The sequence below is a fragment of the Petromyzon marinus genome, chromosome 34, assembly GCF_048934315.1.
Source record: "Petromyzon marinus isolate PM22_M1 ecotype Great Lakes invasive population chromosome 34, UKy_Petmar_22M1.pri1.0, whole genome shotgun sequence".
NCBI lineage: Eukaryota > Metazoa > Chordata > Hyperoartia > Petromyzontiformes > Petromyzontidae > Petromyzon > Petromyzon marinus.
Window position 1 is genome coordinate 8,634,721 of NC_133700.1, and position 144,179 is coordinate 8,778,899.

The 144,179-nt window shown below is 45.9% G+C and overlaps 5 protein-coding genes across 16 annotated transcripts; 1 reads left to right on the top strand and 4 right to left on the bottom strand.

The window, feature by feature from the left end:
- Nucleotides 1–9,751: 9,751 nt before the first annotated feature.
- On the bottom strand, nucleotides 9,752–33,950 carry LOC116948668 (uncharacterized). 4 transcript variants are annotated; one of them, XM_032965581.2, is made up of 7 exons: nucleotides 33,932–33,950; nucleotides 27,963–28,046; nucleotides 20,275–20,361; nucleotides 17,174–17,274; nucleotides 16,034–16,132; nucleotides 14,043–14,498; nucleotides 9,752–13,173 (listed from the first exon to the last, which is right to left on the bottom strand). In XM_032965581.2, the coding sequence occupies exons 2-7, from the start codon at nucleotides 28,017–28,019 to the stop codon at nucleotides 12,681–12,683; spliced, it is 1,293 nt and encodes a 430-aa protein (XP_032821472.2). In that variant the 5' UTR covers nucleotides 28,020–28,046; nucleotides 33,932–33,950; the 3' UTR covers nucleotides 9,752–12,680. The 4 variants fall into 4 exon arrangements, with proteins under 4 accessions (XP_032821472.2, XP_032821470.2, XP_032821471.2 ...); XM_032965579.2 differs by lacking the exon at nucleotides 33,932–33,950 and adding an exon at nucleotides 33,576–33,912; XM_032965580.2 differs by lacking the exon at nucleotides 33,932–33,950 and adding an exon at nucleotides 31,441–31,546.
- A 6,459-nt stretch (nucleotides 33,951–40,409) lies between these two features.
- Nucleotides 40,410–52,689, bottom strand: LOC116948671 (chromobox protein homolog 1-like). 2 transcript variants are annotated; one of them, XM_076071692.1, is made up of 7 exons: nucleotides 51,378–52,689; nucleotides 48,458–48,567; nucleotides 46,609–46,772; nucleotides 45,326–45,542; nucleotides 44,603–44,700; nucleotides 43,906–43,966; nucleotides 40,410–42,587 (listed from the first exon to the last, which is right to left on the bottom strand). In XM_076071692.1, the coding sequence occupies exons 1-7, from the start codon at nucleotides 51,595–51,597 to the stop codon at nucleotides 42,495–42,497; spliced, it is 963 nt and encodes a 320-aa protein (XP_075927807.1). In that variant the 5' UTR covers nucleotides 51,598–52,689; the 3' UTR covers nucleotides 40,410–42,494. The 2 variants fall into 2 exon arrangements, with proteins under 2 accessions (XP_075927807.1, XP_075927806.1); XM_076071691.1 differs by having other exon boundaries at nucleotides 45,326–45,545; nucleotides 51,378–52,668.
- A 6,384-nt stretch (nucleotides 52,690–59,073) lies between these two features.
- LOC116948669 (chromobox protein homolog 1-like) lies at nucleotides 59,074–72,070 on the bottom strand. Of its 4 annotated transcripts, none has more exons than XM_032965583.2 (6): nucleotides 71,917–72,070; nucleotides 68,763–68,962; nucleotides 67,181–67,496; nucleotides 66,101–66,198; nucleotides 65,692–65,752; nucleotides 59,074–65,127 (listed from the first exon to the last, which is right to left on the bottom strand). In XM_032965583.2, exons 2-6 carry the CDS (start codon nucleotides 68,957–68,959, stop codon nucleotides 65,026–65,028), a joined length of 774 nt encoding a protein of 257 aa, XP_032821474.1. In that variant the 5' UTR covers nucleotides 68,960–68,962; nucleotides 71,917–72,070; the 3' UTR covers nucleotides 59,074–65,025. The 4 variants fall into 4 exon arrangements, with proteins under 4 accessions (XP_032821474.1, XP_032821480.1, XP_032821475.1 ...); XM_032965589.2 differs by having other exon boundaries at nucleotides 67,181–67,373; nucleotides 71,917–72,068; XM_032965584.2 differs by having other exon boundaries at nucleotides 68,763–68,959; nucleotides 71,917–72,018.
- Nucleotides 72,071–76,061: 3,991 nt separating this feature from the next.
- Nucleotides 76,062–87,868, top strand: LOC116948672 (heterogeneous nuclear ribonucleoproteins A2/B1-like). Of its 4 annotated transcripts, none has more exons than XM_032965592.2 (11): nucleotides 76,062–76,180; nucleotides 78,448–78,555; nucleotides 79,316–79,462; nucleotides 79,951–80,158; nucleotides 80,814–80,918; nucleotides 81,436–81,525; nucleotides 82,357–82,419; nucleotides 82,669–82,779; nucleotides 83,347–83,469; nucleotides 84,111–84,197; nucleotides 84,407–84,919. In XM_032965592.2, exons 1-10 carry the CDS (start codon nucleotides 76,175–76,177, stop codon nucleotides 84,170–84,172), a joined length of 1,023 nt encoding a protein of 340 aa, XP_032821483.1. In that variant the 5' UTR covers nucleotides 76,062–76,174; the 3' UTR covers nucleotides 84,173–84,197; nucleotides 84,407–84,919. The 4 variants fall into 4 exon arrangements, with proteins under 4 accessions (XP_032821483.1, XP_032821485.1, XP_032821482.1 ...); XM_032965591.2 differs by lacking the exons at nucleotides 76,062–76,180; nucleotides 84,407–84,919 and adding exons at nucleotides 76,278–76,512; nucleotides 87,722–87,868; XM_032965590.2 differs by lacking the exon at nucleotides 76,062–76,180 and adding an exon at nucleotides 76,303–76,512.
- Nucleotides 87,869–92,012: 4,144 nt separating this feature from the next.
- On the bottom strand, nucleotides 92,013–115,455 carry NFE2L1 (NFE2 like bZIP transcription factor 1). Of its 2 annotated transcripts, none has more exons than XM_032965596.2 (5): nucleotides 113,821–115,455; nucleotides 104,685–104,894; nucleotides 102,070–102,156; nucleotides 99,215–99,382; nucleotides 92,013–98,769 (listed from the first exon to the last, which is right to left on the bottom strand). In XM_032965596.2, the coding sequence occupies exons 1-5, from the start codon at nucleotides 114,436–114,438 to the stop codon at nucleotides 96,895–96,897; spliced, it is 2,958 nt and encodes a 985-aa protein (XP_032821487.2). In that variant the 5' UTR covers nucleotides 114,439–115,455; the 3' UTR covers nucleotides 92,013–96,894. The 2 variants fall into 2 exon arrangements, with proteins under 2 accessions (XP_032821487.2, XP_032821486.2); XM_032965595.2 differs by having other exon boundaries at nucleotides 99,215–99,385.
- Between the last annotated feature and the right edge of the window lie 28,724 nt (nucleotides 115,456–144,179).

A 144,179-nucleotide genomic window follows, 5' to 3' on the forward strand; every position in this document is an offset into this window, starting at 1 on the left:
TCAAATGTATACAGCGTGTTTCAAAAATATGTTAACACTTCGGATAATTTGTAACATCGCCACAAGAAATTTGCTGCTGCCTCCGGGCTCCGGAGGTCACCTGGGGAAGATTCCAGGCCACGTGTTGATAATGAGGGCGAACAAGTGGAGACTCTTTGACTTTTTGAAGCTATTGACATTACATTTGTTATAACGCTAAAGTGTAATATCCGTTCTTTTTCCATTAAAAACGATATTTCCATTTAAGTGTTAACGTTTTTCTGAAGCACCCTGAATATGAACGTTCGCATGCGTGATTTCTTTCGCACCGTACGTAGCCGACCGTGCTAATCGAAGGTGCGGTGCACGGACAGCAAACTAACACACAAATCGTTTGCTTGTTCAGTCAGTCACTCACGGTTTGATGAAACAAAGTAAGTTGTACTTATACGTGCCCGTGCTCAATTTGTGTTTTCGATTATTTACCTTCTCAACAAAAACATCTGGCCATGTCTCGCACCCCCAGAAAGGACATTGCCACTGGGGAGACAAAGGCGGCCGGGCGTGGTGTTGGCCGTCCACCGTGACGGCCTTCATCGGTGCTCGCAAAACATAATTTGAACAGTTTCTTCAAGGCTATACGGGGGATCTTTGTCTTTGGTGGGTGGCGGTAGTTCCAGTTAAAAATCAGTGATTGTCGAAACAGTCGGAAGACGGAACGTTATAGGAGCGGCTGGAACCCGACGCTTCACACTCCGCTGGAACACGCAGCCAGACTCACGACGGCGTTCGCCCTGGCCCCGTGTGTCAAGGGCAGCGAGGTTTCACTCATCGTGCCCTAGACCTGGTCGGACGGTTCCTCGGTTCCGTGTACGGAATCAATTTCTTGACGGACGGTGGCAGCAAACAAAGAAAAACAGATGATGATGATGGACTCGCCGCAGTGCCCCACCACCCGCGCGCGTTCGCATGGGAAAACAGCAGCAGTTGCAACAGTTGCAGCAGCAGTTGCAACAGTTGCAGCAGCAGTTGCAACAGTTGCAGCAGCAGTTGCAACAGTTGCAGCAGCAGTTGCAACAGTTGCAGCAGCAGTTGCAGCAGTTGCAGCAGCAGTTGCAGCAGCAGTTGCAGCAGCTGCAACTGTTGCTGCTGTTGCCGCAGCTGAATCTGAAGTGGCAACTTCCGATGGAGAGAATCCTGCAGCTCACTCGACGGGGCAGCAGCGACACCGTGAGGACCACCGCTGCGTCGTGACGCTTGCAGCGCGGTGTAGCGCCGACAATGACGTCCAAATGACGTCTTCTTTTTTAGATGGAGCGGTGGGCCTAGCGGTTAGCGCACTGCACTTCGTACGAACCCCAACCGAGTTCGTTTCCTGCCCACGGATAACTTCAGGTGGTGAGGGATGTGTGAACCAGGACTGCTACCCCCCCCCCCTCCCCCGCATTCATAAAACTGTACTGACCAGCATGGTGAAGTATGGTCAAAGGTCTAATAATGACCATAACTACAACGGCATGGGGAGACATTCATTCTCTAGTTGTCTATCATAATCATCGTTCACAACAGAGGGTGTTTTAGGTTAGATCGGGTAAATGTGTCGTTAAACCCGCCACCACCCGACATAGCCAATTAGTAAGGTTTGTCATGTAAAGATTGTAAATGTTGTGTATTTGCTCTCCAACACACCGCTGTGCTGCTGCACTAGTAACGAATTGGCACGCTTTGTTTACGTGACAAACCTTACTCATTGGCTGTCAAGGCAGTGGCGGGTTAAACGACATATTTCTATGTACGTGATCTAAACTTAAAAAAGCCATCTATTATGGATGATATTGGTCGCGAAAGCCTACAGTGTGGTAAACTGAATAATCGTCATCATCATGTAATTTGCTCAAAAATAATTAAAAAAACGTACAACGTAACTGGTATTGGTCAAACATCCAAATGCTGAAACGTCACCTGCTAATTAGTCAATCGGAATCACACGACAACAACAACAGCAGCAGCATCGCATCCCCTACCGAGGGAAAACAATAACAAGGCAGGAGCCTCTGGAAAAAAATGTCTCGAGACTCGCCAAGGCATTGCTGGATACAGATGCGTTCATGAAATAGGATTCATTAGTATCGTAATCACCATAGCCATCCCAATACCAATCACCCCGCCATTCACCACTAAGTTACGGTGACGTCACCACGGCGCCTGTGCCAGGCTAGGTGCACTCTGAGGCTGCCACGTGAAGTGTCGAAGGCTCGCTGACGGTAGGAGGTCTCGGGACAGACCCAGCAGGTGCCATGTGTTGGCTGACTGAAATGACCGGCAGATGCACCAGCTGTACCCTCCACTGTGCCAACTTGCTGCGTTTTACGCGCCCGGCAGATGCACCAGCTGTACCCTCCACTGTGCCAACTTGCTGCGTTTTACGCGCCCGGCGCTCCACTCGTTGTTGTGAGCGTCACTCCCAGTGCCGGATTATCCTAGTAGCAAAAGTAGCTACATATGTAGCTACGGGCGCCGCACTTTCAAGGGCGCCGCGCTAAATTCCGGTTCAGTGATTCTGCACGTGCTCTATTACTATAGTACTATACTTCCTTCAAAACCTTTATGAACGACTGGGTGTTTAAGGTTAGCGATTTGTCGTATTATCTGTGGCTGTATAGCAAATAAAAAAAATCCAATTACTTTACTATGTAGTGTTTTAATATGTACGTGTTTTTATTTATTTATAAACATATGCTACAGGCCCCGCACCAGCTTAATCCCTCCATGCCACCGCCGCCATCACCATCATCTCCTCCCACGAGTATTCATCATCATCATCACCATAGCCTTGTCGCCACCGTCATACAGATCCCCCGTTAAGAACCACATTTGTTTGCGTTTAGCGCTGTTGTCACTTTCCCCTGCACCTCGGATGAGCACGGTTGGCTGCCGTACGGTGCAAAAGAAGTTCAACGTACATACAACACGCATACAAGTAAGCAATGAAAGTAACACTGATGTCAGGTCGAACCAGTGGGCCATCAGTTGGCAAAAGTGTTTCTTTATAGGCAGAGCCGTCCTCAAGCTACACGGCGAATTGAGACGACCGCCCCCGGCCCCGCGCTTTGGGGGGGGGGGGGGAAACGCCCCGGGCTTCGACGTCACGGTGTCTGACGTAATAATTTCGGTTTAGTTTGAAGGCCTCGGGTTGTGGAGTGGGGGGGGCACCAAGAGCGTAACGAGCGTGGGGGGCAGGGGGTGCCGTGCCCCAACCCCTGGTGACCAAAGCTACGAGTTGAGGGCCCCCCCCCCCTTGACAACCACTACGAGATAGGTTGTCAACAACAACAGTATAGAAAGAACAACAAACTCGTTTAAAAAGCGGTTTAATTTTTTTTTATGACTGAGAATGCTTTCATTTAGATCTTGACTTAAAGCTTTCGTGACTGCAGGAATTCATATTCTTTGGGTCTTTCGTAGATAGGTTCAAATAAATAAAAATTAAATAAACAAAACTAGGACGTTTCGATCGAAACACAAGCGGTCGTCATCAGGTGGAGAGTTAACGACCGCTTGTGCAGCGATCGAAACGTCGAAGTTTTTTGTTATTTTATTTGAACCTATCTACGTGACTTTACCGAAAGACCCAACGAATATGCTTTCATTTACGTTCGACGTTTTAATTCAATTCAAATCAAAAATGGGAACCCAGTCTGACGGATTGGGCGTCACGGTGGCTAGGAGATGTTGACTACCTCGCCTGGTGTGCAGGAAGTCGTGGGATCGATCCCGACCCTGACGCCTGCTGCTGCTGCTGCTGTATATTTAGAGTTTGCGGTGTCTCTCTCCCTGTGGTCGCGTGGATTTTTCTTCGAGTCCTCCGGTTTTTTTCCCCTTCACATTTAGAAACACGCGTTTATAGCAGGGGTGGGGAACGTCCGGCCCACGGGCTGTGTAAGGCCCGCGAAATCATTTGGTGTGGCCCTGCCAAGGCAACCGCAGGCGGGACTCGAAATTCAATAAATCTAGGAGCAAACCTGGAAAAGCAGTTGCGAGTAGCAGCAACATCGTCAATACCAGCTAACATCATCACACGCCTCGCCAAAGAGATGCAGTTCCAGCCATCACGTTAGGGGTGAGTTAATTAAATGTTTGACCAAATATAACAGGCTAATTTTTAAGTTGATAATTTTGTATATCCCGCAAATGATGTTATATAAATATCCAAATGGCCCTTGTCAGAAAAAAAGGTTCCCCACCCCAACTTTAGAGTATTTGGCTGCTATTATTACATTTCATTTCCACACGATGACAAGCCACTTCGTTGGAGCTGTCATTTGTGGCTTAGGTCACTTCTGAACAAGAAGCTATACAGCTCAGTGGGCCTTTACGTGGCATAATAAAATACATACAAAATTTGTTTACTAATGCCACACCTCCTGAGCTGTCAATGTAGTTACTACGCCACTGGACCCACATGGTGTGACCCCCCCCCCCCATGAACGTCCCGGCTTGGAGGACCCCTGCAAATCATCGAACGCCCACACCGCCCCCAAGGCTGGTCGAGAACTGAAGGAAAAGAATCCCAATCCATCGCAAACGCAGTGGTTAATTATAGCGGGCATTGGACTTCACGTATCGGCTCATTTGTCTCGAGTTGTAAATGAGGTCACTTAGTAACTGCTGGCCGAGTGGAGCTGCTTTAGTCGATAGGACATGCCGGGCTTTATATAATCGCTGCTACCTCGGGGGTCGTTGAGGCTTGCGTGTTGAATTTTGGAAGGGATGTGTCGAATGTGGCCACGTTGGGGTTTTTTGACGTTGCAGCTCTGTTTGTGGGTGGGTGTGTGTGCGTGCGGCGTCTTTTGCCTGTCGCGTACCAGAAACCACGACGCTTCCATTCCCGCCCAGAAATGAGTACGTTGCATCAAAGTCATCATCGGTGTAGGGATAAACCAAACTAAACATGTTTTTATTTTACCAGGTAAGGCTCAGCTGAGCTGTAAAGCTCTTTTCCAGAAGCGACCTGGTCGCAAAATGATAGCTCAACGAAGTGGCTTATCGCGTGGAAATTTATAGCAGCAAAATACTCTAAACGCGTTACGTTGATTCTAAATGTGGCGGGGGAAAACCGGAGCACCCGGAGAAAAATCCACGCGATCACGGGGAGAGAGAGACACGCAAACTTCAAATATACAACAGGCGTCAGGGTCGGGATCAAACCCACGGCCTCCTGCATACCCGGCGAGGTAGTTAACATCGCCTTGCCACCGTGGCATCAAGCTCCTCTTCCACATTCTCCTTTCATTTCGTTCCTGTGGCCTCACGCGTGACACTTCACGCGATTTGCGATTCATATCGCCACCGCGACTTGTAACAAGTCACTCTCTCCCCCACTTCAGCAAAAAAAATGTTTTCCTTGCTGTGGTTTTCCCACCTGATGATGATTGCTTGTGTTGCAATCGAAACGTCGTGATTTATTTTATTTTATACCTACGTGACTTTACCGAAAGAACCAGAGTTTGTCACGACGAGCCATTCGTCAAAGGCAGCCTGGCGTGGTTTTTTGCCGTCTTGAACGTCATAGGTGCTGCTACTCGCTAACGACCATTGCCCCAACAGTCCGTTAAGGCTATCGAACTTGCGTTATTGTATACGCAGTGTTTGATTGCTAAAGATTATACTCTTAATATGCTCTTGACTGTAAATAACAGAACTTGCCCCAACAGTATGTTAAGGCTATAGGGGGAATCTTTGTCTTTTGTTTTTGAGTGAGTGCGGTGAGTGAGTGTGGCGAGTGTGCTGAGTGGGTGAGGAAGTGTGGTGAGTGGATGAGTAAGTGTGATGAGTGTGGTGAGTGTGGCGTGTGTGCGGTGAGTGAGTGCGTGAGTGTGGTATGTAAAGTTTGTATATTCTCCCTCTGTACTGCGTAAGTTTCCTCCCATAGCTGAAACAAACTAAAAACACGGTATTGGGCAAACATCCCAACGCTATGAAATTACTCAATTGGGATTACACCTCCGATTAGCAGGGTTGGATACGTACGGTGCGAAAGAAGTTCAACACACACACATTACACAAAGCAACATTGGCCCTGACTGAAAAAAAAACTTGGCAGGACCCTCCTGAAAATAAAAATAAATGTCTTGAGACTCAGCGAGGCATTCTCGGCTCACCTTGAAGGCCTCTCAGCTCTCTCAGCTTTGTTCGTCCCACGCGAGGCTCTTGCTCGGGCGTGGATCTTGGGTGTCCCCACAGGCATGGAGCCACGTGGCAAGGCTCCACTGTGGACAATGAACGACTTAACGCATCCGTCAAATTCACTGCGGCCTTGAACAAGCAGCGATTTCTACAACGGGCGACGTTTCGGGCTGTGGCCCCCATTTCTTCACAACACATCCGCAGTGCCACCAAACACTTTGTTGCCTGTGTAATGGAACTATTATTTTTTATTCCGGCCACACCAATTCGATTCCTGGCTCAGGACGAGTGATATCTGAACCGGTTTTTTAATCTCTCTCCTCTCCTCCTCTATCGCCCCCTCCTCAACCCTCTTCATTGTACATCATAATTAACCATGATTATGATGAATTTGCGAGCAATGCACACAACATTTTACACGTGACAGCTTAATTAATTATGCAAGTGTTTATAATTGTGATTGCAGGGCTACTTATTTTTTTTATTAAAAAGGAATAGACACATTTGTCAAACCATTGCTCTATGTAATAGGCGACGTTTGGGGCAATAGCCCTGATTCATAGCTCATTAAGTGAAGAAAAAAACGGTGCTCACTCCTCCTGTTCGTTAAAAAAATATATCAGAATAACAATCAAGTGCAAGTGTCTCTCAAGCCTCAACAAGGCAATGTATGTTTGTTGAACTTCTTTCGCACCGTACGTAGCCAACGGTGCTAATCGGAGGTGCGGGGCTAAGAACGACAAACACAAAGAGCAGTTCTAAAAAAGAATGAGTTTTCAATCTTGATGTAATCGTAAATGGCTTCAGTGGCTTCTTAATATCATAAGAAATAGAACCATAGAGACCCAAAGAAACCCACAGAGACGCACACTCATATGTACGTCGAATTTATTTCGCATCGTACGTTGCCAACCGTGCTGATTGTAGGTGCGTGAGGACAACAATGTAAATACAAATGGCAGTTCTAAAGAAATTAGTTTTCAATCTTGATTATGTAACACGACGTAGCTCAAGTGGGTCCCTAATATCAGAAGAGACGCAGAGACTCACAGAGATTCAGAGACGAAAATATAACCACAGACCCACAGCAACCCACAGAGACCCATACTAAACTGTATGTTGAATTTCTTTCGCACCGTACGTAGCCAACCGCGCTAATCGGAGGTACGGGGGAAAGACAACAAACTAAATTACAAACGGCAGTTCTAAAGAAATGAGTTTCCAATCTTGATGATTTAATCGTACTTAGATCCAGTGGCTTCCTACTACCAGAAGGAAAAAATCCAGAGACCCACTGAGAGCCAGCGACTCAAATAGAACCATAGAGACCCACAGAAACCTACAGAGACCAACACTCATATTTACGGCGAATTTCTTTCCCGCGGTACGTAGCTAATCGGAGGTGCGGGGTCGGGGTTAGGACAACAAAACTAAACGCAAAAAAGCAGTTCTCAAGAAATTAGCGTTTCGATCAAGAACCACCTCGCCTCCCGACGTCTCCAATTCGCTTTGGGGGGGGGGGGGAAGTCGATTGTATGGGGCGTGTGGAGCGGTCATTGTGCACGCCCTGCAACAAACACCCGACTCATCAGCCTCAGACCAAACAACAACCACCACAACAACCGCCATTCGCCACTAAGTGGCGGCGACATCACCACGGCGCTTGCGCCAAGCTCTGTTCACTTTGAGGCCACGTGAAATCACGATGGCCTTAATATGCTGTTGGGGCGAGTGCTGTTAGCGAGCACCGCGCACACGCACTGCGTCAGGAGCGCAGTGTAAGCACACTGCCCAGCAACGATCTTGCCAATGATCCATTCAGACTCGTTGGCCAAGAGGCTTTCACCGTATATACAAAGGACAAGAATTCGATCAAGAGCAGACTTTGGTCACGGAGTTAATTTATTGGCCTCGGAATTAACGAAGGTTCCTGCGAGGCACGAGTAACATTTCTGGGTGTGATCTACTCACGGCAGACATCACATCAGGCACGGCTGCAATGCCTTCTTGATCTACACCGTGGCCGAGTGATCCTAACGAGTTGTGAATTCATGCACATACATACACACTACCGCACACGTACGTACATACGTAGGGGCATCTGAAACTTTAAGACGATAGACTGTTGCCCCAACCGTTCTGGTTTCCTCTGCGATTGTAAACCTCGGAATATTTACAAACTACGCATCTCCAGGTATTTTATTTACCAGGTAAAGCCCACGGAGATATGTAGCTCTTTTTCTGACGCGACCTGACCACAAATGATAAGCTCGGCGCAATGGCCTAGCATGTGGAAATGTGTAGCGGCCAAACACTCGAAACGTCATTTTGTCTCTAAATGTGGAGGGAAACGCCGCCGGACTCGGGAGAAAAATCCACGTGACTACGGGGAGAGAAGAACAAGGAAAATTCCACATATACAGCAGTCGTCACATATACAGCAGATCGATCCCGCAAACCTCCAGCATACCAGGCGATGGACATAACATCTCGTCACCGAGGCGACCAATTAACACACCACTCATTTGTAACTCTCCCCCCCGTCTGTCGGTATTGTGAGATTTTCTTCCCACGGTCGGCGTTCTGTATTGGAGGTGGCAGCGTGTTCACTTAGGAAAGGCATTTTCACACGGGAGAACTAAAGCTATGCATGACCAGTCATGCAGATTCTTGACGACAGTTAACGTTAGACCAGACAGAGCTAATACCTAACTCGGGCACTCAAGACTCATACTATTCTTTGCATTGCAGGTGACACGCACTTTACTAGTTAAGTAAATTATTTCAATGCGACCTTAAAAAAATGACTCTGCCAATTGTATCCCTATTATGTTATCAGTGTCGGTACGATCCCCATCTCTCGCAAGAGCATTTCAATCTTGATCGAAAGCTTTCGTGACTGCAGGGATTCATATTCTTGGTTCTTTTGGTAAAGTCACGTAGAAGGGAAACAATAAAATAATAAAAATATAAATCAATTCAATTCTCACGACGTTTCGACTGCAACACAAGCAATCATCATCAGGTGTGGCTTTCACACCTGATGATTGCTTGTGTTGCAGTCGAAACGTCGTAAGAATTGTATTGTTTTATATTTATTATTTTATTGTTTCCCTTCTACGTGACTTTACCGAAAGAACCAATAATATATTGCATTTCAATCGTTCGGTGTTCAGAGAATGGCCCACGGAAGTAGAAATTAGAGCTACCTCCGAGAACCCTTCCAGGGACCGCTGCGTACGCACAGTAAAAAGGCACTTTCCCACCCGCTCTGCCACCAGAGCAAGTTTCGTCACGAGTCAAACTGAGATTTTCATTATAAAGTGGAAATTTTGCTAAATCGAGCACAAAATACAATTTAAATTGGTGGTGCTTTTCATTAGTGTGCAGGCATTGGCGACTGGGCTCAGACCACCAATTCGCGACACTTGGAGACACTGGTTTATTAATTGGCGGCTGCATGGCTTCGAACCCAGCATATATTTCACAGCTTCACACACCGTCAATGTCCGCACCTCCAAATGCCATCGCGACAATACGCACACGAAAACACAACACAACAGAAAAACAAAAAACACAGAACTAATTCAAATTGAAAACCTGAGTTTGCCTTTATTTGGCCAGTACAATATTGAACGACGTGAACGGGTGGATCGCAACATACACCACCGGATGAACACAACATGCGAATGAAACCTCAGTGTTGTTGTTTTGACAGTCGACGCAACAGTGCATAACGAAGTTGGCATACAGCACTTGATTCCCTAACACTACTTGATTCCCACCCCCCCCCCACACCATACAACGTGCACTCAAAATTAACGCCACACTTTTTTTGTTAAATATGAACGCTCAGGAGGCACTTCGCTTGTGATGCAAATCACAGGGACAGGAAGAGGCGGCACGATCCGAATGAACATCGCAAACCGCACCACAATCTGCTTCAACAACTGAACCTGAACAGCACAAATGTATCAACTCTTGAGCAAAGGGGGGGGGGCGGGAAAGGCAAGACACGGACCGCCCCCGTCTGTGGGGATGGCAAGATCATCCGCTTGCACACCGCGCGTGTGTCATTTGGCAACGCACGTTTCCACGCTGTGTAAAAACCGACCCCCCCTCCTCACTCCCCCGGGGTCAGAGAAGTAGATTATCTCTTGCGTCAAGTTTTCCGTGACGTTCAATGTCCGACGCTTAAAAATTAAAAAAAACGGCAGGAAATCAGAGTTCGATTGCGAGACCTGGGGGGTGGGGAGAGGAGCCTGCGACTAGCAGTGCAACACGATTTAACATTTTGGGTATAAAAGGTGCAGCAATGGATTTGTCTGTACAAGCTACTGCCTGCACAAGGCCCCCCCCCCCCCACTGGAGCAAGCTCTGGAGAACCCCTCGTAGAGGATACTTGGCCTCCACCTCCACACTGAGCAGACATCTTTGGAAGCGATGCGAGTGCGGCGCCACCCACACCCTAACCCCACCAACGCGACAGACTGCGGTGGAACCCATCGGATAGAAACGAGCCACCCCCCCTCTGGGATTGGAAGTCCAGCGCACTTGGCAGAGCACCCGATGATCCCTCCGCGTAGCGCTACGCAACGCTGTGGCCGAGCGGCGATCGGAAACACGAAATGGCGCGAAGAGAAACCAATTCTGAGAAGACTCGAGAGCAGGGCTTTGGCACCCTGAAGGAGGTACTCGAGCCAATTTAACAAAGTATTATTGTAGGGAAAAAAAAAACATTTGCATTTCACATCGTTTTAACAACGGTCCATTAACAAAAATATTACAAAGAGACTTGCATTGCTTTGTTGCGACAGTTAGTTCCATTTTTTTAGTAATAATATAATGCTTGCTAAGTTACCCCCGCAGGGTCTAAATGTATTCTACGCCGAGAGCTACATCCTAAAACTTAAGCGGTAAAACCAAAACTACAGCTAATGACGTTAGTACAATCACAAACTATTATCTACAGCAGAGTTACAACGGTGTCCTTCAAGCTATAACCAATTTATATTAAGTTATCGACACTTTACACGAGGTCACGCATACATTAAGGGGACAAAAACAAGTGTAAACATGTAAGACGCAGTCCGAGCTGTTGAAATCTTACTTCAAAAAACGGTAACCGTGCGTTAATTATGCCAATCACGCTCGCTTTAAACGGAACGTACGCATTGGGTGAGGTTTACGTGAGAAAAATTAAAAAAAAAACACGACCGATTCAAGCATAGTATCGGTGTCTGAAATGAAACAAATCTTCATCGTTTTCAATTTTTAATTAAAAAAAAAACAACAAATTTAAATCACGAACCCTTCTTTTTTTTGTTAACATCACTTAACGCCAATAGGAATAGTGTGTTTTTTTCAAGTGTAAACATTCTCCTCGGACTTGCATTGCTCACGTCAGCGGCGTAGTCTCCAGCACCAAACATTCTAATGATCAAGAACAACATTATAAAAAAAAAACACCGTAAAACAGCATGCAGCTAAAATTCACAAAAACAAACCTCCCTTCTACGTACGTCGAAACTTCTATCAGCCACCGCACGCCGCCAACCGTGCTGATCGGAGGCGTGCGAGATATACGAACGCGGCCGGTGTTGGCCGTGCACGCGGGAAGTCATGCGGACACGAACACGCATCCCGAACCAAAAACGTACTTAAGCCACAGCGGGTTTTTTTTTTTTTGACAGCGATGCAACCTCACGGCTTCTTCAAAATCGTAACCGGCGCGGCGGTTTTTGGTCTCCCCCCACCGCCCCCCCACTTCACTCAGCCCCTGTTAAAGACCCCGGGGTAACACAACTAGGGGACTTGCCGCGATTTATTTTCTCACGATACGAGATCAAATTTCACGATGTGATTTCCATATCGGATTCCCATAACTTTGGAGATTACATTTTTAATTGTGTGTTTTTTTTGCATTCTTGTGCTTCCAGTGGGGGGGGGAAAAGATGAATTTAAATATATTCATCTGCAGTTTACTTAATACAAGCCTGCCCCCAGGGACTAGGCAAAAAAAAAAAGAATTGCACTCTTGAGAAGTTTGGTAACATTACGGGCGCAATAATGAAAGCGGTTGTGACGAGTAATTTAAACGATTACTTTACAATCTAATATGCTTGTAACACGCATGCTGTCAATCGCACGATTTAATCTGAGTAACTGCGAAAGCGATAAAGTCATCATCTCCATAACATGAGCTACTTGGAAACTTTTTTTTTAAGGGGAAAAATTATACTGCGTTTATTTCCAACTTTAATCATAGTGGGGTTTTTCTGTTCCGTAAATATTTCGTCAAGAAAACATCTAAGAGAAAAAAAACATCACGAGCAACGACAATCGCGATGCAACGACATCCTGCGAACCAGATCGTTCGCGGACGTTAAACGGCAGGGGACATCGCGGCAACCCTAGAAAAAGCACAATAGCAGCAGGAACAGCACAACAGGACACCAAGAACAGGAGTAGCAGCGCAAGGGCACGGCGCTCCCCCGTGGACACAGTCGCACTCCTCAAAGCAGCGAGGCGGCGTTCCCGGACACCGCGCTGTCGCTGGTGTCGACCGATTCACCGTTGGCACGGCTTTCAGGAGAACTCTCCGCTGGCTCCAACCCATCGGCGTCGCCATCGTTGTCGCCGCTGCTGTCGCCAACGTTGCTAACGTCACCACCATCGCCAATGTCGCCATTTCCACTGCCGCCACCGATGTTGTTGTTGTCGTCATCATCGCCGCCGCCATCGCCGTTGCCAACATTGCCAATGTCACCGTTTCCACCATCGCTTTTACCAACGTCGCCAACTTCACCATCGTCGCCAGCATTATCGTTGCCATCATCGCCAACGTCGCCAGTCATGTCGTCGTCCCCACCATCGCCACCGACGTTTTCCCGTGGCCGTGGCGCGAGCGCCACCCGTCTCGTGGCCTCCCCATCGCCTGGCAAGGCCGGAGGGCTGCAGCTGCTGGAGACGCTGTCCACGGAGACGCCGCTGGAGCAGCTGCTGGCACTGAGATGGACAGACAAGACCGGACACAACAATCACAAACGGAGCGCAACTATTCTTTCTTTTACCAGATAAGGCTCAATGAGCTATGTAGCCCATTTTTCAGAAGCGACCTTGTCACAAATGGTAGCTCAACGAGATGGCTTTATCGTCTGCAAATTTAAAACAGTAGACAAATCATCTAAAACGCACGTTGACTCTAAACGTGAAGGGGAAAAACCGCAGGACCCGGAGAAAAATCCACGTGACCACGGGGAGAGACACTGCAAACTCCAAATATGTAGGTGTCAGGTCAGGAAGAAACTCACGACCTCCTGTATACCAGGTGAGCTAGTTAACATCTCGCCACCGTGGCACCCCGAAACAGATGGTGTCACACTATCAGCATGCACACTACTTCCCCTTCCACATTCTCTTGTCACTTAGTTCCTATGACCTCACGCGTGACACTTCACATGACATGCGATTCATCTCGCCACCGCGACTTGTAACAATTCACGTGCCCTTCGTTAATCCACTGCTAGATGGAGGCCTCCCCCCAAGCCACATCGTCGGTTATGTGGGGGGGGGGGGGTTGTTTGACCATACTTTACCATGCCGGTTCAGTGCAAGTCGTTAAAAGGACGGGCAGGGAGGGGGGGAGAGCACCAATTCAGATAAATCGCTCGCAGCAGGTGAAGTGCGGTCAAACAACCACCCGTGACCGACACGGTGTGGGTTAGGGCTTCATCGAGCAGTGAATTAACAATAATAAAAATATAATAATCTTAGGTCGACACACAACTGGGATCTGAACCCTATGATTGCAAGTCGTGTTGAAAGAGTGCTCCAACCGAATTGGCTGAAAGAACCATCGTCGTCACCATTATTACCTTCTGTCCTTCTGCGTCGAACGCTTCTTAACAATGGGCACTGCAGTGCCATCTTCATAATCCTCGTCGTCGTCTTCTATCGCTTCGTCCCTCTCCTCCTCCGCCTCCTTCTCCTCTCGCTTCTCCTGCTGCTGCTGCTGCTCCTCCTGCTGCTCCTCCTCCTCCTCCTTCACCATCTCGAGCGGGTGGTTCGGCGGGAACTCGAAGGGCTCGAGCTCCTCGATGACGAACCAGTCCCCGTACTCGAGGACCTGCCACTTCTTGAGGGGCACAATGGCCGCGGTGGCGCCGTCGTCTCCGTCGGCGCCGGGGACGCCGCACCGGAACCGCACGGCCTGCGACACAGAGTACGGCGTCCGGCCCATGGCGCACCCCTCCATGTCCTGGCGGCTCAGCGTGCTCTGCAGGAACAGGTGGAGCAGGCTGTCGGCCAGCAGAGGGGCGATCTCCACCACCCTGCGGCAGGGGACAAGGAAGGGGAAGGGGAAGGGGGGGGGGGGTTAGCGAATCAGAATCGGTGTTTATACTGGAGGAATCCGATGAGCTAGAAAATATTTTTTTTCACAGATGCCCAGCAGTGGCGGCGGGTAAGAACGTTACAACATCAAACAATACCAAGACACTATAGGAGTGCAAAGTAAAGGAAAGGTAAACAGATCAGCCAAAAAACATACAAATAAAACTAAATCATCCTCATTCTGCAAGGCAAAGTCCACTGAGGTTATTAACTTATTGGGGTGGGGGGAACGGACAGAGACTTATATTTAAATCATCGTCGTCATCGTCATCACGTATTGATGAAGACCTCCGCACTCCCCAACTAACCAACGCAGTAACAATCTGTCATGATCCTGCAATGTAGTAGCCATAATCCACCCAGCACCTGCGCACACTGGCATCGAACTCAAGTTTGCCGGGCAACACAATGCGGTTTCGCCAACCCACCCCCCACCATTGGATTGCGAGCAAAAACGTAACGCGTTTGTGTAGGATTCGGTGCACGCCATCACATGACTAACACGCCGATGACGTGGAGGCGTTGTTAAAAACCCGGTGCCGAGTGAGCAATAAAAAATATATATACCAACTAAACAGGACCATGAGCACGGAACATTCACATGGGACCTGCCAAACTTGTACCACAACTCTGCTTGGACAGACATCTATGATCACATTCCCCAGTAAAATGCTCATAAAAAAATGAAAGTTCTCACACTGCATAAGCACGAGAAGGTAGATTCTAGGTCATGGGTTGGCAACATTTCAACTTAGGAGACATTTTTTTTTGTGTTTGTCCTTGGCCAAAATGGTTGGCTTCACACGCAGGGCTACTTTGTACACGTACACAAACACAGCAGTAGGCGTACAGCAGATGACGAATGCATTCTGAACGAAAAAAACAAAATAGGTGATGGAATAAACTACGTAATTTTTCTCTCCCCGAGTTATTATTTAACATTACAGTTTGGCTGTTGTACATTTTGTTGTAACCAAGACATTCCATAGTAACCCATTCCCCTGCCATATTTAATCATTAGTCTTTACGTAAAATTACGTTCAACATCTACGGGGGGTTTTTTTGTTGTTAAACGGCTACCGGCAAGGGGGGCATCCAAAGAGCCACAAGGGGGGGGGGGGGCGGGGGCAGCCATAGGCCCACACGGGGGGGGCAGGCAAAGAGTCACACTGGGACAGCCAAAGACCTGCAAGGAGGGGCAGCCAAAGAGCTGAAAGTAGCGAGCCCAAAGAGTCGCAAGGGGGGCAGCCAAAGACCCACAAGGAGGGGCAGCCAAAGAGCTGAAAGAGGTGAGCCCAAAGTGCAGCAAGGGGGCATCCCAAAAGAGCCACCACACTAGCCCCGGAGCCGCAGGTTACCGACCCCTGGTCTAGTTGGTGACCTTATAATCCGTTTTGGCGGAACCCCGCCCCGACCCCCGGCACCACCAATCATCAAGCAGCTGACAAAGACTGGCCAAGCAGGTGACACTCACTTGTTGAGGAAGGTCTGGAGGCCCTTCCTCCGCTCCTCGATCTCGTCATCGCACCAGCAGTTGAAGAACAGGTCCTTCGGAGGGAGACGTGGCACAGCTCTGGTGTGAAAGATAAAAAAAAAGTGAAAACGATCGGTACATTGTCAAACAAAACATCACGCCGTAAAGGATCTCCTGCAAGTGAAGAGTGCTAACAATCATCATCGGCCATGGTCAATCCACTGGCCTCCCCACCCATCCCCCCCACTCCAACCCCTTACCATCCCCCCCACCCCACAGCCACATCACTACATCGCACCACTAGCTACACACAGTTAAATCTCTCAAAACTCTGACCCTAGCGATCCAGAATTGAGCGCGAGGCAGAGTCTCTACCTGAAACAAACCGAAGGAAATAATAAAGAAATACATAACAGAAGCTCTCCGACCCCAAAAACAACGTTTGTGTGTGTGCACAAGCAATTATAAAGCTGTGAATACACGCTGTGCTCATCTGTTGTATGGAACTTGGCAATAATCCGTTGCCCGGTACATCACATGTTGTGTAATGTGTCCTCCGGTTAACGTTATTTTTCTCATTTAATTCACAAACAGAATTAATACTTCAACCACGACATAAAAAACCCCGCAGTTCTTACACATCCAGTGAACCTCAGCCTTTCGAATCCACTGCACGGTGATAGTAAGCGACTCCGATTAATTCGTATTCCCGGGAATTTTTTTTTTGCCATTAAATAGTTATCAAGCATTGTTAAGTTACCAAACGTCAACTAAACTTGGTATGCGAAAGTTGTTTCGGGTAACCCGTGCACACCATGACCAATGGGCTGACGTCGGGCGTTGGAGGGGTTTTGCGACAACAAATTTGACCAGATTCATTAAGTGGCCCAACTCAAAAAAAATCTATCACAACTCACGATATCGTCTACGAAAACCTACGCATTTTGATTTTTTTTAAATCCCTTGTTATTAACTGCGTATAAACGTAACGGAAATTACTTCACGAAGCATTATTTAATACTTAAGAGTAAGCCAAAATACGCCTCCCGTTAGGATCCCCCCCGCCCCCACTATCACCCAGCATTAGCGCGGCTTCCGAGGAAGGTTGCACCGAAACATCACGGGAGCCGCATCGCTTACATCATGGACGCGTTCTTCATCATCTTCTGGCGTAGCCACACGAACTCGCTGAAGCGCCTCCTCACGCGCGACGTCTTGCGGGTGAAGCTGATGCTGTTCGTCTGCACGCAAAACATAGGGGACAGGATGCAGCAGAAGTCAGTTTAAACATGTACTAGTAGGGATTCCACGACCAAATATAATCTATAATGAACGTTTTTTGGGTTAGATTGCCTAAATGTCGTCAAACCCGCCACCACCCGACACAGCCAACTATAGTCAGGTTTGTCTTTAAAGTGGCCTTCCCCTCTTTTAGTTTGGTCGGTTGCCCTGGTTCTGTTTTTGTTTCCTGCTATTCATGCATTGCGCATTGGAATCCTAGGATGGAATGCGCATTCTAAATTTGAATTAATTAGTTACTAGTTCAGCACACCAGAGTGTTGGAGAGCAAAACCCACACAATCGTCGAGTTCCGCAGGTTTCCGTATCGTATTTGTTTTTGCGCTGTGTTTTTTTTTTAACGTGGCAGGTAATACTTCTCCACAATTCTGGCTGTCACCTGATGAAGCTGGTTGTTTTAAATCGCCAGCAAAACATCACTACTTGAATTGTAAATGGTGTGGGTTTTCAGTCTAACACGTAGGCTTTCGCGACCAATATTATTCATAATAAAGGCTTATGGGTTAGATCGCGGAAGTATAAATGTGTCGAAACCCTCCACCACCCAACACAGCCAACTGTGAGAGAGTAAATCCACAACATTTACAATTTGAATACGACGTTTCGCTGGTAATTACATCCAGCATGAAATCTATTCCGTTGATGACACATGCATAGTCGTGTGCGTGAGATCGAGGTTTTTACACGCTTTCTTTTAACCGTCTGTTGTTGTTGTCGTAACCTCAAATCTTGCAACTCAATTTTAACCTACTTCCCAATGTGGTATTGACTGCAAACTTGCTATACTTGTGTCATACTGATGACAATACTATATTCTATCATAAAAAAAACACATTTTAAAACATTATGTTTTTTAAATGTTATGTTTCGGCTTGGCTCTAATTGTCCACGCTCAACTGACGTTGGCTGTAAGTGACCACGGTCCCTTACGGTACGGCAAGCTTCGGGGCCACTTCCTGGGGTCGTGGTGGAGTTCTTCCATTACAAGTACGGTACATTTCATTAAAGCGTGTTTTAAAATAGTTTTTTTTTATATTACTTATTTAACGATTCGAATGCAATTAATTGACAAGGTATTAACAAAAAAATTGTGGCTTTCCAGCTCAAATGAGCACTGAGACGGTGCTCATCTCCTGTTGACAGCCCTGAGCCAGTGATGGAAAGTCCACGTTGCTACGTTCAGGGTCGAGTCTATCCAGACAACAATTACTATCGAGTTTGCTTTTAAGCTGTACTCTATATAACCAAACCTCGAATGATGATTGGCCGAGTCCAAACCCAATCACGATTTCAAGATGCAACCTTCCGATTGTGTGCGCAAAGCCACTCTCGCTCGACCGCCGATTCACCCGGACCAATTTAGTTTATAATATCCCCGCGGTTATTGTAAATTCTACACACAAGGGTATGGAGGAGGATCCATTCGTGATGACGATGCTAGATGATTTGATTTCATAGTTGGGATGACTGACCGTCAGGACAAAATAAAAAAATAAAAATTACAATTCCAGATGATTGTTTGTGATCGTCAGGACAAAAGGAATTAATTCGCATTCGAGGTTCCAGATAATTCACAATTTTGGGAAACAATTGTCGTTTCGTCATTTGAAATCGTCGGTCTCCATCCAATTTCCTGTCTTGTTTGTTCCATTCAACCTGAAGGTAACATTACCATTATAATTTTAATTCATTGTATCTAATCGATTGTTACACACGTTGACTTGATGCCCGTATCATCATCATCTTAACAATAAAGTAAAAAATAAATTGTTACATTCCTACAAGGGCTTAATTTCGGCTCAATATGCATGTCCTGGGTCAAACGAGCCGGAAAATATTTCTGGCTCGGCACACCACATCCAGTACAGCTCACGCTATATGGCTTGACCCATTTAGTCAACATGTGGCCACTTCCAGCCGACCAGCGACATGGAAAATATTCAGCGAGAAATTAAGCTCAAGTCTTTTTAGTGTACAACAATGCAGATGGTTTATTTTTTTTAGCCATTTCATCGACGTATTTTCACGGTTTGGCTATGAACGACAAAACCAACAGAAAGGAGCCATTAGACCAAGGCCACTCAAACCCCAACAAAAATGTAAAGCCCACAACACACACACCTCATGTAAAAACCGAGATCCCGTTTCATTTAGGCAACGTAAAAATCCACGTTGAGTTGTATCGTACTGTACAACCATCACGCTCGTTATCAAGTGAGTTATAAAAAATGCTCCATCCACCCCCTCCCTAACCCCCCTCCCCCCCACCACTTCTTTCCTTATTTCCCTTTGTGAGTTGAGAGTGGATGGGCCCAGAATGGAGAAGTTGTAACCCCATCTCATAAAGGAGCATTTGTGTTAACTGATTTGTCGTGTGTCCCTTCGTCACCGCCCTCCCACACTCGATCTACCCCGAGAACAGTGGTTCTTAACCTTTACTGCAGCCTCCACCACTTTGGTTCTCAATCGTAAAAAAACATAGGGTTTGATGAAACAAAGTAGATGTACTTACACGCACGTGCTTAACTTGTATTTTCCATAAGAGAGAGGTTTTTTTGGCTTAACTTGAATTTTTGATCATTTGTATCTCGCACCCCTCAAAAGGGCATCTCGCACCCCCAAGGCGTTCGTCCACCCCAGGTTAAGAAGAACCACTGCCCTAGAGTGTTGGTTATTATCTCCCCCCCCCTACCCCCACCAGAGGACCCCCTAATCTGGATGAGCACAGAGTTTTTTTTATTCTTCCCAGCCTTCGATCTGTGCAAGCGCCAGTTTTTCTGTCCTCCCCCCTCCCCCGACCTACCCGGCGCGTTGTACCGGACTTGTGTGTGCGTATCTCAGTAAAATCATTATATGTATTAAAATAAAAAAATGTTTGCTCCATCAGCTGCTTGATTATAATCCCTCTATTGTTTACCAGCGAAACAATGAAGCGGCCTTACGTGAAGGAAGATCTCGTAGCTGATGTACGGTCGCCATGAATCACTGTTGTGCAAGAAAGGCTCCTGGACTCGAATCATTATGAACTCCTGGAAAGAAAAAAAAACACCATCCAAACAATGATTGGTTTTCAAAAACAAACACACATATCATACCGTCGTTCATCACATATTTGACAGAACGAAGAATGGAGGCCTAAATGCCACCACTCTTGGAGCGCAGGTGGTTATAGCGCTCCGAACACATACCAAGTGCGGAAATGGAATCCGATGCTGCCGACAAGAAAAGTACTTCTTCTAAACGCAGCGAGATAAATTATTGCGGGTTGTAAAAGTTTTACATCGTGTGGTCAAAATTAGGTTTTGAACCGGTGAATTCTGATCCCTGGACAAGAGTGTGCATGCTGATAGCATGACACCATCTATTTCGAGGCACCACGATAGCAAGATGTTAACTACCTCGCCTGGTAAACACGATTTAAAGCTTTCGTGACTGCAGGGATTCATCTTCTTGGTTCTTTTGGTATAATAAAAGAATAAAAATAAAACATAATAAAATAAAATTCAGAAACAGAGCTGTCTTTCCGACAGCTGTTTCTTCACCTGAGGACGGCTTCTTGTGCTGTGGCCGAAACGTGGTGAGAATTTTATTTTATTATGTTTTATTTGTATTATTGTATTATTTCCCTTCTACGTGACTTTACCGAAAGAACCAAGAAGATGGTATACACGAGGTCGTGGTTTCGATCCCGACCCTAACGCCCATATATTTGGAGTTTGCATGGCTCCCTCTCCGTGATGACGTGGATTTTTCTCCGGGTCCTCCGGTTTTTCCTCCACATTTAGAAATGCATTTAGAGTATTTGGCTGCTATACATTTCCACTTGATAGGTCACTCCGTTAAAGCTGTTGGAGCTATCATTTGTGGCCAGGTCACTTCTGAAAAAGAGCTATATAGCTCAGTGGGCCTTACCTGGTGAAATAAAACATTATGACAGCCCTAACATAGAAAACAAAAAAACACATTCTCTAAAATGTATGCAAATTGTCAGTGACAAAGGCCGAAATAAAATTAGGTCCATTTTCAAACATAGGATCCACAATATTATTCTGTCATGTCACCAAGGTAAAGGTGGAATTCTCCTTCCGAATGATCATCATCTTTCTGTAAACCTATACATACATTATATATTCTTGGTTCTTTCGGTAAAGTCACGTAGAAGGGAAACAATGAAATAATAAAAATATAAAACAATCAATCAAAATTTAGGCATACATTGTGGGGGAGGGAGGGGGAAGGTGCTCGAGACTCCGTGAGAGTTTTTAGGGTTAAACAAAGAGCACACATTACTTCACATTAGATCTATCAGAACCTTTAAAATAATTTATCTTTTCACAATCTAAATATTTAATTAGCCTGGGGGATTCTGAACCAAATCTAACCTTCCGAGAACTAGACCGAATTCGCCCATTTAAAGAACAAAACAAACATTCCTGGAAGGTCTGCATTTTTCTGGACACATGGCACTAGAATATAAAACAACCAAATTCCCGACATTCCTCGCATCAGGTGAAGCCAATTATGTTAATGAGCATTGTGAAGAAAGACATTTAAACCCTGGCACCCTGCTGGACTTCACAATGCAGTCTACCATAAGGCCAAGTCTACTGAAAGCGTTACACACATATGCGGACCATGTTTAACAATATGCATTACTCGTAGGATACACTTGTAATAACGAGCAAATGAAAGCAAATCCTACGCTTGAGCTAGGTTTGACTGCAAAAATGGGACCTGGATTATTTAGTACTGTATTACCAAAGTAGGAAGAGCTAGATTTTTTTCATTTGTGGAACCCACTAGCGACAACATCAAACTGCGGGGACTGAGCGATAAAAAAAATCAGATCGCGTGCAGAAGAACATCACAAGACCCACGAGAGACAACATCGGCTTGGAGAGGCCTTCATTTTTCAACAGATTCATGGCTCACATGATTCTTAGAAGAAGAAAAACAATCCACTCGAGACAACATCAACTGCAGACGGAGAGCGATGGGGTTTTTTTTTGGAGAAAAATCATCATGGCTCCGATTAGCACGGTCGGCTACGTACGGTGCGCGAAAGACGTTCAACAATATACATCTGAGCGAGGCAGCGGCACAGATATTAAATGAACCCTCATTTTAAAAAAAAATTATATCAACTTTAACAGACCAAATTTCAATACTGTTTGCAACTTATAAATAACCAGTCTGGATCCTCCAGCTCTCCGTGACAAAAGGAACAAAGTTATAGCTCACAACGGGCATTTCACCTCGTATTTAAATACTTAATTAGCTACGACAGATGGCCGAGTAAAAGGGGCCAGCGCACACAATGAAGACAAAGATCCCCTCCGTTCGTGTAGCCTCAACAGACTGTTGGGGCAAGTGCTGTTAGCGAGCAGCACCTATGAAGGCCGGCACTGTGGCACACGAGGGGGGGTGGGGTGGGTGGTCAGCACCACGCCCGACCGCCTTTGTCTCCCCAGTGGCGACGTTTTACACACCGCACCAGGTACTCTTTTGGAGGCCGAGTCAACTTAGGCGAGGCCCAGGACCGGTTCAGATAATCGTCACTGGGTGTTGGCCGTGAGCGGGAATCGGAATCAGGTCACCGGGTTTGTAACGCAGCGTGCAAACCATTCCATTACCGCTCACAATGAACACACACAAGTAGGTAAAAGGTCGTCCAAAGGAGTGGGACAGAAAAACATCAAGTGTCTGACAAGACAGATGGACCAGCAGTAAACAATAGGACACAAACACACAAACGACGGACGGAAGGACAATCGAGCAACAAAACAGACGATACGTTCCGTTCTAAGCTATTGAACTACAACGAGCACACAAACTCCCAAGAAAAAAAACACAACTTAACAAGCCATCATCGGCCCATCTTGCACAAACCTTCCTCTCAAGCCAAAACGCCAAGTTCAACGCGCGCCTGCGGTCGCGACAGCTCATCGCTGCTCCTTCACGAATATTAACTCGTTTAAATTTTAAACAACGCCAACTATGAAAAAAAAACCGTATAGAACCGGACGGCAAATCCGAACTCAAGACAATGGGAAGCAGTCGTTGCTGTGCTCACGCAAGAGCTAAAAAAAGTAGACTAGACCCAGCACGGAGCAAGGGTTTTAACACATTTCAGTAAGACTGCAAGCCGAATCAAGCAGGGGAATTCCAGATTCGTTGGTCACCACCCCCTTGGGCGCTCGAGCAGAAAGAATAGATACTCACCCTAGTATGTATGGGAAAAAACTCGTCTGATCACGTGGTGAGCGAGATATCTTACATTGGTGGTATGAAACGGCTGCCCAATACGGAGCGCCTTTTTACCCACTTGAGAAACACATTCGGTACTTTCCCCATGCACAGTATTTATTGCACGCTTATTCGTTCCAGGTTATTGTGCTTGTCGACTTTTTGAAAACCAGACAAGACCCAATTGGGGAAAGCGTTTGTTTAAAAAATAAATTTCTGCCTTTGTAAAAAGAAATGCTCGCATATTAACTCACGTTAGCGAACAAATTCAGACTTTTTTTTTTAAGATCACCGGACTGCGTGTACACAACAGCCCAGAATTGCGTTTGAGAGTAACGCCTGTGTATTGACGCGATGGCTTATGTACATGTTGTGGGTTTTTACTCTCCAACACACTGGTGTGCTGAACTAGTATGGAATTGGCACGTTTCGTTGACTCGACAAACCTTATTAATTGGCTGTGGTGGCGGGTTTAGCGACACATTCACGCAATCTAACCCAACAAAAAAAAACCTCTTACGGATTGTTCTCCGTCGGAGAACGAGCGAAAACTGTGCACGGTAAAAGTTTAAATTATTATTACATATTTAATGACAGCGTTATTGACGAATCTAGCAATTGTTTTGTTTGTCCTCATGCGCCACTCACTGCCAACGCAGCATCATAAACAAATTCAGCCTTTCTTAACAATGGGGAGCACAAACCTTCAAGTATCTACGCAATGCATTAAACATTGTTCAATTGGGTCACAGCTTTGCAGACTGGCATATTATGGGACCACGGTACATTAAAAAAAACCCAAAGCACATTGACCCTTACTGTAAGTCACATTTAATAGTAAAAATGTCACCGCACGAGTATTAGAGAATAAATCACGAATGCTGTCCCCCCCCCCCGTCCAGAGAGTGGGGGAAATTCCACATTCCTCATCTATTATTTTTATACAGTGTGGGGCAAAGAGCATGCAGTCGCCTGTTACATTACTGTGGTTTGTACCACAAACACAGGAAGTTCAGCTTTAGAAATGACGAAATCAAGTCAAGTTGACCTCCCGTAACAGCTTTTCTTTAAAAAAAAAATACATTTTCCCGAATGCGTGTTACTTGCACCGATGACGAATTATTTGCCCCCAAGGAACAAACATTATCACAAATTCAGTACACATTGATTTCAACTTACTCTCTGTGTGGTACAACACTGTATGACGTGCCATTCTCAGCCGTAAAGCAATTAGTGTATACCGTATATATTTCACTAATCCTCACCAAGCAGAAAAAAACAACCCCCACAATCGACGCAGCATGGGAAGAAGGCCTTCACCCAACAGCACGTTAACAAAGGGTTGTTTTGAAAGGACATTTACATTTCTCATGGAGTGTTAACGATGCGTGTGGAAGGCATCGAGATGTACCTCATACAAAGAGCTCTAATTATTAAAACATAAGAATAGGTTTAACCCTTTCTCTAGCAAGACAACGGGTGTTAAGATGTTCAAACACCAAATACAGACAGTCCCCGAGTTACGATGGGCCGACTTACAATATTTCGATCTTACGATGGCGATACGACAAAATTGTAAAATATTTAAAATTTCGCAAGGCAGGCAAACGCAGCAGTGTACGAGGTACGATACTGTACGTTGGTACGCTGCCGGGATGTACGCATCTTCCGCACCTTCTATTAAATTGCAGTTCATATAGGTAGGCGAAGAATTTACCTTGTTTTTTTACTTTACATTGTACTGTGCAATACAGTATTGTAATTAATAAATACATACAGTATATAGTTTATATAGTACGGTACTGTAAATTGCTCCGTTTTGCTAAATTATCACCATTCTTTAAGACTCCTGGATAGGCTAGGCCATCTTCGACTTACGATATTTTTGACTTACGATGGGGTCGTCGTAACGCATCTCCATCGTAGAGGACTACCTGTAGTTACCTTTTGCAAGCAATCATGTCTGCATGAACCACGTGTACTTGCCTGACACCAATCAGTTTCAAAGACAATGCAGATATTAGCAGAGCATGTTCGTTAGTATGTGTGGTTAATCCAGGCTTGATCCCTTGCAAAAGGTTTCTATAGTTGGTGTTTGACCACCTTTACACCTGTTGTATTTCCTGAAATGTTAAAACCGATTCATATTTATTCAGACTTGGATTTTGGCAAAAAAAAAGGTCCCATGATATAGCTCTGTAATAGTTTTTTTTCGTGTCACAGACAACGGGCCCTGCCGACAATTACGATTTAAAAAAAAAACAGACAAGATTTCTACTCTCGTAAACATCAATACAGGGTCCTTTAATTCCCACTTGAAAACCAACGTTTTGTCGCCAACTGCCTGACCGAGACTTAACGGAGTTGACCGCGTGAGATGCAAGCCAACTCGGCATGAGCCCCACTCAACTCGCCATTAAAACGACATCAATTCCTTAAAACACAAGTTTATTTTTTTTTAAAGACCACAACGAAAATGCACGCACTAAACATAAAAACAGTCGAGCCATAATAAAGAAATGCACGTGCCACTTTTACAAATGAGCCGAACTACCCAATTACCACATGCGCATAAGCCCTGCATCCCCCACCACCACGCATATAATATTAAAACTGTAAATGAGCCAACTTTGCATGTGGCTGCACGCCACCACTGTGGTTTCTTTGTGTTTTTTGGCCGTTCTTCTATTTGTGATGCCAAACCAATTTGAGCCTTTAAAACGGGGAAACAACAAAATGCTTGGCCACAAAGAAAAGCTGCAACCCCCCACTCCCGCCAACCCCCTGTTGAGCCGAATAGCCTGCAGGGCAAGTATCGTTAGCGGGCACCTGTTATAAAACAAAGAAGGTCAACACACCAAGAGCTGGTTGTGTGGCCCCCAAAAAAACCACACGCAAAGATCGACCCCCCGCCGCCCGCCTCTCAACCCCCATTTAGAATCAACATCAAGCGTTTAAAAGTAATTTGGCTGCAAGAAATGTCCACGTGATAAGCCACTTCGTTGCGCTATCATTTGTGGCCAGGTCGCTTCTGAAAAAGAGCTATAAAAAATATATAGTAGGAGCCTTACGTAGCCAAACGTGCTCCGATTAGCACGGTTGGCTACGTACGGAGCGAAAGAAGTCCAACACACTACATACAGACATACGGCAAGCGCCGTTTACCAAGCAACTATTAATCCCAGAATGGCACTCAAAGAAGATAGTGTGACCAATCCCAAACCCAGTCGCTTTTGCCTACCAATATGTTTGGGTCTACAGACTGCATTTAAAGGACGAGCAGGAACATTCTTCATTGCAAGGCCCACAGGACACTGGCGGCCCCTGGTGGCCTTTAGTGCGGCCCTCGAATGTAAAAACGCCCCCGTTTGCAGGCAGTTTGGCAGCCCTTCACATCGATGTATCATCGGCAAAAGTGGCCATTCACTGAAAATTGGTGAAGAACATTGGAAGTAGAGCACGTGTAGACCCAGAACAGATTCAGATACATGGCTGGGAATCAAACCCTGGTCACTGCGACTGTAGCATAGTGTGCCGTTTATGGGCGCATTTATTCGACTAGGTCGCAATTCAACACAAGAAACGATAACCATTTAAGGATTCATCTTCTTTGGTTCTTTCGGTAAAGGCACGTAGAATGAGAATGAAATAATAAAATAACACAATTATTCTCATTCTACGTGACTTTACCGAAAGAACCAAAGAAGATGAAACGATTATCAATTATGGTTTAACACTGCAGTGAATGTACAGGGTGGTCCAGATGTCTCGTGACTCCCATTTAATTCCTCTAAAACATTTATATATATTTTTTAAGTAAGCTTTCTTTAAAACAGGAATGAATATACACAGGAAAAACATGTTAGGGGGCATTTATTTGGGGGGGGGGTCACAAAACACCTGGACCACCCTGTAGAGGCCTTAGGAAGTCAAGTGAGAAACCTTTACAAAATATGCATGAATTATTCTTACACAATGACATTCAATGCATGTTTAACAGAAACGAAATTAAATTAAATCATGCATCCATCTAAACACCATATTATTTCCTAACTAGCCATGACATGCCGGAGCATATAATTACGCACCACCGACCAACACACGCACACTCGCACGCAAGAGGCGAGTCAACCTACAGCAAATGGTGAAATGTATTTACTTATCAAGATGGTTCTCGCTCAAGACACATGGGCCTTACAGAAATGCCACGCTCACATTCCGCATCACCCTGCTGTTGTTGTCAATTAACTCGAAAGAGAAATTACACTTCCCATGCAGGTCATGCGGTGAGGGGGGGGGGTTAATTGACCCTACTTCACCATCGCTAGTCAATGTGGGTTGGTGAAGGTGGGAAGCCTAGATTCGACTACCCCGATACTCTTACCTGCTGCATTCTGCACAGAGCGGGGAAGTTCCTGACGGTCGCCGTGCTTTCTTCCATTGCTCGTTATAAATAACAAAAAACACCCTGAGGGTAGAAACAACACGGCAATAACATTTAATGTCAGGATCAACAAGGCAGCACGCAATTTTCACATTCCAGTTGGTGACAATCAATCGCACTGGGAAATACCTAAATTTGTTTAACGATTCTGAGAACTATACACTCGCAACCTTTAGCCTACTTGACTCACGCAGAGACTCGTGACTTGGCCCTTGGAAAGCAGAACTATCTCATTGGACCACTCTTGACACTGATAAGCAACCAGGGGAGGATGAAAATATTTGGATAAGCGTAGTCTTTCACTGCCTAGAAGTTTTTTTTTCGTTTTGCAAAAAAAACACAGATGAAGTCAAATTTATTCCTCAGTTTATTTGGCAATTATTCAAAAGGGCAGTGAAACTACATTATGCTTCCAACGAATTGCGATAAGATTCTAAGCTTTGCTCGGGGCTATTTTTTTGACACACACTTGGGCTGACATTAAACAAAAAGGAAAATACAACTTCCTGTAGTTTCATTGTAAATGGTGTTGCCAGGCAGTTTATAAGATGTATTTTAGGCATTAAATAATGGGCCATTAAAGAGTTTTACTCGTACAAAATAAAGCAATGCTGTGCACTTAAGTTATTTATTGTAATCGTGGAATAAAACCACAACACAATTCAGCAACTATACATTTATTCATCACCGTTCCAAGAATTTTTTTCATAGCATGAGATTTACCATTAATTAGGGTAAACAGTGAAAAAAAACGGATTTTCCAGTTGAAACTTTGGTTGTGGCTTTTCTCTGACTAATAGTTTAAAGGTTGCACAGGGGTGAGCCACATGGCATGGAATGTGGAAGGGCAAAGTGTGGATTCTCCAAGGGGCCTTCAACACGGGTGGGAAAAGTAAATGTCTCGACTTTCAACGCTCCACATAATAAAAAATACGTTTTGATAAACCAATGATTGTCAGCCAAATTAACAACTTAATTAACTCAAATGTGCATCTGAAGTGTAAACTACAGTACGTGAATTCAGCCTACCATTTAATGGATTTAATTAAAAATGTGCATATTCAGTGGAAATGTATCCGAATTAAAGATCAACATTCTAGGGAAAGAGATTAACCTTTTGGCGTCGGTGATTCCCATGTCTTGCTTGCACATGTACTAAGCTATACTACTGTATATATATTTTTATTTTACCAGGCAAGGCCCACCGAGCTATGTAGCTCTTTTTCAGAAGCGACCAGGCCACAAACGATTGCTAAAAGTGGTGGCTTAGCACGTCGACATTTATAGCAGCCAACTGACTCTAAACGCAGGGTTTCTGAATGTGGAGAAAGAAACCGGATTGACACGGATAAAAATCCACGGCAAGAACATGCAAACTACAAATATACATGCATCATCATCATCAGGTTTGAGAGAACAAGCCCACGTCCTCCTGCATACCAGGGGAGGGAGTTAACATATCGCCACCGTGGTGTGTACATTTTAAGTATCGCTTTAGGAGACCTTCACGACTCACAGTAATTCATTCACTACCCATCATGCCCAAATATTAACGCCTTAAACAATATTTAATTTTGTGTCGGTGTAAAACAGGTACCAGATATTCAATTCTGGAGCAAACCTATTGATAAACGTCTGCCCATTTAATAACGATTGCTAATGTATTATCTATTGTATTATCTGTATATATCACCAGACATTATGAAGATAACAGTTTTCCCCAATCATATGAAATATACAGCCGTCTTCAATGACTTAAAACAAGACCAATTGGAGGTAAATATTCCCAATGAGCTTTCATGTGCATAAAACCATATCAATTATAATCTGAATGGCATTTCAGCTGATATCAACCACACTCTCGCGTGGCGAACAGGCCAACGTACTTTCAGTATCATTCAAAATCAACGCACTCGCAACACACGCTTAAGATAAATGGTAAAGCTATAATATACGTGACCATGTCTAACTACATAAAAACCACAATATAAATATAAAGAGGTACATATCAACTCACAGGTATCTGGTTAAAATACACCATGGGAAACTATCAATAAGCGTTGACAACATTAAAGGGGACATGAATTACATACAAAAAAAACTGCACAGTACGGTCCTGTAAATGTTAAACTAAACTATTTTTTTTATTTCACCAGATAAGACCCACTGAACTATTTAGCGATTTTTCAGAAGCAAAACTGGCGGGTGACAATTGTCATCATGTGTATGATGGGCATAGCAGCCAAACACTCTATAATCGCACGTTTATTCTAAAATGCAGAGGGAAAAACCGGAGGACCGGGAGAAAAATCCACGCGACCACAGAGAGAGACACCGCAAACTCCAAATATACAGCAAACATCGTCAGGGTCGGGCTCGAAACGACGACCTCCTGCATACCAGGCGAGGTTCTGGCCACCAGTGAGAGCCCTTAACTTAACGCGACTCTGGGATGGTCAAACAATCAATGGCACATTGATCAAATAACACCTTCCCAAACAATGTTAATAAAACAATTACACGATCACCCCCCAATTTAACTTGGTTTTAATAAAGGGAATACCGCATGCGACGGACAGTAAGCAAGGTCCACGTGGGAATCTTTGAGGCCATTCTACCAACGAGAGCTAATTTTGGTTAAAGGAGATCTGTGACAATAGCAATGGGTTTAAATAACGAGCATCTGGCGATACCAATGGGTTTAAATAACGAGCATCTGGCGATACCAATGGGTTTAAATAACGAGCATCTGGCGATACCAATGGGTTTAAACATCGAGCATCTGGTGATATCAATGGGTTTAAACAACGAGCATCCGGCGATACTAATGGGTTTAAATAACGAGCATCTGGTGATCGATACCAATGGGTTTAAATAACGAGCATCTGGCGATATCAATGGGACAACTGAAAACGTGCAATTACCATATCGTTATAACTGCATTCTTTATTAAATAAAGAGGGGTAGGGGTAAATGATAATCTACAATAAGACCACTTGTCAACTGTATTACTGTGAGCGTCTATTTTGTTAAAGTGAACAATTAAAACGTTTAATCTCAATGTGACCACGACCGATTTAATTAAAGGAACATCGTTGCTTATCAATGAACTCGGTCGAAAATAGAATGCACGTATCTGATAACCTCAATGGGACATCACCAGCATGTAATCGTGATGTAAAAGTGATTATATATATTTTAATTTGTTATTTTAAGAAACGGACGCTGACCACCCACCCACCCCAACGCGACACAAGGATCGCGAGGCACCACCACCCCCCCCACACATTTACGACATCAACAAACCATTCAGAACTAGCATTTGAGATTTACAAGACGATGTAAGGTGGGTAGTGTTTTTTTTTTGTTTACAATTAACGAAGTACGTGTAAATTAAACGAGGTTAATGTAAACTCACGAGGGTGGAGAGAGATCGCGGCGTCTACCCACAGCAGCAGGCCTCGGATTGCGAGAGAATCTCACCCCCCCCGCCTCTCTATAACGCGTTTAAAACATATTTTGTTTTACGTTATTTAAGGACGGTCCTTAAGAAACTAATAAATGACCGTTGTCGAGATAATTTAAAAAAATGTAATTAAAACAATCTTTAATTAGTCTCTTCCCCCCGCCACCTCTTGCAAACTATCGCGAGATTTGCAATGCCAGTGTATGGTGCGTTGGACAAAGTATCGCGAGATTTGGTGGGGTACGTTTAGACGTTAACGATCATCAACGCTGCTTTAGCGAAAATGTTGTGAAATGCTTAAACTATTTTTGAACTATACCGTATAATTCCAAATTATACCTCGAGGAAATATTCACTAGTTGTGTGTTCAATCTAGAACTTGCTAAATATTCGCCTACATTAAAAATACAATGGAAATAATACGTACAGTACCGAGTGAATTGACTTTTAAACACTACATTAAATACTTAACGTCGTCAAATCACGGTTCTTGAGATTTAAAAAAACACATTCCTTTCGACGACTGCATATTTTACGTCTTACAACATTTCATACAAATTGCACGGTAAAACGTACACACACGTGGCTTTAACAACCTTTTTTTTTAGTTTTTACCGTCTTAAAAATGTAAAAAGAAGCACCAAATTACAACTTCCCTTGTGTAACAGCCCATTAAATATTAACAATTGTTGCGCCACGCTACGTTCGTTCTGGGTTCGCTATTACACGCAATAAATGTGTCGTAACAGCGCCTCGACTCTTGTAAAATTAGACAGCCAGCCAATGTACTTTATATAAGCAACAAAAGCCTCATCCAGCAGTGGATTCCCACCCCCCCACAAGCAAGCTGAAAGCCAAACACAAGCAAAGATTAATCGACAACGAAGCCGGTTTGAAGATTACATCTATTGTTTCCAATTCCATTGTGCGAAAAATTAGCGGGAACTTTTTTTTAATCTTTCAACTCGTGCGAAGACTTAAATCCAACTACTCAACTAGGCAAAGCGCTTAAAAGACTCCGAACATACTTTCTTATAATACAATAACTACACCGCTGCAACTTTTACAATAATTATAAACGCTGAAACACTAAGGATGTAACTTTCACAAACACTACCTTGGATGTGCTACCCAATGGAACACAATAACACCGGTATTGACAATGTAGCATTCGGAACAATCCACAATTTGCCAAACTACCACATACTTAATAAGAACCATGAGCACTTAATGTTATACAATACCAATGTATAACAGTATTTCATTGTACTAACTAGACTGATTAAAACTACTACGCTACACGTTATTTCCAGTGTCGGAAAGGGCTTTTCAATGCCACGTGCTCTGGCTTATTTGGCCATACTTCACCACGCTGGTCAGTAAGAGTTGTATATTAAGTAACATCTGTAGTGTAACAACAGGAAATTGGCACACTCTACCCCGAATTAAGTCAAACAAAAACACTTTAGAACGTCACTCGTAACCTTTGGTGTCATTACCAATGTATTGAAGAATCAAAATATTATATAAGCTGACATAAATACGGGTTTAATAGAAGATCCGATTAGGTGCCACGGAGGATGGAATACAACAGAAACATTTAAAAGTGTGTGGTTGTCGTTGTTATTGTTCGGATCAATGGAAGTAAGATCTCACAGAGGAATGGGCTTGACAATTACGACATCGCCAGACAGATGTGGACACTAAACGCGATCACATTGGGCACAACACGAGAAGTGGAAATTATTTGTTGACGTTATGATGTAAGCAGTGGGCATCTAGGGGGGCCCTTCTTCCCCTTGGATCGTGATGATGATTTGGGTGTTTAAATATCTTGACACCTCCTGTATTTAAGGTAAACACGAGCGAAGACTGTCCGAATCATTCAATATCGTCGATATAACCGGCTGAAGGTGATCTATTTTATTCTTAAGTATACTAGTACCGCAAATACGCTCGAGTACTTTAACAAACGCAACACTTAAATCAGTCGTAACACAGCGGTAAGTGTAGCCACTAAATAATAACAAAAACCCACACACAACTTGGTTAAAAAAAACACAACTAATCCGGAACTCGCAACTTACCACTGTGCGAAACGTCGCTTGGCTGGTGGCTGTGGTGGCTAACCAGCTTTGTAAGAATCGGCGCTCGAAAGCCGTCTTTGTCGAATTCTAATCAAAGGTAACCACAAGTTCACCAGGGTTGGACACCAGCCACAGCCACACACAACCAGACGGACACACATACACGTGTGTGTCCGTGTGTGCTATAGCAGGAGACAGACGGCGATGAGTGTACCACGGAGTTCTAGGAAACTGCGAATTTAAATAAAAATGTAACCGGACTCCCTCCCCGGCAGAGAGCCGTGTCTGCTGCTGCTGGTGATGATGCTGATGATGATAGTGGTTGGTGGGGGGTGTGAAGAAGACTCTATAAATACCCAGGGGTGATGTCACGCGGCCCACCCAAAGCTCTCCGCTGCCTACCAAAGGCAAAGATCCCCCGCGTAGCCTTGGCGGAAGGCTCGGGGCAAGTCGCTGTTTCAGCTGCGAGGGGCCGCCTTCGAAGGCGGAAGTTACCCCGGGTCGACCGGGTTCCTTGTGGTGGTGATCGGTGGTGCGCCCACCACCACCACCACACGCGTACCCAAAGGCAAAGATCCCCCGCGTAGCCTTAACAGACTGTCGGGGCAAGTGCTGTTGGCGAGTAGCGAGCACCTACGAAGGCCGGGAACGGTAACACGACCGGGGTGGGTGGCCAGCACCACGCCCGGCCGCCTTTGTCTCACCAGCGGCGACGCTTGCACACCGCACCAAGGTTACACTTTTAAGGCTGAGTCGACCTAGGGGAGGAGGGGGGGGTGGGGTTGCCCAGGACCGGTTCAGATGAATCGTCACTGGTGGTGTTGGGTGGCCGTGAGCCGGGAACCGAACTCGGTCCGCCGGGTTCGTGGCGCAGCGCGCTAACCGCTGCACCACCGCTCCACAGCCAATCCAAGTGTGAGATGGTGTGGTGTTGGGGGGGTTCCTTTCGCGTCGTTAAAGGGCGTGAACCCTCCCCCCTCTCTCCCCTAACTCGACATTCTTTACGTTGCCGTCGAGATTGTGTGTTTATGTATTTACGGCTCTTATGCAAATCCACTGCTGGATAAAAGCTTCTCCACCACACACCTTGTCTGGATGAATGTGAATGCCCCCCCACCACGTGCTTACGTCTGCCCACTGCTGAGTGAAGGCCACCCCACGTGGATGAATGCCAATCCACGTGCTTGGTCTATCCATCGCTGGATGAGGTCCCTCCCCCCACGTGCTGCGTCTATCCACCGCTGGATGAGGACCTCCCCCCACGTGCTGCGTCTATCCACCGCTGGATGAGGTCCCTCCCCCCACGTGCTGCGTCTATCCACCGCTGGATGAGGTCCACCCACGTGCTGCGTCTATCCACCGCTGGATGAGGTCCCTCCCCCACGTGCTGCGTCTATCCACCGCTGGATGAAGTCCTACCTTCACGTGTGTACTGCCTTATTTTCTCACTGAGAGTACCCACATCTAACACAGAGGGTCCTTGGCTGTGAACAATCGAGTTCACCAGAATTGGATTCAAGAGACACCGAATTTCGAAACCCTTTGAGATGTTGCCGAAATTAACGCACTCCCGCCAAGGCCGTGTGTGGCTGACGGCATGCGTAATTTTCCTTTGATTTTGTTTAGATATGTGAATGAGATGTACATAGCCTGCTTATTTGTGTAGTCTTCGCCGTGTTAGCAGTGTGTGTGCATTGTGGGTGCATCTTCACGAGTCATCATCTTCTGAGGTTGGTGCCATCATCTCACACTGTCGGTGGCGTGCGGGGTAGTTATTGGTGGTGGTGGTGGCGTAGCGTGGTGCGCTACAATTTTTATTTTATTTTACCATACTCTTTGGTTCTTTCGGTAAAGTCACGTAGGTATGAAATATAATAAATCACGATGTTTCGGGCGCAACACAAGCGTCCGTCATCGGGTGGGAAAGCGTGGGTCTGCTGCTGAGGCAGACTGTTTTAAAAGGTTTGAAACGGGTGTAGCCCAAGGGTCATAAAGAAGTGACCGGGGCTAGTGATGTTAATGCGATAAATCAGCATGTAACTGTAAGATAGGAGAGCGGCCTCCTAGACAAGGAAGTGGCTATGTTAATGTGAGAGATTAGCATGATGTTAATGTGATACATTAGAGGGCACGGAAGTGGATATGTTAATGTGAGAGATTAGCATGATGTTAATGTGAGAAATTAGAGGGCACGGAAGTGGCTATGTTAATATGAGATATTAGCATGATATTAATGTGAGACATTAGAGGGCACGGAAGTGGCTATGTTAAAGTGAGAGATTAGCATGATGTTAATGTGAGACATTAGAGGGCACGGAAGTGACTGTTAAAGTGAAAGATTAGCATAATGTTAATGTGAGACATTAGAGGGCACGGAAGTGGCTATGTTAATGTGAGAGATTAGCATGACGTTAACGTGAGAAATTAGAGGGTACGGAAGTGGCTATGTTAATGTGAGAAATTAGAGGGCACGGAAGCGGCTATGTTAATGTGAGAAATTAGAGGGCACGGAAGTGGCTATGTTAATGTGAGAAATTAGCATGACGTTAATGTGAGACATTAGAGGGCACGGAAGTGGCTATGTTAATGTGAGAAATTAGCATGACGTTAACGTGAGAAATTAGAGGGCACGGACGTGGCTATGTTAATGTGAGAAATTATAGGGCACGGAAGTGGCTATGTTAATGTTATAGATTAGCATGATGTTAATGTGAGAGATTAGAGGGCACGGAAGTGGCTATGTTAATGCGCGATTAGCATAATTTTAATGTGAGAAATTAGAGGACATGGAAGTGGCTATGTTGATGTGAGAGATTAGCATGATGTTAATGTGAGAAATTAGAGGGCACGGAAGTGACTATGTTAATGTGAGAGATTAGCATGATGTTAATGTGAGAAATTAGAGGGCACGGAAGTGGCTATGTTAATGTGAGATATTAGCATGACGTTAACGTGAGAAATTAGAGGGCACGGAAGTGGCTATGTTAATGTGAGAGATTAGCATGATGTTAATGTGAGAAATTAGAGGGCACGGAAGTGGCTATGTTAATGTGAGAAATTAGCATGACGTTAACGTGAGAAATTAGAGGGCACGGAAGTGGATAGGTTAATGTGAGAGATTAGAATGTTAATGTGAGAAATTAGAATGTAACTGTAGAAAAGAAGAAAAGCGGCCTCCTCGACGAGGGAGTGCAACCCAACGGGGGCAATCCAAAGGACATGTGAGCATGAGAGTGCAATCCAAAGGACATGTGAGCATGAGAGTGTAATCCAAAGGACATGTGAGCATGATAGTGTAATCCAAAGGACATGTGAGCATGAGAGTGTAATCCAAAGGACATGTGAGCATGAGAGTGCAAACCAAAGGACATGTGAGCATGAGAGTGTAATCCAAAGGACATGTGAGCATGAGAGTGCAAACCAAAGGACATGTGAGCATGAGAGTGCAAACCAAAGGACATGTGAGCATGAGAGTGTAATCCAAAGGACATGTGAGCATGAGAGTGCAAACCAAAGGACATGTGAGTATGATAGTGTAATCAAAAGGACATGTGAGCATGAGAGTGCAAACCAAAGGACGTGAGCATGAGAGTGCAAACCAAAGGACATGTGAGCATGAGAGTGCAAACCAAAGGACTTGTGAGCATGAGAGTGTAATCCAAAGGACATGTGAGCATGATAGTGTAATCCAAAGGACATGTGAGCATGAGAGTGTAATCCAAAGGACATGTGAGCATGAGAGTGCAAACCAAAGGACATGTGAGCATGAGAGTGCAAACCAAAGGACATGTGAGCATGAGAGTGTAATCCAAAGGACATGTGAGCATGAGAGTGCAAACCAAAGGACATGTGAGCATGAGAGTGTAATCCAAAGGACATGTGAGCATGATAGTATAATCCAAAGGACATGTGAGCATGAGAGTGTAATCCAAAGGACATGTGAGCATGAGAGTGTAATCCAAAGGACATGTGAGCATGAGAGTGCAATCCAAAGGACATGTGAGCATGAGAGATCTAAGAGAGAGGCATAGAGGGTGAGACAGAGAGTCGAAATAACAGCTGTTAAGGGGCCGTCCATAAATTATGTCACGCGATTTTGGACGACTTTTGACCCCCCCCCCCCATCGTCACACGGCGTCGCAAAAAGTCAGACCCCCCTCAAATATGACGTCACAAAAAAAATATAAAACAAACTTCAAATCGCTTTAAACTATTGTCATTGTAGTGCGTATTTAATGTGGCGCTGCACTCTGATATTGTAGGAGAAAACATTTATTAAAAAGTCTATTTAATTAAGTAGAACGTGTTGTGTATATTTATTTAAAGTTACGCATTTTGATGTGACGTCACATTTCTCAAACCCCCCTCGTCACTCATCGTCACAAATGTCTGACCCCCCCCTTAGGTGCGTGACGTCATTTATGGCCCACTTGAACTTTCGAGCTCCTTTTCAGAAGCGACCTGGCCACGAAATAAATGACAGCCCAACTAAGCGGCTTATCGCGCGTAAATGTATAGCAGCCAGATTACTCTCCACGAGTGATGTCTGATTGTAAATGTGGAGGGGAAAACCGGAGGACCCGGAGAAAAATTCCACACGACCACAGAGAGAGAGACACCGCAGACTCCAAACATACAACAGGCTCTTTGGTTCTATTCGGTAAAGTCACGTAGGTAAAAAAAAAATCACGACGTTTCGTGATTTTTGTTTTATTTTTTACCTACGTGACTTTACCGAATAGAACCAGAGTATGGATCCTTGCAGTCACGAAAGCTTCAAATCCATACAACAGGCGTCAGGTTCGAGTACGAACCCACGGGTTCCTGTATACCTTGCGAAGTAGTTAACATCTCGCCGCCGGGTCCCACCTACTACATACACACGTGGGTTACGTACGGTGTAAAATAAGTTCAACATACACAAATGGGTTACGTACGGTATAAAAGAAGTTAAACACACGTGGGTTACGAACGGTGTAAAATAAGTTCAACATACACACACGGGTTAAGAAAATAGCCCAATGTCAGTTCCTGAGTATTTTTGATTCCGTTGGTCAGTGTGGGTTGGTGCAGTGGGGAACAGCCAAGTTGAGGTATCACTTGTTACCGAAGCTAGCCGTGGCAGATAACCGCCTTGTGGACTTTATTTAATTAAGTATACATGTTTTATAGTAACACCTCGACTTACGCCCTCCCGCTTTACGTACTTTCTCTAGGTCGACGCCCAATATAACAAGAGCCGTTGTTTTTTTCGAATTCGGTCAAAACAAACCTTCGATATTTCAAGAACCTGCAATGCACCGTCGTGAATACGCGACGGTGGTCCCCGAACGAATAGCGTCACGAAGCAGCAGTCCTTAAACAGCCCCACGTAACTCCGGGGGCGCAGGTTGCCGAGGCCTGCGACAAAAACCTAAACCTATCGATACCCAATCCCGTTTTACGTACTTTGTACCTCGCCATAACGTTCTTGAGTGTGTACGTTTACAGCTCCTATGCAAATCTACTGCTGGATGAAAGGTTCTGCACCACACACCTTGTCTGGATAAATGTGAATGCCCCCCCCCACCCCCGCTTACGTCTGTTCACTGCTGAGTGAAGGCCACCCCACGTGGATGAATACCAATCCACGTGGTAAGTCTATCCACCGCTGGATGAGGTCCTACTCCCACGTGCTGTCTATCCACTGCTGGATGAGGTCCTACCCCCACGTATACGTTCAGAACTTTGAGATATTTTGATATGAAATTAATTTTATGAAATAAACTATTGTTAATAATTGTTTTTTACCCTTTTATCTGCCAACAAAAATGACACCTTTTTTTTACAAGGAGTCATGTTTGCATTGACGACAATACCTGCGGTCGGAATGCAAACAAAAAAACACATAACTCTGATAATGTATGCACTGTCCTTGAAATTGATTGGTCCACACCCGAGACAGCTTTCCTTAGAGCCTCGTCTCGCATGGTGTTGGACCAGATGATGCCAACATCATATCTATACAAACATCATCTGGTCCAACACCATGTGAGACGAGGCTCGAATGAAAGCTGTCTCGGGTGTGGACTAATCAATTTCAAGGACAGTGCCAATACATTATCAGAATTGTGTTTTTTTTGCATTCCAACCGCAGGTATTGTGGTCAATGGAAATATGACTCCTTGTAAAAAAAGGTGTCATTTGTTACCAGATAAAAGGGTCAAAAACCAATTACCATATTTTGCTACTGGCAAAGGAGGTTCCAATGGTATAAATAAACTATTATTATTACTCGGTTCGCGGGGTTCATGGCGCAATGAGCCAAGCACTCTGCCACCACTACCACCACCAGCAAGGTGAAGTGTGGGAAAATAATGGCAAGTTGTGGGCAACCTGCATTCGGCTCTTTAAGTACTGCTTCCTCGTGACGTTATTTATCAAGGGTCACCGTCTCGTATTCTCCACGTGCAATGTGACTTTTGAAATACTTTTTTTATATCGAAAAACGTGGCTCTTGTTATTTTTGTTTCCCCAATCCCTATCCATGGCCAAAATGGTGTGGATTGGTGGAGAGAACCATCACTCGCCATGGATCGGAATTTAATGCAGGTGGCCACCATCACAGCGGAGTGCGATAACCACTGCGCCACCACTCCACTCTGTAACGTGTATATTATCATCCGTCTCATCTCTCTCTGGCCGATTCTGTGTGTTACACTTGTATTGTCGTATGTGCACCATCTCGTTGCTTGTCTCATGCCTTCAACATCTTAAATAAAATTTTAAAAAACAACATAACATATGCACCGGATAGAAAATCGATTCGAACGCCTACGATTTTACACACGTATCGAGCATTAAACGTATTTTATTCTACGAATCGTTACATATCTATACAAACTCTCCAGGGATTAACTGCCGAGCAAATTCAAAGCAGACAAAGCGCGCTGCGGTCAACGGGGGCATATTCTGGAATGATAAAAAAACAGTCGCATCAAATAACAAAGTTAATTACCTAATTCGCAGCCTCTGCGTTTCTAAATTACGAATACGTAACAAATTCTTTGCATCTTTCTGTAAAGTCACGTAGATAGGTTCAAATTAATAAAAAATAAAATTAACCACAAACTACGACGTTTCGATCACAACACAAGCGGTCATCTTCTCCGCCTGATGACGGCCGCTTGTGTTGCGATCGAAACGTCGTAGTTTTGTTTATTTTATTTTTATTAATTTGAACCTATCCACGTGACTTTACTGATAGACCCAAAGAATATGAATTCCTGCAGTCACAAAAGCTTTAAGTCAAGATTTAACGTAACAAATTAACTTAACAAAGAACACGCGAACAGGCATGGAACAAATGAACCTCCCTCCCCCCCACACCTTGCAAAGTTCAATGAGTTCCAATTATTCAGTCACAATTCGATTCAAGAAGCAGTTTTCTTTGGTCTTGGTTTTTTACCGTTTTGTAAGCGTTTTTTCTACTTATTCGTAGTTACGCTTTCCAACTAGGGGTTGAAAGCATGAACCCATTAGTTATGTCCATTTGTTCATCCGTCTGTAACATGGGATCGCTGTCATGTAAATCCAACATAAATTAAAATTGTATTTTAATATTGTGATGCATCCAGGGGGCTTGTACTAGAAAAGAACCAGGGTACATTGGTCAGAGGTTTATAATGGATCATTAAAAACTACCTTAGGGCAAAGGCTTATTGCAAAACATCACAGAAGACACGTGTGCTGCATGAGCTTCCTTCTTCTATCTCATTTATACAGTCTCAAAGCTCCATGAGTGACAACACCGATTTGCCGATTGAATGTTTTTTTCCTTTTATGTCCACAACTCATTGTCCAATTTATAGACATTGCATGTTGCTACATTTAGAACAGTGGAGCCAAATGGAACCAATGAATAAAGATAGAAAAAAATAAAAAATACTGGTGGTAAAAACGAGAAAATAAATACCTTCTTAAATTGAATCGCGACCACATATTGTGATCATTTATCACATCGCTGAGCGGGGGCAAAGGGGAGGGGCGTGGCGAATCATTAATTAACTAATGGGGTCACCAAACCACAGAACACCATGACATCGCTTAAGATGTCATCCAACGCATATTTTGAGACCAGGATCTTTTTTAAACGTTAACACTTGTATTTTTCACGCTGGATTGGAAAGCAGTAAAAAATAACTTTCTTTTTCTTAAAAAAAAAATCAATAACTTTGTTTTGGAACTCACAGTCAAAACTTAATTTCAGTTAAAACTGTCTGTAAATTAACGCTTGGTTGGCAACCATTCCGTTCTTTTAAAGCCCCAAAATGCGGAAGCCTAGAGCTACCACAACAATCTGACATTCATATCTTGGTTCTTTCGGTAAAGTCACGTAGAAGGGAAACAATAAAATAATAAAAATATAAAACAATAAATATTTTTATTATTTTGTTTCCCTTCTATGTGACTTTACCGAAAGAACCAAGAATATGAATACTTGCAGTCACGAAAGCTTTAAATCAAAATCTGACATTCGTATAGTATTTTTTTATTTTACCAAGGCCCACTGAGCTATATAGCTCTTTACAGAAGTGACCTGGCTACAAATGATAGCTCAACGAAGCGGAAATTTATAGCAGCCAAATACTCTACAACGCATGTTGTTTCAAAATGTGGAAGAAAGAACCGGAAGACCCAAAGACCATGGGGAGAACATGAAAAACTTCAAATATGCAGCAGGTGTCGGGATCGAACCCACGACCTCCTGCATACCAGGCAAGGTAGTTAACATCTCGCCACTCATCAATGGCTGGCCCCGGAGTAAGCTTTCGTAATCTCGTCCCAGCCTAACGTGGCATATCTCCGAAGGAGGATCAATCCAAAACGGTCAGAGACGTCAATGTCCTGCACCTCCCCAAAACTCTCCGCTATTTCTCGTCAAACGGTGGCATCAGCCGACTCCTCCTTGTCCTCCTCATCCACGGGGTACATGTGCCATGTAACACGCTCTTCGTAAAACTTGATCACCACCTGCAGAAAAAATAATCAGCGATGATTAGTCTGTTGCTTGGGTTTTGTCATATATCTTGAAATGTTTCGACTGGGTGGTTCTCTGGTGAAGTGTCGGTTTATAGGGGTGCAATAATTTGTCCCCTGTTATTTTGGTTTACTGAGAACCTGAATTTGAAGCCAAAAAGTAATCCGTATGTCTTTTATAACTTTGCTGCACTCCATCTCTCTCCCTCGCCATGTGTTCGTGGTTGTTGTTCATGATTTAATTTAAAATTCAGCTTCCATTTCTTTTTACTGTTTCTGAGCCAAATACGAATGCAAAAATATATCTGGAAATTCAGCCAAATTGGGAAGCGAGGGGACCAATCTGTGCAACCCTAACCCATTTCACAATCAGGTTTTGGAGTCAATCTAATTTCAGATCAACTCAAGCCATCATCATCATTCTCCATTCAGTCAATAAAACAATTACCACTTTGTGAGGGCTCTACAGTAATACCAGTTTCCTCCAGATGAAAACTATAAACTTTTTTTTCATTTTACCAGGTAAGGCCCACTGAGCTATATAGTTTTTTTCAGAAGCAAACTGATCACAAATGATAGCCCAAATTAAGTGGTTTACCACGTGGAAATTTATAGCAGCCAAATACTCTGGGTGGAGATTGACACGCGTCTAGGTCGGGATCGAAGCGACGACCTCCTGTATACCAGGCGAGGTAGTTAACATCTCTCCACTGCGGTACCCAGATGGACTGGTAAAGGTTTCATATTGTACTACGAATAATAATAATAAAAAATAAGATTTCATTCAGGAGCACTGATCGTGGCTCATGATGAATAAACGTGTGCTCAAATAGATATTACACTGTTCCCCTCGTACAAGCCTGGCCCCTGCTTTGCAAGTGTACAAATACCACGAGTGACTTGGGACTGCCCATGGAAAGGACAACGCCACATGCCTGTATACAGGCGTCTGTCCACACGTGTATTCTGTACACACGCGTCCGTCCGCACGTGTATTCTGTACACACGCGTCCGTGCGCACGTGTATTCTGTACACACGCGTCCGTCCGCACGTGTATTCTGTACACACGCGTCCGTCCGCACGTGTATTCTGGACACACGCGTTCGTCCGCACGTGTATTCTGGACACACGCGTCCGTCCGCACGTGTATTCTGGACACACGCGTCCGTCCGCACGTGTATTCTGTACACACGCGTCCGTCCGCACGTGTCTTCTGTACACACGCGTTCGTCCGCACGTGTATTCTGGACACACGCGTCCGTCTGCACGTGTATTCTGTACACACGCGTCCGTCCGCACTTGTATTATCACCTGAGGACATTTCACGTTAGCTTCTTTTGCCGGCACCAAATCAGTCTCATCCAAACCCTTCCTGTAAACAGGAACAAAAAAGCAATAAGTGTAAAGAAATGCCACTAAAACGTTTATTTGATAGATTTTAATTTACTCAGTTGATAGTCCCATGCCGGTACCAAAGAGTATTGATTCCTGCAGTCACGAAAGCTTCAAATAAAAATTGAACCGCCTCTATGGGGAGGATTTCCACACAACTCCGGCATGACTTCAACAGAGAAGATAGATGCAAAATTTGGCAATCTTTGTAAGGACATTGATCAACCAGGTAAAGTGTTCACTGTTGTGTTGGCCGACTCTCTGAGTTGCATTACATTTCTAAGTTTGCTAGCTTTTTTTCTATCACCTTGTTCCATCTGTAAATTTCATTAGCTGACGTTTACTAGCCTTACGTTTGCTAGCCCTACATTTACTTGCAAATTCCATCCCTAGCCCCGCCAACTTACCCTTGGGTTGTACCCACCACAAACGTATATAACCTCTGGCTGCAGTAGCTCTCTCGCTACATTTCCTCCTGCCTCAGCAGTCCGCCTGCTGTATTGTTTCACCTGAAGACGATGGCTTGTGTTGCTATCGAAACGTCATGATCTATTAGCTATTTTTCTATCTACGTGACTTTACCGAAAGAACCAGAGAGTACAAAGTCGTCTCTCACCACTTCATCAGAAACATGAGTTCTCCGCTGCAGTCCGTGGCTCCCACTATCCTCTCCGCCTCCAGTCCTCCCGCAAAGCCTCGGATCCTCTCATCCGCCTTATAAACACACGCAGCCACGTGCGTGTGAAGACAAGAAAAAAGGAACGAGACTCGTAATTATTATGATCGTGATAATAATTTAGCACATTTTGTATTCGTGACATTCTCAAGGCGCAAGGCTATTACGAAGGCGCGATCTTCACAGATGAGTATAGTCTGCCAGTAGGTGGCCATGTCGCGATGTACGTATGTGGGAATTCTTTCGCGCCGTACATAGCCAACCATGATAATCGGAGGTGCTCTGTGGCTTTAACCTAACAAGTTGGGAGAACACCGAGTAATAGTCTTCCCCTACTGCGAAACTACTGCAGACTATGGTGCTAAAACACAACACCTTCAAGACAGCCCTGAGCTATAAGAACGCGAACACCAAACGTGCAAATAATTTTGTGATGACAAGGAATGTTACTTTTAAAATCTGGCAATTTTTTACTGTGATGCCTGCATGCGTGGCATTCTCTTTTCTGAACGACATCACGGTATATTCAACGTCCACTGAGAATTAGACGGGAGCATAGTATTTATGGCTAATCCCGCACCTCCGATTGGCAAGGTTGGCTACGTACGATGCGAAACAAGTTCAACATACATACGTACGTACATGATCATCACCAGCCCTCACCTTGTCATCTTTCTTCTTCTTGGCTCGTCCGTCCTCCGAGCCGTTGAAGGCCACCGCCGGCTTGCGTTTGTAAGCCTCCACCCGCTCCTCGCTGCCTCCTGCTACTTCTCCTCCAAAGCCGCCACCATCTCTCGGCTTGAGCTTCAGCGAATCCAGGTAGTGGTTGATGAGCTCCGGGCAGTCCAGGTGGTCCTCGGGTTCCCACGTATTATCGCCACTGCTTGCATTTAGCAAGGCACACATTACACTTAATACAGCTCAGTCCTAAAGCGGACGTAACGATCCATTCATTCATTCAGTTATTCAAATCGATCCTTTACTCCCTATTATGTTGGGGGAAAAAACTATCACCCGCGCCACAATATTCCAATTGTGATATGGGCGGCATGTTTTCATGAGACGATGGCATTTCCATTTGGAACTCCAGTGATGAGGAGTGCACTACCCATCGTCAGAGAAAAGCACCAGGATGACTTATGAAGTGTCTGTCTCTACCTCTCGCTTTGTCTCGATCTCTCAATATCTCTTACTTTCACTTTGTCTTCCTGCGTCTCCCCGTTTGTCTCTTCTGTCGTCTTCCATGCCTGTCCGTCTCTCTCCCCGTCTCCATCTCCCTCTGTCTCGTTATTTCCCTTTGTCCCACTGTCTCATGTTGTCTCCATTGCCCTGTTACTCCCTCTGCCATCCTATAACTCTCTGTCTCCTTCTTTCACCCTCTCCCACCTCTGTGTCACTCACTGTCTGACTCACTCCAACTCTTACTCTCCATCACTATATGCTCAAGGTAGGTGGTGTTGTTGATGTTGCTGCCATCATAGCATTGCTCTCCTGCAATCATGCCCTCCTCCCTTCCCACCTTCCACCATGATAGTGAGGTGACTACGACAGACCACGTTGCTCAAAATCTTAAATTTTCTTCTAATTCCAATTGATACGAAATAAAAAAATGCAGTATTCGACTGAATTTCGTAAAGTAAGTAATATTATGTGCTCCACAAATTCAAACCCAGGGTATGAGCAGTGCAGGTTCAAGTTTGTTGAAGTTTAGTCATATAAACTAGGTCAGAGCTCAAGGGACAAAAATAGTCTCATTTGCATGAGTGACTTGTAAGTGCTCGGTCACTCTCACACCTCCGATTAGCACGGTTGGCTACATACGCTGCGAAAGAAGTTCGTGGGAAGGGAGCTATCAATATTAAATGATGATGTTGACGACGCTGTTATTATGCCCACTACAACACAACCTGGTCGTACGATAAAACAAACTACGAAGGTACACTTACTGTGAGAAGCCCTTCCACTTGAGCAGGTATTCAACTTTGCCCTTGACCACTCGCCGGTCAAGCACCTTCTCCACCACGTACTCCTCCACCAGACCCCCTGCGCCCCCTCCGCCTCCCCCGGCTCCCTCCCCGTAGAACTTCACGTTCTGCTTGCTCTTCCCCATCTTCTCACCGGGACGCAGCAGCGGAGAACAAGGAGGGAAAAAAATCATGCAAACGAAAGGAATTCTGTAATGCTCTCCAACACGTGTTTCTCCTTATAAAGTATGTGTATATGTACAGAGCCGTTTTGTCTCTCCACTGCTGGACGAGGACCTCCCCACACCTTGCAGGCTACGAGGGATATGTGACCACCACTGTTCGAATTAAGGCAGGGAGCACACACGTATGGCGAGATGTTATGTCCCTCGGCTGGTATGCAGGAGGTCGTGGGTTCGATGCCAACCCATGATATTTGGAGTTTGCATGTCTCTCTCTCCCCCTGTGGTTGCGTGGATTTATCTCGAGGTCGTCTGCTTTTTCCCTCCACATTTAGAATCAATATGCGTTGAAAGTATTTAGCTGCTCTAAATGTCCATATAAGTCACTTCGTTGACTTATCATTTGTGGTCAGGTCGCTTCTGAAAAAAAATTCTATAGCTCAGTGGGTCTTACCTGGTAAAAGAAAAATAGTTTATAGTTTGATATAGCATAGGGGTACAAAACAATGGAATTTTAAGAGTAATTCGTTTATATTCTTAGCTCTTTCGGTAAAGTCGCGTTGAAGGGAAACAATAAAATAATACATATATGAAATATATTTTATTCTTTTATTGTTTCCCTTCAACGTGACTTTACTGAAAGAACTAAGAATATGAATTACTGCAGTCACGAAAGCTTTAAATAAAAAAATAAATCGTTTAGTTCTGTATTTCCCTTTACTAGCCTACGACCTGTGTGTGCATGGAGGTGGTCACCCATCCAAGCACTATCCAGGCTCAATCCTGCTCAGGATCAGAGATCTGACAAGACCACGTGTATTCCAAGTGATTTAGTCAGAGACAGAAGGATAAATAAAGCCCACTGTCCAAAGAAGCCTCACCTGACTCCCAAGACTGTTAAGGAGGGTCCTGCCACTTAGCGACATTTAGCCAAGGAGTGTTGAAACCAGAGTACCCAGGATAATAAAACCCGACACATATGAGTGGCTAACACCCAAAACTCCACGCAGATGGATTTAAGAATAACATTTGCTCTATTGCCGTCTCTTGACCAGCAACTTCAGAGTAAAAAAAAATGAAAGTAGTCTCACTGTTCGGGTGACGGCGTACCCGGGGTAAAACAATTAAAAACCCAAGCACATGAGTGGGTAAAACTCAAAACTCCACGCAGATGGATTGAAGAAAAACATTTGCTCTATTGCCATCTCGTGGCCAGTAACTTCAGAGCTTTAAAATCAAAATAAGTAGTCTCACTGTTTGGGAGATGGCGTACCCGGGGGAAGGGAAAAAACTCAAGCATATGAGTGGGTAAAACTCAAAACTCCACGCAGATCGATTCAAGGATAACATTTGCTCTATTGCCATCTCGTGGCCAGCAACTTCAGAGCTTTGAAAAAAAATAAGCAGTCTCACTATACTCTTTGGTTCTTTCGGTAAAGTCACGTAGGTAGAAATAAAATAAAACAAATCACGACGTTTCTACCGCAACACAAGCGGTCGTCATCAGGTAAAGGGATGACGGCCGCTTGTGTTGCGATCGAAACGTCGTGATTTGTTTGATTTTATTTCTAACTACGTGACTTTACCGAAAGAACCAAAGAGTATAGTGCTTCCTGCAGTCACGAAAGCTTCAAATCAAGCAGCCTCACTGTTCGGGAGACGGCGCGCTGCGATTGGCTCTGCGGCTCAACGTCGTGGCCCAGCGCCACGGACGGCGCCCAGTCCGGGTGCGTGAAGTCGAACAGAGTCGACGGCTTGCCTGCAACGGGGAACAAAACAAGAAGACACCAACAAGCAACATCGTGAAACAACAACAAGCAACATCGTGAGACAACAACAAGCAACATCGTGAGACAACAACAAGCAACATCGCGAGACATCGCGCGTGCGGATTCGTTCTGCGATGCTCCCCCAACATCCATTTGCAACTCGAAATGATGATGGTCCATAAAATAGTTTTTTTGGGTTAGATCGCGTACATACGTGTCGTTAAACCCGCCACTACCGGACACAGACAATTAGTAACGTTTGTCAAGTCAACAGAACATGGCAATTCCTTACTAATTCAATTCGTCACTAGTACAGCACACCGGTGTGTTCGAGAGGAAAGCCGCAATATTTATAATCTGAGTACGACGTTTTGCCAGCAATTACAACTAGCATCATCAGGCGGATAGGCCAGATGATGCTCGCGAAAGTCTACGTGTTAAACTGATGATGCCGATAATGAAAATAAAAATGCGTTAACCGTCCCAGTGCCTCCTCGTACCCTCAGCCACCTCAGACTCCTTCCAACTGCTACCCCACCAACTCTCCTCGCTCTACCCACTACTGTATGTACGGTGTGTTGAACTTCTTTCGCACCGTACGTAGCCAACCGTGGCTAATCGGAGGTGCGGCGGGGAGGGAAGGACAACAAACTGAACACAAAAAGCAGTCCTAAACAAACATAGTTTGCAATACTCTTTGGGTCTTTCGGTAAAGTCACGTACATATAAAAAAATAATTAAAATAATAATAGTAAAAATCACGACGTTTCAATCGCAACACAAGCAATCGTCTTCAGGTGCAAAAAATACAGCAGGCGGACTGCTGTATTTTTTTTTCTATCGACGTGACTTTACCGAAAGACCCAAAGAGTACGTGCATTCCTGGCAGTCACGAAAGCTTCAAGTCGTAGTTTTAAATCTAGACGATTTAAAAGTGCCATTAGGTCCAGCGGCTTCCTTACCCCAACTATGGCAACGTACAGCTCTAAGCGATGACATTATTAACACACGGAGGAGGCCTCCCTCCCTACGCCTTCACGTATTTCGGCGTTGCTTTGACCATACTTCACCACGCTGGCTCACAGGCGGGCTGGCCCCAGGGCCAGGTCAGGCGTCACTCGCCACCTACGTTTAAGCCCCGGACGAACTTACGACCTCTCTCCGACCTCCCCACGACGTTTCGTCTTCTCTCCCCATGCCTTGTGCCACGGTCTCTCTCACGCGGGGTTCGTCATGGCGCAGTGCGCTAACCGCTGCGCCACCGATCCTCACCCCCACCCACCCGCCCGTCACACACACTAATTAATTGTAAATTGCATTAATGACACGCTACGTGACTGATTTGTATAGTTTTGGATTGTTGCGATCGACAGCATGCATAGCCCAATTACCTCACAATACAATTCTGGGTTGTGGTTGTGGCCCAGTTCCGTACAGCACACGATACACCGTGCTTAGCACGCGCTTGCGGCTTAAACTTACGTAATTTATATCTTTACGTAAACTATAACAAAGCGCAACTTTATTTTAGTTTTAACGAATACACGCGGAGCTTACCCGCGGCGAGGCGTCGAAAAATTCGTTCGGACTGTACGGAGTGCGATTAACCGCCTCCCGCGCGATTCCACGGTATCGATTTCAGTCACGAATCGATCGATTCCTTATATACATACACACGTCTCTTGTGGGTTTTTTTTTAAATTACATCTCAACGCGAATAGGCGTCGTTCGTTCCTCCGCGGTCGTCAACGTCTCACGCGAGCACGCGTGAATGTTAAATGGGTATATTAAAAAAATATATAAGCACACGATTCGAAGCGTGGATCGAGCACGGTGAGTTTATCGTGGATCGATCCATCCCTATACAGTGCAGCAATGAGCTCCCCGATGGAACCGTGTCCAGATCTTCCCAAGGGTTCTGCGAGCTCCTCACGCGATTTCATGAATCTATTTCAACTCTCACGTCCATCAAAACATCGCCTGTTACACACAAACACCCCCACCCCCGTGTAGCCTTCGCAGACTATTGGGGCAAGTGCTGTTGTTGAGAGTACTGTATAAGCCACATTATGAAGGCCGCCCACTGTGGTACAACGAGGGTGCGGGTGGACGACAACCACGCACGGCCGCCTTTGTCTCCCCGGTGGCGATGTTTAACTACACACCGCCGCCAGCTACTCGATTGAATGCTGAGTGGACCTAGGGGAGGCCCATGACCGTCAATGGTGTTGGCCGTGAGCGGGAACTCGAATTCGGGTTTGAAAGCCGGGTTCGCAGCGCGCTGACCGCGACGTCACCGCTCCCCCGACACACACAAAGACCCCGCTGCATTTGCGGCCTACCGCGGGCCACACGTGCAACATCACACACACCACACATACACACGTGCAACATCACACACATACAACATCACACACACACATCACACACGTGCAACATCACACACATACATCACACACGTGCAACATCACATACGCGCAACATCACACACACATCACACACGTGCAACATCACACACATCACACAACATCACACACATCACACCATCACACACGTGAAACATCACACACGTGCAACATCACACACACACACCATCACACATCACACACACACATCACACACACGTGCAACATCACACACATCACACACGCACGTGCAACATCACTCACACACATCACACACGTGCAACATCACACAACATCACACACGCGTGCAACGTCACACATCACACACACACGCCGCCTCCATCGCGTCACCACCACACACAGCTCCTGTGGTGCCAGGCTAGGTGTACGCTCACCGTGTATGAAGTGCGCGCTGCACACGCGCGTGTGCGCCTTCACGTCCTCCTCGCCCAGGTCGGCCCTGTCGATGCGGCTGAGCCACAGGGCGCGACGCTGTTCGGACAGCAGCCGCGTCTTGTCGCAGTGGTGCTGGATCACGGCGGGGATGTTGAAGAAGGAGACGCTGCGGTCTCGCCCCGTTCTGTTGCTGCAGCCCACCATGGCGCAGATCACCATCTTAGCCACGCTCTCCACTGCTAGCCTTACTGGAGTGCTTCGAACTTCTTTCGCGCCGTACGCAGCCGAACGTGGTGGTGGTGGTGGTCGAGGAAGGTTTCGAGCTACGCTCTCGAAATCCTGCGGGACGAACTCTGCGCTATCGACCGCGGTTGTGATGATGGTGGTGATGGTCGCTGTGTCTGCACTCCGTCTGCCTTTCTCTCCACTGCTAGCCTACTTTCTCTACCCCGCCTCCTCCTGTGTTGCTTTACACTGGCTCTGCGGTGTGCGTGGTCAGCCGTCTTGGCGGTGGTTGTTGTAGTCGGAATGTGTCTGCACTCTCTCGCCTGTCTCCACTGCTAGCCTACTCTCGCTCTCTCTCTCTCCTCTTGCCGCTGTCGTTACAGCACTGTGTGTGCTGTTTGTTGCAACAACCGCTGTGTTCGGTGGTAAGATGCCTTCTCCCCTCCAAGTTACAAGTTCGATCTGAGCAAACGGCGATGGTCGTGTTGCGCGTATCTTCTGTTGCTGATGGCGGTGTTATTAACCGTACGGTTAGTTGCTGCTTGCTGGCTCTTTAACAAAGTTACAATAACGCCGAAGGTACTCGCCCGGGTACTTGGTTCGCCTTCTATCTCTCTGTCTCTATCTCTCTGCGCCAAGTTATACAAGTTACATTTGACCGACGAGTGATTTCAAACGGTCCCCCCTCACCACCCCACCGCGACTTTTACACGAATTAAAGACGTCCCGAAGAGCCTCGTCCTCCTCCTCTCGCCGCTCGGCGAACACGACGCAACAACAACAGCTACAGCACCACACCGGCCGCCTGCAACGTTCGTGCCGTCGATGAATCTCCTGCGGCTTAGCTCACACCGAGCGACGTACGGTCTTGTTGACTACGCGTGGTGGTGGTGGTGGTTGTTGTTGCTGCACGCCGGTGTGTGTCGCTTTGGGGAGCTGCCGCCGCAATGATTTGTCTCCCCCCACGTTGCGGTGGGCGAGTTGGACGCAAAGATGGCGCCGGCCTAGAGTGTGTGCGTGCGCGCACGCGTGTGTCACGGTGTGTGTCTGTGTGTGTGTCTGTGTGTGTGTCAGGGTGTGTATGTCAGGGTGTGTGTGTGTGTCACGGTGTGTCTGTGTGTGTGTCACGGTGTGTCACGGTGTGTCAGTGTGTCTGTGTGTGTCACGGTGTGTGTGTCACGGTGTGTGTGTGTCTGTGTGTGTCACGGTGTGTGTGTGTCAGGGTGTGTGTGTCACGGTATGTGTCAGTGTGTGTCACGGTGTGTGTGTCAGGGTGTATGTGTGTCAGGGTGTATGTGTCACGGTGTGTGTGTCTGTGTGTGTCACGGTGTGTGTGTCAGTGTGTGTGTGTCACGGCGCGATAGTGTAGCGGTTAGCGCGCTGCGCTATGAACCTGGCCACCCGGGTTCGATTCCCGCTCACGGCCAACACCAGTGACGATTATCTGAACCGGTCCCGGGCCTCCCCTAGGTCGACTCAGTCTCAAATGAGTACCTGGTGCGGTGTGTAAACATTGCCACTGGGGAGACAAAGGCGGCCGGGCGTGGTGCTGGCCACCCACCCCCTCGTGTACCGTTCCGGCCTTCAAAGGTGCTCCCTAACAGCACTTGCCCCTACAGTCTGTTAAGTCTATATGGGGGATCTTTGTCTTTATCTTTGTGTGTGTTGTCTGCACCACAATGCTGGGGGAGTGTGCTGACGTCATGTCTGCACACACACTCACATACACACTCACACAACAAAGGTTTGTGTGAGTGGGGAGCGGTGGTATAGCGGTTAGCGCGCTGCGCTACGAACCCGGCCACCTGAGTTCAATTCAGGCTCACGGCCAACAACCGATGACGATTATTTGAGCCGGTCCTGGGTCTCCCCTGGATCAACTCGGCCTCAAATGAGTACCTGGTGCTGGTGTGTAAACATCGCCACTGGGGAGACAAAGGCGGCCGTGCGTGGTGCTGCCCAACCACATCGTGTGCTTTTTCGGCATTAATAGGTGCTCACCAACAGAACTTGTGCCAAAAGTCTATCAAGACTATATGGGGGATATTTGTATTGTCTGTTCATTTGATGGATGTCGGTAGCCGATGTAATGTCTGCACACAAAGTTTAGTGGGTTGGGGTTGACGTTTTCAGCTGTTAACTTAAAAATGCGTGCTTTAAACATAAATATTAACAGTCAAATACAGTCATTATCACGGCATGTGTTTCTCTGGGAGGCCGCTTGTGTGTGCTTCATGCCATGCCTGTAAACAACACAGCTTCGTGAGCACTGCTGTGCATGTCTGTAACTAAATAGAATATGCACAATCGTGTTCATATTGTGTATGGTGTGTGTGTGCTTCTGTACAAATGCTAGGAGTCAAACGTGACCTCTGGGGTATCACATTTTGTGTGCATGCATAAGCTATTGATAAAAAATATATGCCAAAAAAGTATAAATATTATTCTTATTTTCTTGTTCATTTGTTGAGAAAACGTGTCCATGACCTCATGTCTGGGCACACAAAGGTATGCGCATTGTAGTATGTTGTGTTGCGTACATAAGCTCACGTTGGGATGTGTACTTTAAATAATGTACAAAATGCAAGTGTGACTGCTGATGAGACAATGAGTGTTGAGACAGGTCCAGAGTTTTCTCATGTGGAAATAATTTTGCTGCAATGATGAGTACATCATTGCAGCTGCTGGGCGGATGTGTAAAATATTATTTAATTGATAATTGGATTTTTACCCCTTTACCTGGCAACAAAACTGACACATTTTTTTTTACAAAAGGCGCCTTTTGGCGTCATCTGGTCCAACACCACGTGAGACGAGGCTCTAAGGAAAGCTGTCTCGGGTGTGGACAAATCAATTGCAAGGATAGTGCCAATACATTATCAGGGTTATGTTTTTTAGTTTTTTTATTCCGACCGCAGGTATTGTGGTCAATGCAAACATGACTCCTTGTAAAAAAATTGTCAGTTTTGTTGCCAGATAAAAGGGTAAAAAAACCAATTATCATATTTTGCTACTGGCAAAGGAGGTTCCAATGGTATTATTTCATTGTGTTCGCGTGGAGGAACAAAGACGTATTTGATCAGCACAATCGTGGTATTAAAAAACGGTGTGGTTGTGGTTAGTTTGTCTGATGCTAGGAGTCTACGCGTGGTGTCACGAGCCCCTTCTTGACCAACCCGCCGATGAAGTATGGTCGAACAAACACTGAATACCTACTTACTCAGGCTGGGAAGCCTTCAACAGATCGAGCGCTATCACACAATCATGAATGTGCCATTCAAAGTTATTGTATGTGTATGGACAAGTCATAACCCTAAGCTTTGTAATGTTGTGCAGTTCTGTTTCGCATCCTCTGTTTAGATCTACATACATGCATGAAATGATTCTTATAATTTAATTCTTATAATTTAATGTATAATATAATTGAATGTACAGTATATACTTTGGTTGTGGGTTATTTGTTCTGGGTTCATGATGTGACCCTCAACTGTAAATCTTATGACAACACGTGATCTGCTGAAGGGCCTTCCTATTCACGCTATCGGTCTTGGGGATGTTTGACTATACTTCATCACGTTGGTCAATGCAGGTTGGTTAATGAGGGGCTCCAGGACCAGTTAAGATGTCACTCGCCATGGCAGGGAATCAAACTCTGGACGCTGGATTTATACTTCATACTTGGAGTAGGCCTCAGCAAGGTAAGGTAATTTACCATTTTTACTGGGTAAAAGGGCAAAGGTAAAGGTGTCGACCATATTGTTAGTTCTTTCGGTAAAGTCACGTTGAAGGGAACCAACAAAATAATAAAAAAATATATAAAACAATAAAAATTCTCACGGTCGTCTTCAGGTGTGTCGGTTTGCATAAATTTATTTGTAAACGGTGTATTTATTTATAAAAAAACGTTAGCGCCACGCGCAGCGATTTGGCAGTTTATTTAGACGGACTAGTCCATCTATGTTCTGAAAAGAGGAGGGGGGAGACGCAGAATTACCCGGTAGGGTAAAGGTAGCGCGAAGTATTACCCGGTAAATATCTTGTTTACTGCTCGCTAAAAGCTCCTTGGCGCAGTCCGTGGCCTTCATTTTAAATTGGAATCATTGATGTGGGACCAGATGGAGACGGACCACGTTCTTGAGGTAGAGGATGAGGTCGAGGATGCCAGCAACGGCATTTTCGGCGTCGCTGCGAACAGCAATCGAAAGAGGCAGCGGCATGCGTTCCCGTGGGAGCACACGCACGATTGGATGGAGGGTGGTCCCTGTGTGTAGCAAGGAAAGGGGCAGTGCGTGCACTGCTGCAAGTGGTTTTCCTCCCACACGAACGCGTCGGGGTGGAAAGCCCACCTCAAGAAACACAATGTGCTCGCCCCAGGCAGCGAGGTCGGGACGTCGGCGAGCCTCCTCATGCGGTAAACGCTGAGCCGGCCAGCGATCCCGGATCGCCTCCTGGTAAAGTTTGAGAACGCGGTGGTTGATTTTGTTATCCAAGGTGCAATCTCTTTGCGAGCCGCCGGCAGCGACACGTCAAAGACCTTGGTCCAGACATGGACGCAGGGATACGAGGGCCCGTTGACCCGCACCATCATTCGCAGGATTGTCGAGCATCACGCCATCATGTTGCCATTGGTCGGGGCGTTCTGCTCCAACCTGGACGTCGCCATCTCGCTCACCATCGACGTGGTGGTCAAACCGCAACCTGAAGGGATTTTGGATGGGCACGGTGCACTGGATCGACACCAAATCTGTTGCGTCGAAATCCATGCTGGTGATGATCCTCGATGTGCAGTCCGGAAGGGGTGTCGGCAAGCGCATTGGCGCCGCTCTGTCTTTGTACCTCCAAAGCCTCGGGCACAATGTCTCAACTAAGCTGCTCGCTGTCACCAGCGACAATGTCTCCGATGCGACCAGTGCTGTCAAGACGTTCGCCCTGGTCAACGCGAACGCCGGATATGAGCAGTCGCGGGTCTTGCCACCGTATTCGCTGCGCAGATCATACGGTCCAGATCGGCGTCATCCAAGTTCTCAAACTGATCAAGTCGACCAACGCCAAACTGCGCAAGGCGCTCGTCAATATCAGGCGCAAGGTCGTCCGGCAGTCGAACCGTCGCCAGACCGAGATCGCCAAGCTCGCCAGAAAGGAGCCGACGCACCAGGACTCGCCGACCAGGTGGAATTCCGACGTTTGATATGGGCGACGACGCCATCAAGAAGCATGTCCCATTGAACATTCTCGTGGGCGCGCTTCCAGGATGTAATTGCCGTCGGTGCTTTCTCTGAAATGCAGTGGGCAAACATCGAGGGCGTGACAGCATTCCTGCGAATGCCGCGCCAGGTCATGACCTCGTTGGCGGCGGACCGCCAGTCGACATTGGATTTCGTGCCGGTGACGATGGAGCACCTGATCCGCCATTGCGATCGCGGTGAAGCCGCTCTTAGAGCGATCGATGAGTCCTTGACTGTGACGGGGATGAAGGCCGAGATGGTGTAGTAACGCGACTTCCTGGTACAGGAACCCGCCATTGTGGCATCCTACTTGAATCCACAGCTGCCGAAAACGACAGGCCAAGACGAGCTGGCTACACTGAAGGCCACGTTCCGCTACGTCCTGCAGCATCGCTACTCGGACGTGCTCGCGATCCCGCCGACTCATACGGAGGGGTCACTGTTAGCACCCTGTTCAGCAACATCAGCAACTCCATCGACGATGAAGTCGATCGTTTTCTGAGCATGGGCGTCACGACCGCCAGCGCCTTCATTGACGTAATGCAGTGGTGGTCTCCCCGCAAAGAACTACTCCCTGTTCACTAAAAGATGGCCTGCGACTACTTGGGAGCGCCGGCGACGTCAACTCCCTGCGAAGGCGCGAATAGCGAAGCCGGGCGGGAGTTCGCATGCGTTCACCAGTCGCTGTCGTTGACGCTCTTCATCCAGTCCATGTGCTTGTGCTCGTGGATCGCGGCCGGCTGCCTGAAGGTCCCGTCTGAATGGGCCGGAGTGGCACAGGATCTTATTGCCTGTCGTGCGTCCCGAGGACGACAACAGGCAATAAGATCAGGTTGTTGATGAGATTCGTCATCGACCAAGACGACTGGGACGAGGTTATGGAGGAGAGTGTCATCGACAGCCTCAACGCCCGATTCGAGAGTATTCTATATGAATAAAGCGCTCTACCTAGCATTTACCTGTTATAAACCTTTTTCATGTGTAGTACCCCGGTAATTAGCCTGTAATCGGGTCATTTGTATGGGGTAAGGGTAAAAGGTAGGGTAAAGGTAGGCGAGTTGCTTTTTTACTTTAACCTTATCTTGCCGCGATCTAACTTGCAGTGCACACTCCACTGCCACACTGCTTTATGAACAAATATACTTTAGGATAAGTCGATAAACCCACCACCCGACACAGCCAATTAGTAAAGCTGTCACGTAAACAAAACGTGCCAATTAGTTACTGGTTCAGCACACTGGTGTGTTGGAGAATAAACCTACATCTACAATTACGCGATCTAACAAAAAAAAAACCTCAATTCTGGATATTGGTCACGAAAGCCTACGTGTTAAGTTGATAAATGGAAAATCCCCAAGTGTTGCATTCAGCAACATGTAAATCACGTGTGATTAAATCAACTAAAATAAGGCTCTTTTAGTCAGCCGAGTCTCAATACAGGTATTTCTCGATTTACGAACGTTCTTTTTACGAAATTTCGCGTGAGCGCAATTTACAAACCGTGGACACTTTTCGATGAACGAAATCAAATTCACGCGTTAACGAAATTTCGCCACACGCCACGAGATCATCAAACGAGAAGCACTCGGTGTGGGGGTGGGGGAGAAGGCGCGTCATCCATCCGCGATTGCGTCACTACCCACCTCAGCCCAACCACGTGCCAAAGGGGCAGGACCTAAAGAGGAAGGGACGGGGCTTATGGAGGTTGAACTTCCCATGTTGAAGGGAAAATAGTTGAATCATCGGGGATGCGTTCCTGAATGGTGCAACGACGAATATCTGAGGCGAAGGGTGAGGCGACGGACACAAGAATTGGACGGACGATGTTGCGAGCGACGTGTGGGTTGAGGCGACGCAAATCGGGTAGCGGTATTAATAAAATGACGACATACTTGCGAAACGACGCTAATGAGAGAGACTTAAATCGGGGTATTACTATACATGCAGCAGCAGTGCTGTCGATGCGGCTACAAGCCAGATAGTATTCTCAAATGGACTTAACGTGTAATCATGGCTTAATGTGAGTAGTTAAAACAAATTGTAATTGAAACATGCTTTTAACAAAAGTACTTTTTTTATATATATAACGTACTGTTTTGTTTTCAGTGTTCTCATCACACACACGACAAATTTTCCCTATAGCCTGTTGGAGAAAGTGTTACATGGCGACCACCTGTTAAGGCGGTATTGCACACGAAGGGTGATGTGGCCAGACCACACGTGCGTACATGCACATACACGGAAGTTACACTTATGGGTTTTATTGCCCACTTCATCGGAATTTCGAATTTCATGTGGGCTATTACAGATGAAAAGGTAAATAGTGATAACACAAAAACACTTTCAAAGGTCAGATTCGACGTGAACATTTGCACAGTATCTTGGAAGTCACATAACTAGTGAGGTACAACACTCCTCTACACATCAACTCATTAACTTTGAAGACCTGAAGGTCTTTACACAATCAAACAAGACCATCTTCTTTAAAATTTGTTTAAACACCCATAAATGCTAGTTTTGGAATCAAGAATTGGTGTACTAGTGGACTGCGGCTGACCTGGTCTGAGCAGTGAAGTTGTAGGGGGTGTTTTTTGGAAAGATTTGGGAAATAGGATGGAGCCGAGTGGTGATGGAGACAAGAAGATAAGTGTTGGAAAGGCAGCAAGGACCGCCGAGTGCCGTTTCTAACATCAAGAATGGTGGCACGTAGTGACAGCTTTGCCCCTACCCTTTTCGAGTGGAGAAGAGGCGGACCCAAGGTCGACAGATCAAGGGCAGTCTCTAGCCGAAGTCTGGCCCAGGGACAAAGCCAGCCATCGGGCCACCAAGCGGCCAGCTGCTGGCATCGTCGACAACAGAGTAACGTCGACCAATGCCCATGACTGCCCTGGCATGGGAGTTGCCAGCCTGCAATCTATATCACTCACAGTACAGCAGCCACGGTTAACGCTCCCAGCTGCCCTGATGAAGCCGCCAGCCACGTGTTTCGCCACGCCAGCCTGGGGCCTACAGCGTCAATGGCGAAGCGGTGTCGGCCAATGCTCCTGGCAGCAAAGCTGCCGGCCAATGTGCATTGCCAGCCTGAGGCCTACAGCATTGAGTGGAGCAGCGCTGGAAAACATCCATGGCTGTCCTGGCAGTGGAGTCGTCAGCCATGCAGGCCGGCAGCCCGCGGCCTACATCAGAGAGCAGCTATGGGCACCGTTGCTCATCGTTGACCAGCTGATGCCTCCGCCAGTCAGAGCTAGACCAGTTCACATGCCAGCTGACGAGCCGCTAAGTGGGCGACCATCAGCAGCACCGATAGCGGAGTGGTTCTAGGGGCCGATCACAGTTCGGCCAAGTACGCAGCTCGCCATACACCCGATGGCAAACCGCCGGCATGAATTGCAGCTCACTAGGGTTCCCATTTTAAAGGGGTTCTAGGTCGGGAACCCACATGGGGGAGGGGGTGATGTAGTGGCCGAGGGGGGAGGGGGTGATGTAGTGGCCGAGGTATAAGGGGGGGGGGTTTGGTAAGATCTAGAAGAGGGGTTGGATCTGAGGGAGTGGTCATGGAGACAGGTGATGTTTGTTGCTGGAAAGCAGGTGGGTTAATGATCAAAAACGATGGGTCGAGGATGGGGTTGCGGAGTTCTGGTGGGAACGGGGTGAGGTTACAGAGCTTGCCCCTAAAACCATAATCACACTCGGTCACATCTGCAAGTTTCACAGATTATTTTGTATGGCCTCAACATTTGTGCCTCGTAATAGAGGTTAACTGAATCTGTATTATGTCTTGTAGCGCGAATTACCCAAAATGTAAAGGTTCTGCCCATGAGGTTCCTATGGGAAAGAATATGGTGGTTTCATTGTGCGACTATAGCATCGACATCTCCACGAGGGACTTTTGCAGAGCATTCAAAAAGTTTACATCACGTCCTAGTTTTGTACAACACAATAACAAAACACTAACTACGACATATCGACATATATAAACAAATTTCCATTGTTCAAAGAGCACATTTCCCAAGGGCTACGTTCATATTTAGATTTTAGGCCAAATCGCAATGTCAATTTCAAATTCGTCACATATGCCACGATTGCAGCGAATCATTATCATCAAAGACGGTCACTACATCACATGCTTTCAGTTGCGCTTCTGCAACCATCTGGAACGCTCTTCCCTTACGATAGTAAAGCCACTGGAGCTATGCACTTCTAAATTGAAAATTACTTTAGAACTGCTTTTTGTGTTTAGTTTGTCCTTCCCCCGCACTGTATGTCTACATACGGTGCGAAAGAAGTTAAACATACATATGGTGCAGATATTACCTTTAATGTCCAAAAAATTGTTACTTTTTATACTGAAACGGTGAGAAAAAGCCACATATCCACGTAAGGTGTAGGCTCTCACAAGACCATCATCTTCTAGCTACACGAGTTCCTAATCACTGAGCGTAATTATGCCCCATTGTTAGCTTTCCCTTTATGCATGAGCACACACACATGTAGTGAGCATATATAGGTAAAATACGTTCATCTTTAAGCCAATTAGAACACTATCCTGAGCTGACCAAATTTTGTGCACAAGTCTTGCATGACAATTCTTATAAGTTTTTTTCCAATAGGGGTGGCCAAACTTTCCGATCCCGAGCTGCATCTAAAATCTTCATATAGCCGAGAGCCACAAGACACGTCACGGGGAATGGTCACACGGCAAGTTCACTTGCCCTGTTTGGTTGTGGAGTTTTAAACTCAGAAAATCTGTGGCAGCAACCCAACGCAGGATTCATGTCTGGCTGTGCTACCAGACTTGTCCTGTTTGAAATAAACAAAAACATTCTAAATTGTCCGCGTATCTATCGTGATGGACTTGAACTGCCCAGGAGCCATGTGGCTTGCAAGCCGCAGTTTGGCCGTGCCCATCCTCTACATTATACATGCATTGGACACATTGTCAATAGCATTAAATCACTTTGTATGCATAACTACCGTATTTTCCCGCATATAACCCGCGGGGTATACCACTTTTTACAAACAAAACAAGACCCTGCGGGGTATATGGAGGTGTGGGCAATCTGAAATTTGTTTTATACAAAACGCTATTTTTGCGGGGTATATGCGTCTGCGGGTTATATGCGGGAAAATAAGGTAAATCACCCATACATTTAAGTTGTTGTAATTGGTATGGTTTAAGACAAAAGGAAATTACATGCTATTAAACAGCATCTGAAAGTAGACATTTTGCATAAAATGTAATATAATAACGTATCAGCCTTTGTCAATTCACTGTTGATAGCGTCCCCAATGCTGTTAGTCATAGGAACCGTTCAGATATCATTTGCCAACGATGTTAGCCATGGGCGAGAATCAAACTCAGGTCGCCAAGTCCACAACAGTGCGCCAACCACTGTGCCACCATTTCACTCTTAAGAAAATAAGTATTACGCGGTGAAGATATTGGTGGCATAATGTATATTACCAGAGAAAATTTTCATGGTAAACGTATGTGTACATGGATGTTAATATGCCTTCACAATATAGGCATACCTGGGCAGAATACTTTCGCCACCAAATTTGGCTATTATAGATTTAAACATCCAAAATGTGTTGCAAGGACATGCGCTTTGCATGATCACCAAAGGCTAAAAGGAATGTTTTAAATGTACAAATGACTGCCATCAATAGCATAACTTTATCAAGAGCATTAGGTAGCAAATTACCCAGATAAGATACGAACAAAAACAGTCTCCCCCATATACAAACCCACGAAAAGTGCTTATAAAACATAGCTTCTTTGAAATTGCCATTCCTTGAATTTCCCGTGTCAAGGAATGGTAAACGAACATGCCATGGGGGACTCTCCCATCATGGGATCATCAACACAAAGGGGATATTTCTAAATTTACAGTCAGTTCCATCTAAATGCTCGGACATTTGCAATAAATGCGTGCTCAAAAGGAACGTGTCGTCAAATTATATACTTGTGTAGGGCGAACAGAAAACGGACCCTAATCAGATTAAACGTACTCGCAGGAACCCGCGGAACTTCCGTGCTAAAGGGATGGTGAATATGTACGTTTATCGTTTAGCAGTTACGTTTTCGACATTTGAATATTTTAGGATCTTTATTCTTTCAAAAGTAATTTCATTAAAGCTTAATTGTATTTGTATGTTGTTTTAGCTATTTAAAAAAAGAAAATCACAACTATTCCTTTGTGACAAGTTTAAGCCTACCTCAAGGAAATTGCAGCGCACAACAGTAGACAAAGTTGAAGTGACTTGGCCAAGGTAAGCAGGCCCATTATGTCACCCCGACTTTGAACTGCACGTCTCGACATTGGCTTCCTCTCCGTTCAAATCCAACAGCCCTTTCTCACTCGGTGGCACCATTCTCTCCCCCCCTCCCCCCCTCTCTTTTTTCAGCTCTCGTGCGACGTAATGCCATTTCATCGGCTTACTTCCGCTTGGTGGTGCCGGTGCCTCTTTCCGCTGCCCGCTCTCAAGGCGTCAAGCTTTTCCTCCAAAATGAATTTCAGCGCTGCCGTGCCGTTATCTGTCCTCCGTTCTTCTTGCCTGCCGCTGTTTCCGGCCGAGGTGCGCGCGGTACCACTGCACGTGCTGCCTAGTCACTGCTCGGACAGCCTCGCGTTCTTCCGTCTGTCCCGACATGCTGCCCACGCTGATGTTCTGTCCTCGCAGGTCTGACTGCTCTTTATTGTGGCTGGGTGTTACCCTCTGCGCTTATGTTGCGGGTATTCCACTGTTAAAAAAAATAGCGGTAAATTGGTCCAACAAGAGTAAAAGCAGTGAGGAAATGTGTTATCAAGCTATGTCTCAGAGCCAAAGAAAATTGTCAGAAAACAGCAAATGTGCGATGCTAGATTGGAAAGATGGTATCTACCAAGTTGTTTGCAGTAAACACCAGGAAAGAGCACGATACAGACACACGAACAAGACGTGTACAGCTGGATGAAACAAAACTTCAGGAAACAGAGGCTGCACATTATATCCATTGCGATCGTGACCGAGATGAATGAACGCACTTCCTTTCTTTCTGTTTGTCGGAACAGGAGAAATCCTGTTAAAATTGTTTGTTTTCGGTTTTCTGCAGTGGTCCCACGGCACGACGCACGAGTTTTGTTACAAAGAATAGGCCAGAACCTGTCCAAACTTGTTTTTCCTTCCTTTCCACACGAGAATGAGTGAAGCACAAGTGCAGAAGCTTTTCTTCCTCTCCGCTAAAGAAGATGGGACTCCCTCCCTCTAACCCTTGCGTGAGAGAAAAGGAGTGAAGCACGTATAGTTCTGTATGTCCCGTTGCATAATAGATGGACACACGCAAGCGTTATTTTCGATCAAAAGATTCCGTAGACAATGGTATATCACTGCTAGGGTACAAATGTCTCAAAGCTGTGGATTCTGCAGTGCTCACCACACATTCAACACCTACCGATTGCCATGTTTTCATCGAAATTCCTAAGAGACATAACTATTATGCCCACATAGAATGCAACAAAATATGTGGGTGCTTGAATGCAATCGTAATGTTCAAAAACAATTGTGCACATGGAGACTAAATTAATTACATTGTGTCGCAAGATCTAGTGAATTTTGGAGATTGGCATGACTGAAAAAGGGATTAGAATTAGAAATTATTAATTGTGCATGTCAAACCTTTTTGTTTATCGGATAACAGAGCTGGTAAAAAAAAAAATGTCTTGTTCTGGTAAAATTGAAGTCAAAATAAGGTGATTCAGGTCACATTTTTTCCACTACTGCAAAAAACCGTAACATATGCAAGACACTCCCAACATCTTCTCTGTAGCCAAATTGCTGCCAAATGTGTACAGTGCAACACCTGGCAGGCTTTATAACCACACTGCACTGTGTAGTTATGCGTCGCTTCTCTAGGGAAACAGACTGGACATATGCTAATTTATCAAATGGCATTGGCGGCTTCGTGCGCTGCAGATTCCCGAGAACTGAAAAAGCGGATTTCTTTTGTAGCGTCAATTTCCTTTTTTTGTTTTGTGTGTGCAGAGAACAAGAGTGTCGCTTAAAACAAGAAAACGGCCTTGGGGTCGTCGACTCGGGACAAACCCAGCTGAAATTAATCCCTGGCAGTGGCGGTGTGGAAGAGATGGGGGGGGCTGTGATCAGGATGGGGTTGGAGGGGTGGTGGTCTCTGGTTTTTCAGGAGTGACCACTTGGCTCACAAAGCCACCTCGGCAGTCTCTTCCCTGCGATCCCTGTCCTCCTCGTCGCCGGGGTAGGAGTGCCAAGTGAGGCGCTCCTCGTAAAATGAGATCACCACCTGAGGGGGGGGGGGGGGGCGCACAGTTCATGCAGGTAATTGCAGGGCTGCACCTTTACCGTTTTATATCCTAACAATAACGACGAAAAAAAAATGAACCTGGAACTAGGTTTGCTTCATTCGTCAAGTAAATAAACACCTTTCAGCTTTTGCAGATTAACTGGTTATGATCACATTCAAATCAGATAAGCATATGCCACGATGGAGAGATGTTAAACTCCCTCGCTAAGTATAATACAGGTCATGGGTTTGATATTGACCCTGACGCTTGTATATTTGGAGTTTGCATGGTCTCCCCGTTATTGCATGGACCTTACTCCGGGTCCTCCGTTTTTTCCCTCCACATTCAGAAACATGTATTTAGAGTATTTGGCTGCTTTAAATTTCCACATAATAATCCAGTTCGTTGAGCTATCATTTGTGAGCAGGTCGCTTCTGAAAAAGAGCTATATAACTTAGTGGGCCTTACCTGGTCAAATAAAAATAGTTTACGTTAAACAAAGTACAAATATTGTTCACGTTATGCGAGTTAAGAAGTCGTGGATTTGAAAATTCCATGTATACCTGAGGGCATTTAAGGTTGGCCTCCTTCGCTGGTACCAGATCCGCCTCGTCAGAATCTCTCCTGTTGATAAAAAAGCACTCAAGAAAATTAACCAAACTTTTCCACAATGCACTATGTGGTCATATTCACTCTGTATTCCAGATGGAATCTCCTGCAAGAATATAGGATGGATTCAGCATTCACATCGCACCCATTGTTAGTACCCAACTGTAGAGAAGTGCATGTACTAAATACATATGCAGAGGACCAAAATGCACTATTTCAGGAAATTATGTTTTTTAATATTTGAAGAATGTAAAAATTCCGTGTGTAAACAAATACTAAATAGTATGACGAACTACCTTTTAAAAAAGGCGAATGTATAAGTTGAATAACATTGGGTCAAATTAATACAATCTCAGCTCTTACCACTTCATGAGAAACATGAGCTCTCCACTGGAATCTGTGGCGCCGATGATTCTCTCCGGCTCCAGGCCCCGAGTGAAGCCTCGGATTCTGTCGTCAGCCTTGGGGATACAGAAGTGCACCGCACACACCTTTTAGAAAAAGCACCAGGAACCACTGCAATGGTTTCAATGGAACAACGACAGTACTCACTTCCTCATCTAAAAGGAAATAAAAATCATGCATATGCATGGATTCTATCACACTTTCCAACCTGTTTGTCCTCAGGAATATTAACATTAAATTAATATTTCTAATAGCTATTTTGGTTATAATCCCTCTGAATATCCCCCACTACAATTACCAGAAATGAAACCATCGCCCACCTGCGAACTGGTACATTATTTACTGCCACTTGTTGCTCAGCAACTACATTACTAACAATAGCCAGGTGGATTGCCTTCACACCTCTAGCATCACACTCCCGAGTGTGACTTTTTAGTGAGACCCATTACAATGTTGACTGCAGTTGGCATTTGGCAGCAACCCCCACCCTAGCCTCCTCGGGTCTAATGTAATCACTGAACATGGCTGCGTAATAACAATTCTAAATACTAAGCTGTAGAACCCTGAAAATTTCAAGCGATTCCTTAATTACCCACTTATAGGGATGTATATTTTTACGAAGCGTACTGGTTGCAAATTGCATCTCGAAAATTTGTAATGCAGTTTTTTCGCATGGTCAGGAAATCAATGTGGAAATGTAGCCATAACCCGTGCCAACAATTTCCCGAGTTCTGCGATTATATATTGGGGAATTTGGCTATTAATAAGTGTTTATACATGTGGGATGAACTCAAAGCACCCAGAGACCACCCATTGGTACAAAGAGGTTAACACTCCATACGCCATACAGATCAAAATGAATCTACTTGCTATACTGCCATCATACCCCGGCAAATGCCCCAGATATGGAGACGGATGCCCAACAGGTAGGGAAGGAGTATCACGAATTTGTTTTCAAAGCGATTGATTAAAGGTGTGCAACACAGCCAACAAAGCGCCATGTGTAGTCAACGTTCTGTTACACAGAATATAACTCACCTTTCTTTCCTCTTTCTTCTTCTTGGAACGGCCGTCATCTGAGCCATTGAGGGATGAGGCCTTGCGCTTCTGCCCTTCCCCCCGTTCCTCGCTGGCCCCGCTATGTTTTGGCGTCGACTTCTGAGAATCCAGGTATTGGGTGATGAGCTCTGGGCAGTCCAGGTTCTCCTCTGGCTCCCAAGTGTTGTCGTCACTGGTGGCAACACGGACGTCCAGGCTGGCGTCAGCGATTTTTGAATCCTCCCTCCTCCCACCCCTTGGCTGTACAGCAAGTAGGTCAGAAGCTTTATCGGTGGGGTTGCTCCTACAATCAGATCTGGAATTCGGAGTCGCATTGCTGCAAACTTAATAACAAATGTGGCATGTGACTACTCGGTCCCCCATCAACAATTTGCAAATCCATTAAAAAGTGTTACCATTTTTCTGTATTTATATATTTGGGTCTTGTTTGCATGCTTTAGTCCACTCAATTAGCCTAATCATAACATTACCATAGGATTTACATTGAGACCTCCTTTGCCAGTAACAAGATATAGGAATAGGTTTTACCCTTTTAACTGGACCAATCAAATTCAAGGACAGTGCATATTATCAGAGTTGTCTTTTTTGTTTGCATTTTGACTGCTTGTGTTGTGGTTATTGCAAACATGATGCCTTGAATAAAGGTGTCAGTTTTTGTGCCAGTTAAAAGGGTAAAACCTATTCCTATTACCATTGGATGTGTAGGAGAATTCGATTTTAATCAATGATGTGATACATTATAACATACCTGCTTGACTACTAAACACTCATTAGTGAAATCACATGATACAAGTCTTACATCAAATTTATATTTTAAGAAACTAAGGGACTGTGTTAAAAGTGGTGCACAAGCACAAACAAAAGAAATCCATTGCAAATTATTAATGTTGAACTTTTTTCAGTTTTTCAAGTAAAATACTGTGGAGAGATCTCTTGCCAAACATTACTTCACGATGAAGAATGGCAATTGTTCAATCATCATCAGTCACGATTAATTCGCTGATGGATGTGCGGCCTCCCACAAGTCATCATCACTCACGGTCCTGCATGCACGAGTTGATTACACTTTTCATTTCAACAGCGAAAGATCTCTCGAGCGTGTTCTCTCCTTTGGCTGCCACTCTACTCCGAGTCTCAATGACCGGGTCATGCCATCATCTCTGCTAGCAATATGTCCTGCCCCAGCACACTTATATGTTCCTTAACAGCCGATATGATGCCTATAACTTGCCTAAATTTTATAATGCATTTATTCCTAATCTCTCAGTGCAATTCCAAGCTTACAGCTCCCCATGCTTGTCTGTGGACTTTTCAGACTTGTTAGATTTTCTTAATCGTAATTCATGTTTCAGATAATATACACAATTAAAATATCAATGTCAGACACATGTACATGCTACTTTGCATTCGTAAATGTTACCCTATTATGTTTTGCTACGAGTAGTGAGATTCTGAATCCTCAATTCCCAGCTGGGTGGATTATCAAATAATCACCCTGTTTGAATATACGGAACACAAGTTAATTGTCTTTTGGCCATGCAAGACAGTATGCCACTCTTACTGTGAGAAGCCCTTCCACTTGAGCAGGTATTCAACTTTGCCCTTGACCACTCGCCGGTCAAGCACCTTCTCCACCACGTACTCCTCCTCCTCCAGCTCTCCTTCCGGTACCCCTCCACCCACCACCTCTTCCTCCGCCTCCTCTTCCTCCGCCTCCTCTTCCTCAAGGTGCTTCTTGTTTTGCTTGCTCTTCCCCATCTTCTGAAAATTACATTCACGAATTAGTCGGGCTGATGATCGATAGTTTGGTAATGTCATCATTAGACCTCCTTTGCCAGTACCAAATGTAATAATAGGGTTTTTCCCCTTTTTTCTGGCAACAAAACTGAAACTTTTTTTTACGAGGATTCATGTCTGCATTAATCACAATACCTGCAGTCAAAATGCAAACAAAAAACAGCGACACAATACAGGTAGGGATATAAAAGGGACAACAGCACGAAAACGAACTTAAACTTCGATTTAAAGCTTTCGTGACTGCAAGGATTCATCTTCTTTGGTTCTTTCGGTAAAATCACGTAGAATGAGAATAAAATAATTAATTGATAAAATAAAATAATACAATAATATTCTCACGACGTTTCGGCCACAACACAAGCGGCCTTCATCAGGTGAAGGGACGAGACTGTCTGTCACTCCAGCGCTGTCCTCCAGACAGTCTCGTCCCTTCACCTGATGAAGGCCGCTTGTGTTGTGGCCAAAACGTCGTGAGAATATTATTGTGTTATTTTATCAATTTATTATTTTATTCTCATTCTACGTGACTTTACCGAAAGAACCAAAGAAGATGAAAACGAACTTGTAATGCTTGAGCAAAGGTCCTGCAAAGATAGGCTTTAAAATGTGCAATGGCCTCCTGGTCCATCGGTTGGAGGACTGAATTTGTGTTTGGTGGGAGAAACACTACTTTCATGTTTGGGTGAATATCATCTAAATGTGAGGGGTGGCCAGGAGCATTAATAATCAACCACAAGCAAAATCTTGAATGGGATGACCTCTTCTCTGCAGTATTTTTAAACATTGGGAATTGTGAAGCAATCCTCGAATATTGCTTTTGTGACCCAAGCCTTTGGACTTGAATGGAAAAAAATAGAAGGGTTGCCTGATGCCCTTAAAGGCACGGGGATTTTTCAAATGATACACGATCAGTGGTTTCAGTCTGTGATCTCCGCTGCATTAGCCCCAAGCAGGAGCGTAAAGCGATCTTTCGCAGGCTTAAAACCGGGCCTTGTCTTTTCCTCATTTGAAAGGTATGTTTTTAATGTCATTTCCCCCCCCAAAAGTCCCATCTCATGACGTTAAATATTTGCTCTGCCGTATAACCACCTTCATTGATATTTTTTCAACACTTCAGGATATAATTCCGTTGCTTACATATCACCACTGGCACAAAATTAGAACGAGGCTTAAATCTATTAAACCAACCATGACTGGCCACAAATTTAGCGTCAGGATCACCGTGCTGCCATTTCACGTCCTCGAAAAGACTTTAAGCCTTAACTAGAATCACCATAAGGCTAAGTGGGACGCGCCGTTGAATTTTATCTTCCATCCACAACGTAAGCAACTTTTCCGTCTCGGACGGCACCTGATCGATCGCTGCTTTATCACAGTTGATTTTAAAGGTGCCGAACCTTTCACATGTTCCTTTATACAAGCACTGTCCTTCAAAATTTTAGTCACTGTTGAGGTAGTGAGACCGAGCTCGTGTGAGATGAAAGAGTTTTGTCGCTCCTTCATGCTTAATTGTTGTCATTTTCTGCTCTAAATCAATCACTTTACGCCTACGAGCAAGTCCTGTACTCTTGCTAGCACTTGGTCGCTTTCCAGTCATTATTGCAATGCATTTAAGGATTCAGTTTCATTTATTTGGTATAGCCCTGTGGGCCATTCGGCTCTTGAATCGGGTGCAACCGCAACAAACAAAAACATGAACAAGAAAACATTAAGTGACTGCGAGACGATGTAGCGGGTGTAAGCACGGTAACAATGTAACAGTGTGACTGAGAGTGGGGGAGCGGCTTATATCACCGCCTTGGGGAAGATGCTTACACCTCGTTCCGCGACAATTCATTCGCAACCTCACCGCTCCGCACGACTTGCGCTTACGTAACTAACACAAACATTTCCGCACATTGATTTTTTTTACATGATTTATGGGGGCAGTTCCGTTAGGGTGCATTTCCTAAGGACTGTCTGTAAAGACACACACGTCCTTCTGTATTGATATTTATAGATGTATAGCAATAATTGCCCCATATCGGCAGAAAAATGGCCTCAGGTCAATCTTGCAAATTAAACAGTATCCCAGTTTATCGAGTCTTTACCTGGCTCTACAAAATAAACTTTAATCTTAAGGTATACATGCGAGAGCAATTATGTTGCAATTGGGGATTAGCGAGGCCATCATCCAGCAGCGGACTGACAACGTGCTGTACATGTACAATGTGTTATTTACATCAGTATATTGATGAACATTGAGTCATGTCATTGCAGTTTGAAGTCACCAATACACTGCTGGATTTGAGATGGCTTCCCTAACGCAGCCGCGGATTCGCGTCTTAACGATGCTACAAATACAATGATCCACTTAGCGTCTGTGCACAAGAACTCGATAACTTTCAAGCGGTGGTCAAACCCGGACTATTTAACATTGCAGCAATGTATCACTGTTATTATTATGGCCGATTATATATTTTTATATGCACGCGTTTCCTAACGAGTTGTTTTACGCGCAGCCCCCACCCCCCATTGTTTAAAGTCCGGTGGAAGCACATTTCCATCAAAACGTTACCAAAAAAATATTACCGGCTTCCTTCTCAAGCTACGACTGATAACAGCGCGTATTAACACCAAACACACATACACAGCTCCGGACAATAAGTTAAACAACAACAACAACAAACCCACCCGACCCCTCGTACATTTCATTAATTAACACAACGATATTAAAAAAAAACTGGCGCGGTCTAATCGGCGCCTCAGGAACAAGGCCCGAGCGGCATCGAAACCGTAAAGACACCATCAACGGCATTCGTACAAACATTTAAGAGATTAAGTGGTTGCGGTGTTGCGAGGTATAAGAGGCTCGTTATTAACCGAGTGAAGACGGCGAGCTTGTTGTCTTTGTGTGTTCTGGTTTTGTTGCAGTTTACCGCTCGCTCGCTCGCTCGCCTTCTGGAACTTTCCCCCCGCGTCGTGCTTTCGGAACCGGATCCAGCACGAACACAAACCGCCTCCCACCCCGAGATCCGGTTCCTCAAGTCGTAATTATAATTTTTTTAAAAAAAAAATATGATAAATAATGCAGTTTTAAACACCCAAGTAGGCTTTCGCGACCAACATTGTCCATAAATAATAGAGGGCGGTTTTTTTGTTAGATAGCCTAAATATATAAACGTGTCGTTAAACCCGCCACCACCGGACACGGCCAGTTGGTAATGTTTTTAAGTGTCACGGTAACGGAACGTGGCAATTCGTAGCTAGAATGGAGAATTTTGAGACAGATGCCATCCAGACAAGGCCGTAATTACAGTAAAACCTTGGATTGCGAGCATAACTCTTTACGGAAACGTGTTTGTAATCCAAAGCACTCGTATATCAAAGCACTCGTGTATCAGTTGTGATGACGTGACGCTCGGCAGACAAAGCGTACTACACGTACACTACTCGTATTGCAAGACCCTAGCTCGTTTATCAAATTAATATTCATTTTAAAATGTTGCTCGTCTTGCAAAACACTCGCAGACCAAGTTACTCGCAATCCAAGGTTTTACTGTATTATATATATTGGGGGGGGGGGGGACACATTCCCCTACGATTGATACATCCCCAATATAAAAATATGCTCAAAATGTCGCCCCCAATATATTGCTATTAAAAAAATTGCTATGCTATGTATATAAAAACAACAATTAGCTAAACATTGGCCACAATATCTGGACTTGTCTTCATGTAAATCAATGCATAGATTTCTGTTTATATGATTGTGGTTATGGTTGTACCTTATTAATCCCTAATCTCTGCCATTACATACAATGAAACGAGAAATGGTAAAAAAGTAAAAACAGAGCAATGTAATACAATACACTATTAGACATTATTGTAAAAAAAAAAGTCCATACCACGTGTTAGTGAATTTTTTTTTATATTTTAGACAAGAAATTAGCTTTAAAATTTCGATATTTTTCTGGGTTGGGACCCCCAGACACCCTGGAAGATTTGGTCCCCCCCAATGTTGACTCCATGGCTACAGCCTTGCATCCAGACATCCACCCTACGTCCTTCCTTGTGGACGAGATACGTAGATGACACCTTCGTCATCTGGCCACATGGCCTGCCAGCACTGAAACAATTTCTCAACCACATCAATTCCATACACCATCTATCAAATTCACCATGGAAGTGGAAAAGGATGGCAAGCTACCATTCCTGGATGTTTTGATTGAGAAGAGACCTGATGGCTCGTTGGGACACTCTTGTCTACAGGAAAGCCACCCACACGGATGCCTGTCTAAAGCCTGACTCCCACCACCATCCAACCCAGAAGAATTATCTTATCAAAACACTACACCATAGGGCCCGTTGCATCTCCGACCAGCATCACCTAGCCAGTGAGCTGGAGCACGTACACCAAGCCCTCAGGATGAACAGATAATCTGACCGTACAATCCGCAAAGCTGTCTTACCGAAAGAACCAAGAAGATGAATCCCTGCAGTCACGAAAGCTTTAAATCGAAATTTGATCCCATCTGTAAAGAATGTTATTCCTGATATGCAATACCCGGGTGTCTACAAACTGAGTTGTGGCTGTGGCAGCAGTTACATTGGGGAAATGAAACGACATGTTTCGTACCGCGTTCGCGAACACAAGGCAGATCTGAAACATGGTAGGACCAATAGCTCTGCCGTTGCTGATCATTGTTTTAACGCAGTGGGCTCACACGAAATTGATTTTTCCAAGACGAAGGTACTCTGCAAACCCACCGGCTATTATCAGAGATTTGTTCATGAAGCCATCCAGATATATAATCACGGACACAATTTCAACCGAGAAGATGGATACAAACTGAGCAATCATTGGAAGGACGTTATTAACCAGGAAAAGTCTTATCTGACTGTGATGTCTCCATCCTACCTGCCCATGTCAGCTGTTATTTCCGACTCTGTCTTTCTTTCTCTCTCTGTGCTGCCCTGCTCCCCCTTCTCTCTTCCCCCCCTACTACCGAGGCCTACTATATAACCTCGTGCCACGGCAGATCTCTCGCCTACTTCAGCAGTTTTTCTTGCTGTGGTTGTCCCACCTGATGACGATTGCTTGTGTTGCGATCGAAATGTCGTGATCTGTTATTTTTCGACCTACGTGACTTTACCGAAAGACAAGCCAAAGTGGCTCGACTGTGTGCATGCAACCCAAACTATGGACCTTACCGTAAACCACCTTAAGTTTGCGCTCCTTCAACTGAGGAGGAACAGCAAAGCTATACGAACTCTAAACGTATCCTTTCACGGCCACATTATGATGCATGATTTATTTCGGTGAGGTGGTGTATAAATGCATTGTAAACCCTCCTCCACCCGACATAACTAATTAATACATGTCGTGTGATTCAATGTGCCAAATGTATTGCTGTTTCACGTTGGAGCAGTAATAAATAATTTACATTTATAAAGTACCCCATGTACCCCAAGACAAAAATACCTTTAAAAGAGCCTGCTTAGATTACATACCCTACGTTGTTCCCTGTATCTTCCTCCTTGATGATAAAAACACACCGTGAAGGTCATGTGACTTGTGGAATAACTTACGATTCCGTTTAATGATTTGTCTACAGTAACTGGGATTCGGTGATAACATTGAGTATTTAAATTACAGGAATACTGTATGGATGCACTTCTACGGCCGTCTGGAACGCTCCACCTTCCGATATTAGGAAGTCACTGAAGCTGTGGAACTTTTACACCTAAATTGAAAACGAATTTCCTTACCACGCACATCCGATTAGCACGCAAGTCAGTCAACCCCTTATCAGTGCCCTAGCTTATTACAGATCAATTAAGACCTTATTGATCACCCAGTGTCTTTATACATCTCAACGTTCATCCTACAAAGTCCCATCACAAAGGAGAAACACAAAAAAGAATCTTGTTTTTTTAATTACCTAATAGTTTTGTGTGTATATTCATACCTGCCAACCCCTTATCAGTGCCCTTACCTTATTACAGACCAATTTAAACCTTATCGGTCACCCCGTGCCCCTTATAAATCTCAACGTTCATCCAACAAAGTCCCATCACAAAGGACAAAACACAAAAAGGAATCTTGTTTTTTTTAAATTACCTAATAGTTTTGTGTGTATTCATACCTGCCAACCCCTTATCAGTGCCCTTACCTTATTACAGACCAATTTAGACCTTATTGGTCACCCCGTGCCCCTTATAAATCTCAACGTTCATCCAACAAAGTCCCATCACAAAGGAGAAACACAAATAAATAGACAATACATTTTTATTGCCCGTATCGAAACGGCTGTAACGCCGTATTGTAGCTGAAAACTCAATTTCCCTGTACACGAATGCGGGTAAAACCTTATGGGTTGACAGGTATGAGCACGGTTTGGCTAAGTAGGGTGCGAAAGAAGTTCAATATAGTACACACATTTAAAGCTTTCGTGGCTGCAGGGATTCATATTCTTGGTTATTTCGGTAGTCACGTAGAAGGGAAATAATAAAAAAATAAAATTCGCACGTTTCGATTGCAACACAAGCAATCATCATCAGGCGTGAAAACCACCTTTCGGTACGGGCAAAAAAAAAGTATCGTTTAATTGTATTTATTATTTTATGATTTCCCTTCTACGTGACTTTACCGAAAGAACCACGAATATATTGCCCCCAATTCGACAAGAGACCTTGTTTGATGAACGTTGAGATTTATAAGGGGCACGGAGGTCTGAATTGGTCTGTGATGAGGTCGGGCACTGATAAGGGGTTGACAGGTATGAGTTTAATTTTTATTTGAGTTTATACCGCTTCGTCCAGCAGTGGAGTGACAAATGGAGGCGCGCGCGTGCAAGCGTGGACTGAACAAAGAGAGCCGGGGGTGGTTGAGGGGGCGGGGCGGACGGGCGGGCAAGTGCCTGGGCGGGGCGACGTGTATGGGATAAAATTATTTTAAAACAAAACAAAATTACAACAGCATCAGTAACTTACAATTTATTAGGTCACAGCTTTGTGAAAACACATTCACTGTAATTTATGACTGCGCTAATAAAAAAAAATAGAGAATAACGTACCTCATTAGCATGTCATTATATCCGTGACGACTGCGCCCATCACGTGACCGCGCCTTCTTGAAAGTTCTACCGCCGGTCCGCCCGCTTCGCTCGCCGCTCTTCCCTTCAATCACCGAAGATGGTGGTGAGTTTTTGTGTCTGTGAGGACGCAAAATAACGCGCGGGTGTCGCCGAGTACACCTTAAGCCATCGTAACACGGTCGATTCGTCGCGATGCGTGCGCCGATACGGCCGGATGATCGCGGATTCTAAAACGGGTTCGCAGGCTGCAAGGTTGTGTCCCGTTGATGGCTTAAAAGCGGCCGGCCATTGTGCCCAGCGGCAACCTCGCTCGTTTTAATTGCGGTGGGTTGGGGTTCCACATTTTTTAACCGATGGATTTTAAAACAACAAAAATGTGTCTGCTCTGCGCGTCGGTGTAATAAACGGACCACTGTTATGGAGAAATTAGCGCGGGTGAGTTGTTTGTAAGGCGGCGAGGTTTAAAATGGCCGCGCGCGGTGGTGTACTGCGGAAGGCCGTGACGCCCATCTTAGGTGAGCACATGGCGATTAATCGATTACGGAGTATAGGTTATTATTAAGCTTTGTATTATATATGTGTGTTGAATGTCCGAATTTTTTTCTCAATGGGTTAAGGTTACAAATGATCTGGATACTTTGGTCTAAAATAAAAAAGAACCCATACGCCCAACACGGCCAAGCAAATGGTGTGTACGTGGTTTTACAAGCGTTTAACGTGGCGATTGTTATTTCGGCTTACGGCCGGCGGTAAGTAAAAAAAATAACAACCCATTTTCGCAACCAATAGTATCAATTCGACCCATCTATTCAAACTGCGCCAGGCATTTTTAAGGGCAGGAAGGAAGTAGCTGTGGCCCAACCTAACAGTTTGAGAATCGTAGGCTGTGAACGTCTAATTTATGCTTTGTTAAAACCCTGCCGTGCGTGGAAATATCGAACTGGGAACAGTCGAATTGTGTGGTTGCATTAAGAGATTACAGTTGCGTGTTTTTTCATGGTTGGGTCATTGAAGCCGCGCGGATGCTTTGGGAGTTGCATTGATATGAAAAAATATAAAGTAATCGAATCGTGGCCCGACTTATACCAATCAAGGGGTTGATTTGTATTTATTTAACCGTGAGCCGAGTTGTAATAGATACAATTCAGAAAGTGTGATTCCTTTTACAAGCCTGATGTTTAATTGAATTAAATATTTGACATAATTGAAACGCTTTTTTAATTGTAGAGTATTGCCTACATAACACAATTACATGGTTTAACTGGTATTCATTCAATGTAATGTGGCCAATATAAGTGCTTCCTGAAATAATCTGTGATTTGTCTTGCAAAACCGCATGCACAAGGTGGGTGTGTGATAATATTTAGTGACGTTATGTAACGGCTCGCCCCGTCCATACAATTGTGGAATTTCCACAACTGCCTTTTTAAGCCTTATCAATAGCCGAGCACATATCCACGTTTTTTACTTTCTGATTAAGCTTTGTTGGTGACTTAAATACAACACGTGGGCTGTTTTTGAATGAAGCGGCACAGCCGTGGTGATACCTTAAAGCACATTAATTCGTATAAATTCAATTTTTACAGAGGTGGTAATAGCGTCGTCCATCAGTGTATATTCGTATAGTGCGTGTGATAGTTTGGAATTTGGGTAATCGTAGGTGAACAGACATGTGATCAAATCAGTACTCCACGATCCAGCTCTTTTTCGCTGCGAAGTATGGTCAAACAACCCTTGTCAGCGACACGGAGTGAGGGGGTGGGGGTCTTCATCCAGTAGGAGATTTACAAAGGGGCTGAACATTATGGGAGACGACACGTGTTTTACGCGTGGTCCACATAGGTCTTGGGCCTCCTGAACTGCTCTTTTTTTACTATTGAGGTTTTAGAGCAGGAATAAATGTTTGTGGTTGCACCTTACGTTTTTAGGTAATGGGAAACCACAAATTGTATCAAATCTAACCACATTCGTTTGAGTTGTGGTTTAATGTTTGAATTATGGTTTAAGGCAAGTTCAGAGTGCGTTTTTGTCTTTATTATGGTAAGCACTAGCTTTCCTGCAAAAATACCATAATCCCGTGGTGCTGAGATTGTTAATCATACCTATTGTGGAAGCTTGGCAGTATTAATTACAAAATAGTACCCGTGCCGTATTCGACGAGATGGAATGTACTTGGTGTGATAAAGCTAAAAAAATGTCAAGAATGAAAAGCATTTGTCCCCATGTCTCTTTTGACACGGGGTGAAATCAAGTGTTGGATCGTCTTTGCTCAATACATTTGTTTAACGGAAGTGGCATGCCAAAACTACACCATTTCCATGCAAATAGCATTAACTGTTTTCTCTCAACCATCTTTACATTGTATCACAGGAGCCGGAGCAAATGCGGAAGCTGTTTATCGGCGGGCTGAGCTTTGAAACCACTGAAGAAAGCTTAAGAGAATACTACGAGCAATGGGGCACCATTGTGGACTGTGTGGTACGTACAACGTATATGTTGTGCAAGTGTGAACGCTGCAAACTGCAAAGCACAGCACTGATTTCAGTGCGGCTTATGACCATGACCACATTTGCAGCCAAGTGCATTTAACTAAAGCAAATTTGCTTAGTTTTGTTTATCACTTGGGTTAAGTTAAAGGTGGTTGCATTATTTAGGGAAATCGTTAACCACTAGCATTTATGCTTAAGTAACATGATAATTGCATACACCCAAATAATGTTTACATTACCTAGTGGATTCTAAATGTCATCTTATGGTGACTTGCATAATGATCTGACTCTGCAAATCCAGAGTCTTCAAATCACATAATATACGAATTAACATTTTACCAAACTTCATTAAAAGCCAATTTTATTAGGTGGGGCTTCACCCAAATCGTGGCAAACTTTTAATTCTCCCTAGCTTATAGCCTGACCCACCCCATTTGGTGCAATCTTCCTTGATGTCAAGCCCACATTTACCCTGGGCATCCTCTGTGGGCCATGCCCGATCGCTACGTCCATATAAGAGGATGTTAGGGAATCCCACCCAAAAATTAACGTGTTAAAGTCATAGCCGTGTGGTGGTTGTAGGCTGGTCACCGTGCATTTTTGTCTATCTTCTCCCACACCTTGTCCATCCCCACACAGATTAGCACGGTTAGCTATGTACGGTGCGAAAGTTCTGCATACGTACATACATTGCTGGAGAACCACTGTGTGGCAGACTCCTTGATGTGCATCCCCCCACCCACTACCAGGTGATGAAGGACCCCAGCTCGAAGCGTTCGCGCGGCTTCGGCTTCATCACCTACTCGGTGATGGAGGAGGTGAACTCGGCCATGCAGGCGCGGCCCCACACGGTGGATGGGCGCGTCGTCGAGGCCAAGAGGGCCGTGCCGCGAGACGTGAGTATCCTGGGCGGGAGGGGAGGGAGAACGCACGTTTTGAATAAGCAAAATGTTAGTATTTCCAGCTGCTGTTGGCTCATTTACAGCACTATTGTTAAATAAACAGCTTGTCCTCTGTTACCGGTACTGCCTTGGGACCACACATCTTCAGTGCTTGTGTTGCTCATTCACACCATGGTGTTAAATTTTTACCCCAATAGATTATTTTGGAACATGACGGCAATAGCACAATTGGGATAAAACTGAAAGGATACAATATCTGACGTTGGTCATAAACCATCTTAAGTGCAATGAAATGCGTAACATGTTTCTGTTATACAACATTATTGAAGATGGAGGTAGTTGGTTTTAATAGGTGATTAACTTGGATGATTTTATAAATGAATTTAGCTTATAAAAATATCTCAACTCTAATGTTTTGGGAAAACTCTGAAAGGTGGGTGGGGAATGATCATTGGCCTTTGGTCTGTGGCTATGTTCATCAGGATTCACGACCGGGCATCCAAGTGACAGTGAAGAAGCTGTTTGTGGGTGGAATCAAGGACAACACCGATGAATCGCACCTTCGCGACTACTTCTCGAAGTTCGGGCGTGTGGAAAGCGTTGACATGGTCACCGACAAGCAGACGGGCAAGAAGAGGGGCTTCGCCTTCGTCACTTTCGACGACTACGACCCTGTCGACCAGATAGTCTGTAAGTTTGCGGGGAGAGGTACCGTAAGTCCACCAGAGAATTGTGGGGGGTGGCAGGACAGGCCGATAGGAGGGGATAGCCGGTAATAATGCAGGATAAGTTCATGAGAGGCTTATTGGGGTTGGATTACGTAAATATAAATGTTTACGCCATCTAACCCAAAAACCTTAACATTGCTTGTGAAAGCCTATGTAAATTCAGGATAAATTTAAAGGATGGTACAGGAATCTCCGACTACAAGTCACCACATTACGCCGTGTTTTGCATGTATGTTGCTGATGAATTGGGGAACGTTTCCTGATTCTAAGCGTAATGTTTCGCATATGCGTTCTTAAAAGAAATGCGCAAAACCAAATTTCGCGCAATTTGTAAAGTAGGAACGCTCGTGGGGCAGGGTCGTCTCAATGGCAGGCCACTAAGAGCCTTGGGGGCTGCAGTACAAAGTTGACTTGTCTGGTTATGTGCATGAAAGCGCACAAGACAATTATCTTCTGAACTGTAGGTTGCAGTTGTAGGGTGGCTAAATGTATCATAATGTCCTTTATAGAACTGAAAGTCTAACAGGGCAAAAACTCAATTCATGTTTTCTATTTTAAATAACTGTACTGCATACGTACGTTGACCCCCTTATATTGTTTTTGTATCCATCCAACAGTTCAAAAGTTCCACACCATCAACTGCCACAAGTTGGAAGTCAGAAAAGCACTCTCTCGCCATGAAATGGAGACCATGCAGATGAATCAGAGAGGTGGTGGTGGAGGTGAGCAAACCCAAATGCAGGGGACATGAACACCACTTTGTCACATCTGCAATGCATTTTTGTAAAGCTGAAATCAAGTGTTTATAATTAACGTTTTGTTTTATCTGGGCCACCCTTAACCTAAATAGTTTATTGTACATGCACATCAGTGAGTGGCAGGGTGGTGCAATGGCGACACTAGTGCTACGCAGTAAGAAGGGCCTGGGTTTGATTCTTGACTTCTTTGCCGTTCTGTCGAGTTTGTATGTTATGCCTCTGTTCTGCATTGGTTTCCTTCCATATTTAAAAAAACAATGTAGCTGTTATTGGCCAAATACCTGTACTGTACTCAATTGGGATTACACGCAGTGACAAATATCGCCCCCTACTTGCAAAACTTGGCAGGCCCTTCCTGAAAAAGTCTGAGACTTGGTGATGGTTTCCTGGCTACCTAAGCATAATAATACAATAAGTGACAATTGCGTTAGTGGTGGGAGGGGTTGCGATATCTGCGACTCATTTGTGCCAATGTTTACAGGCCGTGGTGGGTTTGGACGGGGGGGTGGTGGTGGTGGCGGCGGCGGTGGAAACTTTGGCCGTGGCGGCGGTGGAAACTATGGAGGTGGAGGTGAGTTGATCGGTTCAAGCACCATTACAAATGCAATGGAAATAATGTTTGATAGCAACCCTTTTATGCAAGGGTGTCTCATCACTTTATACCAGGGTATCCCAAACTCCAGTCCTCGTGACCCACCACGCTACGTCTTTTTGCATTTACCATTTTACTCCCTAATCAAATACAAAATTATTACACGCTGCACGTGCACGATGATTAACGTCCCACGTGATGCACTAAACAATTGTGCGTTAATGGGAGCCGATATCAGATTGAAATCTCGGTATGCATGTGTGTACACGTGTTCGACGCGACGTTTAATGCGGCACGTGGGACGTGTTTAATAATCATCGTGCAGCATTGTGCAGCGTGGAATGAGCTAATTTGTATTTTAACGGGGAATAAATTGGTAAACGCGGAAGTGCATCGCGCGGTGGGTTTCAATTGCTGGATTTTGGGAAACCCTGCTTTCCATGCTGCAGTATATGGGACTTAAATCGCATCTAAAACATTTTGAAACGGCACCCCCAGTGGTAGCTGTCCTCATCTGCTAGATGGGGTGTGGAGGGAGGGCAATGATTGCTATGACTAATCCCAATTGAGTAATGTTATTTATGTTGAGACATCAGTTTCCTGTTCAACAACTGAATTTGCTTGATTCTATGCCGCTTAAATCGCAGCTGCCGAGCAGACCCGGAAAGAGTACGTATTATCAGAGTAACCGCACCGTCAATACGTGGTGCCCTCCTTAGAAGTATTCCAAGGTTGCATATCTGCAAGTATGCATTTTGTAACTTGTTGAATGTGCAGTTAAAACAAATATCACATTGTGTGTGGTTTCAGGTGGCTACGGTGGTGGCAGGGGTGGTGGCTATGGAAATGATGGCTACAATGGCTATGGCAATGGTGAGTTTGCTTATTTTACACATTGTGTCAGAAGTCCTGGAGGGGGGCACGGTCTCTTTCATTCAATCCAATTTGTTTATAATCAAAAGCCCATTGGGGTATTAGCAAATTATATGACAGTAATGTTAGCATATGTACTTAGCGTAATCTGTACACGTGCACAATTAAGACGCAAGTGACATGGGCGTGACAATTAATTCTCATTGAAACGATGCTTTACGTGCCTAACCCTTTCTCGTGCTTGCACAGGGAACTTTGGTGGCGGCGGCGGAGGCTATGGGAATCATGGTGGCGGCTACAATGGAGGGGGGGGAGGAGGAGGGGGTGGCTATGGCGGCGGCGGTGGTGGTTATGGAGGCGGTGAGTGTCCATCAGTCCCTTCTCACTTGTAACTTTTACTTGCAGGTATATGGTGGTAGGTTGCTTGTAGTAGCTTAGTGACATGGAAGGCTTGAGTGCTAATCTCTTGGTACGTACGTCTAAAGAGTGTGCAGCCTTGTGGTTGCGTGTGTTTCTCAACCAATGTGGAGCCCTGAAGTCTTGTTCTCTTGCATGTGCGGGTTTTCCTCCAGGCACTCCAGTTTGTTCCCACATGCAATACAACCCACGAAAGGCATTGGCTCAGCAACTCGAGTAGTGTTACCCTCCTTTGACAGTGGCGTAGCTATCGAGTGCGCAGACGGTGCAGCTGCGCAAGGGCTCAGATGCCAGGTTGTGAAAAGGGGCTGAAGTTTCGGCGGTGGGGGGGGCCCCCCATTTCATTCCTTGCTCCAGGGCCCATGCCAACGACGCTACGCCACTGCCTCCTTGAAAGTCTTGAGACTCCCCCCGTAAAGATTTCCTGCGTGTACACTTTAAATCGCAATTATGAATGGTTTTTCATAATTCACCTTAGTTTGACGATAACGTTGCAATTCCTCACCCCAGGCAATTATGGAGGCGGCGGCCAGTACAATGACTTTGGCAACTACAACCAACAGCAGTCGAGCTACGGTCCCATGAAGGGCGGCGGAAACTTCAACCAGAGGAGTGGGGGCCCCTACGGAGGAGGTAAAGCAGCCCCACTATGCTGAAAATAGAGGCCACGTGTGGCACGAACAAGCGACAGGCATGAATGTAGACACGTGACGATGCATCGATCCATCAAGGCCTACGCTCGCAGAACACGCGTCATTGTGCATGTGAGAATTGAATTCAACTCTTATGTGTATGTAATTGGGTTGTGTAATTTTGGCATCCAACTACTGTGCTACATTTACTACAATAGCTTTTATTGAATTGGATCGTGACTCTGCATCTGTCAGCGATTCAATTTTAAAATGAAATCCTTTATTTTTACCATCTTGTTTGGTTGTGTTTCTGCTTTTTTTCACCTGTGCCAATCATATAAATCCTTAAGTTCAATTCACTGCATGCATCGGTGGGCGTATGAATCTATTTTTGATCAATGCGATGCATCGTTAAATGACCAAGTGTTAGGGTAGCGCACATACCTTGCTGTCGAATTCACAATCACGGCGTTAGCCAACAGGTAGTGGGTCGTCGCATAACGTTTTCTATCCGGTGTCTTGGCAAAACCTTGCTAATTGCGATGCTTGCCAGTGGGTATCTTTAGTGAAGGATCCTTCCAATCGCAACTGCCACGTCGTACTGCTCGTGAATCCATTACAAATGGCGATGCTTGCCAACAGGTGGCTATAACTCTGGCGGTGGCGGCGGCGGAAACTACGGAGTTCGTGGTGGCAGATACTGATCATTGTGGGCAGGATTTCTCAAAGGTAATGCACCCCCACCCCATGCACTCTAAAACGCCACACATGCACACATCTGCCGCATTTCAAACAAACAGAACAGATCACGGCATGTGCCACTTTTAAGACCACACCCCACTTAATTTGAATTGAGTGCGTTGAGAATGCATTGAGACGTTTTGACGTACACTAGACGAGTCTTTAACAAGGAATGACGTCTTGTTCGTGTTTGACAGGCATCAATGTATTAAAAAGGAGGAACTGAACGGGACAGGTGGTGGGGCAGGACAGCGGCAGGTTATGCTCTTCCTCATCCCGTGTTGGCGGCAGCCTTCTTACCTTGTCGAGGCAGTGAGAGGCTTTTAACAGAGGAGCCCACAGACGCCTGCGGTAGACGCGAGAGTGTTAGTGCATTCATCCTTTGGGAATTGTTTTTCGATAGGTGAAAATGAATAATATAGTTGTTAAGGCTGTTATCTATTTGCTTTTTCCTTGTGTTAACAACAAGCAAAACTTTGTTTTAAGTTCTACCATTCCAGAGCTTGCTGGATGATGAACGGCCGTTTTTAGTTAACTTCAATACCTTTTTATCTTTTGTATGAAAGCGTAGTATTTTTGTCTAGCATATGATACTGTAACTGTGACTTATTCGGTTGTTTGGAAACAGAAAAAAATGTAGTTCTTTTTTTTTCTCTCCTGTGCACATGTTGGTTTGTATTGTAGTGTCGAATAAAAGACAATTTAAGATACTTTAATGTTAGATTGAGGTCTTTATTTAGGGGACATGGGAGGTGGGAGTCAGAAGGCATTACACTTTCTTCTTAAACTGCTTCAGCAGTTGTGTAGTGCAAAGCAACATGATATAGGTTGCTCACCTTTATTCTGGTGAATGGCTAACCTAATGAACAATTGCACCCCTGAATGTGCAATAGATGAGTTCTCGCAAGGTACTGTGAATAAAATGGGTTTGTTGACCATAACACCAGACACTACACTTCCATGATGCCCATTTGCTAAATATAAACGCTGTTGAGGGAACACATGTTTAGCATATTGTTATAAAAATGCTCTTATTATTTGGCCTCTGCCACAACACATACTTGAGGTATTTTTTTTACCTTGAATTGCTTCATGAGGACAGATTTCACCACGGCACATCTCAAAACACGTTCATACTTTTAATATTTAAAAAAATGGCAAATGTGCCTCCCATACAGTAAAAAAATATGTACTTTCACAAGTTAATTAATGCTCTATAGGTGATTCCAAACAATTTTCTGTCTGCTAAAATAAGCCTGCCTGGCACACCCATGATTTTGGTAAAGGTATAGCTCTACAGTTGCGTATGCCACTGCTGGTCGAAAGGCCGCCACGGTTTTAGAGGTTATTTGGCCTACTTTCATGCGAGGATTTGGTATAAATTCAAATCACTGGTTAATGGATTTAGATAAAAAGTAATCTATTTCAGGCTAAATTAGGTCATGGAGGTGATTGGCAATATGAACAACTGAACATATTTACCACACAGTAGTAGAAACTCAGCGAGTTGAAGATTCCACCTTTAGGATGAGAAGATTATGCTAGCTGCTTAGAGGGCGAGGAGAGAGACGCACGCCCAAATGCATCTCGACCACGGCGCAATGGAGAGCTACGCATGGAGCCCAGAAGGCCATCACTGGCTGCAGGATGTGGAGGGCATAATCCAGTGCTCAAGGTTAATGGAATAGAGATGGTGTCGTTTGAAGGGAGGCTGCCATCAACTTGGGCCTGTGTCCAAAGTAGTTGAGGCCTTGTCCGGTGCATTTGCTGCCAGCGAAGTGTGAAAGCCTTTTGTGGCATCAGAGCACTGCTCGTAGAGCCATGCAAGTATATGGTGCCTCGGGGCCCCTTCCAGCAGTGGCTTGAAAAAGGCTGTACACATACAAGAGAAGGAGCCTACCTTTGCTTTAATATGCTGCCTCATGCATTGGCTGCAAAATACCCTTCCGCAAAAAAACATGTGGGCAGAGACACTATGCCAAGTAGAAAATGTAAGGTGTGTTGCATGATGGGAAGCACCGAAAATGCTGTCCAAGCCTAGAGTATACTCAAAGCAGCCAGATGCAAGGTACAGGTGGGTGGCAGTACAGCCAAACAGGCTGCTAACCATAATTCCTTGGCATGTATCCCCTTGCATGTATTTGTTTTAAAGCACACCCTTGGACTTTCCCAACAGTAAAATGTGGCCGTACACCACAACTTGGCTTTTCAATTAGTTGCCTTCATTTGGCTGAATCTTTATTAAAAATGGTCCAATTGTGTCTTGAACGACTTGTGACCCGGGTGTTGTGAAGGTATTTACATTCCCATATATTTAATTATTCACATGATACTTCAGCAACTGGTAGAGCATTTGGCACTGATGAAGCCGGCAATCGGCAGTTCGAATCCTCGGCCACAACACAGTGGCGATGCCATTCGTGCACCCCCTTAGCCAAACCGGCAATGAATTACGGTCAAAACCATTCCAGATGGTGTGAGAAGGCCTCCGTCTAACGGTGGATTGACAAAGGGACAAATTTATTTTTACCGGAGCAACTACAGTGATGTATATAAATGTACTGCAGTACATTTTATACTTAGAGTTGACAGTCTCGGCTCCACTGTAATTGCATGAAGAAAAATAACTACGAATTGGAAGAGGAGTTAAGCAAGGAGATGTACTCACTGAGGATATTCACAGCAACGACATTTCTGGACATTGCATTTGAGAAATCAGTCCTAAGACAAGGATTAATCAGTTGACCATCTCAGGCTTTCTGCGTTGGTAGCCACCAATGGAAATTGGCTACAGGAAATTGTTGAAGAACTTGAAGACTTTATATTTCGGCTTAAGATATGATGGAAACGATTACTACAAGCTCGCTGAACAATAACGTATGCGATGGAGGGACACCTGGAAAATAACAGTAAGTATTCTTAGAGAAATTATTGAAGGTGCCTTGGGATCATAATGACCAAAGGCCGGTGATGGTGATTTTGATTAAATTCATTTCATGAAAAGCAACATACCATCACTGCCTATAGAATAAAGTTTCTAATCGGTACTGTGATGTGGGTTTATAAATGTGGACACATAAAATAGAAAAGCTAACGGTGCACAGATTCATGGAAGCATGCTTGGAATTTCATGAGAAGTGAATCTGAATGTAATTCAGAGATTAAGAAACGTACATGGATTTGGGCAGGGATACTTTTATGGAAGGGAAGATGGGTGATGGATGAGACTGGGTGACGGAATGGCAGCCTACATCCAACAGCAGATTGACTAATGGCTGTGCATTGTTAAAGCAATATCGTGCAGAAGACGTCTTTGGCCCTGGCTGTTTGTGTTGAAACATTGCTCTCTTTGTAGGATCGGATTGAATCTTGCAGAATCCACTTATAATTGGAACCAGGTATTTATTCCATTCAGGTAACTGGGGCTAGAATCGCTTACACGCAACAAGGTGCTCTGTGGCACCGCATGCTGTTTCATAATGGCCGTGTTTCTTGTGTTTTTTCTTCCGCAGGTAAGATGTGAATAGACTCGGCACGTCCATCTAAATGTTAAATATGGTCTTGTGGGACACAATGCCTAATATATAGCTTAAGCACATTTTATGAACTGAAATGTTTTTCCTAATATTTTTGTAATAAAGGATACAGAAAAAAACCTTTTTGTTTGTCTGGAGGTACGAGTCAAAAACGTAACTATCCTTCAGCCGACACTCCCTGCCCAAGGGTAAAATTGTACGGAGCATCTAGTCAAGACCCTGAGCATCAGAAAGGAAAACAAAACGAACAAGGCTCTTTCGGTAAAGGCACGTAGGTATAACATAAAATAGACTAAATCGCGACGTTTCGGGCACAACACAAGTGGCCGTCATCAGGTGGGACAGCCACAAGGAAGAAACGATTGCTGAAGTGGGCAAAAGGGCTGCTGTAACAAGAGGCCATCTTGGCAATAGAGGGGGGAGGAGCCAGAGAGGGGGGTGTGGGGTAGGGGGAGAGTAGTGCTGCTCACTCGAGGGATTAAAGGGCAAGCAGAGACAATGTCGGGGGGAGGGGAAGAGCGGGGCTAGGAGTGGGGAGCTGAAGCAACAGGAGATGCGAACAATGCACACGTGTATTTGTTGAAGACTACAACAGCCCAGCAGAGCATGGCCTACATGCTCTGCCCTGTTTCAAGAAAACTATGCATAGTAATCTACTGGCTTGAGACCACTACCAGCCAGCCCAGCTTTTTACATGGAACTAAAAGTGATGTATGATTGTAGGCTGTTAGTGCCGCACGAGCTCACCACACCTAGCAGAGGCTGCGGTAGGCCTCCCCATTTCTGGACGTGAGATGTAGTTTGTGGGAGTGGGCCTGTCTGGTGAGTGGGCCTCCTGCTTTGAGGAACAGAAGCACGTTCATAGCCGACCTCCCCAGACCCCGGCCATGTACCCAAATCAGCTGCATGAGTCAGTCCTGAACCTCGCCCATTTCCCCTCCATTGGACGTAACTTTCATCAGCTCGGACCAGGCTGTTGTGGCTGTCTGAACGCTGATGCCTGCAGTAGAAGAATGGCGGGTGCATTTTACAGACGCTAAGCTGATCGTGGGCAGATCAACTTCATAGTAGTTGGGCATTCAGGACATCGGCCCGCATTTGCTGTTTCTCTCGTCCAGGAAATGTACGCTCTTGCATCCATAATGTGGACGTGCTGATGTCAACACTTATTTACAAGCCCCCCCCCCAAGCTGCACAAGTCCAGTAGCCTACCGTTGTTGAGCGGATCTGGCCCATGCCTTCCAACTACTCCAGTCCAAGTGCCTGCTTGACGACTCCGGCATTGAATTCACCCAACAAGATGACTAGCCCGAAGAGGCATTTTAGCCAGGGACAGGTGATAGAAGGCATCTTGACTCTTCAGCCTTACCTGCGTCCCTCCCATCATATTCATCTTTGGTCACCTACAAAGATTCCCCTATATATAGCCTTAACAGACCATTGAGGCAAGTGCACATGATGCACGAGGTGATGACCAGAGAACGCTGTCCTAACCCTCTTTGTCTTGCTGTGTTAATGTTTACAAACGACACGAGGTACTCATTCAAGGGCGAGTTCACCCCACAGATGAACACGAGAGCGACCACCTGCCCTACTTTTTCCCGAGAGCGTTTTTATCTTTCAGGAGGTAGCTTGTCCTGGTAAATGTGCAAGTCTTGAACTTATTACAAATGTTGCGTGATGACATGCCACTTCAGACGTGTTACATTGAATATTGCAGTTATCCCCACTCATCTGCTCCTGCGAGACATTGCCATTGCCTCCTGATTTTCTGTTCCTCGGGAGGTGGCAACTCTACCCACAGCACCCTCTCCTCTGGTCTTGGTAACCGTACCCACGTAGCACGTTGCAGCGCGTGCAATGGGCAGCGGTCGTGCAACGATTTAGCGCTACGCTGCGTTACGATACCCGGCGACCCGAGTTAAATTCCAGCTCTCAGCCACTAACACAGGTGACGATTCTCTTTAATGTTGTCCCGAGCCTCCCCTAGGTCGACTCGGCCTCAAATGAGTACCTGGTGCAATGTGTTAAACATCGCCACTGGTTGGAGACAAAGGTGGCCGGGCGTGGTGCTGGCACCCCCCCCCCCCCCCCATGTGCTATGTGGGGGCCGACGTCCACCCCACCGCCCTCGCTGGGCAGGTGGGGCAGTTTGTGTCAGAGTCCATAGATCTCCAAGTCTATGGATCTGTATGTAATTCTATGGGTCTCTCTGAGTCGATGCGTCTAAGTAATTGTAAATACAATCGGAGGGCTGACCAAATCACCCCCTTTATAGTCGTGTAGGTCGAAAAGTTATTTAACCATACTTCACCACTCTGGTCAGTATTGATGAAGATGGTGAGCACAGCAGTGCGATACAATGTACAGGACTGTATTCTGCCGCACTGCCCTATGCTGCTCACCACGTATGCCTGCATACCTATAACCAGTTATGCATATCCAGGCTGAAACCTGCTTTGCTTCCAGGATCCGATGAGCTCGGACGCACACAGCCGAGGGATCTGATCAAATGCTCCCGTTTCATAATTATTTAGCCTTCACGAGATAATTCACCTTGGGGGCTGGACACGTGGCAACCTGGCGGAAGCAGTCGAGCACGTCACATGACCATGGATGGGGGCACCAATTTTACAGATACATGGTGGCCACTGGCCACAGCAAACCTGTCAACCCCCGATCAGTGCCCTACCTTATTACAGACCAATTCAGACCGTATTGGTCACCCCCGTGCCCCTTATAAATCTCAACGTTCATCCTACAAAGTCCAATCACAAGGGAGAAACAAACAAATAGACAAACATTTTTTTGCTCGTATCGAAACGGCTGTACGCCGTCTGTACCTGAAAACTCAATTTCCCTGTACAAGAATACAGGGTAAACCGTATGGGTTGACTGGTATGCAACAGCAGCCCAAGCATGGAGGCGCACGGATAGAAAATAAAACAAGTTATGCCATGCATAATACACCGTGGATTTATGCAAAGCTTACCAACATGCCTTTATCTTCTGGAATATTTAATTAGCAATATTTAATTCTAATCAATAAATGTAATTAGCATACTGTTTGGTACTTTCGGTAAAGTCACGTAGGTAGAAATCAAATAAAACGACGTTTCGATCGCAACACAAGCAGTCGTCATCAGGTGGGACAACCACAGCGAGAAAATGCTGAAGTAGGTGGAAGAGCTGCCGTGGCAAGAGGTTATATAGGTAAGAGAGGGGGGAGAAGGCAAGGGGTTATATAGGTAAGAGAGGGGGGAGAAGGCAAGGGGTTATATAGGTAAGAGAGGGGGGAGAAGGCAAGGGGTTATATAGGTAAGAGAGGGGGGAGAAGGCAAGGGGTTATATAGGTAAGAGAGGGGGGAGAAGGCAAGGGGTTATATAGGTAAGAGAGGGGGGAGAAGGCAAGGGGTTATATAGGTAAGAGAGGGGGGAGAAGGCAAGGGGTTATATAGGTAAGAGAGGGGGGAGAAGGCAAGGGGTTATATAGGTAAAAGAGGGGGGAGAAGGCAAGGGGTTATATAGGTAAGAGAGGGGGGAGAAGGCAAGGGGTTATATAGGTAAGAGAGGGGGGAGAAGGCAAGGGGTTATATAGGTAAGAGAGGGGGGAGAAGGCAAGGGGTTATATAGGTAAGAGAGGGGGGAGAAGGCAAGGGGTTATATAGGTAAGAGAGGGGGGAGAAGGCAAGGGGTTATATAGGTAAGAGAGGGGGGAGAAGGCAAGGGGTTATATAGGTAAGAGAGGGGGGAGAAGGCAAGGGGTTATATAGGTAAGAGAGGGGGGAGAAGGCAAGGGGTTATATAGGTAAGAGAGGGGGGAGAAGGCAAGGGGTTATATAGGTAAGAGAGGGGGGAGAAGGCAAGGGGTTATATAGGTAAGAGAGGGGGGAGAAGGCAAGGGGTTATATAGGTAAGAGAGGGGGGAGAAGGCAAGGGGTTATATAGGTAAGAGAGGGGGGAGAAGGCAAGGGGTTATATAGGTAAGAGAGGGGGGAGAAGGCAAGGGGTTATATAGGTAAGAGAGGGGGGAGAAGGCAAGGGGTTATATAGGTAAGAGAGGGGGGAGAAGGCAAGGGGTTATATAGGTAAGAGAGGGGGGAGAAGGCAAGGGGTTATATAGGTAAGAGAGGGGGGGGGGAGAAGGCAGCTCTCACGCCGACTTAAGCATTTTCTTGCTGTGGTTGTCGAAACATCGTGATTTGTTTTATTTTCTACCTACGTGACTTTACCGAAAACCAAAGAGTATGGATTCCTGCAGTCACGAAAGCTTCAAATCAAGATTTAATTAGCAGTTAGGAGAGTAGCGACGGATTGGCTGGTGCGAAGGCAAAATGCGTTTTGCAGATGTACAGATAATGTACAGCACTGGAGTGGTGTTTGCACGTGTTGCGTAGATGCGGGTTTCAGGCAACCCTGCGATGAAAACGCCAGTTATATGTTCTCTTTTAAGGCAGCTTTATTGACGAATGCGAATTCTTCTGAAACGAATTTTGCCAACTTGTTTTTTAATGGACATGTGAAAAAGAGCTTTGTAGCTCATCGGATTCCTTCAGTATAGGAGGATTATGTAGGTCGTGGCTAGCAGCATAACTTTGTACTAGAGTAAAAATGTGGTCTTAAATTAAAATATACATATATACAGTAATTGGTGACGTTTTGGGCCATTGCCCTCAACATCCGAAATTATTTTAATTTAAAAAATCAGTGTTGACAAATGTATTAGTTTTGTTTTTGTGCATCACTGCTAATACATTAAATCAACTTTCATTTTATGCCAGAGAAGTTGAGTTCATATTGGTGCCTCTTGCCAAGTTATCATAAATTCAAACGTGGGTCTGGGCAGAATACGTCAAGATAAACCGACGGCGGAGTGGTAGACAATGATGGAGGGGCACAAGCTCAAGGGTGCAGACGCCAGACGGGTTGTTGTACAAGACAAAGGATTAGCAACTACTTTGTACGTGTGTAAAACTTCTTTTGCGCCGTACGTAGCCAACCCTGCTCATTGGAGATGCGGGGAGGGGGGGGACGACAAACTAAAACACAAAAAGCAGTTCTAAAGAAATTAGTTTTCAATGTTAGATTTAAAAGGCACAAGCTCCCAGTGGCTTCATAATATCAGAAGCACGTTCCAGACGGCCGCCGAAGCGCATCTGAAAGCACGCGATGCGGTGACCGTCTTTATTTGATGTTTAGCCAAAAGCCGCTGTGATGAGTGGAGCTCGCGTGATGGTTTAGGGGGGGAATTCGGCAAGCAGTTGAGCAGTAGAGCGATGATCGCTGATTTTGAAAAATATTAACTTGCGTGGAGTTTTATACCTTCAAGAAAACTTGATTTTACTCGAGGCAAGATGGCGTTACTATATTATTTTCCAGAATGACGTGCCTCTATATCTATGGAAAGAGCAAATTGGAAGCAGACGTGGGCTGCCCAAGCCTGACGAACCGACAAATTTCAAGTTCGTGAGAAGCCGATTCAAGTTGAGTCACTTGTGTAAAAAAAAGTGCTTTGTAAAACACAACTCACAATCTACCGCATCCATCATTAACACTGCCTTGTAAATTTAAAATCTGTCACGACACCAGGTGTGCACTCGATGTGGTTGGTTGGCCTCTGCTAACTTGACAAAGAAAATGGAACAAATAAAAGCAGATGTGCACCGAGATAGGAACATGGATTTGAGAAATTTGGCAAGTTAGAGATCCTATTCTTTGGGTCTTTCGGTAAAGTCACGTCGATAGGTTCAAAGTAAATAAAAAAAACAAAAAACTACGTTTCGATCGCAAGACAAGCGTTCGGGGGTTAGAAGCTAACCTCCCTTCCTGATGTTATTTTTTGTTATTTTCTTTGAACCTATCTGCGCGACTTTAACGAAAGACCCAAAGAATATTAATTCCTGCGGTCACGAAAGCTTTTAGTCAAGGTTTAAGTTAGAGGTCGTAAAAAGCGATAAGCGAAGTGGGTTTTCGCAGGAGACATCACGAGCAGGGATGATGGCTGGTTGGTCGAGACTAAGAACGGAGCGGCAGCTAACGGCCACTGCTAAAACACGCGAGCATCGCGTACGTCCATTCCCTTCGTCATTCCCGAGAGCCACGTCCGAAGATGCTCGTGAGTAGCTCATTTCGCACACGATATTGTCCTACGAAAACCTAAATCTTTCTATGAATTACTTTAAATACATAAATGAAAATGATTACACAAAAACTTCGGTTATAATAAATAAAATGAAAATAAATGTTGAAGCATTAAATAATAGTTTGTAAATGAAGTTCCCGTTATCTCACTTTACCTCATCACTTTTCCTCTCTTTCGACGCAGTCGTGGTGCAGAGATCCAGATGCCACTTTGCATAAAAGCCAAAAATCGCGGATAACAAGTTTGTGAAAAACGAGGAGAAAATACCGTATATGTATCATAAGGCAGCGTTAATGACACGTGCTGCTTGCAGTTATTTAAATTGTGCGATTTTCTTGAATAGTTTCGTAAGCCCAATGATCTCAAGAGACTCCACGCCAAACCTAACTTGGCTGTGTCCATTTATCTTCAACCATGCTCAAGAAACCTATCACACGGACGCACGAGAACATCGTATTATTTTATGTACAGTATACGGATTATTTTATGTACAGTATACGGATTTACAATGAATTTTTACGAAATGAGACTTTTTTTTTAAATAACGTTTTTATTCCCCTTGGTTATTTCCAAAATGCCACATAGCAAGGAATACTCGTGTACTGCGGTTGTAATTGTATTCAGAAAAGTATTTATCAGTAGCATAAATCATGGCCAGCAGTGCAATAATATACCTAACTAAAAGTAAAGAGTATTTACATTTAAACAAGCAGTGGACTTTCACCACGCAGACACGCACGCAGGCACAAACCCAAATACAAAAAAAAACTCAAAACAAAACTGCGTCCCTGATGACACTATAATTTACTCTCGAATGACCTAAGAATCGGCAAAAAAATATTTACAAAAAATAAAAACGCATACATTTGAAGCATTATGCATCATCGCACAACACGAGGGGCCTTAACCACACCGGACAAGCTCATCATTTGTCAAGTGGGGAAAGCCACAACGAATTGAAAATAACGGAACATTAAATTAAAAAAGATCGGCCAGGGAGAGCAGTAACAAAAGTCCCTAGTTTCGCGATGCCGAGTGAATTAACGAGATCCCAAACTGGAGGAGCAAGCAAAGATATTCTTTACGGAGAGAGAAAAAAAACATTTTTTTTCATCCTTCAAAAAGAAAACCCGACGCAAACTGCATCGATACTAAAGAACAATAAACAGAATTAACGTTTTCTTGTACTTGGTGCTGTTTTTGCATACTTGCCAAGCCCCTGGCTTCAAGCCTTATCAGGCAGTTTCTGTGGCGCGCACTCGCACGCACGCACTCGCACGCACTCGTGCGGACCCTCAAACAAACGCGTGCACGTGCACACGTACATACACGAATGTGTATGTACGTAAACACACACACTTCACATGTCACACAACGCTCGCTCTCACACACAAAGGACAAAGATCTTCCTCCCTGTTATAACTTTACATAGGCCGTTGGGGAAAGCGCTGTCAAGCGAGCACAATATGAAGGCCGACATGGCGTACGAAGGGGGTGGGTGGCCAGCACCACGCCCTGACTGCCGTTTGTTTTCCCAATGCTGATATTTAAGACACTGCACTCGGGTACTCATTTAATGTCGAGTTGACCTCGGCGAGGCCAAGGACCGGTTCAGATATCAACATCGGCACCGATGACTGCTGTGGCCTGGAATCGAACTCGGGTTGCCTAGGTTGGTAGCGCAGTGGACTAACCACTACGCCACCGCTCCCCCATACGAAGACAAACACTCACGCATGCTCGTTGTCAGACAAGACAAAGATCCTCCGTGTAGCCTTAACAGACTTTTGGGGCAAGTGCTGTTTAGCGAGCACCTCTGAAGGCCGGCACGTTATGAGGTGGTTGGTGGCCAGCACCACGCCCGGTCGCCTTTGTCTCCCCAGTAGCAATGTTTACACACCGCATCAGGTACTCACTTGAGGCTGAGTCGACCTAGGGGAGGCCCAGGACCGGTTCAGATAATCGTCACTGGTGTTGGCCGTGAGTGGGAACTCTGGTCGCCGGGTTTTTAGCGCAGCGTAGCGCTAACCGTTGCACTACCACACAGGCACAACACACAGGCGCGCACTTACACACAGGCGCGCACTTACACACAGGCGCGCACACACGCTCACAATGAAAGACACTCGCACGTTCAACGACAGGGACACGGCATACACATTCTTGCACGGCCAAGACCCACTCGCACGTCCTCACTCGCAGGCCGGGTCGCTCTTTCTTCCCACTCGCTCGTGAATGTGCCAAAGAGGAGCGCGGTGCGACGGCACAACGCCGGCCTTCTCTGGGCTTGCCCGAACGTAGGACGAAGCCAAACAGTCCCCCTTCCCGCCCGTCAGGGAACTCCCCCCCCCCCACCCCCCTCCCGGTCAGAGCCGCAAGCGACACGTGCACCGGGGCCGGCTCAACGCGTCTCTCCTCGCTCGCTCTCTCGCATTTTTGGTGTTTCCGCCTTCGCATGCTTTCCACTCAATGGGACGGGGGAGGGGGATTCCCAGTGCCGCCGAGAGCCATGTACACCAAGCCCACCCTCCCCGTGCTGCGCCAGTCCCTTATTGTACACAGCCCCCCCTCCACACCCCCTCAGTTTGTCAGGATAAGGCGCCCCCCCCCCCTCCTTCTCTATGACGATGGCCCCTAGGCACAATCGTGGCAACAGGGTAAAAGCAGGGCTACGCTGTACTGATGATCCCTAATGAGGGCAAAACCGGGAGTAACCGCACAGTTGCCGTGGCGCTTATACAGCTGCGATATCTCAAATAGCAGTCGCACTTCCGCCCGAAGCAGGGACCGCCGTGCATATATGAAGCGTCATCGCCGTCAGCCGTGATCAATCCGCTGCTGGATGAAGGCATACATGTATGTACATACACGCGCACGAGCCCTGTGGCGGCACGTGCGGGGAGGAGGGGTTGGGGTATTGCGGCTCGACACACCCACGATGCCGTTCGGGCTCATTGTATGAAATCGGCCTCTCTGTCACCCGACCGCTCTCGCTCCCTCCCCCAGCCTACTCCTTCTTCTCCTGCTTCTTGCCCTTCTTGCCGCTGCCCGCACGCCTCTGCCCCGACGCGGCCCGGTCGCGCGACGCCACCGCCGTCGCGCCTGCGGCCTCCGCGCCGCCGCCATCGTCGCCGGCCGCCCCGGCCGCCCCCGCCTCGCTCACGCGCTGCAGCAGCAGCAGCTCCGCCGGCCTCAGCGGCCTCCGGCCGGCGCCTCGGCCGTCGCGCAGCGAAGCCAGCACCTCGGCGTGCAGCTCCCCGAGCTTGAGGCGCAGCCCCCGCAGCGCCCGCCCGCTTTCCAGCTTCTCGCGCAGCAGCTCGTCCTTGCGCCGCCTCAGCGCGGCCAGCTCGCCCTCCAGCGTCAGCAGGGTGTCCAGCTTGCGCTTGCGGCAGTTCTGCGCCGCCACCTTGTTCTTGCCGCGCCGGCGGATGTCGCGCACGAGCGCCAGCTGCGGCTCGGAGAGCCGGTGGCCGCCCAGCAGCGCGTTGAAGTCCTCCACGGGCAGGTTGATGATCTTCTCCGTGGAGAAGGGGATCTTCATGGCACGCGCGCGGCGCTCGTCGCGGGACAGGCGCGTCGACGGACGGTCCTTGCTCGACGCGGAAACCGGCGACGGTGCGGACGACGGCTTGCCCTGCTGCTGCTGCTGCTGCGCCGGCGTGACGCCGGCCTGCAGGTTGTACGTGTGGTTGTGCTGCACGTGGTCGAGCGAGGGCGTCGCGCGGAAGCTGTCCGGGTTGCGGAAGTCCATGCGGCAGAACTTGCGGTACTCGGGCTGGTAGCCCCCGACGGCGCCCTCCTCTTCTTCCTCCTCGTCGTCGTCGTCTTCGTCGTCGTCCGAGGACGAGTCCACATCCATCGTCTCGCCGTCGCTGTAGCCCACCGCCCCCTCCTCCTCCTCCTCCTCCTCGTCGTCCTCCTCGTCACCGGCCGTGATGGACGAGCCGGGCGACGAGGCGCGGGGACTCGAGCCGAGAGAGAGGCCCGAGTCGGAGTCAAGCTCAGCGCAGAGGCTTGTGCGCTGAGTCGCTCCAAGCATCTCCCCCGCTTCGCCCTGCTGCTGCTGCTGCTGTAGCTGCAGCTGCTGCTGCTGCTGCTGCCCAGCATCGGCACCACTCTGCTCCCTGCTCATCGTGGGGACGCCGAAGAAGCTGGAGATTCCGTCGCACGCGGAGAGCAGAGAGTTGGAACGGGGCGGCGTCGGGACGGCAACGACCCCTCCGGTTGGGGAGGAAGAGGAGGAAGAGAAGGCGGAAGAGGAGGATGATGATGATGATGATGGGGAAGAGGAGGAAAAAGAAGAGCAACTGCCGACCGCGGGGGGGGCGGCGGGGCCGACAATGTCCATGCCCTCCTCGTCCGTGAGATCCATGAGGCTGAGCTCGTCGAGGAAGGCCGGGTCCAGGAGCCCCGTGAGCGCCTCGTCCGACAGGTCGGAGGAGAGGCGCGGCGCGAGCGGCGCTCCCAGCTCCATGTCCATGACGTCGGCGACGTCGGACGAGTCGAGCCGGAAGAAGTTGCGCGAGTGGCACGGGTCGAGTGCCTCGAAGCCGCTGCTGAAGAAAAACGACGACGACGGCGACGACGGCGGAGACGAGAAGGGCCCCCGGGCAACGGGGTTGGCGGCTCGCGACGAAGCGTCCCTCCTCCTCGTCGCGGCCGCGGCGGCCGCGGCGGCGAGGAGGAGGGCCGCTTCGTCGCGAGCGGCCACTCCCGCGGTGGCGGCGGCGTCGTGCAGGCTGACGTCGCGGGTGATGGGGCACGAGGAGGCGTTGAGCGACGAGAGGAGCAGCGAGCCCCGCGGCCCCGCGTCGCCAGCGAGTTCCGGCAGCAGCGCCGAGTCGTAGGCGTCGGGGAAGCTGTCGTTGGTGGCCGCCAGCGCCTGCGCGCGGACGCAAAGGATCCACGCAGCGTGTGGCGTTACACAGACTGCTGGGGGAAGTGCGGTCGGTGAGCGCCTATTAAGGCCGGAACACAGAGAGAGAGAGGCGCACCCAGTTTGGAGCTCGGAACCACACGGAGGGTTTCCGGATGATAATTAAACCTTTCCCATTCTGATGACGTACATGTACGTACGTACATAAAATAAAATATGCTTATCTGTACGTCTTCCCATCCGAAGACGTACCAAGGATCCCACAAGGCCATGCGGGAGGGCGTATGCCACAGTACAGTGCCTTTAAAAACAATGGCGGTATGCCTCCCTAAATAAAATTCACGCGAAGCCCCTGCACATTCCGAAATTCAGCGGGGAACGGCAAAGGGTATGACATTTAAGACGTAGGGGACGCGCGCCATCACGTCCCGAAGAGCTGCCCCGTCCTCACCTCAAACTCGGGCAGGGAGAGCAGCTCCTGCAAGTGCCGGTCCAGAGCGGTCGAGCGAGGAGGGGCGGCCCGATCGGCCACCCCCGCCACTGTCATCGTCGGCAGGGCCAGGTCAACGCGCGGCGGCGGCAGCTGCTGCTGCTGCTGCTGCTGCGGTGGCACGGCAACCTGCTTCACACAACCACCACCGCCGCCGCCGCCACTGTCAGTAATTTTCGAGTCACTGCTACTGGATTTGTTTGTTGGGCAGTTCATTGGTGATCATATGGAAGCCTATGGATCTCGATATCATCTCAGCCTATGGGTCTACGTAAGCCTACGAGTATCTACATGAACAAGTGCATAGAAGTCTGTGTAAGTCTATGAGTTTCCTGTTTAAGTTTGTGGGTATTGGGGTACGTGTAAGTCTATGGGTCTATCTAAGCCTATGAGTATGCAAGTCTAAAGGTTTGTGTATACGTCTATGGGTCTCAATAACGTCATATTAGAAAGGGGCCTTGAGATTGTGACTGGGATGACACCATCAGATCGCTCCAGTTGAAAGCCCGGTTTAATCACGGCTGGACGGCACAAACCTGGAATTGAACTGGGAATCTCAGCGACGCCGGCTCAACATTTTTGAGCCCAGGGTCCCCTGGCCACGTCGATCAACTCACGAATGACGTCGATGGCCTCGGCAGAGCACAGTCAAGAAACCAACCCCACGTAAATCTCATCATTAATTTTCCACGCCCATCGGTCAGAATCGTATTCCTTCAAACGATGGTTCCTTCAGAACACCTTCGTTGAAAGCTGCCAACATATGAAAACTCAAGGCCCCTTTCTTATATTGTAACGGCGATACAATTTGAACACCACTCATTGCAATTTAATGTCTGTTTCGAAATCCCTCATTAGAAGGGGGGGGGGGGGGGCGGGCGGAACCAGCGGGTGGGGGGAAAGAAGACCAAGATCTCCCTTGTAACCTACCGCACTCCATCCATTAGGGCAAGCGCCCTTATAGCAAGCACCAATTAAAGGCTGGCGGGCCGGATGAAGGGGTGGCCACCAGCACCACCAGTGCTGGTGTTTACACACTGCACCAGGTATTTACTTAAGGCCGAGTCGACCTGGGGTGGGTGTGGCCCTTGCACTCGTTCAAATATTCGTCATCATGGCCTGTAATCCTTCCGATATAATAGGAAGACATGGGGAGCCTTGCACCTTCCTTGACAACTGCTTTGTGAGTTTGGTTTGTTGCCCACCCTCCCCCAACACCTCCAATTAGCACAGTTGCCTACGTACGATGTATCTGTGGGTCTCTGTGGGTCTCTTTTGTCTGATATTAGGAAGCCACTGGAGCTATGCACTATTAAACCATCAAAGATTGAAAACTCATGTCTTTAGCACTGCTTTTCGTGTTTAGTTTGTTGGCCTTCCCCTCCCCCCCCCGCTCCCCGCACCTCCGATTAGCAGTTGGCTACGTACATTGCGAAAGAAGTTCAACATACACACACGAACGGAGTAGATTCGTGGCGCAGTGCGCCAACCGCAACGCCGCCGATAACCATGTTGCCCCCAGCAGGTGGTTTCAAGAAAACACACACAGGACCAACGTCGGGCCACATCCTCAAAATCAACAATCGGCCGCACAATGAGACTTACACCTCCCCCTACGGCACACAGAGTGTGGTCAAGGACTAAAGAGAAATATGCCTTCAAAATTCTGGGTGGTGCAAAGGGCTCCCACACCTGGTTACAAATCAGAGGCGTTATCGAACCGCCGGTGGGGGGTGGGGGGGGAGAAGATTGATGGATTCTTGCGTGCAATCAGGGGGAGTCACGCGAAGACCTCGCACACTAAAACACTTGGTGGCAAACCACAGTATCCTCCCCACGTGATTGCAGGTCACATGTAATGCGTCACCCAAAATAGCCTGTCGCGCATTTTTTGTTAGGGGGCCCCCTAAAATTAATATCTATTTTAATAAATTACGCTCCTAGAGCTCAATTGGCTTGTAATATTCTGTTTCGGTGGCAGCTTTTTTTAAAGCTTTATTCTTTATTGCCGTCTCTATATATATTTATATATATTTATATGAATCGCAATACAGTAAAACCTTGGATTGCGAGCATAATTCGTTCCGGAAACGTGTTTGTAATCCAAAGCACTCGTATATCAATTGTGATCACGTGACCCTCGGCAGACAAAGCGTATACGTACTACTCGTATTGCAAGACCCTCGCTCATCAAATAAATATTTCACATTTTTGCTCGTCTTGCAAAACACTCGCAGGCCAAGTTACTCACAATCCAAGGTTTTACTGCATGATATAATAATCGAGTAAATATGACATTCTTGCCATTCTTATAGTGCAAGGCTACCACAAAGGTGCTAGGTTTCACACACAAATATGGAGGGGGGGTTGACACATTGCTTTGTGGCTTTTACCCAGCCGAACAACGTGCGTGATAATTTTCCAAATTGGTAAATTTGGAGTGCGCCGCTGCTCAACGGTTGACACCTCTCCTTGACGAACGTCGCAGGATCTTTGACGGCCACTGCGAAGCGGCCTGCGCACATTTCTTCAGTTTAATACACCCGCGGTAATAATTCACCAGGGCGGCCCGCTGGGCTCAAACCACTAACCTCTTCAATGAGCGCCAAACGCACTAATCGCTCGACCACGCCACAGGCTTTCTTGCAAATAATAGGGTTTTAGTTAAAAACCCGGTTATATACCGGGCTCAGTGGGACGTACCTGCTAAAATAAAAATGGTTAACTTTTTTCGGTTTATAGCAGCAGCCGCCGCAGCAGCCTCGGGAAGGTGAAGAACGCGAACCCCGTATCTGGCATCACACGCAGTGCCTCACCTCGCTCCCCTCGCCGAAGGGAAAGTTCGCTTCCAGCAACTGCAGGCACTCGTCCAGGCTGAACGTTTCGCTTGGCAAAGTCGCGGGCTGTGGGAGTGACACAAGACAAAGATTCCCCCCCCCACCGCCATATACCATTAACAGACTGTTGGGGCAAGTGCTGTTATGATCGAGCACCTATGAAGGCCGGCACACGAGGTGGGGTGGGTGGCCAGCACCACGCCCGTCGCCTTTGTCTCCCGAGTGGCGATGGTTACACATTGAACCAGGTACTCGTTTGAAGCCGAGCCCGACCTTGGAGAGACCCAGGACCGGTTCAGATAAACGCCAAAATTACTGGTCGTGAGCAGGAATCGAACTCTGGTCACCGGGTTTGTGAGCGCAGCGCGGTAACCGCTGCGCGACCGCTCCCTCTGTGGGAGTGGCACCAACACAGCAATACATTGTGATGTTGCCACACAGGATGCCATTTCTTCAGAGACACTTTGTTGTGCCTGCGCACACAAACACACCCAGGGCTTAATATCCCACCGAAATATTTTCCCGGTGTCTCTAAATGGCCACAGCCACACAGGGTTATACTGGATGGAGCGTACCAGGTGAGGAAACATTTTCAGGGTCGCCAAACTCGATCGACAAGAACCCGGCTGAAATAAAATCTTCGTTACCGAACTCATGCCAGTCCACTGCTGGATGAAAGCCTCCGCACGCCGTGCGGGTCCACGTGGGTTATTAGACCACACCTTGACCGCACTTGCTGGCCGATACGGGGTTGGCAAATTGACGAGAAGCACGGACATTGGGAGAAAAGCAAATGCGGTACGACAATTAAATGCTGCAATGGCCTTTGTTGCCCCACATCATAGCAACCCACAGTTGCCTATGAATGTACGCATGATGAACTTCTGTCGCACGGTACGTAGCCAACCGTGCCATATACGAATCGGGCGCCTACAACTCCTGATACATACATGATGGTCTCCCATCCAAGCACCATCGAGGCTCAAGCCCCGATTAGCTTGCAGGATCTGATGAGATCGGCCGTTTTCCCGGTGACTCGTTCATTAGCAACACGCGCCCCAGGCTCGGTTTCAAAGCACAAGGGGTGTGGCTCATCTCATGAAGTGTCAGCCGTCTTGCTAAACAGAATTGCAATTAAGGGGGACTTCTCAACCTCGTTGAGCAGGTAGCATGTGTGGCTCGAGGGTCAGAGACACTGAGCCAGTAATAGCTGACTACTTCGCCTGCTGTACAGGAGGTCGTGGGTACGAGCCCGACTCTGACACCTGCTGTATATTTGGAGTTGGCGTCTCTCTCCCCCCCGCCCCCCCCCCCGTGGTCCCGTGGATTTTTCTCTGGGTCCTCCAGATTTTACCTCCACATTTTTAAACAACACGTGTTCAGTTGTATTTGGCTGCAATGCATTTGCGCATGATGAGCCACTTCGTTGAGCTATCATTTGTGGCCAGGTCGCTTCTGAAAAAGAGCTATAAAGCTCAGTGGGCCTTACCTGGTAACTTAAAGGTATAGTAGAAGTGTAGTGAATCCAAGTTTATGCCTCCAATGGACACTCATAGGCATACATAGACCCCGTAGACTTACACTTAGGCAGTGACCCACAGATGCACGTAGGGACCTGTAGACTTACTACTAGAGGTCCATAGACGGAGTTATGAATAAACCAAGTACTACTCAAGTGTAGTGAATCAATGGTCCCATCCCACTAAATAATACCTGCATAAAAAACTGTCATTTTAAACACAGTTTTTCACTTCAGCTACATTATGTAAACGTTAACTAATCGTTGTGTCTCGCACACGCGCAATTTACGGCGGGTACATGGCCAAGCTGGAGCGTGTTTGCCGCTTGATGTGGAGGTTTTGCAGGTCGGAGCCCAGCGGCGGCCCTGGTTAATACTGCGGGTGTAAATGTTGTGGGCTTACTCTCCCAACACACTTGTGTACTGAAGTAGTAACTAATTGGCACTTTTTCTTTAGGTGACAAACTTTATTAATTGGCTGTGTCGGGTGGTGGCGGGTTGTGCGACATTTACATGTACGCGATGTAACCCAAAAAACCTTTAATATGGATATTGGTCGTGAAAGCCTACTGCTACTACTACTACGTGTTAAACTGACCGTGGGTGTGTTGACCAAAGAATGATGCACAGTCTGCCAAATTTGATCAATTTAATCACAAAATTACTTCAGTGGGAAAAACCACATTGCAACATCACCCCCCTACTGACAGACCCATGCCCCACTTCTTACAGGCCGGCAGCATTCACAATCAGAAAATTTATTATTTATACTGGAGGAATCCGATGAGCTATAAAGCTCTTTTTCACAGATGTCCAGTCGTTCACCTTGTGCAGCCCAGGGACTGCTGCCACCTGTGGGTGTCCCCTTGGTTGGGACTACAGTTGGGGTGCATTGCAATGGGCCGAGATGAGAAGTGACGCAGAGCTAACTTGCAGAGCTAACTTGAGTTTGCCGAGGCTTTTTAAAAAAAAGCAAATTCCTAACCGTGGGCGCAAGACACCTATTTTAAATCGGGGAAAATTAGCCCGCTGTTGTTGCACGACTCCCAAGGGGACCCCCGCCCACGCTGCTCACCTGCACGAGCCTCTCATCAGACGTTCCGCCCTCCACAACTTCGCCCGTCTCCCCGTCTACCGCCTCCGCGTGCGTGCCATCAACACCGCCACCGGCTCCTGGGAGCCGCTCCTCCTTGGCCTGCCGCTGGCGGTGCAGCGAGTCGAAGGCAACGCGCTCCGCGCCCAAGTCCACGTCCTGACGCCACAGCACCTCGATGAGGTCCAGGTCCTGGGGTGAAACGCGCAAAGCAGCCAATTAATTAGCGAGGTTTTGTGTCACGCATAAAACCAACGTTCGCCCCCCCCCTCCGCACCAAACCATTTCACTCCTGCGCCAGAGAACATCACATCACTCTAGGCGTGTTACTTTACCGCAAAGCAGTAAAAAGTTACCAAGTGTATCAGTCTGCTCAAAAAGCACAATGGAGCAGAGCCGATTTCCTAATGGAAAGCTTCAGCCACCAGTGTAAATTCCACATTTCTCTGGAAGGGACCAGCCTCTCATAAGACACTTTGCTGCAGAGCGACACTCATCGCCTGCCGTGATCGCTTCCACTGCTAGATGAAGGCCTCCCCCAAGCCAACGCTTGCTCTTCCCATAGTTGTTGAGCAGACAGGGCATGACAGGATATGATGTCATTTGGGTGTATAAATAGTCACGCCACCTTCCCCATGTGTAATTTTACTTTGACCCAGGGCAGGCCACAACTTGTTTACAGGTCATCTGTGGGGTTTGTTTTTAAGTTTCCCTTACAAGCAGAGACACTTCATACTGCCGGGCACATGCACACGCATGTATGCGTTTCAGATTCGCGCAACTACAAGTCGTGATCAAGATCGAGATGACATCATTGACAAAGCTTGTCGATGCCAAAATAACTCGCCATGTGATATCAAACGGCAGATAATGGATATCCACTTTCAGTTCCTGGAACATCCAAAACGCTGGCAAAGAAAGCTTTTAATACACTTCCATTTAAAACAACTTCCACGGAAGTCGCAACGCTGCGTCGAACCTGCCGCCCCCGCAGTCGAGCTAAAACACGAAACAAGGATTCTTCCGATCCGGCGAAAATCCGTCCCTCCTTAAGATTCACCAAGCCAAGCAACAAAAAGCTATTTTTGTTGTTTGGCAGAAACGTCCGCGAGGCAGACCCCTATGGGGGCGGACAGGGATGGGCTGCCGCCTTGTTGTTTTCCTTGGCCAACGGTTACACAACAGCTTGCAGGTGGACACCCCCCCCCCCGTCCCAATGACGACGGAGGTGGGTTAAGAAACGGCGGGCAGATTGCCGGGTAAAAAAGAAAACCACAACACCACCGTGGGGGGGGGGGGGCAGTCGCCCAGAAAACAGCCTCAACGCTCAGCAACAGCAGTTGCAGTGCCCCACCCCTTGACTTGGGGCGACTTTGGTGCCCGCGTGCGTGCGAGAGAGTCGATGCCTTTGTGTGCAGTCGAAGGTACAGAAAAAGGGTGTGTGTGTGTGGACGTTTGTGGGCATGTTGTGTTGCCAAAGCTATGGAGCGGGGGGGGGTGGAGGGCAACACCCATCATGTGTCAGTCTCGAAATTAAAACAAATCGATCAGTGGATTTTATATATACTGTATATGACGATACTTTACACCGTTACCGGTCAGTGGTGGAGTATTTAAAGGAGTTAGAAAATTTAAAAAGGGGCACAAATAAACAGGAGCCCACTCACGGATTCATAAAATAGCGCTGACAATCGAGAGAAAAAATATATAATAGGTGACATTTTGGGCAATGTTCATTCTTCGCAGCAGAGATCCTTTCCTGTTTTACGGCAGTGTTATCGTCGAAAGTGCTAGAGTATGTTTAACACGTAATAGGCTTTCACAACTAATATTATCCATAAAGGTTTTTTTGGGGTTAGATCACGTGAACATAAATGTGTCGTTAAACCCGCCACCACCTGACACAGCAAATTTAGCGAGCTTTGTCACAAACGCAACGTGACATTCGTTACTACTTCAACAAAACCCTTGATTATGCTGAAGTATAGATTCATAACTGGTAAGGGATGGAGATGTCCTCAACAATCATTCATATTATAGTCATCTTGGTTGTCAGTTATGCCTGGTAACTAAGATGCCTTTCTTTGTGAGGGAGTAGAGATGGTAAGTTTTGAACCTATCCATGCAGAGATTTTGATGTATCCATTGCGCATGCTTCATTTTCTCCAGGCACCATGTAATGTTTTGTTCCAACATACGTACAAAACAAATGCTCAGAAAGTTGTTCAAATATCCCACGTAAACCGTTTAAACAATCGGCGTGTCTTCCCTGTGAAAACAAGTTAAATTACAATTAATATTTCTGTGTCAACATGTCCAATGGATATAAATAGTACACGTTTCTGAGTAAAGATTAAGGCTGAAGCCATCACGAGATCATTTTTGGGCACATTAATAAATCACGATGCAGACAACTTGAATAGTTTTTTTTGTACCAGACTTGACACCATAGTGCTTTTTTATATTTACATCAGTTATGGGCAAATGAGAGACAGAGTACACGTTGAATTAGAGAACACAAGCATTCGGTTGGCTTGGGGGTAGGACACGTTGCTGGAAGGGATGGATTCCAGAGACTTGAGGCTAATGACAGAACAGCAGCCAAAGGAGGGCACACACAACTCAGCCAACATCAGCTGCTGGTTGGATTGTTCACATCGCATGATCATAGTTCAGGGAGGGGCCCTTCATCCAGCAATGGACTAATCATGGCTACGTGATGGATTTTTTTTTACTAAAGCATTTGTTGTTTATGGCGAGACGGCGTTCAGATGCGAGACACGCTCATACATTTAGGAGCTACTAATTATGAGAAAGCCTTCTATTTTGAGATCGGAGACCATGACGAAAGGTCACTGTGACATCCTGGTAAAGCCAGCCAAGGTCCGTCAGTCATAAAGCAAACAAATATTTATGGAATGAATGGACAAGCTCCAACCACACTGGGGTATTTAACTGGCACTCAGAAAATGCCTCGGTTACTTTACCACATCTGGATATGGAGCAAGCCAATCGTGCCATGTTGCCTTGTGGCAGTTTGGTCCTTGGAAACCTCTCAGGGCTGAGCCACGGGGGCATTTGGCAGGAAAAAAAAAGATCTCTTGTACATGCATGATGGTGAAAAAGAGTGGCAGATGCCTTTAAAAATGTTATTATAGAAAGGCTAAAATACTGAGATTTGCCACGAATATTAGTCAATCCTATGCTTACAACTAGAACAAATCTGAACAACAAAAAAGTTTGCATTTAGGCTGCCAAAAATACCAGCCCAGTGGTCTGAATAAAACTAAAGCTACTATAAACTTTTTTTTTATTTTACCAGGTAAGGCCCACTGAGCTATACATCTCTTTTTCAGAAGTGACCTGGCCACAATTGATAGGTCAACAAAGTGGCTTATCACGTGGCAATTTATAGCAGCCAGTCACCAGTTAAACACTTTATAAAAAAAAAATTATACATTGCTCATTATCCGCGAATCAGATATATATTCCGCCTCCGGGAGCGTGACAGTAACGCTGGAAGACGGCAGAGTCCACTCACTGGTCCATGCCAAAGCCAGCGAGTGCATGGTGCAATACGATGACAACCTGTACCCTTGGCCAGGGGAAGATTATTTATCTGTTTAAACAACCCAACAACCGTCACCTTTTCTCCCAGCAACCCCCCCCCACCCCGTTACGATTTCACCGCTGCGTTTTCGGGTTGCACCGTTGCGTGTTGCTCGGACGTATATATACATGTAGAACTTCTTTCGCACCATATGTAGCCAACCGTGCTAATTGGGATGTGCGGGGGGGGGTGAAGGACATCCGACGTTTCACTTCCGCGTGCTGGGAGCTTCTGCAGGAGCGGGCTCACGATAACGAGGACGCGAGCCGCTTCCTGAAGCGGCTCCCAGCACACGGGAGAAAAGCAAAGTCGGATGTCGTGGTAAACCAACACCGCACGGCGCAACACAACCACAATCTAAAAAAAAAACCCACCAAACCATAGCACAGCTGTGCACGGCACAACCGCACGAAATCCTATGCAGCAGTACGATTCAACCTGACTTGACAACACCGCACTCCTATCACTGGGTGCTTTTACGAAGCGAGCAACCAATGGAAATCGAGAGCCCTCCCCAGCTAGTTCACGAGAACGTAACCCGATTGGCTGGCTGAATGTTCGCGGTCGGGAGGAGATGGGCTGCGATATCAAGCTGCGTTGAAACACATCCTGGGGGGGGGGGGGGGGGGGAGAGCTAACGCTGAATGTGTTCGCAATAGACACATTGCCTTTCCCCAGCAGTCACATGATGGAAATTTGACACTGACCACAGGGACAAGCAACACTAATCCTAACCCACTTCAGACCGGCTGTTTTTTTTACAACCATTGTTCCAGGGAGAATTCGCATTTCAAAGCCTCAAGCTATTAAGGGACATCTGCTTCACGCAGACGGAAGGATCCTTTGTTCTGTGGGCTCGTCCCAAAAATAAAAAATAAATCACAGATTACCTTGTGGTAAATTCCCAATCTGTCCTTTGTTCCTAGGCTTGCCCCAAAAGAAAAACACATCACAGATCACTTTGTAGAAAATTCCCAATCTGTCACCAAGGCTACCACGGCCTGCCAGACAATCTAGAGGTCATCATCGCGCTAGGCAACAAGGGAGCAGACCCCCCCCCCCCCCCCCCGTAAGGGATCTGTGGCCAATCCCACTCTCCCGTGTTCTCGTCGGCGAGAACCACCAAAGCGTACCATCTGCCGCAAAGTGCAGGTTCGAAAAAGGCCTGCGACGTTCTTGATCAATAAATTAATCCCATATCAATATATTATAAAGTATTGTTAGGAAAGTCCTCCCGACAGACGTCGTTGAATTATCGAGTTCTGCGGCCCTCAGTACAACAAAACTGCCATTCGACGTCGTCTTAAGCACTGATCCGCCAACCCTTGCGCGACCGCTCTACCCCTCAGGACTCATCGACTCTATGCCAGTTCCAATCCAGTCGCAAGTAAGAGTTGTTGCCAGACTGCTGGTGATAAATGCCATAAACATTGCCATGGTGCCTCACAGGGTATAGGAGATATATGCGCAGAAAGACAAAATTCCCCCATATAGCCTTAAGACTGTTGGGGAAAGTGCTGTCAGCAAGCACCTATGAAGGCCAACACGGCACACGGGGGGGGGGGGGGGTGGCAGGCCACCACCACGCACGGAAACCTTGGTTTCCCCAGTGGTGATATTTACACACCAGCTAATCATTTGAGGTCGAGTCGACCTAGGGAAGGTCCGCGACCCGTTCACATAATCGTCACTGGTGTCGACTGTGTGGGAATCAAACTCTCCACTACCCCAGAAAGGCGCCCACACTCACACGCAATGCTGCGCCCACGACTGCGGCAGTGACACCTACGCATAGCCAGGGTGGAGTAACTTCGGCATCGAGTTCTACTTGGATGAGTTACGTCCGGGGCACCCACCAATAGAATCTGGTTGGGGGGGGGCGGATTGCATGAGGGCAGCAGCGAGTCAAGTGCTCCACTTTTGGACTCGTAAACACACGCACACAAATGGTGGTGGCAGGAACACGGTGAGTGTTTACCATGCACCCCAGCCATTTATTGTAATCCTCTCCGGCTCGCCAAAAGTGGACAGGGTGGCTTGAGGAGGTTAGTGCTGGGTCTGTGTGAACGAGGGCATGGCGCTCACCCAGCGTGGCTAAGATCCTGTTTTTCAAATCGCCTATTTTCCCATTACAAGATCTGACGTATAGCTCTCCGTCTATACACTGCTGCATGTTTATGATGATGTATTAAGAGCTGAATGTGTACTTTTTTGACGCACCACTAATTGACCAAAAGCCAACGCCTGTTTATGTGCCTGGTTATTAAACATACCATTAATTAATTTCAGTCCCATGTTGGTGTCTAATGATAATCTTTTAAAACGACAGCCCTTTGTAAATCCACTGTTGGATCAAGGCTACCCCTCCCCCACTACCTCTCATGCCGTATAAGTCGTGGGAGTTAAGATATTACTCACAGGACCGGTTAAGATGTCGCGCAACCACTGATGCTAGCCTTGGCCAGGAATAAAACTCAGGTCGCTGGGTTCGTAGTGTAGTGCATTTACGACAAGTCAAAAGCCACTGAGTCTCAAAACACATTTGTGATGTGTGTGGCTAGGTGGTGCTCACTTTCACAACCGTGGAGAGGACAAAAGGGGCCCCAAAGTTGACCCAGACCAGGAATCAAACTCACTTTCTTGAATGGGAGGCCCTGTTTCTTCTTTACCAACTAAAGCTGGAGGACGGCCATGAAACTCACCGCACACAATCAGGCGGTCGTTTTTTTACCACCCCTGCTGTACAAAAAATATCCCTTGTACTCAAATTATCCCCGCGCATTGTGAACCAGGAAACTACCCCCCCCCCCCCCGCTTAATTAAACAAATGCACCGGCACTTCAGTTGAAGAAGCCTGCGATTTGCCGGTACAGCGGTGGATGACGGCCAGTGTGATGCGTGGAGTGTTGTGTGTGCGTGTAAACTATTCGCACCACAATGTTTTGCAAGAGGCAGGTAACACCACCACTAAAGCGACACGTGCATCTTAGGGCGGGCGGGCGGACGGGCGCGAAGACTTATGCAATGTTATGCAAACCAACTCTGTTCACATCTGTTTCAGACTGTGCAATTACGAGCGTTTCTCGTGGCTTAGTGATAATTTGCAGGAGTCTTGAAGCATTATTTAAGCCGATTATAAAGGAACAAAAAGAGGGCCCCGCGTAATTAAAGTGGAGGCCCATTGTTAATTGGCCCTAACCTGTGATCCTAATGGCCCACAAATAATAATAATGTGTTGCCTGCCAAACCACTTCTCAAAGATGAAATGTGACAGCACACCTCTAGCATGCGATCGTGCGAACTTTCTCCCGTGCCACCACCGAAGCACAGTTACCCCTGCAAGAACCACTGCGCTGAGATAGGTTTAAAAAAAAAGACCGATCAGAGTTTTATCCAACCACAGCTCTTCTTTCATCATTGGTTTTCAGTTGGTTAAATATTAAGCAAAGCCTCACCTCTAATTTCCAAGAAAGGTTTAAGGGTTATTGTTAAGATTAATAGGGGGGCAGGGTTAGGTTCACAGCCCAGGGGAGATATGACCCAGTGTTTGAGTTTGGGGATTGTTTTGAGTTAGGGATTGTGGGATAGGGTTTAGGGCTATGGTTTTGTGATTATGGATTAGGGGATAGGTGTTAAGGTTTGTATTCGGAGTTATGGTTTAGGGTTATGGTTAGCATTCAGGGTATACGGTTTAGGGTTTGGGGTCACATTGTTTAGGATTGTGGGTGAGGGTTCGGGTTTATGGTTTTTAGGAGCCTGGGACAGTAAGTAGTGCATAAATTATCGCTTTTCTGCCCCAGGCTACATTATGTGGTTGAAGTGGACACTGTTTCCCTTGCAAGTTTCTCTTCTCGACGTTACATAAATAACAATTAAGCATAATCCATTCTTCAACATGTTTGCTCAGGCCGGTGTCCTGTATTTAACCGGGTGCGGGGCAGGTCTTTTGATAAAATACCTCTTGAGCAAGGGAGAACAGAGGGCATGTACACAAGGGGAGCGTATTAGGACTTGTACACACCCACCACCTGGAAGATTACGAGATTAATCGTTTTGTGATCTCTGCAAGAGCAATGAATCAACGGCTCTGTTATCTACAGGAGCAAAAGTTCTGCAATACAATACCCCGAGAGAATGTGAAAAACGCCTCTTGTAATGATAATGTATCTATCTACAAGCTCACGACCAATTCACCTGCAACGCTTCCTTCAATATCTCGAAAGCTAAGCAGGTCCTTGAGAGCCTGGGTGGTGTTCGGATGGGTGACCACCAAGCACAAACCAGGCCGTTGTTATAGTTCGAGGTGGCCGCTTGCTGCTACCTGATCAGGCAGCAGACGCCACGTGCAGCAAAATTAAAATTGCACTGAAATTCTATGCTCCCCGCCTTCGCCAACCCACAAATGGCCAGCAATGGTGAAGTATGGGCAAATAACTCCCCACGACCCGCAACTCTGTAGGGAGGCGCCCTCATCCAGCAGTGGATCGTCAAAGGGCTGCACCGGTACAATACCCGACCACGAAGGCACCGATGTTCAGACCTGTCAAGAATGAACGGGGTTCTGTCATACAGTCAAAAACGGTGCTAACAGAGGGTCAGTCAATGCCTGAAGTGACTCCTGCCAGAGGAATGTGGAATGGTCACCACTATCCTCCCAAGTGTCACCAGCAGAGAGAGAGATGGGGGAGTGGCGCCCCATCGACTCAAAGAGCAAGGGAGCCATTTTGATGGGACTGTGACATCAATATCTAAAATACCATCCAATTATAAAATGTTATCCAGCAGCAGTCGCAATACTGTACACTTTTTTGATCTTTCATCGTTCCCTTCACGTTGGGATTTATTGGGACTATTGTTTGTTTGAAGGCGTGCGATCAATCACCGCAACACGTTCCCATTACAACATCGGCCTATGGTTGTTTAAAGCCAAGCATCAAAATAAAGCACACAAAGGCCGCTTCGTAACCAATGTTCAAAACGAGTTGGGCTGATTTAAAATAAAGAAAAGTAACGTAAGACAGCGTGCGGTTAAAATGGTTAATGTTTCTGTGCGTGCCGTTGTTGATCCTGCTGCTTTGGGTGACTTTGGTAGGGGTTAAGAGAATCGTGATAAATGATTGCACCGTGCAGACGTATGTGTTGAGTGGACTACGACCTACTATCGTTATTGTGCATGGACCATCGGGAGCATCATCGATCGGAGTGTAAAATAGATTTTGACACACGCGGCCCTCGGGATGCTCAATGCTGTAGACCAAGCGACGCCTATGACAATCCGACATGCATCGGAGGGGTGGTGGTGGTGGGGACGCCCCATTCAAACACCGACACACAAGGCCCGGATCGCGTTCAGCTTCGAAATAAATCAAAATCCGCGTGACCGTGAGATTCCGGCTCGACTGCAAACGACGGCAAAATCAACGAAAGACAAACGAATGAATGAACCGACGATTGAAACCCCTACACGGTGCGTGTTGTGTGTGTGTGGACATGTGCGTGTGTGAATACCTCTTTCGTAAGTTCGCTGCCTCCCACCGGCATGGCCTCGGCACCAGCCGCCAAGGGCCTCTCCTCCAATGCACGAGCCTCCTCCTGCCCAGTAGTCCGGGTCTCCACCACCACCACACCACCACCTCCTCCTGGCTGCCCCTGTCCCACCACCTCCACATCACCACCGCCACCGCCACCCACACCGCCGCCGCCGCCGGCTTCCGTCTCGACGCCCGCCGAAGACGTCGGAGAGCCCGAGGCTCCGCCGTTGCTGTGCACGAGCCACGCTGCGATGTCCGTGGTGCCGGCTCGAATCCGATCGAGGGATCGAACCTCGTCAAGGAGGCGTCGCATGTCCCAGAAGCCGTCGAGGACGGCCGCGTCGGGATTCTTTGGGTGCAGGGCTGGTCCGGGCCCACCCAGACCCAGACCAGGCCCCAGGAAGCCGGGTGTCGCGTCCCAGCCGGGCCGGGTGTGAGCCGAGCCCTGTACCAGCAGCAGGTCGTGAAGGTGGTGGTGGTGGTGCTGCTGACCGGGCCCTCCCATCAGGTAGGTGTCCGGGTCCATGCGTAACAAGCTGAGCATGATGGTGAGCTGGATAAGGCCCTCTGTGAAGTACTTCTTCAGCGGGTACATGCTGCCGGTGTTGTTGATCGCTGGCGGCTCTTGACGGTGGCGGCTGGCACTTAAGCTGCCCTTTCTCGCTCCTTGCTCTATTAACAACTCTTCCTCTTGATAGTAGGGCTTTGCTTTGGTGGTCGTCGGTTGTTTGGTTGGTCTTGCTGCTGCTGCTTCTTGTTTGTTCAGTTGTTGTTCCTCCTCCTCCTGCTTCTTCTTATACAGCCGGCTTCTGCCTCCGCCTTTTTCTCGTGCAGTTGCCGTGACTTTATATGGCCTTCCTGATTCCTCCCACGAATGCTGGCTCCTTCCCCCTTTGCCGATGCTCCTTATTACCACTGCTGTTCGCCTCCAGAATTCTGACGTTTCGGTCAAGACGTGCTGTGAAGACGCCCTTCAAGCTGCTCGTTCATCCCAGTTGCTGATTCTGATGTTTAAATCCTCCTGCTGCTCCCGTTCCCCCAGCTTCTTACCACGACTACCAGTGACTTGCTTCCTGTAACAGTTACGTATTTATTGCTTCTTTGTTCAGGCGTATTATGGCCGGTCTTTCGTTACATAGACGACTCCCGTGTAGTAAACGTGTAGTGTATACAGGCCAGCGATGTCCGATTCATTAAAGAGAGACACGCGGGCGAGAGGGTAGCGGGGGGGGAGACACACACAAAGGAGGCGAATGGGGACCGGTGGGGGGGGGGGCTTCCCAAAACTTCTGGATCAATCCACGGGCTCGACCCCACTCCCTCCCCACACTCGGGTCCACGCCGAACGTAACGCAGCCCTCTCAGCCGATACGCATCAGCCGCGAACGCCCTCTGTACAACAGGGAGGGCGGGGGGGTTGGTGAGGCAGCGACTTACACTTAATGCGATTGCCTCTTTTATGGGTAGTAGTAATAGTAGTAGTAATGATAATCAACACGGCAAAAGGTGCGATTGTTGTAGCGCTTCGCTTAAAAAGCCTCCAACGCGCCTGCCCTGACAAAGGCGACCACGCATTTGCCTTCAACACTGACAGCGGAAGTCGTCGTGCCCCCCCGCCCCGCCTTAATAATTTATTTACTTTTTATGCCCTCCCCACCCACCCCATGGTTTAATTTAAATATTACAGTCGCCCTGAGGGCACACGCGCGATGCAGTGTAAGCGGAGAGTGCGCGCAGCGATCTGCCTAGAGGGCGTTTGTTATTACGTCAAGTAACGCCTCGATGCGGCGTCTCTTCGCGAACGCCGGGCCCCGGCTTCCTGGACGGGGTCCCACCAAAGGGGTGCTCGCGACGTACCGAAAATCGACAGAACAATTGAGGGTATTGTTAAAAATGTGTTATCAGTCATAATTTAATTTAAAAATATATACATTAATTAACATTAATGTCGTAGCATTATGCGCTTAAATTTTTTTGATTGTACGGTTAACCCTATTCTGGTAATTGGAAGACGATTTGGTTGCTTGATCGTTTGTATTGATAGACTACAGACAGAAAAAAATACCCTTGTGGTCCCCCTACTGTGACTTGCACATTGTTGGACCACTACACGTGGTAAGGGGCTTCGGGGGGTGGGGGGGGGTAACACAAGGATGCATCGATCCATCGATTCATATCGATTCATAAGCCCACCGCAGTCTATAGTAAATAACCTGCGTAGAATCGCGTGGTACCACGAACCTATGTTATTCGATTCGCGTATTGAAAAACATCGTTCGTGAAGGGGTCACGTGATCTCCACAGCCACTGAAGGCCGCTCTCCACATGGCCAATTAAAGGTCACTTAAAACATATAGATATCGTTTTTTAATCCGTTGCTAATTGCATTTTTAGACACTGATATTGAAACAGGCTTTCAAAATCGATATCGACCAGCAACCCTTAGAGGAAATAATCGTTGAATTAAATTGTTATTTTAAGTGGCAGTAAACCTTTTGTGTATTTTTTTTTCAATGTACGGCTGAAATATTATAGCAAAGTAGTAATAATATTTGCATATTCTTGGTTCTTTCGGTAAAGTCACGTAGATAGAAAATAATATAATGAAATAAAATAAGAAAAATATTAATATTTTATTTTCAATGTATAATTTAATTTTTTTACTTTTAATTAGATTTTATTTAAATTTTCTATCTACGTGACTTTACCGAAATAACTAAGGATATAAATTCCTGCAGTCACGAAAGTTTTAAGTCAAAAATAATATTTGCCTTGCCAATAAATGTTTTATATATGTATATGACTTGTGGTTGTGTTTGATATTTTAATGAGATTGTATACCGCACATTTTGACATGCGTCTCCACTGCACCTTCACTTTGCCTCTACTTATTACATCGTGCCCACATATGCCACACACGTGTGACATTCCAGTTGGGCTATTGCCTCCAAAAAAGCTAAATTGGAGATACTCCAAAACCCAAACTCAAAACGTCTCTTCTTGGGGTTCCACAATCGCATTAAATCCCAAGAGACACCCATGCGGACAGCAACAGCTTGGCGAGATGTTAACTCCCTCGCCTGCTATGCAGGAGTTCGTGGGTTCGATCCCCGACCCTGACTGACGCCTGCTGCTGTATATTTCAAGTTTGTGTTCTCTGATCTCCACCGTGGTCGCGTGGAATTTCTCCGGGTCTTCTGATTTCCCCTCCACATTTGGAATCGACATCATGCGTTTAGAGTGTTTAGCTGCTATACATTTCCACGTGAGTATAAGCCAACTTCGTTGAGCTATCAAGTGTGGCCAGGTTGCTTCTGAAAAGAGCTATAGAGCTCAGTGAGGCTTACCTGGTAAAATAAAACATTTTATTGTTTAGTTTTAGCTCAGAGGTGTGAGCCTAAGCTGACGGGTATCAGACACAGGCCCAAGCGAGGGCTGCACAGGTTTGCGACCTCCCAAACGGTTCGCGACCCCCACCTCTTTCAGCATTCCCGATGTAGGCCCAGGTGGGGGCTACAGACACAGGCCGTGTGTGTGTTGAACTTCTGTCGCACCGTAGGTAGCCAACGGTGCTAATCGGAGGTGCGGGGCTAAGGACAACAAACTAAACACAAAGAGCAGTTCGAAAGAAATGAGTTTTCAATCGCGATGATTTAATCCTAAATGGCTTCAGTGGTTTCCTAAGATCTGAAGGAATAGAACCATAGAGACCCAAAGAAACCCACAGAGACCCATGCTCAATTGTATGTTGAATTTCTTTCGCACCGTACGTATCGAACCGCGCTAATCGGAGCTGCGGGGGGAAGGACAACAAACTAAATACAACGAGCAGTTCGAAAGAAATGAGTTCATTGTATGTGTGCATGTTGAACTTCTTCGGGCAGGGCTACACAGGTCGCGAGCTCCCAAACGGTTTGCGACCTCAACCCCTTTCAGGATGCCCACGTTGCGCTCTGACAAGATTGCATTTCTTTTTCTCCTCGTCCTTTCCATTTTGCCTGCCCCAGCTATGCCCCCTTCCCTCACCAATGAAGTTGTTTTGGGGCCTTGGGGTCTAGGAACCAAAACAGGTCGGGGCGCCAGACTACCAGTATCGTCATCAAACATTGCCAATCCACTGCTGGATGAAGATCTCCCCAGGATGACTCCATCTCTCGAGGACCTGTGATATAACACATCCCACAATCCACCAAGCCGATTGCATCGTTCTATTTCCTTGGAAAATGTCATCCCGTGCTTTGCTACCAATTTGTTATTAGTCTTAACCATCGGTCATCGTCGTTTCTAGTTACTAACCTCAGTGATGAATATCTGATCTGTACCTGGGTATCCCCTATGTCGACTCAGACTTAAATGATTACCTGGTGCGGTGTATAAACATCAGCACTGGTGAGGCAAAGGTGACTGGGCGTGATGCAAGCCACACGACCCCCAAGTGCGCAGTGGTGGCCTTTGATAGGTAGGTGCTCGCTAACAGCACTTGCCCCAACAGTCTGTTAGAAGGCTATACGGGGCATATTTTGCTTTGTATACACAACTTCTGTTAAACAGCAGCCTCCAAGCACATTCCAGCCAGAGGTTCCATCAAGCGAATGTAAACAGAGAAAATGTGTTTACAACGTTCACCCATTTCCCCGCTTTGGAGATGGACTCCGTCTGCCTTTCAATCATTGAACCTTGCTCATACCAGAGTGATACATTTATAGAGACGTCACGAAGAGCATAGGGATATAGTACAATTTGTTCTCCTACAACGCGTGTTGTTTTCAGAACGCGAATTAGATATAAAGCAACGAATGTATTAGGGAACACATTTTTTTCGTGTATAACACGATCGAATAGAGAGCAGAACTTCGTAGCGCGTAAAGGAATAAGCGGATGTAGCGTCACGCAAGGTGGGATGCTGCTGGATGCATCGATAAGCTTATGCCACGTGCCAAACTCTTTGTTCGGCCTGCGTACACGTCTGACGTGATCTCGTGGACTGCGCTTTACCCTACGTTATGTATTATTTATTATAACTTGATTTTTCCACAACGCGGTGTTCTCCGGGAACGCAACTACCGCGCATGTAGAACACAACTGTTTTTTTTATTTCAAAGGTCTTTCAAAAATATCAAGAGTACTTCACCACTGTGGTTAATGGTGATTGGTGACTGTGGATCGTGCAGCACCGGTTCGGGCATCACTGACCACTGCTGATGGTTAGCCTTTGCCTGGAATCGAACGCAGGCCAGCAGGTTCGTCGCACAGTGTGCTTACCACTGTGCCATTTCTCTCTCCCTAAACCCACGAATAGATTTTGAGTAATGTATTTACAGTTGGATGTTAGTTACGGTCATAACTACGACCAGCGTTTAAATTTATCACTAATTTCTCATTGGCAGTGGTAGACTGGAGTAGGTGGCACGTGACTAGTAGCCATACGCATAGCGAGACGTATACTGGACGTGGTGTGCTGGGTTCAGAATGATTATTATTCCTGGTTGATAACCTGGAAAGAGCCAGTTAAAATTAAGCCTTGACTATGCCGGGGTGAACTGGATCGAGAGTGTCCTGAATTCACACAGCAACAGACTTCATTCTGGTTATATCAACTTATTTCCCCGAAGACTTTATCAGCCACCAGTGAAAATCGAAACTTCAGAGAAACTCGAGACTTTAGGGGTTGTTTTTTTTTACAGGGCACACCGGTTTTTCACCAATGTAAATCCGTGTCAGTCATGCGGGTTATTTGACCATACTTCCCCGCGATGGTCACTGTCGTGAAGTGCGTGAGCCTAATTGTAATTATATTTTACAGTCACGTGTCAATCCACTGATGGATACATGCCCTCCCTACACTGTCGTCAGCTATGTGGATTATTTCACCATGCTTTACCGTGGTGGTCAGTGGATATTATTGGGTAATGTGGATTGTGCAGAATCAGTTCAGATATCGCATGCCACCGAGATTAATCTATGGCTGGGAATCCAACCCAGGCCAGCAGGTTCATAGTTCTCGTCCCATTAATAGATTGGAGTTGTCTTCTTCCTCCTCCATACGGCTGATGTAAATGCAAAGCAACAACTACGATTTAAGCATTCAGGTGGTCAAGTGAGACAACCGCGTCAGGAGCAGCGCAGGAGCGTTACCGCTGTGATGTCGTATTTGTGGATCGGGGGGCATTGCTTCGTTAAACGGTGTATGGTCTGTTGTGGATGACCACAAGTGCACATTTGAGAGTTTTAGTTTGAAGTAATTCACTCACACGGGGGTGTAAGTCGCGGTGATAATTGCACCAGTATGGACTGGTCTGGTCCTGATATCAAAGTACTTAATTCACAGGGCAATGTTCTTCATCTGGGCGATATGACCCTGTTCAAATCGAAACTCCAGAGCAATTCTACATTTTGGGTATTCACCGGACGCACCGTTTCCCCCCCTCACCCCCCCCCCCCCCCCCCATGCAAAACACACACTTGTTGAGCAATCGGAAATCATCTTAAGCCACAGGAACATTCTGGAAACGGCTTAGAGAGTGTGAGACTTTCCAGCATAAAATTACACTTCACTGGATTTCCAGTTACCGTATGAGAAGTGGGCATAGTATGCAGCAAGTCGTGGGTTCCATCCCTATCCTGATGCCTGCTGTATATTTGGAGTTTGCATGTTCTCTCTCTCCCCGTGGTATCGTGGATTTTTCTTCAGGTCCTCTGGGTTTTTTTTCCTCCACATTTAGAATCAAAATGCTTTTAGGGTATTTGGATGCTACACATTTCCACGTGATAAGCCACTTCGTTGAGCTATCATTTGTAGCCAGGTCGCTTCTAAAGAAGAGCTACATAGCCCAGTGGCCTTTACCTGGTAAAATAAAACTAGTTTAAAGTTTTGAAGTTAATAATGATGTGCACAATACACAGCACCGTATTATGATAGTTAATAATATCATGCTTTCATGGGAGTTATTTCACCATAGCTTCACCGGGTTAATCAGCTGTGAGTGTGTCAGGTTGGGAGGCCCAGGACCGATTCAGATATCACTCGCCGCTGATGCCAGCCGTGGCCGGAAATCGAACTCGCGCTAAGGGGGATCCTGAGTGGACTGCACTAATCACCGCGCCACAATTCATGGGGGGTTGTTTGACCATACTTCGCCGCGCTGGTCAGTGCAGCAAGTTGATGAAGTGGTTTGGGGAAGGGTGCAGAACCGGTTCTGATATAATTCGCCACTGATGTTGGCCGCGGCAAGGAATCGAACTTAGGTGGCCGGGTTCATGGCGCAGTGCGCTAACCACCCCGCCTTAAACACCGCCCCGACATATCAAGCGATGGAGACTCATCGACATTTTTTTTCCCCATCCTAAACCTTCCAAAACTTAATTCCCCCACCCCGCCGGCACCGTCACCCCATCCAAGTTGTTTTGGTGTCCGTCGCCCCGCGTCCCAGCGTCTCCCGTGTCTACTGTAACCGAGACCCGATCCGTGCACTCTCACGTGCTCGTGTGCGACAACCCAAACAAGTCAGGAATAACGCAGAAACAGCGTGTGACTGGGTCTCACGGCAAGGACAAGCAAGCCCCCCCCCGACCCCCCACAACTGCCTGCCCGCCACACGTTCACCACTCTCGCCCAGATGCCCCGTCTATTTTTGAGCGACTTGTTGCCAAGTGCACGAAGTGAAAACACACACCACTCACTCACACTCTCTAGTGCCGGAGCCCTGTGACACCTTTTAATGATAATACATTACCGTGGTATACTCTTTGGTTCTATTCGGTAAAGTCACGTAGGGAAAAAAATAAAACAACAAAAATCACGACGTTTCGGCCACAACACAAGCGGCCTTCATCACCTGTGTGTGTTGTGGCCGAAACGTCGTGATTTTTGTTGTTTTATTTTTTTACCTACGTGAATTTACCGAATAGAACCAAAGAGTATGGATCCTTGCAGTCACGAAAGCTTCAAATCTAGAATTACCGTGGTAGTTACGTTTGTATTTACATGGCGCTTACATTAATTCTCAAAAAAGCACCTTACATCACATATTGTCTCAAGCATTGCAAGGGGACCGCTAGTGGCAGCTGTCCCTGGGCGGTACAAAGTGACCCAGTACCAGTGGGAATGTCTGCCAGGATTAGGAGGCCATAATTTGCTACGTGTGTAATCCCAATTGACTGAATGTAATAATACAATGTGGATTCATGCAGTATCTATATACAACCGCATGCCAGGATGCGCATATAAAATGCACATTTAATTTGTTGTGTCTATAATTATTGATAATTCAGCATTATAACTATACACCCAGAAGCTGGAGTGAGGGGGGAGCGGTGTGACTTTGGTTATCGCAATGCGCTATGAACCCGGCGACCTGAGTTTGATTGCTCGCCACATTCTAATATCGGCGATATCTGAACCGCTCCTGTTCCCCCCCCACTCACTCCGCTCACTCGCTCGCAAAGCCGCACTGACCAACGTGAGGGAAGTATGATCGAACAGCCCCCCCCCCCCATTACTGAAGGGTTAAGGAGGCTTTCCGCCCAGCAGTGGATTGACAAAGGGATGGGAAACAAGATCTACAATCACTGGCAGAGCCAGTGGGGAGGGGGGGGGGGCACGTGCCCAGCCAATGATCCGATCGAAATCTCTCATTTCGATCGGATCATTGGGGTTTATTAGTAATAAATCGGCATTTTGCGACCCCTACTGCCACTGTGTAGCATATTATTACGTGCCAGGGACTCTATGACATGATAGGTCACTAGTCTGAGTCCATAATTGGCAATAAGTAACGGCAAAGCGGTTATAAGTGACTCACAGAATTGTGCGCAGTTGCGTCTACAGATTCCACGACTTCCCTGAAGGCATCAACACCTTCAGCGAACGCGATGCCGATCACACAAGGTTCGAACTCGACCCTCGATCGATGGCTGAGCCATCGCCGCACACTCGTCGAATAAAAAGCAAGGGACAAGTCCTTACTAACTAACAACTCCTTACTTACTAACAACTCCTTACTTACTAACAACTCCTCTATCATTTTTCATTGCTGGAGGGGTTTCCCCCCCTTACCTGAAAATCCTGGCTCAGCGAATATCTACAGTTGTTTTGATCTGGGTTTTAATTTCATTTCATGTATTACATTTTTGAGGCAGCTGTTGAGGATTGGGCACAAACCTTAGCCCACTTTTCACCCAGGCAATCGGAGAGCGCAGACTTCGTTCTACTAACCTAACATAAACACTAACAATAAACATACCTTCTATAATTACCCAGGAATGTCTGTCCTTAACGCTCGTGACGTCAATCCACGTCGACCAGCCCCCCTCATTAATAATCATGAACAGGTTACGTCCTCCACATGGACCCCCCCCCCTCATTAATAATCATGAGCACGTGACGTCACCCCACATCGAACAGCCCCCCTCATGAATAATCATTATAAGGTGACGTCATCCAACTGGACACTCCACCCCTCATTAAAATAATTAGCGGCTGACGTCACTCCACATGGGGGGGGGGGGGCTGAGGCGCCTCCTCCCCCATCCTCGGCGTCAACTGACAACCCTCACTACAAAGACAGAACCCTCACGTCACGTGATCTCTGTGACGCTGTTGAGACATCGAAGTAAAAAGGACGTCGTGATGAACAAGGGATTGTAACCTTAACATGAAATAGGTCTGTGTCACCGCACCCTTACAAATTGCACACGAATTAATGCAATGAATATCAATGTTGCGGTCTGATTTTCCCTTGCAAGTTTCAGATTTACTGCAATACACCCGTCCTTGGACGGGCAAAAGGCGAGTATTCAAGAATCACAATTAAGAGACAAACAACATCTACAGTGAAGGGAAAAAAGTATTTGATCCCCTGCTGATTTTGTACGTTTGCCCACTGACAAAGAAATGATCAGTCTATAATGTTAATGGTAGGTTATTTGAACAGAGAGAGACAGAATAACAACAAAAACATCCATAAAAACGCATGTCAAAAAAATGTTATAAATTTATTTGCATTTTAATGAGGGAAATAAGTATTTGACCCCTCTGCAAAACATGACTTAGTACTTGGTGGCAAAACCCTTGTTGGCAATCACAGAGGTCAGACGTTTCTTGTAGTTGGCCACCAGGTTTGCACACATCTCAGGAGGGATTTTGTCCCACTCCTCTTTGTCGATCTTCTCCAAGTCATTAAGGTTTCGAGGCTGACGTTTGGCAACTCGAACCTTCAGCTCCCTCCATAGATTTTCTATGGGATTAAGGTCTGGAGACTGGCTAGGCCACTCCAAGACCTTAATGTGCTTCTTCTTGAGCCACTCCTTTGTTGCCTTGGCCGTGTGTTTTGGGTCATTGTCATGCTGGAATACCCATCCACGACCCATTTTCAATGCCCTGGCTGAGGAAAGGAGGTTCTCACCCAAGATTTGACGGTACATGGCCCCGTCCATCGTCCCTTTGATGCGGTGAAGTTGTCCTGTCCCCTTATCAGAAAAACACCCCCAAAGCAGAATGTTTCCACCTCCATGTTTGACTGTGGGGATGGTGTTTTTGGGGTCATAGGCAGCATTCCTCCTCCTCCAAACGAGTTGAGTTGATGCCAAAGTGCTCCATTTTGGTCTCATCTGCCCACAACACTTTCACTCAGTTGTCCTTTGAATCATTCAGATCTTCATTGGCAATCTTGAGACGGGCATGTATATGTGCTTTCTTGAGCAGGGGGACCTTTCGGGCGCTGCATGATTTCAGTCCTTCACGGCGTAGTGTGTTACCAATTGTTATCTTGGTGACTATGGTCCCAGCTGCCTTGAGATCATTGACAAGATCCTCCCGTGTAGTTCTGGGCTGATTCCTCACCGTTCTTATGATCATTGCAACTCCACGAGGTGAGATCTTGCATGGAGCCCCAGGCTGAGCGATTGGCAGTTCTTTTGTGTTTCTTCTCACCAAGCTGCTTGGCAATGGTCTTGTAGCCAATTCCAGCCTTGTGTAGGTCTACAATCTTGTCCCTGACATCCTTGGAGAGCTTTTTGGTCTTGGCCATGGTGGAGAGTTTGGAATCTGATTGATTGCTTCTGTCGACAGGTGTCTTTTATACAGGTACAAGCTGAGATTAGGAGCACTCCCTTTAAGAGTGTGCTCCTAATCTCAGCTCGTTACCTGTATAAAAGACACCTGGGAGCCAGAAATCTTTCTGATTGAGAGGGGGTCAAATACTTATTTCCCTCATTAAAATGCAAATCAATTTATAACATTTTTGACATGCGTTTTTCTGTATTTTGCTGTTGTTATTCTGTCTCTCACTATTCAAATAAACCTACCATTAAAATGATAGACTGATCATTTCTTTGTCAGTGGGCAAACGTACAAAATCAGCAGGGGATCAAATACTTTTTTTTCCCTCACTGTACTATTAAAACTATGACTGAATAAGGTATATTATTTGTTACTTTCAATTTTAAACTTGATTTGAAGCTTTCGTGACTGCAGGAATTACTCTTTGGTTATTTCGGTAAAGTCACGTAGAAAGAAAATAAATTAAATAATAGAGCACGACGTTTCGATTGCAACACAAGCAGCCGTCGTCAGGTATAAATAAACTTGAGAGAGACAAAACACAGACACGGAGACACAGACAGACACACAAGCAGAGAGAGACACAACACAGAGACACAGACGTACAAGTTTGGAGTTTATTTGAGAAGCCACATCATCACAAGGACTCGGATCCTGTCCATCGTAATGCACTATTGGGGCCCATCTAATTTTGGAACTACAATACTTCTAAAGGTTACGAGTCATGTTACTGGGAATTTGGTTTACTTAATAAACTGTTCCCAACTGTCGACTTATAAAAATAGTAAAATGGCAAGACAGTTCGTAATGATGAAAAAAAAACACGACATGTATATCTTTTTTGTCATTCATAGCGCTGTGTAAAATCAAGTATAACGCTAACAATTGCAAATACGAGCATCTGTAAATCACAACAAATAAAGCATGGTATAACAACATGTTTCGAGCCCTTTGTAAGTCAACTGCTGGGTGAAAGCCTCCCCACTTGCCTTGCCGCTGTGGTTGGCGCACTGCGCTATGAATCCGGAGACCCGAGTTAGATTCCCGCTCACGACCAAAATGAGAGGCAGAATGTCTGAAAACCCGTGACGGGCCTCCCCTAGGTCGACTCAGCCTCAAATGACCACGGGCAATTGTCGTTGATGTGAAACGGGGGGGGGGGGGGGGTGAAGAGAGTTGTGCCAAGGACGCTGCCCTGAGAGACTCCTGTCTAGCGATGTTTTGGGGATTGAAGCGATTGGCCTTCAACAACCACGGCCCTCTTTCTCCGCGGTAGCAACCACTTCAGCCACTGCAGTCTTACCCCTTGCTCCCCATTGCCTCCATTGTCTCCTAAAATGCCACACGCGCACGAATCCTAACCTAAACTAAAACATCACAGAAATGTTTTTATCTTACCAGGTAAAGGGCCACTTGAGCTATATAATCGGTCCTGGGCCTCGCAACTTGACAAACTCACGGCTGACCAACCTTGAGAAAATATGATGAAACAATCCCCATGAAAGCATTAAATTATTAACTATTGTAATATCATGCTTTGGATTGTGTACATTATAATTAAACTAAAAAAAACATTAAACATTGTTTTAATTTGACCAGGTAAGGTCCACTGAGCTATGTAGTTATTTTTTCAGAAGTGATCTTGCTACAAATGACAGCTCAACGAAGTGGCTTATCGATGTGTGGAAATTTAGAGCAGCCAAATACTCTAAACGCGTGATGTTGATTCTAAATGTGAAGGGAAAAAAGGAGGATCCGGAGAAAAGTCCACGTGACCACGGGGAGAGAGACACGCAAACTCCAAAATATACAGCAGGCGTCAGGGTCAGGATCGAATCCACGACCTCTTGCATACCAGGCGAGGTAGTTAACATCTCCTAGCCACCGTGATGATGATGATGAGAGAGAGAGACACGCAAACTCCAAATACACAGCAGGCGTCAGGGTCAGGATCGAATCCACGACCTCTTGCATACCAGGCGAGGTAGTTAACATCTCCTAGCCACCGTGTTACCTTGGTGTCAAGGGCAGCCGCTCTCACCTCTGAAGTTCAGCTCTTTTGTCCGTACGTACGTATGTAGGCAAATTTAACTTCCTTTACACCATACGTAGCCAACCGTGCTAATCAGAGGTTGGACCAAAGCTGTAAAGAGACCTTGAGTCGAGTGGCTCTGGCAGAAGCCAGCTTGTTGGTGGGTCCAGGTGTCACGTGATAGCACCGTTGATTACTCCTTCCATCGCTTGGCTGATTATTGTGAGTAGGCTGATTGGGCTGGCAATTGGTCCGGTCAGATTTAGATCCTCTGTTTTTGTGGCTAGGGCAAACTTGGGCACTTCCCCACATTGGGACGTCTGGCAAAAACATTACAAAGCTGCAGCGTTGTATAAAATGTGTCGTGACTGGCGCAGCAAGATCCGACAATGTCCGTCCAGTGCTCACCGAGCTGCATTGGCTTCCGATTGCCGAACGACTTCGTTACGAGGTCGCACTCATTTCACAAAAAGTGGTTGCCTACAGATGAATCACAATACCTTGCTGATCTCGTCAAGGAGCTTAAACGATCATCACGCAAACTTCGGTCATCCTCGCAGCAGCAGCGGCTTTTTAGCTGGCCATCGGACAAAGACAGTCACCGCATCGCGCGCTTTCAGATGCGCTTCTGCGGCCGTCTGGAACGCTCTTCCTTCCAATATTAGGAAGCAAGGCCGTAGCCATGGAGTCAACATTGGGGGAGACCAAATCTTGCAGGGTGTCTGGGCACCTGTCCACAGAAGCAATCAATCAATCAGATTCCAAACTCTCCTCCATGGCCAAGACCAATGAGCTCTCCAAGGATGTCAGGGACAAGATTGTAGACCTACACAAGGCTGGAATGGGCTAAAAGACCATTTCCAAGCAGCTTGGTGAGAAGGTGACAACAGTTGGTGCGATTATTCGCAAATGGAAGAAACACAAAAGAACTGTCAATCTCCCTCGGCCTGGGGCTCCATGCAAGATCTCACCTCGGTGAGTTGCAATGATCATGAGAACGGTGAGGAATCAGCCCAGAACTACACGGGAGGATCTTGTCAATAATCTCAAGGCAGCTGGGACCATAGTCACCAAGAAAAAAATTGGTAACACACTACGCCATGAAGGACTGAAATCCTGCAGCGCTCGCAAGGTCCCCCTGCTCAAGAAAGCACATATACATGCCCGTCTGAAGTTTGCCAATGAACATCTGAATGATTCAGAGGACAACTGGGTGAAAGTGTTGTGGTCAGATGAGACCAAAATGGAGCTCTTTGGCATCAACTCAGCTCGCCGTGTTTGGAGGAGGAGGAATGCTGCCCATGACCCCAAGAACACCATCCCCACCGTCAAACATAGAGGTGGAGACATTATGCTTTGGGGGTGTTTTTCTGCTCAGGGGACAGGACAACTTCACCGCATCAAAGGGATGATGGACGGGGCCATGTACCCTCAAATCTTGGGTGAGAACCTCCTTCCCTCAGCCAGGGCATTGAAAATGGGTCGTGGATGGGTATTCCGGCATGACAATGACCCAAAACACACGGCCAAGGCAACAAAGGAGTGGCTCAAGAAGAAGCACATTTAGGTCCTGGATTTGCCTAGCCAGTCTCCAGACCTTAATCCCATAGAAAATCTGTGGAGGGAGCTGAAGGTTTGAGTTGCCAAACGTCAGCCTCGAAACCTTAATGACTTGGAGAAGATCTGCAAAGAGGAGTTGAACAAAATCCCTCCTGAGATGTGTGCAAACCTGGTGGCCAACTTCAAGAAACGTCTGACCTCTGTGATTGCCAACAAGGGTTTTGCCACCAAGTACTAAGTCATGTTTTGCAGAGGGGTCAAATACTTATTTCCCTCATTAAAATGCAAATCAATTCATAACATTTTTGACATGGGTTTTTCTGGATTTTTTTGTTGTTATTCTGTCCCTCACTGTTCAAATAAACCTTCCATTAAAATTATAGACCGATAATTTCTTTGTCAGTGGGCAAACGTACACAATCAATAGGGAATCAAATATTTTTTTCCGATCGCAAAGCAACACTGCTGAAAGCGGTGAGGTTCTTAAAACAATTAAAATTCCATATATCTCAGGAGAAACTGACAAATTAGTCCGTGTTTTGCAAAAGCAAAACATTACAGTAAGATTTGGTACAGTACACAAAATTCAAAAACTAGTATCTTGCACGAAAGACGAATTACCTAAATTATCAACAGAAGGTGTGTATCGGATTAATTGTTTATGTGGCAGATGCTATTTGGGACAGACGGGACGTAACATCAGCATAAGACTAAAAGAACACCAAAGAAATATTAAATTATCTCAAACACAACTGTCGGCAGTGGCAGAACATGCTTGTCAACAAGGACACTCAATTGATTTTGATAACGTTCAAGTGTTGTGTAAACTAATTATTACTGGCAAAGACTAATTAGATAATCCATTGAAATTGAGAGAAACAGAAATAACTTTAATCGTTCTGATAGCTATAGGCTTAGTGTAGCTTGGAAACGTATTATTAAATAATACATATTACAATTCCTTATTGGGGAAACACATATTAATTAACGGATTACTAATGTAACATATAATCACAATAACACACACTACAACTAATTACTAATCTACAACTCATTACTAATCATAACCATTGACTGATTACCAATCGATTATATAATTACAATACCCCCCCTCCGCCTCAAATCACTGCATCTGAAATGAGTTAAATGATGACGTCACCCTGATGCTGCTCTATTTCAGACCGAGAGCAAGTGAGGGTTTTACCATTCTGGCGAATTGTCTGATAATGCTGGATGTAATTACCAGTGAAACGTCGTATTCAAACTGTAAATGTTGTGGATTCACTCTTCAATACACCGGTGGGCTAAAGTAGTGAACTAATTGTCTTTTATATTCTTAGTTCTTTCGGTAAAGTCACGTTGAAGCGAAACAATAAAATAATAAAATATATATAAAACAATAAAAATTCTCACGACGTTTCGACCATAACACAAACGGTCGTCTTCACACCTAACACAAACGGTCGTCTTCACACCTTCACACCTGAAGACGACCGTTTGTGTTATGGTCGAAACGTCGTGAGAATTTTTATTGTTTTATATATATTTTATTATTTTATTGTTTCCCTTCAACGTGACTTTACCGAAAGAACTAAGATTATGAATTACGGCAGTCACGAAAACTTTAAATCAAAATTTAATTGTCTTTTGTCAACGTGACACTTTATTTTTCTGATTGGCCATGTCGGGTGGTGGAGGGTTACGACACATTTATAAATAACGCGATCTAACCCAAAAACCTTTATTATGAATAATATTGGTCGCGAAAGCCTACGTGTTAAAATTACTTTTTTCCCTCACTGTACAAGCTGAGATTAGGAGCACTCCCTTTAAGAGTGTGCTCCAAATCTCATCTCGTTACCTGTATAAAAGACACCTGGGAGCCAGAAATCTTTCTGATTGAGAGGGGGTCAAATACTTATTTCCCTCATTAAAATGCAAATCAATTTATAACATTTTTGACATGCGTTTTTCTGGATTTTTGTTGTTGTTATTCTGTCTCTCACTGTTCAAATAAACCTACCATTAAAATTATAGACTGATCATTTCTTTGTCAGTGGGCAAACGTACAAAATCAGCAGGGGATCAAATATTTTTTTTCCCTCACTGTACTATTAAAACTATGACTGAATAAGGTATATTATTTGTTACTTTCAATTTTAAACTTGATTTGAAGCTTTCGTGACTACAGGAATTACTCTTTGGTTTTTTCGGTAAAGTCACGTAGAAAGAAAATAAATTAAATAATAGACCACGACGTTTCGATTCCAACACAAGCAGCCGTCGTCAGGTATAAATAAACTTGAGAGAGAGACAAAACACAGACACGGAGACACAGACAGACACACAAGCAGAGAGAGACACAACACAGAGACACAGACGTACAAGTTTGGAGTTTATTTGAGAAGCCACATCATCACAAGGATTCGGATCCTGTCCATCGTAATGCACTATTGGGGCCCATCTAATTTTGGAACTACAATACTTTTAAAGGTTACGAGTCATGTTACTGGGAATTTGGTTTACTTAATAAACTGTTCCCAACTGTCGACTTATAAAAATAGTAAAATGGCAAGACAGTTTGTAATTATGAAAAAAACACGACATGTATATATATTTTTTGTCATTCATAGCGCTGTGTAAAATCAAGTATAACGCTAACAATTGCAAATACGAGCATCTGTAAATCACAACAAATAAAGCATGGTATAACAACATGTTTCGAGCCCTTTGTAAGTCATCTGCTGGGTGAAAGCCTCCCCACTTGCCTTGCCGCTGTGGTTGGCGCACTGCGCTATGAATCCGGAGACCCGAGTTGGATTCCCGCTCACGACCAACATGAGAGGCAGAATGTCTGAAAACCCGTCGCGGGCCTCCCCTAGGTCGACTCAGCTTCAAACGACCACCGGCAATTGTCGTTGATGTGAAACGGGGGGGGGGGGGGGGGGTGGTGGTGAAGAGAGTTGTGCCAAGGACGCTGCCCTGAGGGACTCCTGTCTAGCGATGTTTTGGGGATTGAAGCGATTGGCCTCCAACAACCACGGCCCTCTTTCTCCACGGTAGCAACCATTTCAGCCACTGCAGTCTTACCCCTTGCTCCCCATTGCCTCCATTGTCTCCTAAAATGCCACACGCGCACGAATGCTAACCTAAACTAAAACATGACAGAAATGTTTTTATCTTACCAAGTAAAGGGCCACTTGAGCTATATAATCGGTCCTGGGCCTCGCAACTTGGCAAACTCACGGCTGACCAACCTTGAGAAAATATGATTAAACAATCCCCATGAAAGCATTAAATTAACTATTGTAATATCATGCTTTGGATTGTGTACATTATGATTAAACTAAAAAAAAACATTAAACATTGTTTTAATTTGACCAGGTAAGGTCCACTGAGCTATGTAGTTATTTTTTCAGAAGTGATCTTGCTACAAATGACAGCTCAACGAAGTGGCTTATCGATGTGTGGAAATTTAGAGCAGCCAAATACTCTACACGCGTGATGTTGATTCTAAATGTGAAGGGAAAAAAGGAGGATCCGGAGAAAAGTCCACGGGACCACGGGAAGAGAGACACGCAAACTCCAAAATATACAGCAGGCGTCAGGGTCAGGATCGAATCCACAACCTCTTGCATACCAGGCGCGGTATATAACATCTCCTAGCCACCGTGATAATGATGATGAGAGAGAGAGAGAGAGACACGCAAACTCCAAATATACAGCAGGCGTCAGGGTCAGGATCGAATCCACGACCTCTTGCATACCAGGCGAAGTAGTTAACATCTCCTAGCCACCGTGTTACCTTGGTGTCAAGGGCAGCCGTTCTCACCTCTGAAGTTCAGCTCTTTTGTCCGTACGTACGTATGTAGGCAAATTTAACTTCTTTTACACCATACGTAGCCAACCGTGCTAATCAGAGGTTGGACCAAAGCTGTAAAGAGACCTTGAGTCGAGTGGCTCTGGCAGAAGCCAGCTTGTTGGTGGGTCCAGGTGTCACGTGATAGCACCGTTGATTACTCCTTCCATCGCTTGGCTGATAATTGTGAGTAGGCTTCTGGGCTGGCAATTGGTCCGGTCAGATTTAGATCCTCTGTTTTTGTGGCTAGGGCAAACTTGGGCACTTCCCCACATTGGGACGTCTGGCAAAAACATTACAAAGCTGCAGCGTTGTATAAAATGTGTCGTGACTGGCGCAGCAAGATCCGACAATGTCCGTCCAGTGCTCACCGAGCTGCATTGGCTTCCGATTGCCGAACGACTTCGTTACGAGGTCGCACTCATTTCACAAAAAGTAGTTGCCTACAGATGAATCACAATACCTTGCTGATCTCGTCAAGGAGCTTAAACGATCATCACGCAAACTTCGGTCATCCTCGCAGCAGCAGCGGCTTTTATAGCTGGCCATCGGACAAAGACGGTCACCGCATCGCGCGCTTTCAGATGCGCTTCTGCGGCCGTCTGGAACGCACTTCCTTCCAATATTAGGAAGCAAGGCCGTAGCCATGGAGTCAACATTGGGGGAGACCAAATCTTGCAGGGTGTCTGGGCACCTGTCCACAGAAGCAATCAATCAATCAGATTCCAAACTCTCCTCCATGGCCAAGACCAACGAGCTCTCCAAGGATGTCAGGGACAAGATTGTAGACCTACACAAGGCTGGAATGGGCTAAAAGACCATTTCCAAGCAGCTTGGTGAGAAGGTGACAACAGTTGGTGCGATTATTCGCAAATGGAAGAAACACAAAAGAACTGTCAATCTCCCTCGGCCTGGGGCTCCATGCAAGATCTCACCTCGTAGAGTTGCAATGATCATGAGAACGGTGAGGAATCAGCCCAGAACTACACGGGAGGATCTTGTCAATAATCTCAAGGCAGCTGGGACCATAGTCACCAAGAAAAAAATTGGTAACACACTACGCCATGAAGGACTGAAATCCTGCAGCGCTCGCAAGGTTCCCCTGCTCAAGAAAGCACATATACATGCCCGTCTGAAGTTTGCCAATGAACATCTGAATGATTCAGAGGACAACTGGGTGAAAGTGTTGTGGTCAGATGAGACCAAAATGGAGCTCTTTGGCATCAACTCAGCTCGCCGTGTTTGGAGGAGGAGGAATGCTGCCCATGGCCCCAAGAACACCATCTCCACCGTCAAACATAGAGGTGGAGTCATTATGCTTTGGGGGTGTTTTTCTGCTCAGGGGACAGGACAACTTCACCGCATCAAAGGGATGATGGACGGGGCCATGTACCGTCAAATCTTGGGTGAGAACCTCCTTCCCTCAGCCAGGGCATTGAAAATGGGTCGTGGATGGGTATTCCGGCATGACAATGACCCAAAACACACGGCCAAGGCAACAAAGGAGTTGCTCAAGAAGAAGCACATTTAGGTCCTGGATTTACCTAGCCAGTCTCCAGACCTTAATCCCATAGAAAATCTGTGGAGGGAGCTGAAGGTTTGAGTTGCCAAACGTCAGCCTCGAAACCTTAATGACTTGGAGAAGATCTGCAAAGAGGAGTGGAACAAAATCCCTCCTGAGATGTGTGCAAACCTGGTGGCCAACTTCAAGAAACGTCTGACCTCTGTGATTGCCAACAAGGGTTTTGCCACCAAGTACTAAGTCATGTTTTGCAGAGGGGTCAAATACTTATTTCCCTCATTAAAATGCAAATCAATTCATAACATTTTTGACATGGGTTTTTCTGGATTTTTTTGTTGTTATTCTGTCCCTCACTGTTCAAATAAACCTTCCATTAAAATTATAGACCGATAATTTCTTTGTCAGTGGGCAAACGTACACAATCAATAGGGGATCAAATATTTTTTTCCGATCGCAAAGCAACACTGCTGAAAGCGGTGAGGTTCTTAAAACAATTAAAATTCCATATATCTCAGGAGAAACTGACAAATTAGTCCGTGTTTTGCAAAAGCAAAACATTACAGTAAGATTTGGTACAGTACACAAAATTCAAAAACTAGTATCTTGCACGAAAGACGAATTACCTAAATTATCAACAGAAGGTGTGTATCGGATTAATTGTTTATGTGGCAGATGCTATTTGGGACAGACGGGACGTAACATCAGCATAAGACTAAAAGAACACCAAAGAAATATTAAATTATCTCAAACACAACTGTCGGCAGTGGCAGAACATGCTTGTCAACAAGGACACTCAATTGATTTTGATAACGTTCAAGTGTTGTGTAAACTAATTATTACTGGCAAAGACTAATTAGATAATCCATTGAAATTGAGAGAAACAGAAATAACTTTAATCGTTCTGATAGCTATAGGCTTAGTGTAGCTTGGAAACGTATTATTAAATAATACATATTACAATTCCTTATTGGGGAAACACATTAATTAACGGATTACTAATGTAACATATAATCACAATAACACACACTACAACTAATCACTAATCTACAACTCATTACTAATCATAACCATTGACTGATTACCAATCGATTATATAATTACAATACCCCCCCCCTCCGCCTCAAATCACTGCACCTGAAATGAGTTAAATGATGACGTCACCCTGATGCTGCTCTATTTCAGACCGAGAGCAAGTGAGGGCTTTACCGTGAGGGCTTTACCATTCTGGCGAATTGTCTGATAATGCTGGATGTAATTACCAGTGAAACGTCGTATTCAAACTGTAAATGTTGTGGATTCACTCTTCAATACACCGGTGGGCTAAAGTAGTGAACTAATTGTCTTTTATATTCTTAGTTATTTCGGTAAAGTCACGTTGAAGCGAAACAATAAAATAATAAATATATATAAAACAATAAAAATTCTCACGACGTTTCGACCATAACACAAACGGTCGTCTTCACACCTAACACAAACGGTCGTCTTCACACCTAACACAAACGGTCGTCTTCACACCTTCACACCTGAAGACGACCGTTTGTGTTATGGTCGAAACGTCGTGAGAATTTTTATTGTTTTATATATATTTTATTATTTTATTGTTTCCCTTCAACGTGACTTTACCGAAAGAACTAAGAATATGAATTACTGCAGTCACGAAAGCTTTAAATCAAAATTTTATTGTCTTTTGTCAACGTGACACTTTATTTTGCTGATTGGCCATGTCGGGTGGTGGAGGGTTACGACACATTTATAAATAACGCGATCTAACCCAAAAACCTGTTTTATGAATAATATTGGTCGCGAAAGCCTACGTGTTAAAATTACTTTTTTCCCTCACTGTACAAGCTGAGATTAGGAGCACTCCCTTTAAGAGTGTGCTCCAAATCTCATCTCGTTACCTGTATAAAAGACACCTGGGAGCCAGAAATCTTTCTGATTGAGAGGGGGTCAAATACTTATTTCCCTCATTAAAATGCAAATCAATTTATAACATTTTTGACATGCGTTTTTCTGGATTTTTTTGTTGTTATTCTGTCTCTCACTGTTCAAATAAACGTACCATTAAAATTATAGACTGATCATTTCTTTGTCAGTGGGCAAACGTACAAAATCAGCAGGGGATCAAATATTTTTTTTCCCTCACTGTACTATTAAACTAAGACTGAATAAGGTATATTATTTGTTACTTTCAATGTTAAACTTGATTTTAAGCTTTCGTGACTGCAGGATTTACTCTTTGGTTCTTTCGGTAAAGTCACGTATAAAGAAAATAAATTAAATAATAGAGCACGACGTTTCGATTCCAACACAAGCAGCCGTCGTCAGGTATAAATAAACTTGAGAGAGAGACAAAACACAGACACGGAGACACAGACAGACACACAAGCAGAGAGAGACACACAACATAGACACAGACGTACAAGTTTGGAGTTTATTTGAGAAGCCACATCATCACAAGGATTCGGATCCTGTCCATCGTAATGCACTATTGGGGCCCATCTAATTTTGGAACTACAATACTTCTAAAGGTTACAAGTCATGTTACTGGGAATTTGGTTTACTTAATAAACTGTTCCCAACTGTCGACTTATAATAATAGTAAAACGGCAAGACAGTTCGTAATTATGAAGAAAAAAAACACATGTATATATTTTTTGTCATTCATAGCGCTGTGTAAAATCAAGTATAACGCTAACAATTGCAAATACGAGCATCTGTAAATCACAACAAATAAAGTAAAAATATGCAGATCGAAAAGCATGGTATAACAATATGTTTCGGCCCTTTGTAAGTCAACTGCTGGGTGAAAGCCTCCCCACTTGCCTTGCCGCTGTGGTTGGCGCACTGCGCTATGAATCCGGAGACCCGAGTTGGATTCCCGCTCACGACCAACACGAGAGGCAGAATGTCTGAAAACCCGTCACGGGCCTCCCCTAGGTCGACTCAGCCTCAAATGACCACGGGCAATTGTCGTTGATGTGAAACGGGGGGGAGGGGGGTGGTGAAGAGAGTTGTGCCAAGGACGCTGCCCTGAGAGACTCCTGTCTAGCAATGTTCTGGGGATTGAAGCGATTGGCCTTCAACAACCACGGCTCTCTTTCTCCGCGGTAGCAACCACTTCAGCCACTGCAGTCTTACCCCTTGCTCCCCATTGCCTCCATTGTCTCCTAAAATGCCACACGCGCACGAATGCTAACCTAAACTAAAACATTACAGAAATGTTTTTATCTTACCAGGTAAAGGGCCACTTGAGCTATATAATCGGTCCTGGGCCTCGCAACTTGACAAACTCACGGCTGACCAACCTTGAGAAAATATGATGAAACAATCCCCATGAAAGCATTAAATTAACTATTGTAATATCATGCTTTGGATTGTGCACATTATGATTAAACTAAAAAAAAACATTAAACATTGTTTTAATTTGACCAGGTAAGGTCCACTGAGCTATGTAGTTATTTTTTCAGAAGTGATCTTGCTACAAATGACAGCTCAACGAAGTGGCTTATCGATGTGTGGAAATTTAGAGCAGCCAAATACTCTACACGCGTGATGTTGATTCTAAATGTGAAGGGAAAAAAGGAGGATCCGGAGAAAAGTCCACGGGACCACGGGGAGAGAGACACGCAAACTCCAAAATATACAGCAGGCGTCAGGGTCAGGATCGAATCCACGACCTCTTGCATACCAGGCGCGGTATATAACATCTCCTAGCCACCGTGATAATGATGATGAGAGAGAGAGAGAGACACGCAAACTCCAAATATACAGCAGGCGTCAGGGTCAGGATCGAATCCACGACCTCTTGCATACCAGGCGAGGTAGTTAACATTTCCTAGCCACCGTGTTACCTTGGTGTCAAGGGCAGCCGCTCTCACCTCTGAAGTTCAGCTCTTTTGTCCGTACGTACGTATGTAGGCAAATTGAACTTCTTTTACACCATACGTAGCCAACCGTGCTAATCAGAGGTTGGACCAAAGCTGTAAAGAGACCTTGAGTCGAGTGGCTCTGGCAGAAGCTAGCTTGTTGGTGGGTCCAGGTGTCACTTGATAGCACCGTTGATTACTCCTTCCATCGCTTGGCTGATAATTGTGAGTAGGCTGATTGGCTGGCAATTGGTCCGGTCAGATATAGATCCTCTGTTTTTGTGGCTAGGGCAAACTTGGGCACTTCCCCACATTGGGACGTCTGGCAAAAACATTACAAAGCTGCAGCCTTGTATAAAATGTGTCGTGACTGGCGCAGCAAGATCCGACAATGTCCGTCCAGTGCTCACCGAGCTGCATTGGCTTCCGATTGCCGAACGACTTCGTTACGAGGTCGCACTCATTTTACAACAAGTGGTTGCCTACAAATGAACCACAATACCTTGCTGATCTCGTCAAGGAGCTTAAACGATCATCACGCAAACTTCGGTCATCCTCGCAGCAGCAGCGGCTTTTTAGCTGGCCATCGGACAAAGACGGTCACCGCATCGCGCGCTTTCAGATGCGCTTCTGCGGCCGTCTGGAACGCACTTCCTTCCAATATTAGGAAGCAAGGCCGTAGCCATGGAGTCAACATTGGGGGAGACCAAATCTTCCAGGGTGTCTGGGGGTCCCAACCCAGAAAAATATCTACATTTGATAACTAGTTTCCTATTCACATTCTTAGCTCTTTCGGTAAAGTCACGTTGAAGGGAAACAATAAAATACATAGCCAACCGTGTATAAAAAAAAATCACTATCACATGGGATGGACTTTTTATTTATTTTTTACAATAATGTCTAATAGTGTATTGTATTACATTGCTCTGTTTTTACTTTTTTTTTACCATTTCTTGTGTCATTGTATGTAATGGCAGAGATTAGGGATTAATAAAGTACTACCATAACCACAATCATATAAACAGAAATCTACGCATTGATTTATATGAAGACAAGTCCAGGTATTGTGGCCAAGGTTTAACAAATTGTTGTTTTTATTTACATAGCATAGCAATCATTTTTTATAGCAATATATTGGGGGGGATGTGTCCCCCCCAATATATTGCTATAAAATGTATTATAATTACGGCCTTGTTAGGAAGCCACTGGAGCTATGCACTTTTACATCATCTATATTGCAAACTCATTTTTTTACAAACTGATTTTTTGTGTCCACTTTGTTGTCCTGTCCCCGCACCTCCGATGAGCACGGTTGGCTGTGTACGGTACGAAAGAAATTCAACACACATACGTACATTGCCGGGAAGATGCCAGTATAGCAAGCTGTACGAGCACAACTTGGCATGGGGAGTTGCTAGTTTCTAGAGCACAGTTCTTTCAGCACTGGAACCAGCATGTTGTCAGGGCCTATATAGCCTTTTTTCTGTGTCCAGTGAACTCAGGGACCGTCCATAAATGACGTCACGCACCGAGGGGGGGGGGGTCAGACATTTGTGACGATGTGTGGCAAGGGGGGGGGGGTTTGAGGAATGTGACGTCACATCAAAATGCGCAACTTTAAATAAATATAGACAACACGTTCTACTTAATGAAATATACTTTTTAATACGTGAATTTTTCCCTACAACATCAGAGTACAGCACCACATTAAATAGTTTAAAGCGATTTGAAGCATGTTTTATATTAATAAATAATTAAAGCTTTCGTGACTGCATAAATTACTCATTGTTTTTTTCGGTAAAGTCACTTATGTATAGGAATACCATAAAATTATATTGAAACAAATCAATCACGACGTTTCGACCGCAGCACAAGTGATCTTCATCAGGTGTAAATAACAAATCACGGAGGTAAATACAACAAGAAGATGAGAGACGAGAATTCAACAAACCCAAGAAAAAATATGTGATGCACAACCAGTCAGGTCAACAACACAGTTAGACACTTGCCTGGCGGACCACGAATTTCAGAAGAGTGTTACATTTCGTGTTCAACCTCTGGATTGAACACACCAGCATAGACAGAGTGAACAAATACGAGGTACAAGTCAGCCTGATGAAGATCGCGTGTGTTGCGGTCGAAACGTCGTGATTGATTTGTTTCAATATAATGTTATGGTATTCCTACATACGTGACTTTACCAAAAAAAAAAAAACCAATGAGTAATTTATGCAGTTACGAAAGCTTTAATTCTTTATTAACACACTTCTACGGGGAAGTTACCTTTGCAATTCTGTCCTAAACGTGGTGTGCCCCTTACTTGCTCCTGCCCCCCCCCGCCTCTGCTGCGTTGTAGCAGCACGTGCTTCCTCCTGCTCCTCCCCCCGCTCCTGCGGCTGTGCCCCCTTTCTCTCTGGCCCCTCCCCCCACCTTCACTTATTATTTAAGGATTCTGTTCAGCCGACTCTTTTTTTCTTTGCTTCTCTGTCCGTCCTTGCCTCTTGGTGTCCCTGTATATGTATTTATCACTTGTACCTCGTATTTGTTCACTCTGTCTATGCTGGTAAGTTCAATCGAGAGGTTGAACACGAAATTGAACACTCTTCTGAAATTCGTGGTCCGTCAGGTAAGTGTCTAACTGTGTTGTTGACCTGACTGGTTGTGCATCACATAATTTTTTTCTTGGGTTTGTTGAATTCTCGTCTCTCATCTTCTTGTTGTATTTACCTCTGTTATTTGTTTTTTTTTACACCTGATGAAGATCGGTTGTGTTGTGGTCGAAACGTCGTGATTGGTTTGTTTCAATATAATTTTATGGTATTCCTACATACGTGACTTTACCGAAAAAAACAATGAGCATGTTTTATAAAAAAAAAATTTGGGGGGGCAGAGCTTTGTGACGTCATATTTGAGGGGGGGTCTGACTTTTTGTGACGCCGTGTGACGATGGGGGGGGGGGGGGGTAAAAAATCGTCCAAAATCGCGTGACGTCATTTATGGACGGCCCCATAGACCTTTTTCTGTGGTCAGTGAACTCAGCCGTCCCATGATGCCTTGCGGGGTGAAATGCATTGCTGGACACTGGCGTCCAGGTTTGGTGGGAACCTCGTGTGGAGGCCGCGGGGAAATATGCAGAAGTCGAACCGTGCCTCTGACGTCACAGGCAATACAAGCGTCGAAACGCGCGCAGATCACGCAATAGGGATGCTGTGTCATCACAGTGTTACTCACTGACGTCACAAGCAATCAACCAATCGAGAAGCGTGTAGGTGACAATAGGAATGCTCGATTTAAAGCTTTCGTGACTGCAATGATTCATCTTCTTGGTTCTTTCGGTAAAGTCACGTAGAATGGAAACAAAGTAATACAAATAAAACATAATAAAATAAAATTTAATTCTCACGACGTTTCGGCCACAACACAAGTAGCCTTCTTCAGGTGAAGGAACAGAACTGTCGGGACGACAGCGCTTCAATGAACGCTGCTAAGATTCGTAGCGTCTTTTAAGCTATAGGTGCGAGAAGTAAATCGCGTTGACAAAGAAGTTTACATATCAAACAGGAGAATTTAGCATTGAAATAGCTGAGGGATTAGCTTGTGACTGGTCACAGAAATAGCTATGTTAAAGTCAAAGTTTACATATCAACAGAGGCATTTAGTATATGGACGCTAAAGGGCTGCAACTACCCAACTATCATACAGTAAACCGATGTGAAAAAACTAAGTATAAATTACATCAATATAATAAATGTACTCAATATATTCTTCAATAAGCTGAGCTATTAACACAAAGCAACTGTGTATACACGGCACCATAAATATTGGTTTACTATATGGTATTCATTATACAGTATCGTGTATACCCAGTTGCTTTGTGTTAATAGCTCAGCTTATTGAAGAATATATTGAGTACATTTATTATATTGATGTAATTTATACTTAGTTTTTTTTTACATCGGTTTACTGTATGATAGTTGGGTAGTTCCAGCCCATTAGCGTCCATATACTAAATGCCTCTGTTGATATGTAAACTTTGACTTTAACATAGCTATTTCTGTGACCAGTCACAAGCTAATCCCTCAGCTATTTCAATGCTAAATTCTCCTGTTTGATATGTAAACTCCTTTGTCAACGCGATTTACTTCTCGCACCTATAGCTTAAAAGACGCTACGAATCTTAGCAGCGTTCATTGAAGTGCTGTCGTCCCGACAGTTCTGTTCCTTCACCTGAAGAAGGCTACTTGTGTTGTGGCCGAAACGTCGTGAGAATTTTATTTTATTTTGTTTCCATTCTACGTGACTTTACCGAAATAACCAAGAAGATGAATAGGGATGCTGTGTCCTCACAGTGTTACTGAATGACGTCACACGCAGTCTACCAATCGAGAAGCGTGTAGGTGACACAATCGTGATGCTGTACCCGCACAGTGTTACTGACTGACCTCACACGCAATGAACAAATCGAAACACGTGTAGATGACGTGACGACGTCGCATCATCACAACGTACTGACAATTAATCTTCTTTGGTTCTTTCGGCAAAGTCACGTAGAATGAGAATAAAATAATAAAATAACACGATAAAATTTTCACGACGTTTCGGCCACAACGCAAGCGGCCGTCTTCAGGTGAAAGGTCGGGACGACAGAGCTTCAATGAACGATGTTAAGATACTGACAATTTTCGATTTAAAGCTTTCGTGACTGCAGGGATTCATCTTCTGGGTTCTTTCGGTAAGTCACGTAGAATGGGGATAAAATTATAAAAATAATAGAATAAAATTCTCACGACGTTTCGAGCACCAAAGAATTCACCACAATGTAAAACATAATAAAAACATAAATTCTTGAATCAAAATTGTGACCCTTAATCATACCAATTCATCAAATCGCTGGGGAGTTGCTGGTGATTAATTCTGGCCACAACACAAGTAGCCTTCCTCAGGAGGAAAGCTACTTGTGTTGTGGCCGAAACGTCGTGAGAATTGTATTGGTATTATTTTATTATTATTTTATCTCCATTCTACGTGACTTTACCGAAAGAACCCAGAAAACGTACTGACACTTGTTGAGATGCGTGTCGATGACACAACAGTCACGCCGTGTCCTCACGACGTGCTGACTTGACGTCACAGGCAACAAACACGTCATTAGCCCCACCCCTTGGCCCTACTTGGGCTCGAGCCAGAGTCAGACGTCCCGTTGTGACCAACGTCATACGATTTTGTGTCTGGCTCGGCAGGACAAATGACCGGTGAAAAACAAAGACCCGTACTGTGAGTGTTCCGTGCTGGCTCGGCTTGTTTGTTGCAGTGGAAAATGGAGCATTGTTGTAAGTGGCCTTGGTGGCTGGTGTTTTATCGGAGCACCAAAGAATTCACCACAATGTAAAAAAAAGAACAAAAACATAAATTCTTGAATTAAAATTGTGACCCTTAATCGTACCAATTCATCAAATCGCTGGGGAGTTGCTGGTGATTAATTCCGGCTCGTAACGAGCAAAAAAATAATTTGCATATATGTTGCATAATTCATGAGTTACATTGATGGAGAGGCAGGCCTAGAAACAGGGGGTTCTGAGCGGTGAACGAGGCTTTTGAAGGACTGTGGAGAGTGGACGTGGAGCTGACGACCCAGGGCAGGAATGAGTAGTGAACAGGGGATCAGGAAAGGAGACTCCACGAGTTCGGAAACATTCCAGAGACAAGAAAACTACAAAGACAGTCATCCAATATTATCTATAATAGAGGTTTTGTTTGGGGTTAGATCGCGTAAATTTAAAAGTGTCGTTAAACCCGCCACCACCCGACACAGCCAATTTAGGGTTGTCACGTAAACAAAACATAGCAATTCGTTACTAGTTCAGCTGACCGGTGTGTTGGAGAGTAAACCCACTACAACATTTACAATTCGAGCGCTGTCGTGTGCACGGTTCGATGCGAGTTTCGAGACACTGCAAATCTGCTTCAATTAACGATGTGGTCCATTGTTCCATGCCTCGTATGCGTCACAATAAATCACATTATAAAGTGCACCGCCAAAATGTGTCCCCTCAAGGTCCATATGTCCCCTCAAGGACCCCTAAGATATGGGGATGCAGATCTTCTCTGCATTGCCATGTCGAAGCTTCGGTCTATGGGTGACCGAGATTTTTTCCCGTGTAGCCCCCAGGCTATGGAACGCTCTCCCACGAGATATCAGGGATCTCTGAGTCTGTGGACATTTTTAAAACGCGTCTAAAAACTTCAGCCTATTAAACTTTTAGTTCATGATGTAAATTGACTCTTAAAATGTATATATAATATTATTTTCATGCTGAGTGTCTGCTGCTGCTGTGTCCTGTGCAGCGCTTTCAGATCATTGATGAAAAGCGCTATATGAATGGAATTATTATTGAAACGGAACAATACACGCAAATATGTATGAAACTACTATAA

What these genes read in the sequence shown, in the direction of transcription:
- LOC116948668 (XM_032965581.2), bottom strand. Translation starts at nt 28,019, where the DNA reads ATGGAAGAAAGCACGGCGACCGTCAGGAACTTCCCCGCTCTGTGCAGA. An exon ending in CTCTGTGCAGAATGCAGCAG is followed by an intron (nt 20,362 to 27,962) that starts GTAAGAGTATCG and finishes TTTTCTTTCCAG; the next exon opens with GAGTTCATAATGATTCGAGT. An exon ending in ATGAAGAACGCGTCCATGAT is followed by an intron (nt 16,133 to 17,173) that starts GTAAGCGATGCG and finishes CTTTCACACCAG; the next exon opens with AGCTGTGCCACGTCTCCCTC.
- NFE2L1 (XM_032965595.2), bottom strand. Translation starts at nt 114,438, where the DNA reads ATGTACCCGCTGAAGAAGTACTTCACAGAGGGCCTTATCCAGCTCACC. An exon ending in CTGATGAGAGGCTCGTGCAG is followed by an intron (nt 102,157 to 104,684) that starts GTGAGCAGCGTG and finishes TCACTCCCACAG; the next exon opens with CCCGCGACTTTGCCAAGCGA. An exon ending in TCTCCCTGCCCGAGTTTGAG is followed by an intron (nt 98,770 to 99,214) that starts GTGAGGACGGGG and finishes GTCCGCGCGCAG; the next exon opens with GCGCTGGCGGCCACCAACGA.
- LOC116948671 (XM_076071691.1), bottom strand. Translation starts at nt 51,597, where the DNA reads ATGGTGATCTGCGCCATGGTGGGCTGCAGCAACAGAACGGGGCGAGAC. An exon ending in CAGCGCGCACTTCATACACG is followed by an intron (nt 48,568 to 51,377) that starts GTGAGCGTACAC and finishes TCCCCGTTGCAG; the next exon opens with GCAAGCCGTCGACTCTGTTC. An exon ending in AGCGCGCCGTCTCCCGAACA is followed by an intron (nt 46,773 to 48,457) that starts GTGAGGCTGCTT and finishes CCCGGTGAGAAG; the next exon opens with ATGGGGAAGAGCAAGCAGAA.
- LOC116948669 (XM_032965583.2), bottom strand. Translation starts at nt 68,959, where the DNA reads ATGGGGAAGAGCAAGCAAAACAAGAAGCACCTTGAGGAAGAGGAGGCG. An exon ending in AAGTGGAAGGGCTTCTCACA is followed by an intron (nt 67,497 to 68,762) that starts GTAAGAGTGGCA and finishes TCCGAATTCCAG; the next exon opens with ATCTGATTGTAGGAGCAACC. An exon ending in CTCATGTTTCTCATGAAGTG is followed by an intron (nt 65,753 to 66,100) that starts GTAAGAGCTGAG and finishes TTTTATCAACAG; the next exon opens with GAGAGATTCTGACGAGGCGG.
- LOC116948672 (XM_032965591.2), top strand. An exon ending in AGAGGGCCGTGCCGCGAGAC is followed by an intron (nt 79,463 to 79,950) that starts GTGAGTATCCTG and finishes TATGTTCATCAG; the next exon opens with GATTCACGACCGGGCATCCA. An exon ending in CTACAATGGCTATGGCAATG is followed by an intron (nt 82,420 to 82,668) that starts GTGAGTTTGCTT and finishes GTGCTTGCACAG; the next exon opens with GGAACTTTGGTGGCGGCGGC.